Below are 121,896 nucleotides of genomic sequence, written 5' to 3' on the forward strand. Positions count from 1 at the left end.
TCCTCTTCCTCCACAGTCACATCTGTCCTCTCCCTCCATAGTCATGTCCGTCCTCTTCCTCCATAGTCACTGTGACGTCTTTTATCTCCAGCAGATGATGATACACACATATATAGTGTGGGAACCCAGATGAACCCCTTCAGGGGCACAACATTCCCCCACTTCCGGGGCCGGAACATTCTCCTCATTGTGGAGATAAATTCTAGTAATATGGTCCTCTAAACAAACAGCACTGACAATAAATAGACAAGACAAGGACCATCCTGACCATACATGGCCTACAAAGGGCAATGATGACACTACACAGGCAGCCAATGGGCAATCATTACACTATGCAGCCAACACAATGATGGAGTGCCGGGGTCAGGAGTATGGAGCATAGAGCCCCTTACATTGCTGCTCAGGAGGAAGGAAACATTCCTTTGTAACAGAAAATGTATATAAATCTGAGGCTCTTTTAGGAATGTCCGGGGGGTTAAAGAATGAAAGGGGCTTTGGTGTCTCCAGACCAATCAGGTTTTATCCCGGACAGATTTATCAGTGACAACATTCTCCTTACATTACACATTAGTCAGGACACCAATTTGCACTCCAGAGAAGTTTTGTTACTGAGTTTGGACACTAATAAGGCCTTCGATGGTGTCCTTTGGCCTTGTTTTCCTGGGTGCAGAGAATGGGTGTCAGTGATGAGTGTTTATCTGGTATACTCGCCCTCTATGACTCTCCCATAACAAGGATCAGACTTCCCGGCTGTAACTCTGACTTTGTTACATTGGGTAGAGGTACCCGTCATGGTTGTCCTCTGTCATCCCTATTGTTTGCACTGGTGTTGGGACCTTTGATGATTGCAATCAGATCACATTCGGAGATCTCTGGTTACCCTTTATTGGTTTCACCTTTCAGAATCTGTATGTATGCTGATGATGTCATGCTTTTCCTCACCAACCCGTTAGTATCATTGCCTAATCTATGGGCGGTATTGAACGACTTTGCTCTAGTGTCAGGTCTGTTCATGTCACTAAATCAGTGGTTATGCCATCAATGTTCCTGATTCCTGAGTGCCTCTCTCCGTAGCTCTTTTCCATTTCGTTGGGCCACGGATCGGATTTCCTATTTAGGTATCAACCTCACTCCCAGATACTCAGATATGTTTGCTGCTAATTACCCCCCATGTGTGTCGCCCCTCTCTACTCTACTGAAGATTTGCCATGGGTACCCCATCTCCTTCCTGGGTAGAGTCACGGCAGTCACAATGAATATTCTGCCTAAACTACCGTATTTTTCGCCAAATAAGACGCTCTGGCATATAAGACGCACCCAATTTTAAAGGAGGAAAATCTAGAAAAAAAAGGTTCTGAACCCAATACTGTAGTAAAATATTTTATATCAACTGTGTAAAGTTAACAGCAGTCTAAGAACAATTTTATGCCAACCATGTAACAAATCCAGAAATGAAAGAACTCACGGTTCAGATCGTTCCACGGATCAGGAGTCACGGATCGGATCTTTTTCGGATCAGTAAAAAAAAAACAACAAGACAAACATACCGGTACGTTTTGTCTTTTTGTTTAATACATCATCCACCATTGCCCCCACTCATCACGTAATGTCCACCATTGCCCCCACTCATCACGTAATGTCCACCATTGCCCCCACTCATCACGTGCGTCTTATACGGCGAAAAATACGGTACTTTATCTATTTACATCACTTCCAATCTCCGTCTCGGAAATGTTTCTGGATCGCTTTCAGCGGCTGATTAACAATTTATTTGGTGTAATAAACGTCCACGTTTTACCTCATCGGTTTTGTACCGGTCACAACGGACGGGGGGCCTCGGTCTTCCCAATTTTTGGCTCTTTTACCTTTCAGTGTGTTTTGCACAATTATCACAATGGGCGACTGTTAACTCCCAGATCCCGGGGGTTAGATTTGAATCTCAATCTATACGCCCATTTTATTTACCGGGTATTTTATGGTCCAAAATCCTCCCTCGATCGTTAACTTTTTCTGACTCTGTTGTGACCATTCATTGACACTTTGGTCTCGATGGAAACTTCAATGAAATCTGGTCTCTTCTGTTTCCCCGGGTGTATCGTTTTTTGGTGACCCTAACTTTAGTACAGCATTTTCTTCTCCTCAGGCGTTTCGTTGGTGGTACGATAGATCCTTTATTAGGTTGCCTGACTGTCAAAGTGGAGGATCTTATATTCCCTTTGATCTGATGCGCGGACTTTTTGATGTTCCGCTTCGTGAATATCATCGTTATCCACAGATTAGACATTTTTTAACTCACATTTTGGCCTTACACCTTCATCTCCGATTTCTGAACGTATCAGCCGTGACTCTCCCAGGGGCAAAGGTCTTATCTCTGATCTGTATCACCAATTCCTGGTCAGTCTCTCTCCCACACCTCCTTTATAGAGACACAAATGGGAGGAGGATAGTGGTATCACCTTTTCGGATGAGGATTGGGATTCCATGGTGGATAACATATGTAAGAGCTCTCCATCTCTTTCTGTCCATGAGACGGCCCTCAAGGTATTAACCAGATGGTATTATACCCGTCAAGGCTACACGTTTTGTACCCACAAACGTCCCCGTTATGTTTCCGGGGCTGCGGCCTCACCGGTACTTTGGTACATACGTTGTGGGCTTGCCCAACTTTATCCTTGGTGTGGGGCAGGATATCTGAGTTGGTGACTTCACTGGTGGGTGTTCCGGTACGTCTGACTATACAGTCTTCCTATTGGGAGCTCGTATCCCGGGGGTTCCTGATAATGTTATGACATTGATACATACTATTTGTATTTCTACTTTGTGGGCTATCGCCCTACATTGGGAATCTATCACTGTACCATTGGCCTCTGTGTTACATAGAGTAGATGCTGTGATGCTCATGGAGAGAATTCATTATAACTTACTGGACAAGATGCACTTGTCTGATAGAAAATGGGAATCATGGAAGGTTCAGAGACATTTACTACATGAATAGTGGCATTCCATGTGAAGGTTGATTGACATCTCCTGTTCACACATATATCATTCAGTCTACTTTTCCTTTATATTTCTCATGTACTTAGGATCTATTCTCCTTTCCTTTCTCTTCTTTTTTACCCTTTCTATATGATGGTGCCTTTCTGAATTGTACGATTTAAGTGTGCCTTGTTAATACTGTACACATTGTTTGACGCTGTACTGTTATTTTCAGTCTACTCTCTGAAAAATAAAATCGTTTGTAAACAAAAAAAAATGAAAGGGGTTTTATAGCAACTTAAATGTGTAATATGTGTAACATTGCGCTGTTTATCTCCTCCTCCCCTCCCCCGCCTGTCTCCAGCACCGCACCGGGACTAGCAGGGAGGGGAGAGACCTTGCAGTGTAATGAGAACCGATTGGCTGCTCCTCAGGAAAGGGGAGTGTCCGGCTTATCCTTTCTCCCTTTCACTCCGAGCTGTTTTTGCATTTTTTGCACATTTAAAAAAGAATTTTAGCCCTAAAGATGACACAAAACCCCCAAAATATTGATTTTCTGAAAGTAGAGACTTTAGAGAAAATAGCGGCAGTTCTATTTTTTTATGTCACAAAATATTAAAACAAAGTCTAGGAAATGCCAAATTTCAGCAAAAAATACACCCAAGTTAATTTCAGGGCACAAAAAAGCAATAAATGACCCATTTATGTGTAAAAATATAAAAGCCGAGGTTGCAGCGAGTAAATAGATATCCAACATGTCAAACCTTAAGTTGTGTGTGCTGAAATGGTGACAACCTTTAGTCCCCGGTATTATCTATAGGGGACACATTTATAGCCCCTTCTAGGTCATCAGTATGGAGTACGGAGGAGGTCTGCTCCTAGAATTATCCTCTCATTCTGGTGTGACCGGCGATATGTAACGTGTATCACAATCAATGTTATCACGTGTAGGCGCTCCAGCGTGTGCTCTTACGTTTGGGTGTGCATATATGTGGGGGTGGGGGGGCCACAAAATGTTTTAAAGGGAGGAGTTATGTACTTGGGTGTAACTTTAATTGTTTACAATTAAAAAAAACATTTTTACTTAAGGGGACAAAGTCCTCTATGAGATGACTTTTGATGACAGGTTCTCTTTATTGAGACATCCAGGGTCTAAAAGACCCCCAATGTCTCCCCTGTACTCCATTGGATGTAATGTAGTGCACATCGCACCGCATTACATTCTTTGCCGGCCTCGATGGTCGGGAAATCTGTCATAACGTCACTTCTGGGTCAGGACAAGAAGGGAGTGAACATGTCTGCTCTCCTCCGTCCCCTCTACCCTCCGACACCCGCTGACCCGGGCCCACAGATGGGCAAGCAGAGCCAGGGAAGCATAGCAGGTACAGGAGAGGTTCACACACACGGGGTTGCAGAGGCTGGCACCTGAAAGGAGAGCCCTGCGACTTGCCCTCAGCAGGGATAAAGATTAAACACAATACTTGCCCGGCCCCCAGAACTACATATCCCGGGCGTCGGGTGATGTAAAGTGACCATCCCTGCATGATAAGCCGACATTGACCTCACAGCACTGCCTCAGAGCAAACTAGTCATAGGAAGGATCAGATTTATCATTCCTTGTCTGCAGATCTAAAACTCATCAAAACCAGTTCAGAGACCAAACAAACCCAACAGAGAAAAGGGGCCCCGGACCTCAACAAAATGTCTTCCCATGGGGGGAGTAGTTCTTCAATGTCCAGCAACCCTCCTATTCCCCCCTCACATCCACATCCTATTATTGTGTGACCAATACCATCCAAATCATTCTTACTTTCATTTCCCAAAGTTATCCGTCTACAAGGAGACCTGTATAGATCACATGATGGCACCAATGAGGATGGAGGAGGACCGGAGTCACATGACTGAGAAGATACTAAACCTCACCCTGGAGATCATCTACCTGCTGACCGGAGAGGTGAGGAGGATTCTGGGAGGTCACATGACATCACTCTCATCTCTATAATACACGGACCTGACCAGAGAGGTGAGGAGGATTCTGGGAGGTCACATGACATCACTTATATTTCTATTAATAAAACACAGACCTGACCGGAGAGGTGAGGAGGATTCTGGGAGGTCACATGGCCACTCTCATCTCTATTAATAAAACACAGACCTGACCGGAGAGGTGAGGAGGATTCTGGGAGGTCACATGACATCACTTATATTTCTATTAATAAAACACAGACCTGACCGGAGAGGTGAGGAGGATTCTGGGAGATCACATGACATCACTCTCATCTCTATTAATAAAACACAGACCTGACTGGAGAGGTGAGGAGGATTCTGGGAGATCACATGACATCACTCTTGTCTATTCTGGTCAATAGACCATTTTATTTTTGCACACATTTAGATGATGTCAGGTGGTTGATATTGTTTTATTTGTCTCCTGATCTGTAGGATTATGTTGTAAAAAAGAAGTCTAGTGGGGAGCCAATCTCAGGAGGATGGAGCAGAACCCAGAGCCTCACCATGGTGCCTCCATCTCATTCTCTGATACCTGAGAGGGAGAAAGAGCAGAAGATTCTGGAACTGACCACCATGATGGTCCATCAGCTGACAGGAGAGGTGAGCGGTGCCGGGAATTCTGGGACATTCTCCAGTAACAGACAAGGGATGTGTCTGGATGGTGACTGTATCATTGTGTGTGTCAGGTTCCTATAAGGTGTCAGGGTGTCACTGTCTATTTCTCCATGGAGGAGTGGGAGTATTTAGAAGGACACAAGGATCTCTACAAGGACGTCATGATGGACAATCAGCCGCCCCTCACATCACCGGGTAAGAGGAGACTTTATTGTAAAGGAGAGAGCAGTACGGAGGATCCACCTAGATCCCCCATCATCTGATAAACACATAGAAACAATGGATTCAGTCAGTGTGTGTGTTTCCTACAGATGGATCCAGTCATGGGAACCCACCAGAGAGATGTCCCCGTCCTCTGTATTCCCGGGATTCCACACAGGAAGGTCACACCATCCCTCACCATCATCAGGTAGATGAGGAACAATCACTGATAGTATCATTAGGATCTGTACATTATCTGCATTGTTACCATTGATGGCATTTTTATTATATATTCAGAGTGGAAACCTGAGAGATCCTAAAGTTGAAGTTAAAGAAGAGATAAAAGAGGAGGAGGATGAGGATGGGGTGATGGAGGAGTCAGAGCTTCTAAAAGAACACAAAGATCTATACCAGGACACCATGGTGGAGTCATCCAGCTACAGGAACCCACCAGAGAGATGTCGCCGTCCTCTGTATTCCCGGGATTCCACACAGGAAGGTCACACCATCCCTCCCCATTGCAAGGTTGGTGGGATGGAGCATCTAGAACATGGACTTGTGGAGATGATGTGTGGATGTTTATGTGACCTTATATTTTACAGATGATATTTTCTCTCATTTTCTTGATTTAGAGTGGAGATCCAATCGATATAGAATTTGAGGTGAAAGCAGAAGAAGAAGAGGCGTATGTGAGGGATGATCAGCAGTCTATGGAGGAGGATGGAATAACGGGGACATTTATAGAGGAGGACACTCCTACAGAGATCAGCACAGGTGGGTCATGAACACTAAATCCATTCCTCCACCCATACTGCTCACTGATTGGTCCAGAGTAGGGCGGGGACTGGGTGATATCAGCCTGTAATCCCCTGGTCACTTTCCTGAGCTGTGTTCCCCGTCCTGTATTCCTGGATTTCTCTTCCAGGGGACCTTCTCTGTTGTCTGATGGCTGTGCCGGGTGGAGGGATATGTCTGTAGTGTCTCAGACCCAAGTCACTGAGTGCAGTCTCAGGAGATGGGAGGCAGCGGTGTGGGACCTACATAGTTACATAGTTAGTCTGGCTGAAAAAAGACATTCCATCTAGTTGTACCATTAAAAATAAAAGTTATAATCCGACACCCACAGCTGATCCACCAGAAGGAAAAAACCCAGCAAAGCACGATGTAATCTGCTCCTGCAGGGAAAACAATTCCTTCCTGATCCTCCGAGAGGCAATCGGATATTTCCTGGATCAACTTTCCCTATAAATGTTACATCCAGTTATATTCTGTGTATCCAAGAAAGAATCCAGGACTTTCCTACAGCAACCCCCCCTTATGTATTATACATGGAGATCATATCCCCCTTATGTATTATACATGGAGATCATATCCCCCCCTTATGTATTATACATGGAGATCATATCCCCCTTATGTATTATACATGGAGATCATATCCCCCTTATGTATTATACATGGAGATCATATCCCCCCTTATGTATTATACATGGAGATCATATCCCCCTTATGTATTATACATGGAGATCATATCCCCCCTTATGTATTATACATGGAGATCATATCCCCCCTTATGTATTATACATGGAGATCATATCCCCCCTTATGTATTATACATGGAGATCAAATCCCCCTTATGTATTATACATGGAGATCATATCTCCCCCTTATGTATTATACATGGAGATCATATCCCCCTTATGTATTATACATGGAGATCATATCCCCCCTTATGTATTATACATGGAGATCATATCCCCCCTTATGTATTATACATGGTGATCATATCCCCCTTATGTATTATACATGGAGATCATATCCTCCCTTATGTATTATACATGGAGATCATATCCCCCTTATGTATTATACATGGAGATCATATCCCCCCCTATGTATTATACATGGAGATCATATCCCCCCTTATGTATTATACATGGAGATCATATCCCCCCCTTATGTATTATACATGGAGATCATATCCCCCCTTATGTATTATACATGGAGATCATATCCCCCCTTATGTATTATACATGGAGATCATATCCCCCCTTATGTATTATACATGGAGATCATATCCCCCCTTATGTATTATACATGGAGATCATATACCCCCCTTATGTATTATACATGGAGATCATATACCCCCCTTATGTATTATACATGGAGATCATATCCCCCTTATGTATTATACATGGAGATCATATCCCCCCTTATGTATTATACATGGAGATCATATCCCCCCTTAATCTCCTCAGTAGAGAATACATTCAGTTCCTCTAATCTTTCCTCATAGCTGATCTCCTCCATGCCTCGTATCAGTTTGGTTGCCCTTCTCTGTACTTTCTCCAGTTCCCCAATGTTCTTTTTGTGAATTGGAGCCCAAAACTGAACTGCATGTTCAAGATGAGGTCTTACTAATGATTTGTACCGGGGGGGAGGGGAGGTGATATCTCTCTCTCTGGAGTCTATACCTCTCCTAATACAAGAGATGATTTTGCTCGCTTTGGAATCCGCAGCTTTGCATTGCTGCCATTATTAAGCTTGTGATCTACTAGAACCTTCTCCACCATTGACCCCCCCAGATCCTTCTTCTCCATTGACCCCCCCAGATCCTTCTCCACCACTGACCCCTCCAGATTCTTCTCCATTATTGACCCCCCCAGATCCTTCTCCACCATTGACCATATATAGTTAAACAAAGCCTCTTGTTACAATCAAACAGACCGTTTTTGAGAACAGCTCTTCTCCGGCTTTCTTTTTCTTCTGGACTTGCTGCTTCTTGGAGTTCCTTGAGGTAGCTTCTATCCACAGATAAGGTCTGTAAGGTGAATATTGGTTCCCACTCTCCGGTCACCTCTCCTTCTTCTATTTCTGGTGGTTTCATGGCCGCTCGTTTTGCCGCCAAATCTGCCAGATTATTGTCTTTGGCTTCTTGGGAGTTTAGATTCCCATGAGCTTTTACCTTCAGAATAGCCACTTGAGTGGGTAGAAGGAGTGCTTCCAGCAGTCGTCCAATGGCTGCTCCATGTCTTATGGATGTACCTGCCGCAGTCATATATCCTCTTGCCTTCCATATAGATCTGAAATCATGGGCCACCCTGAAGGCGTGTCTAGAATCTGTGTAGATATTGGACCTTTTTTTTTTTCCTTCCACCATCTGGCATGCTGTTGCGAGTGCTTGAAGTTCAGCTCCCTGTGCAGATATTGCTGGCGATAGGGCTCTTGCCTGTAGGACTGTGCCTGCAGTAGTGACCGCAAAGCCTGTATAATATTTGCCTCCATCATCTGCATATCTGGAACCATCAACAAAGAAAGTGAAGTCTGGATCCTGCAGAGGTGTTTCCATTTTCATCACTTCAAGATAGTTATGAGGCTCAGTGGCTCCATTATCCTCTCCACTTTCTGCATTACCTTCATTACCCCCCTCAGCAATTGGGAGGAGAGTGGCCGGATTCAGGGTTTGGCAACGTAGGAGAGTGACGTTATCAGGAAGTTGGAGGGAACACTGTAGTCTAAGATGCCTCGCTGTGGACAAATGTTTAGGTTGGACTTGGTTTAAAATGGCAGCAATGTCATGCGGCGCCAGGAGGACAAGTTCATGTCCCAGAACGATATCAGAGGTCTTATCCAGCAGAGCTTGAGCAGCGAAAACTGCACGCAGACACGAGGGTGCTCCTCTAGCCATTGGGTCTAAACGGCATGAGTAGTAGCCTACGGGTCGTAGGCAGTCACCATGGGACTGGGCCAATACTCCTGTGCCATGGCCTTGGCGTTCAGACACGAACAGTTTGAAAGGTTTCTCGTAGTCTGGTAGACCTAGGGCTGGGGCTGAAGAAAGTAAGCGTTTTAGAGCCAAAAAGTTGGAGGCGGCCTCTTTGGACAGATGGAAGGGCTCAGACTTGAGAGCATTGTAGAGTGGTTGCATAAACCAAGAAGCATCAGGAGTCCATGACCTACAGTAGGATATGAGGCCAAGAAAGGCGTGGAATGGCTTTTGGCCTAGCGGCAGTGGCAAGTTCTGGATGGCCTTAACTCTTTCCTCCGTAAGATGCCTTGTTCCATGTGAGAGGCAGTGGCCCAGGAATACGACTGTTGTAGAGCACCATTACAACTTCGGTTTAGAGGCCTTACAGCCTTGGTGTGCCAAGTAACATAGTAAACTCTCCGAGGCTTCTTCAGCCGTGGGCAGGTCATCAGCACAGAGGAGAAAGTCATCCACATATTGAAGAAGGACCACTGCCGAATGTTCCTTTTGCCACGTGTCCAGTATGGGGGTCATGGCTTTGGCAAACTGGCTTGGAGAATTTTGCGCCCCTTGTGGCATAAACTGCCCAGGTGTATTGCTGCCCCTCATGGGTAAAAATGAAGAAGTATCTGCAGGAAGGATACAAGGGAACGCTGAAAAATGCATTTGCCAGGTCCACCATGTTGAAGTATTTTGCTGTTGGAGGTACCCCTGTGAATAAAGTGTGGGGATTTGGGGCGATAAGTGTCTCTAAGACAGTGGCTTCATTCACTGCTCGGAGGTCCTGTACCATCCTGTACTTCTCTGATTCTCCTTTGGGTGTCTTCTTTTTTTTTTACCGGGAACAAAGGTGTGTTGCATGGAGAGGTGCAAGGTATGAGTGCACCATTTGCCAAAAGGGACTTGACCTGCTTTGAAATGGCCTTAGATTGCGCTGGTTTCAGTGGGTACTGTGGTTTCCTGGGTAGGGGAGCTCCAGGCTTCAGTTCCACCATAATTGGGGGTACCTTTTAAACGTCCAATATCTTCGGGTCCTGTGGACTATAGACAACTTGGGATTCTGCTCAGCACATCCGGCGGTACGTAGAATGTACCATTGACTTGTAAGACCGGACACACTGGGTAGAGGTGGCTCACTAGAGGTTGGCCTTCCAGTTGTCTAATTTGGTGTACCAATATGGCCGTCTCCAGGAAGTGTACTGGGCAGGGCACGAAGTGACAATGCAGGTGCAGCAAGATGGCTGCCATCAGGAAATGCACTGGGCTGGGCAGGAAGTGACAATGCAGGTGCAGCAAGATGGCTGCCGTCAGGAAGTGCACTGGGCTGGGAAGGAACTGGAAGGGCAGGGAAAAGGGTGGTGGATGTTCCTTTTCAATATTTAACACATTAATGGTACACAAAGTTTTTTTTTTTTTCCCTGTTGCAATACCTGTTCTGTCCACTGCTCTTTGTGGATAACTTTGGCTACATTTTACCAAACTTCTTGCTGTCTTCAGCAAATTTTTGTCAACTAAGACATCTTTCTTCTCTTTTTTTTTCCTGCCATTCCTCTGACTGTAGCCTAAACCTCCTTATCTTTAATTCCACATACTTTTCCTCTTCTCTCTGTGCAACCAGGTCACATGGTAACATTCCTTTCTAGGGGTCTTATCAGCGTCTGACCCATCTCCTCCCCCCTTGTCTGTCCTTTTTAACAGAAATCCAAAACACTTCACAGGCTGCTGTCCAGACTTTCCTTAACCCTTAACAAACCCCAACCTTCTGTTATGAATGGCAAACATTAACTCAAAGTGTCAGGGATCCCGGCTCCGTCTGCCGCAATCGCGGCTCTGTCCCCCGCGCATGCGCATTGGCGGCAGATCACGCCGGGACACAGGAACTAGGTCCCGGCGAGCCGCGGCTGACAGGACGCCGCGCATGCGCAGTAGAAACCGCGGGCGCGCCTCAGGCGTCCAATGACAGCCGGGGGCGCGTCCTAGCCAGCCAATGACAGTGCAGGGCGCACTATTTAAAGATGCCCTGCACTGTCACAAATTGCCGCAAGGTCTATATGTGATCCTGAATACCTGCTCCTGCTGTGACCCTGTTTTTTGACCCTGACTACGCTGCCTGCCCCTGAGATTGACCCGGCTTGTTCTGACTATTCTACCCGCTCCTGTGATTGACCCGGCTTTGTTCTGACTATTCTGCCTGCTCCTGCGTTTTGACTCGGCTTATCCCGACTGTTCCTACGGATTGATTTACCTGGCTGACCCTGCGTGTGACCCGACTACTCCTAGCCCGCCGATTCGGTACCCCGCTTACCCCACGGGGCCACTATCCGTACCACCCTGCTGGGGCCGCCATCCTCTTCACAGCTGGCTCTCCTGGTACCTACATACATCCCCGGAGGCCTCCTCGGCCGCTGGTGGCCCGCTCAGAGGTCGTGACCTGGCCCGGGACTGTTTCAAGTCCATCCCCACCATCAGGGGCCCTGGTGAAAGCACAGCCCGGGCTTAGACCCCACGCTCTGGGTAGGTCTACCAGCTGGCAGACGGAGGGCTCCGCCTGGCGGATCCTAACACAAAGACACACATTTAGGACATGACATAGCAGTCTATCTTGGTGGGCTATGAGTACAGATCACTGAGTAATTCTTCCTAGCCCCAAACATGGCTAAGGCACCCCGCTGCCACACTACCGTGACGTGTACACGACACCTCCCCTTGTGGTCAACACACAAGGTTACCACACCCAAGAGAAATTATGTGTCAAAACCCTCAGTAGGTCCACTCCTCTTCCACCTCAAGACTGACACATAAAAACGAACACAAACAACGTAAACCAGACAGCAGATAATCAATGCAGGTAAAGTTCAAATAATCTCCGGGCAATCAATGTTACCTGCCTTTAATGACCTTAAGCAGCCGTATTAGGCACAGGAATGAATCAACAAGGACAGGATAAGCACTGGTAAGATAGCAAAATATATCTTACCATGCTCCGAGAGTTGATCAGGCTCTCCCAGTCCTGTGAGTGATTCCTCACGCCCTGCCAGGTCGGCTGTTCGCGGGTTCATGTCCCGGGCTTCTCGGCACCAGCTGATTAAGATAAAGACCAAAAGTGTCCGTTGATTATCTGCTCCTGTCCTAATTAATCTTTGCTAGCTAGCTTTGGAATGTGCGCACACTGGAAGAGTCTCACACTGACACACAAGTTCAGTCTATGAACACTTCTAGTTTATTATAATGAGAAAGTGAACTTATATATGTAAAATGATGTGAGAGTCATGTGACAACAGCATAAGCATTATATTAGTCTTTGATTGGTCATTTCCACACGAAAACAATCTCCGTCATGGTATAGGTGTGATCTTCTTCCAGGCCTTATCTTATAGAAAGAAAACATTCCTTTGTCTCAAGTTGGCACGATGGGAGGGGGGAGGGGGGATCGGTGCCTGTGAGCAGACATTTCTTAAGCAAGAATTTCTTAAAGTACCACAAAGCCCAGCAGGCAGAAAATATTCACACAACATATGTATTCATACTAAACATTTATAAATATGAAGAAAGAAATAGTATTAAAGTATAAAAGTAAATATGTATAAAAAATATATATATTCAATAGGAAACGAAATAGGCATTTTACCAAATCCATCACACAAGTATACCACGTCCACCGCCACCCCTCTGTCCAAGTATACCACATCCACTGCCACCCCTCTGTCCAAGTATACCACATCCACCCCTCTGTCCAAGTATACCACGTCCACCGCCACCTCTCTGTCCAAGTATACCACGTCCACCGCCCCCCCTCTGTCCAAGTATACCACGTCCACAGCCCCCCCTCTGTCCAAGTATACCACGTCCACCACCACCCCTCTGTCCAAGTATACCACGTCCACCGCAACCCCTCTGTCCAAGTATACCACGTCCACCCCTCTGTCCAAGGATTTGCTCACCTCCAATCTAACCTGTTTCTTGATGGTTTAATCCCAGATCACCTCTACATGTTGTCTACAGTAAACCGTTAAACTTCCACTGATTACAGAATACTAATACTGTGAGTCCTGATCCTTATATTATATAACTTGTACATTACATACTCCTGACCCCTGCACTATATACTCTATGTTGTACATTACATACTCCTGACCCCTGCACTATATACTCTATGTTGTACATTACATACTCCTGACCCCTGCACTATATACTCTATGTTGTACATTACATACTCCTGACCCCTGCACTATATACTCTATGTTGTACATTACATACTCCTGACCCCTGCACTATATACTCTATGTTGTACATTACATACTCCTGACCCCTGCACTATATACTCTATGTTGTACATTACATACTCCTGACCCCTGCACTATATACTCTATGTTGTACATTACATACTCCTGACCCCTGCACTATATACTCTATGTTGTACATTACATACTCCTGACTTCTGCTCTCCCCCTCCCCCCACTGCTATATATACACATAATATGGATTCTCTTTTGTTCCCCCCATTTCCTACCAGCTGGACATTTTATATCGGATGATGTGATTGGAGCACAGACTTTTACATGGTGATAATAATGTGATAACATCCTCCAACTGTGGACCCTTAAACAGAAAGTGATAATGAGGGAGGAGTCAATACCTCAATGATGGTGGTCTTCAGGATCAGTTCAGTCTTCATCTTGATTGTTCTCCCCCATCCTCACTCTCTGACCTCTGGTGGGGCTCAGCCCCGCTGTTCTTCATGACTAAATCATGGACTAAATAAGGAAGTGCAGTACTTCTTGTGTTGGGAAGATGGCGATGAGTGATAGAGAGGGTGGGGACCCTCATCCTATAATCCCCTCATCACTGTCCCTCCTATAAAAGACAGTTCTGGTTGTTTCCTCACTCTCTGACTAAGGTCCATGAATAAAGAAATGACCTGGTAGGAGATCAGAGGAGCCATTTCCTAGTTCCCTTGAGGGTGGAATTGTAAGCTCCTCAGAGACCAAGCTGCCTGATGTGGGCGGAGTCCTGGTTTGGGGGAACCAATCAGCTCCTGTCTAGTAATCCTCTTTGTCTTTGTATTTTAGTCCATGGCCGGGAAATGAGGAAAACCTCCGAGGATTGTCTCACTTTGTCTCCAGACTGGAAAGTAGAAGATGAGGACATCAAAGAGTATAATCCAGGAGGAAACCCGGCTCCCTCCAACGTCCATCCGGCACCACCCAGTGTAGATGGACCATCGGATTCCTCGTATCCTGAGGAACCTCAGACTGTGCGGGACCGGGCCGGCCTTCCAACAGGGAAGAGCTTCTCCTGTACCGAGTGTGGGAAGAGGTTCAGTTCTACATACCTTCTTAATAGGCATAAAAGATCTCACACGGGGGAGAAGCCGTATCCTTGTCCTGAGTGCGGGAAATGTTTTTCAGTTAAGTCCAATCTTTACATACATCAGAGATCTCACACGGGGGAGAAACCGTATTCCTGTCCTGAGTGCGGGAAATATTTTTCACAGAAGTCCAATCTTTACACACATCAGAGATCTCACACGGGGGAGAAGCCGTATTCCTGTCCTGAGTGCGGGAAATGTTTTTTGGTGAAGTCCAAATTTCAAAGTCATAAGAGACGTCATACGGGAGAGAAGCCGTATTCTTGCCCTGAGTGCGGGAAATGTTATTTAGATGAGTCCAGTATTTACAGACATCAGAGATCTCACACGGGGGAGAAGCCGTATTCCTGCCCTGAGTGTGGGAAATGTTTTTCAGTGAAGTCCCATCTTTACATACATCAGAGATCTCACACAGGGGAGAAGCCGTATTCCTGCCCTGAGTGTGGGAAATGTTTTTCAGACAAGTCCAGTCTTAACACACATCAGAGATCTCACACAGGAGAGAAGCCGTATTCCTGTCCTGAGTGTGGGAAATGTTTTTCAGTGAAGTTCCATCTTTACATACATCAGAGATCTCACACAGGGGAGAAGCCGTATTCCTGCCCTGAGTGTGGGAAATGTTTTTCAGTGAAGTCCAGTCTTAACAAACATCAGAGATCTCACACAGGGGAGAAGCCGTATTCCTGTCCTGACTGCGGGAAATGTTTTTCACAAAAGTCCCATCTCTCCAGACATCAGAGACTGCACATGAAGGAGAAGCCACTTTCCTGTCCTGAGTGAGGGAAATGTTCCTCACTGAAGTCCTGTCTTCCTGTACTTCAGGGGTCCCACACAACCCTGGAGGTGTATTAGAGCCTTGAGTGCGGGAAATGTATTCTAGATGAATGTTGCTGGACATCCCAGCTCTCATGTGGGGAAGAAGCACACCCTGATATACACCTCAGATATACTCCATGGCTGATCTTCATCATGGAAGAAACAGTCCATGAGGAGATCAGAGGTCCCCAAAGACATGGATGAAGTGTGGGACCGGGTCAGCCATTGATGGCAGGAGAAGAATAAAAATGGAGTCCTGACCTAGAGCACTGGGCTGACTCTTATTGGGGTGCAGCCTATATACTAGAGATGGTTTGCACCTACATGGATGGGGGTCTGCTGTGCTGGGGGAGGGATTTATGGGAAGGCTGGAGGAGTATATAAACTAGGATGGAGAGGGGAGAATTCAGTTATAACGGGGTAGACAGATCAGACCGGGGTCAGTACTTATTGGGGGGTAAAAAGAAAAACTAAAAATCCTCGTTTGCTGATACGGAAATCCCCTAACCAATAGCGGCCAACACCCAATGATAATACCAATCAGATCAAGAAAACAATTGAAAAAGAATGGTGCAGCGCTAACTACAAAAGTGAATAAAAATGAATGTGTATCCAAACACTCATAAAGTGCTAATAAATCAACAAACCAAAATATACATAACAATATAGTGCTGATCAGAACCGTGATAACAACGTGGACAATACTAGTGTATGGGTCACCTTAGTGACCTAAAAATGGTGATAAACACATAATAAAATAGACTGGTGTTAAGTGTCCTTGATAGCAATCAGAAAACCTTTTATAACAAGTACTAATAAGTCCATAAAGTAACAAGTGCAGATAAAATGTGATAAAACACCATGCAATGTGTTAAACGTGAACACTTCATGCAAGTGCCGGCACACTTTAAATCCACTGCAGCTGCAGTGCCTCCTCACCTCCTTCCTGCGACCCAAAAGGACCCAACAGGTATTCAGGATCACTCTGGATCCTTTATATCTCCGGCTAATACCTCTCCAGAAAGCCAAGGATCATAAACGGTCTCCTGTTCAGCCTCCAAATGCTTCCTCCTCTGCCTTCTATAAGGATACTCTGTAGGGTATATTACTCACAATCCCAGTGAGTGATAAAAAGATCCTCCATAGTGTAGTATTATTAATTATGCAGTCCTTATTTAAACATAGGAAGTACACTCACATGAACCTGCAGTCCCTTCCTCCTGCTATATGTGGGTATGCTGCATCCATGTGGTACTTCCTGGGTGTACTAAGATGGCGTCCTCCACCGGACGTGCGTCACTCATACCGGAAGCTGCATATCGGTGTTACCTACGTGTTACGTCACGTAGTCTCGTGACTTCCTCGGGGTATCGCCAAGTAGACACAGCTGCTCCTTTTATATTGGCATTGGCGCATATCCCGCCTCCCAAGCTGATAACAGACACGTGGCCATTTTCTAGAGGCCTAAAAATGTAGATATGGCGCATACCTGGCCTCCCAGGCTAATAATTAGCCGTGACCATTGGATGGAAGCCAAAACAGTATTATATATATATATATGTTCATAATAAACTAACCTCCATACCCAGGAAAAAGACATTAGATCCAGCTAAAAACCCCAACACAGTCAGGATCCAAAATGAATGAACTATACTCACTAAAAAACCTTTATTATTAAAACAACTCTAAATAAATTCTACTAATATTAACTATTTAAAAAAGGGGAATAAACCAGGTGGAAATAAATGTATTCTAACATATACACTCCCCAGAAAGATGAAGTGTATATAAGAATAAAAATAAATAACTATATACGTAAAAATATAAGTATACCCATGTCGATGTAAAAAACTCTCAGAACACCTTTTGAAGACAAAAAATGATAAATAAAAAATAAGTATATAAATAAAATAAAAATGACCACATGTGTATGCAATATACCCACACATGAACATAGATTGATACCTAAATAAATAACATAATTCCATAAATACAATTACAATAAAAAATAAAATATATATGGAATATATAATAAAATGTATAAAAAATATATAGACAGCCAACGATCTAAAAACTAAAATATTTATTAAAAATCACTGATAAAACAATTGAGATCAAACTCAACATTCAACCCTCTAGGGACCATAGTTTTCATATAATAAATCCAACGTGACTCGGCTTGGCTGAGGGATCTAATTGTATTACTGCCTCTCCAGTGTCTCTTACATTTTTCTATCCCCCAGAATTTGATATTACTGGGATCCTTGTTGTGATGTGTGGTACATTGCCTAGAGACATTGTGCTTAGGGAACCCTTCCTAATGTTTTGAACGTGCTCCCTGAGTCTCTTCCATAGCGCTCTTTTAGTTCTGCCAATATATTGTAATCCACATTCACATTCTAAGCAGTATACTACCCCTCTGTTGTGCATGAAATGAAGTCTTTAATGATGAACTCTTGTCCAGTAGTATCAGCAATACAGTTCTTACGTCTGGTATTTGATCTTCTAGTGGCTATACAGGGGTAGCAATTTCTGCATGGGTAAAAACGTGACTTTATTCTGACTGGGAGGATCTAATACACTCTTAACCACCTTTGATTTCACCGTGGGTGCTTTTCTATACACAAATTTGGGAACAGCTGGTAAAACACCTCTTAAAATGGGATCTGCCCTTAAAATACCCCAATGTTTGCTAAAAATTCTATTTTTTTGTAATGGATATTAAAATCTAAGATTATTGATAGGTTGTTCTCTGTATTCTCTTCTTTCTTATTATCTTGTAAGAATATACTTCTATCCCTATTTCCCACTTCTACTATACTCCGGGTGATCATATCCTTAGGATACCCTTTATCCACAAATCTAGATCCCAACTTCTAAATAATCACTAACTAGGGTACAGTTCCTCCTGACTCTCACAAACTGACCCTTTGGAATATTAAACAACCAAGGGGGGAAATGACAACTCCCCATTGGTATATATCCATTACGATCCACACTTTTAAAATATGTTTTAGTTAAAAATTTTCCATTTATAATTTTAATATTTAAATCTAAAAACTGTATTTCTTCCTTGCTATGTTCCCATGTAAGTCTGATATTCTTATTATTTTCAATCAATTTGTTTAAAAACTTCAATAAGGTGTTTTCCTCTCCTTCCTAAATAATAATCACGTCATCTATATATCTTTTACACACTTTTAACTCCTTCGGATACTCTTGATATACCTCCGTTTCTTCCCTGTGTGCCATAAATATATTGGCTACACTTGGTGCAAAGCGGGCACCCATTGCTACGCCCCTATTTTGTTCATAGTTGGTGTGCTCATGCCAGAAGTAATTGTGACTCAAACCAAATTCAAGACATTCCAATAAAAACTTTCTTTGAGTCCAAGGCAGATGACTGTACTTCCTGAGCCCCCATCCAACTGCCGCTATAGCATCCTCATGCCCTATGATTGTATACAAGGAAGATACGTCCGCACTTGCTAAATAAATATTTCTTCCTCCTTTGAATTCCTTCAGCACCTGAATCAGATGTTTAGTATCACGTAAATATGCTGTAGTACTTTTTATCACTGGTTGCAAAAATTCATCTATGTAATGTCCCAATCTAGCCCCCACTGACTGTATGCCGTTTACTATGGGTCTGCCCGGTGGTTTTGTGGCATTTTTATGTATCTTAGGGACCAAATATTTTCAATTTTGTCCATGAGAAAGGACTAGAATTGGTCATGTTCCTACTTAAAAGGGAACAAAAAAAGTTGAGGAAATTAGAAGCACAAATTGGTGAAATGAAGGAAAAGATTGTATCATTTAAGGAAACAACAGAGCACCAGCGGCCTAGTACATCCTGGTCTTTCACATACCAGCACTGCAGTATGACTTGGTGACATGGCGAGTCCCATAAGTACAGTACAAGCCAGTGCAGTGGCGAGCACAAGTATTGTCCCGCAGCCACCAAGAATTCGCACACAGGCCTGTAGAACCCATGGTGTCCTTCCGGATGTGCTTGCAAATCCCGATTAGCAGCCCACAAATTCTGCAGCATCCATACTTCCCCCATTCACTGCCCAACTCGGAATTCAGGTGGAAACAGCAAATTTAACTACTCCTATCACGTACCTGGTGATGGAGGCCAATGGAGAGAGGGCTTCCCTTGCGGCTAAGTTCCAGACTACCCTGAAAGTGGGATAGCAGGATCCAGGCCCAAAGTTACACAGGTCGCCTGTAGGAGTGCTGGTTGGTGGTCCACTCAGAAGCACAGCTGGTGCACGGAGATAGGTCTGCAGACAGGAGGCACCTGTGCATGGTATGCAAGCCCTTCCGGGATTTGGATGTTTACGGAGTAGTCAGTTCAAGCCAAGGTCAGGTACGAGGTGGGAATCAGAGCAGACGTAGTCAGATGGAAAAGCCGAGGTCATACACAGAGGAGTGAGAAAGAGAGTATCCGTAAGCCAAGCCGAGGTCAGATCAGGGGTAAATCAGAGTAGACAGGTCAAGGAGCAAGCCGAGTTGGTAACAGGAGATCACAAGTCAGAAACATAGGAACAGGGCACGGGGAGCTAGAGATCATCCAGCAACCAGAGGAAGTGATGAGCCTCCTTATAAAGGCCATCTGGCACCAGACTGAGGCTGATGTATCCTTTTGTGGCCATGTAGAGTATTGGCAGAAATGCCAGATCTTCCAGAACTCCTTACGTGGACAGGACCCTGACAACTCCCCTTGATTTTTGGAGCTGTTTTTCACAGAAGATCTGTATGCATTGATTGTGGATCAAAACAATTTATATGCAGAACAATTTATCGCCGCCAACCCAAATTCAAACCTTGCCAGACCATTCGCATGGAAACTCAATACGGTTTCCAAATTAAAACATTTTTTGGGCCTAACCCTGAACTTGGGCATTACTAAAGAAAAATGAATTGCGGTTGTATTGGTCCGCAGACCCCATTCATCATATGCCGTGTTCTCTGCTGCCATGGCCAGGCATAGATATGAGAGTATAATGTGTTTTATGCATTTCAACGTCAATACACTCTGTCATCCTCGGGGTGACCCTGAATTTGACCGGCTACACAAAATTCAGCCCCTCACAAATCACCTTAACCAAAAATTTGCAGATGTCTATACTCCCCAGCAAAACATCTGCATTGATGAGTCCCTCATTCATTTTTCTGGCCGCCTTGCATTCAAACAATTGCTCCCCAGCAAGCGTGCCAGATATGGGGTCAAGATGTAGAAGACCTGTGAGAGGGCAACAGGCTATACTTATAAGTTTCGGATGTACAAAGGAAAAGATAGTCACGTGGAGCCCCCTGGATGCCCAGACTACATGGGGAGCAGTGACAAGATAGTTTGGGACTTGGTGTCATCATTTCTCCATATGGGGTACCACTTATACGTGGACAATTTTTATTCAAGCGTGCCACTATTTATACATTTGTACAATCTTGGAATTGGGGCATGTGGCACCGTGTGACCTAGTGTGTGCCCACCATTAGAAGTAGGTGGATGCAGGGCAGTATATTCCAATGGTGGGCATACCACACACTTTTTCTGGCAGAGATTTCTTCTCTTTTTTTCATTCAGCCCACAGGCTGCATACAAAAAATAAAAAAAGAGCATATACACCCAACAAAGACCAGTGACGTACTGGGACATCCCTGGACTTTGAATGGTTATCAGGATGATGCCTACAGCTGCAGGCATCATTCTGGTATCAATTTTTTCATTCGGCGATCGGTTTTCATGTAAAAGCAATCTGTAAGGGACCGCCCGGCGGTACCACTAGCACTCCACTGATCGGTCATTCCCAGCGTACGGAGTCTAAGCCCCAGAGTACTTGTTCACCAGAGCCCCTGATGGTGGGGATGGACTTGGAGTACCCTGGGACCAGGTCGTGACTACTGGGGACACCCGTCAGTAGTAGGGGTATTCACCAGGGGCTCCCACGGGAGAGAGCCAGGTATGAGGAGGTCTGGAGACCCCGTTGAGAGGGATGGATGGATGGCTGAGCAAGTGCAAGGTCAGACAAGCCGGGTCGGTAACTATGGGGACGGTGTGGTACAGAGCAGCGGGCAAAGAATAGTCGGGTCACACGCCAGGTCAGCAACAGCAGGTCAGATCCAATAGGGGGCATTCAGGAGAGAGGTCAGGCAAGCAAGGGTCAAGAACAGGAGAAAGCAGCAAGGTCAGGGCACAATCTGGGTCAGTAACTTACTTTAACAGGTTCACAGGATACAAAGAGACCAGAAGGCACTGAATGACAGCTCAGGGCCGTTTAAATATCTCGCCCTGCGCTGTCATTGGTGCCAGGCGTACGCCTGCGGTCTCTACTGCGCATGCGCGAACTTGGTTGCCATGGTCGGCCAGGTCCCGGCGCCGCGTCCCTGCACAGGGCGGTGCACTGCGCCTGCGCCGAGCCCAGCGGCGCGGCGATCCCCGACACAATCCTAGTGGCTAATTAGCTACAGGATTACTTTTACAACTATGCCCCCCCCCCCCGCTGCCTTCCACGGCCTTCTCGGACAGTCCCGTGCCATCGTGGGAACCTGAGAATGCAGCCAGTGTTTCTGCCAGCTGACCATAGAGCTGATTGGAGACCAGAATGGTGCCAATCATCTCTATAGTCTAAGAATTCGGAAGCTACGAGCATTTCATCACTTCAGTTTCGCAGGATATAAACAGCGCCATTTGTAAATTGGGAAAGCATCTGATCACCGATGTTGGTTTTATTAGATAATGTAAGAGCAGAGGAGATATCCAGAGTCTGATAGGCCCCAGATTTCTCAAAAAAATATATGACAATGCCCATTGAAGTTATCGGGGATATTTGCAATTTCTGTGATAGCATTAAAAGTGATAAAAAAAAAATGAAAGGGACAGTGTAAAATTAATAAAAAAAAATCAAAATAACTTACAAAAAAGTACCCTCGCCCCCCCCCCCCCCCCCACACACCTGCGTTTGTGAGCGATGACCCTGTGCCAGTATGTAGACAGCAGTTGCACCATGCATGTGAGGTATCACCATGAACGTCAGATGAAGGGCAGTAATTCTAACACCAGACCTCCTCTGTAAATCTAAAATGGTAGCTTGTAAAGGTTTTTAAACGTTGCCTATGGATATTAAAAATGTATGCAGTTTGTCGCCATTGCACGGGGCATGCACAGTTTTAAAGCATGTCATGTTTGGTATCTATTTACTCGACATACCATCATATTTTATATTTTACCAAATAATTGGCCAATATATTGTGTTTTTGTGCATTAAAAGTAAAAAAAGTGTATTTTTTAAAAAAAATTGTGTTTGAAAAATTGCTACGCGAGTACAATGTGCAATAAAAAATTTCAGTACTATGTGACATAAAAAATTGCAGCACCCACCATTTTATTCACTAGGGTGTCTGACAAACAATTTATTTTTTTTTTTTTTACACAAAATTGTCATTTACATGATTTATTGCTCACACATGCCATGGATATATGTGGAATTACTCCCCAAAATACATTCTGCTACTTCTCCTGAGTATGGGGGTACCACATGTGAGACATTTTGGCAGTCTAGTCAAGTACAGGACCCCAAAATCCAATAAGCACCTTCAGGCTTTTAAAGGGCTTTATTTCCTCATTACACTTCCTGACTACCTATCACAGTTTCGGAGGCCCTGAGATGCCAGGATAACACCAAACCCCCCAAATGACCCCTTTTTGGAAAGTAGACACCCCAAGGAATTTGATAAGAAGCATGGTGAGTATTTTGCAGATCTCATTTGTTGCCACAAGTTTTTGAAAATTGAAAAAAAAAAAAAAAAACATATTTTTTGTTTTCTTTTTTAATATTTCAAAACCTTGTAAGAAAAAAATTAAATCTGCACAATACTCCCCATGCCTCTTTTTAAATTCCTTGGGGTGTCTACTTTCCAAAAAGGGGTCATTTGGGGGGTTTGGTGCTATCCTGGCATTTCAGGGCCTCCGAAACTGTGATAGGTAGTCAGGAAGTGTAATGAGGAAGTTATGCACCTTCAGGCTTTCAAAGTGGTAATTGGATTTCAGGCTCCTGTATGTGGCTAGGCTCACAAAACGTCTCACACATGTGGTACCTCCATACTCGGTGAATGTATTTTGGGGTGTAATTCCACATATACCCATGGCTTGTGCGAGAAATATACAATTTAATTGACAACTTTGGGTTTAAAAAAATGTAATTTTCCAAAAACTTGTGGAAAACAAAATCTTCCATGGACTCAATATGGCTCTCAGCAGATAGCTTAGGGTGTCTACTTTCCAAAAAGGGGTCATTTAGGGGTGTTTGTACTCCTCTGGTATTTTAGCACCTCAAGAAATGTGATGGGCAGTCAGAAAGTAAAAGCTGTAAATTCCATGATCTATGCCATAGATTGTAGACACTATAACTATCACACAAAGCAATCAATATACAATTATTGGGATTATTTTTAACCAAAAACATGGAGCAGAATACATTTTGGCCCAAATTTATGATAAAATTTAGTTTTTTTTTTATATTTTTTTATGACAGAAATGAGAAAATGTTTTTTTAAAAAAAAAAAATTTCAAAAATTTTTGTTTATAGCACCGAAAATAAAAAGTGCAGAGGTGATCAAATACCACTGAAAGAAAGCTCTATTTGTGTGAAAAAAAGGAAGTAAATTTCATTTATTTACCATATTTCATGACCACACAATTGTCAGTTAAACTAGTGCAGCGCTGTACAGCAAAAAAATGGCGTAAATTCCATTATCTCTCCCATAGTTTGTAGACGCTATAACTATCACACAAAGCAATCTATATACACTCATTGGGATTTTTCACCAACACATTTTGGGGTAAATTTATGACTAACTTTGAGTTTACTATATATTTTTTATAATCAAAAGTAAAAAATGTTTTTCTTCAAAATTTTCATTCCTTTTTTGATTGTAGTGCGAAAAATAAAAAGTGCACAGGGGATCAAATACCACCAAAAGAAAGCTCTATTTGTTTGAAAAAAGGACGTACATTTCTTTTGGGAGCAGCATTGCATGACTGCGCAATTTTCAGTTGAATTAGTGCAGTGCAGAATATCAAAAAGAGGCGTGGTGAGGAAGGGGGGTAAATCCTCTGGAGGGCAAGGGGTTAAACATGTCCAGCGAAAAAAAAAAAACATTTTGTCATAAATTTTGGCCAAAGTGTATTCTGCTTCTTGTCTTTGCTAAAAATAAAATCGCAATCCATGTAAATGAATCTGTTTATGTGAAAGTTATAACATCTACAAATGGCGGGATAGATACTTGGATTGTATTTTTTGTTACTAGTGTGTAGATATTTTGGACCTACAATAATTTTTACCATCATTGTGAACTTTTGATAGAAGTCTCAGTCTCAGTTCCTGCAACTTCCCGGAACTGCACTTTCTAAGTGGACATTGACTGTATAAAAGATTTCCCATGTGTTTTATCACCCCAACACCCCCCATGAAGGTTTCCTGTAGAGGTTTATGGCAGTATGGCCACCTAGCTGATGTAAGGAATAAGCCCCGGACCCGTCATTCCTAACACCTCCTAGAGAGTGTTGTCATCCATCTTCCTGCAGGAACTGAATTCAGAGGAGGTATGATCAGCGACTGTCATCCATCTTCCTGCGGGAACTGAATTCAGAGGAGGTACGATCGGCGATTGTCATCCATCTTCCTGCGGGAACTGAATTCAGAGGAGGTACAATCGGCGACTGTCATCCATCTTCCTGCGGGAACTGAATTCAGAGGAGGTACGATCAGCGACTGTCATCCATCTTCCTGCGGGAACTGAATTCAGAGGAGGGATGATCGGCGATTGTCATCCATCTTCCTGTCGGAACTGAATTCAGAGGAGGAATGATCAGTGATTGCCATCCATCTTCCTGCGGGAACTGAATTCAGAGGAGGTACGATCGGCGACTGTCATCCATCTTCCTGCGGGAACTGAATTCAGAGGAGGGATGATCAGCGATTGTCATCCATCTTCCTGCAGGAACTGAATTCAGAGGAGGTACGATCAGCTGGACATTGGCCTATCATACATTCCATCTGATGAGTTACAGATGGCCGATATCTTTCACAAGTCACAGAGCCCCCCATTGAACAGAAATGGCAAATACTGAAATGTATTGAAGGGTGTGCCTTTACCTGGAATGGGGGGTATAAAAGTAAGCCATTGCTCTCCTTGTGGCCCTTCTTGGAGCCCAGGTGTCAGGACCCCAGGATGTCTGTGGAATGTACCACCATGATTCTATTGGGTTTATTTACTAAAGCTGGAGAGTCCAAAATCAGACTCCCTTCTGCATAGAAACCAATCAGCTTCTAACCTCAGCTTGTTCAATGAAGCTTTGGCAATGAAACCTGGAAGCTGATTGGTTTCTATGCAGAAGGGAGTCTGATTTTGGACTCTCCAGCTTTAGTAAATAAACCCCTATGTGTCTGCCCTGTAGTCCTCTCTATGTACTGGTAATATACTGTATGTTAGACTGTGACATCATTGTTTGTGTGTATCATATCCTTTATATTTTGTTATATTCCATTCATAGCAAGCTTCTTTTCTGTGTAAACCAATCAGATCTTTATTTGTTGTACAGTTGTTATCATTTGGTATAAATATTATTGGTAATAGCCGGATGGGGATTGGCTCAATTCATGTATAGACAAAAGGTTGTGATCACTTATTATATTTACCATCAAGGGAATAAGTGAGGTAATGGCGGTGATCAGAGTACTATAGTGGGACTGCAGCTGGCATTCTGACTCTGGGGGGGAGCTGACTTGGTGTCACTGACATCTCCAGTGACACCAGTACAGTGATCAGTGCTAATAAAAAGCACTGACGCTGTACTAATGGCACTGGGCAGGAAGGGGAAACATGAGGGGCCATCAAAAGGGCTGTGTGCTGTGTGTGTGCTTCACTGTAAGTACACTGCTTTGTATTGGTCTCCTATGCAGAGCCATACAAAGCAGTGTGCAGGAGTTGACAGGGGAGAGATCTGTGTTGTTTATACACAGGTCTCTCCCCCATCAGTAATACTCAGCAATCACTGGGTGCTAACAAAGAATCACCGGCTGGGACCCAGTGGTTGAGAAGAATGGCAGTGTAGGTGGGGCACACATGCACGCCCCCTACCCGGAACTGCAAATCCACACACACATATATATATACATGATTTTGCACAGCCGTACCGCCCTGTAGCTGTATCTCTGATATAGGGCGGCACTGAAGCTGTTAAAGCCTAAAGTTAGTCACACATTTCTTCAAAAAACTGCACAACAGACAGTACTTACTGTCAATATGGAATGCCCCTTGTACTGATGACTTCCTCTTTAGTTGAAGTCTTCCATCCTTCAATCCCCCCGACCTCCCCAGTGCTAACAGGCAGATGAATATTCAGAATACAATGTCCAGGAAGGGGGGATTCCCCCATCCACCTCACTTGTTTGGATGGAAAAGAGAAAAGACCCTGCCCCATCTTTGGGGACCAAAGATTCTTAGTGGGGGGAGTGTGTAGCCAGGTGCAGGCTACTAAGAGATGGAGGAGAGGAGACATTACAGAGTACACAACAGGTTGTTTCATTTCCCCTTATGTTCATGGATAGATCATTGCATCAACTTTCTGCCTCTAGAGCACGGGTGTCAAACTGGCGGCTATTGCCAAACTACACGTCCCATGAGGCATTGCAAGATTGGCAGTTACAAGCACGACTCCCAAAGGCAGAGGCATGATGGAACGTGTAGTTTTGCAATAGCTGGAGGGCCGCCAGTTTGACACCCCTGCTCTAGAGGGAGACCACTCTTACTGACCCTGAAAGCAGAGGATCCTGGGACATGTAGTCCCTCAACCAACTCTTACTGAAGAATGAATTAGCCCAGAGACTACAACTGGCTTGAGAGCCAAAGCAACAGGGGATCCTTGGAGAGTTTATGAACTTACTGTAATTGGTGGTCTCGGGGTCTTGTCCTGGGGGCTCTGGAGTGTTCAGTTGTTTGCTGCCCTTCTGCTAGTTGCTGTGGAGAGAAACAGCGACATGGGAGTTCTACATCCAGCCTTCCAGTGACTGTCCTATGTAAGCAGCCAGCAGTTCAGTGACACCGCACCTTCCAGTGACCGTCCTACGTAAGCAGCAACCAGATCAGTCACACCACATCTTCCAGTGGCAGGTACCTAGATCCACATTCATCACCAGCGGCCAGAGACACAGGGACATCCATACTGACCACAATCAGTGGTTTCCACTGCCGCCCGCTGTGCATTCTTCACATCATCCTATCTGCTCCAGAACCTGTTCACCCCCCTTTCCTGCACCACAGTTTTATCTTCAGTCATGATTGGTGGGAGGGAGATTGTCCAACCTTCACTCTGTGCCTTACATAAGGACACTGCATATTTACCCTCCCCCACTTCTGCTCTACTTCTCACACGTGGACACTGCTAGCAGACACCTTTACCCTCCCCCACTTCCGCTCTACTTCTCACACGTGGACACCGCTAGCAGACACCTCTACCCTCCCCCACTTCCCCTCTACTTCTCACATGTGGACACCGCTAGCAGACACCTTTACCCTCCCCCACTTCCCCTCTACTTCTCACACGTGGACACCGCTAGCAGACACCTTTACCCTCCCCCACTTCCTCTCTTTCTCACACGTGGACACTGCTAGCAGACACCTCTACCCCACTTCCTCCAATGAGATCCCATTGCTCCATCTTCTCTGCAGATTTGACCCAGTCATGATCATCCCCTATACTCCAACTGTTGAAGGGCCCCATCTGTAGCCGGCAGAAGATGAACTCTCCTTGATCTCCATATACTGTATATCCATCAGTAACTCAGAGATGCTCCCACTTTCCATTAGCCAATCCCTGCTCCTCATCCCTCCACACCCGCCCCATATACAGTCCAGGCGTGGCAGTCCCGGGAGTGCAGCTGTAGTTGTGTGAAGCCTGAATGTCCCAGTAGGAGGAGTTCTGCCCGCAGTGTGAGCTGCACTCCTGGAGGACCCTGTTCCAGTCTATGCTGCACCACCCCCAGCTTCATGATTGGCCTTCCTCTGCCTCATTGTCTGATATCAATTGTCCGTGTATTGCTACATGTTGGGGATTTCTGCTACAAATCTGAACTAGGAATAGAGAAAGGTAGAAAGGATGGCGCTCTACTTCCTGCTCTCTGTGCTTTCCATCCCCCATCAACCAATCACAATGTGTCCACAATCACCATGGAAATGATCAGATCAATGAAACGTTTGTCATAGACAGACCATCATGTGCCAATCATATACACAGACATTTGTATCACGGGAAACATACAAGAAACATGTATGGAGAAAGACACGGAAAAGTCCCAATATGTGCATTCACCAATCACTCCTTCATTCCCGGTATACACACAATTCCATTGCTTCCATGTGTACACCATCAGTCACTCTTCTAGAATTGGGACATTTTATTACCACCCACCTCTTCAGTGATCCCCCACCATGCAAGTATTGTCCTCACCTACAACTGTGGGCCTAATGAGTGCTTGGAACATTTGTCCACAAAGTATCAATAATAGACCTCCAAGTGTTTGTGAAATCTCCCACCACAAATGTACTCAGCCAATCACAGGGCAGGATAAAGAGAAAACAGGAGGCGCACACACCTAGCGCATTATCCAAGGTTTATTGTAAGGACTACAAGATAAAAACACTTCCAGATGAAGCATGTATCTAAAAAGCATTGACGGCCACAACGGCAGGTAAGGTGTCCTCACTGTCAGTGCGGTCAAATGGCTGACGCGTTTCGGGGATGAATCCCTTTCCTCAGAGCTAATGACCAGCCTCTGATGCAGATGTGTGATGAATGGAAAGTGGGAGCCTTGCTGGTGATGCCTGAATCACAGGGCAGGACTCCATTTTTATTCTCCTGTCATCAATGGCCGACCCGGTCCCACACTTCATCCATGTCTTTGGGGACCTCTGATCTCCTTATGAACTGTTTCTTCCATGATGAAGATCAGCCATGGAGTATATCTGAGGTGTATATCAGGGTGTGCTTCTTCCCTACATGAGAGCTGGGATGTCCAGCAACATTCATCTAGAAGACATTTCCCGCACTCAAGGCACTAATACACCTCAAGGGTTGTGTGGGACCCCTGATGTACGGAAAGATAGGACTTCAGTGAGGAACATTTACCTCACTCAGGACAGGAAAGTGGCTTCTCCCCCATGTGAGATCTCTGATGTTTATAAAGATGGGATGTCTGTGAAAAACATTTCCCGCACAGAAGACACAAATATGGTTTCTCCCCTGTGTGAGATCTCTGATGTGTGGAAAGATGGGACTTCTGTGAAAAACATTTCCCGCACTCATTACAGGAATACGGCTTCTCCCCCATGTGGGATCTCTGATGTGTGGAAAGATTGGACTTATCTGAAAAACATTTCCCACACTCAGGACAGGAATACGGCTTCTCCCCCGTGTGAGATCTCTGATGCTTGTTAAGATTGGACTTGTCTAAAAAACATTTCCCACACTCAGGACAGGAATACGGCTTCTTCCCCGTGTGAGATCTCTGATGTTTATAAAGATGGGACTTAACTGAAAAAAATTTCCCACACTCAGGACAGGAATACGGCTTCTCCCCTGTGTGAGACCTCTGATGTGTGTAAAGACTGGACGTTTCTGAAAAACATTTCCCACACTCAGGACAGGAATACGGCTTCTCGCCTGTGTGAGACCTTTCATGTTTGACAAGATCTGTTTTTTGTGCAAAACATTTCCCGCACTCAGGACAGGAATATGGTTTCTCCCCCATGTGAGATCTCTGATGCCTGGAAAGACTGAACTTCAATGAAAAACATCTCCCACACTCAGGACAGGAATACGGCTTCTCCCCTGTGTGCAAACTCTGATGTGTGTAAAGATGGGACTTACGTGCAAAACGTTTCCCACACTCAGGACAAGAATACGGCTTCTCCCCTGTGTGAGATCTCTGATGTTTGTAAAGACTGGACGTCTGTGAAAAACATCTCCCGCACTCAGGACAGGAATATGGCTTCTCCCCGGTGTGAGATCTCTGATGTGTGTAAAGATAGGACATGTCTGAGAAACATTTCCCACACTCTGGACAGGAATATGGCTTTTCTCCTGTGTGAGATCTCTGGTGTGTGTAAAGATGGGACTTGTCTGAGAAACGTTTCCCACACTCAGGACAGGAATGTGGCTTCTCCCCTGTGTGAAATCTTTGATGTCTGTAAAGGCCGGAAATATGTGGAAAACATTTCCCACACTCTGGACAGGAATACGGTTTCTCCCCCGTGTGAGATCTCTGATGTTTGTAAAGACTGGACTTCTGTGAAAAACATTTCCCGCACTCAGGGCAGGAATATGGCTTATTCCCGGTGTGAGATCTCTGATGTGTGTCAAGGTTGCGCTTATGTGAAAAACATTTCCCGCACTCAGGACAGGAATACAACTTCTCTCCCGTGTGAGATCTGTAATGTGTGTCAAGATGTGACTTATGTGAAAAACATTTCCCACACTCAGGACAGGAATACGGCTTCTCCCCTGTGTGAGATCTCTGATGTGTGTTAAGATTGCCCTTATGTGAAAAACATTTCCCGCACTCAGGACAAGAATATGGTTTTTCCCCCGTGTGAGATCTTTTATGAATATTTAGATGGGATTTATAATGGAAACCCTTCCCGCACTCAGTACAGGAGAGCCTCTTCCCTGTTGGAAGGCCGGCCCGGTCCCGCACAATCTGAGGTTCCTCAGGATACGAGGAATCCGATGGTCCATCTACACTGGGTGGTGCCGGATGGACATTGGAGGGAGCCGGGTTTTCTCCTGGACTATACTGTGTGATGTCCTCATCTTCTACTTTCCAGTCTGGAGACAAAGTGAGACAATCCTTGGAGGTTTTCCTCATCTCCCGGCCATGGACTAAAATACAAAGACAAAGAGGATTACTAGACAGGAGCTGATTGGTTCCCCCAAACCAGGACTCCGCCCACATCAGGCAGCTTGGTCTCTGAGGAGCTTACAATTCCAGCTTCAAGGGAACTAGGAAATGGCTCCTCTGATCTCCTACCAGGTCATTTCTTTATTCATGGACCTTAGTCAGAGAGTGAGGAAACAACCAGAACTGTCTTTTATAGGAGGGACAGTGATGAGGGGATTATAGGACGAGGGTCCCCACCCCCTCTATCACTCATCGCCATCTTCCCAACACAAGAAGTACATAGTGTGGGGGTCAGCAGTATGTAATATACAATATAAATGTTATAGTATAAGGATCAGGACTCATAATATTGGTATTCAGTAAGAAGATGAAATGTTTACTGTAGACAAGTTGCAGAGATCCCACACCGCTGCCTCCCATCTCCTGAGACTGCACTCAGTGACTTGGGTCTGAGACACTACAGACATATCCCTCCACCCGGCACAGCCAGGAAATAAAGCAAAGAACCCTGGGAGAATTGATCTGTCAGAGATCTTACTAGACCCGGGCATGGGGATAAAGATACAAGACTCACATCCCAGGCACCTAGGTCTAGTAATGCCTATGGTGAAAATGAAAATTTTGCTGCCAGCTGAACCCCAGAACCTCCATAAATCCAGTCTAGATACATAAATTGTGTCTGCAGCACAGAGAAGGAAGATTATCCGAGAGAAATCCAGGAATACAGGACGGGGAACACAGCTCAGGAAAGTGACCAGGGGATTACAGGCTGATATCACCCAGTCCCCGCCCTACTCTGGACCAATCAGTGAGCAGTATGGGTGGAGGAATGGATTTAGTGTTCATGACCCACCTGTGCTGATCTCTGTAGGAGTGTCCTCCTCTATAAATGTCCCCGTTATTCCATCCTCCTCCATAGACTGCTGATCATCCCTCACATACGCCTCTTCTTCTTCTGCTTTCACCTCAAATTCTATATCGATTGGATCTCCACTCTAAATCAAGGAAATGAGAGAAAATATCATCTGTAAAATGTAAGGTCACATAAAAACTCCACACATTGTCTCCATGAGTCCATGTTCTAGATTCTCCATCCCACCAACCTTGTAATGGGGAGGGATGGTGTGACCTTCCTGTGTGGAATCCCGGGAATACAGAGGACGGGGACATCTCTCTGGTGGGTTCCTGGTATTAGGTGGCTCCATCATATCCTTGTGTCCTTCTGAAAACTCCTCCATCACTCCATACTCCTCATCCTCCTCTTTATACTCTTCTTTAACATCAATATTATCATCCCCGAGGATTCCACTCTGAAAGATATAATAAAACATTCATTGTAACAAACATGCTGTGTATAAATCACAACTACCAATAATTGTCATCATCTACCTGATGATGGTGAGGGATGGTGTGACCTTCCTGTGTGGAATCCCGGGAATACAGAGGACGGGGACATCTCTCTGGTGGGTTCCCATGACTGGATCCATCTGTAGGAAACACACACACTGACTGAATCCATTGTTTCTATGTGTTTATCAGATGATGGGGGATCTAGGTGGATCCTCCGTACTGCTCTCTCCTTTACAATAAAGTCTCCTCTTACCCGGTGATGTGAGGGGCGGCTGATTGTCCATCATGACGTCCTTGTAGAGATCCTTGTGTCCTTCTAAATACTCCCACTCCTCCATGGAGAAATAGACAGTGACACCCTGACACCTTATAGGAACCTGACACACACAATGATACAGTCACCATCCAGACACATCCCTTGTCTGTTACTGGAGAATGTCCCAGAATTCCCGGCACCGCTCACCTCTCCTGTCAGCAGCTCAGTGATCTCTCTGGTGACTTCTAGAATCTTCTTCTTCTTTCTCTCTTCTATCAGGGAGGGAGGTGGAGGCAATGTGATGTCATATGATCTCCAGACTTCACAGGAGGAAAACTCTACATCTGAACACAAAGAGTCACATCAAATGATATTCCCAGAATCCTCCTCACCTCTCCATTCAGGTCTCCATTTTATTAAAGCCCCACTTCAGGCTGAGGTGTAATTTCCCCCCACAGGACCCCCACACTACGCAGGGTATAAGGAATTCTGACGTCATTACACACAACGCAGGACCAACAGTTCTGTTTTGCTTATGAGGATGCCAAGGGACCCCACATCCTAATACCATAGAATAAAAAGAAAGGAGCCAAATGGAGGGACATTGGGGGGAGGAGCTGTGAGGTCAGTGTGATGTCATAGGATTCTCTGACTCTGGATGGAGGGACATTGGGGGAGGAGCTGTGAGGTCAGTGTGATGTCATAGGACATATAGACTCTGGTAGGATGGACATTTGGATGGGGAGATTTGAGGGGTCCTCTATATGAGGCTCCTGTATAAACCAAATCATTGTTCCTGGGTGTGTCCTACCTCTGCTAAACTGAAGAGTGACCTTTGACCTTTACCATCCAGAAATCTGTCCGGAATCTGTGGAAGTAAGCTGTCATGTGATCAGGTGACGTGCGGAGGAACGGAGTGTAAATAGCAGACAATTGTCTCCAGAGCCCCTAATGGTGGGGATGGATTTGGCGGCGTGCTGGTGCCAATCCAATGTGTGGATGGGGGAATCACTTCAGGTTTATGGTCATCCCGCTGGCTGAACGATAAAACTGAACCATGTAGGCCAGCTTTGGGAGCAAATATATTATCATCAACTCCTCCCCCTGAAGGGGTTAATCTGGGTTCCCACATTATATATGTGTGTATCATCATCTGCTGGAGATAAAAGATGTCACAGTGACTATGGAGGAAGAGGATAGACATGACTATGGAGGAAGAGGACGGACTAGACTATGGTGGAAGAGGACAGACATGACTATGGAGGAAGAGGACAGACATGACTATGGTGGAAGAGGACAGACATGACTATGGAGGAAGAGGACGGACATGAATATGGAGGGAGAGGATGGACTAGACTATGGTGGAAGAGGACAGACATGACTATGGAGGAAGAGGACAGACATGACTATGGTGGAAGAGGACATACATGACTATGGAGGGAGAGGACGGACATGATGGGGGGTTACTGGGTATAAATGAGAACAACATCTTATTACCTCTTCTGCTGTTACTTCCACCAACATCTCCTCTCTACTTCCTGCCTGTACCTGACATCACTTCCTGTCTTCAATAGAGACTTCCTGTCTGGGTAGAAGTGAGATCCCCACCTTGTGGAGCTCAGAGGAACTGCAGCCCCGAGAAGCGTCTGGTAGTGTGACCCCGGCCTTGTGCTGGGTGTGTATGGACTGTAGATCCTTATAGAGGGGTCACCTCCACTCCCACCAAGGGGGACAGAAATATATGACTGCTCAGGGGAGGGATTTTAGCCCCTTTGATTTTGCAGTAAAATTGAATTGCAGTTTTTGTCACGTCATACAAGGAATACTGTTATACAAGGAGTCCCAGTTGAGAAATTGCTCCTGATCTTCATATTAGATCAGAATTTTTCTTTTGGAGGGCATTGGACTTCATGATTGACATTGATGTACAGCATAGGACTTTTTTTATACATTTTTTTCTTTACAATTTAATTTTTTTTGTAAATAAATATATATGTAATAGGAAGAGACCCTTGACCTTGTCCCCCCTGGCAAGTTCCCCCCCATGATGAGGGCATGCCACCTGGTATGGTCTAAGAGGGAGGAATTACAAACCACCCCTTTCCTGGCCTGGCCAGCATGCTCAGATAAGGGTCTGGTATGGAATGTTGGCAGGACCTTCAGGAACATATCTCAGATAGTCTCTGTAAGGTGACCATAGACATGGAGGACACCAGCAATGGTTGGGATGTAACATACCCTGTAAAGGTGGCATGATATGACAGATATTCCTGGAATTCAATGTTCAGTATTACAGATACAGTGTTCTCTTCATTTAGTGGTCAGTAGAAGACAAATGGTCACAATATAAAAATCTGAATAGTCGGCTCTGGGGTGTGAAGATTGGAGGAATGAACACCTAGATGGCAATAATGATCTGACATCCCTGTAGACATAGATACAGATGATTGGTCTGTCACCTCACTGAGCCTCAAAGGAAATATTTTCATGTGCTGACTACGACCCCAGTGGGGAGAAGAGATTTGTGCACATTGGGCTCCCCACTGGCTGAAAAGGATTGTCCTTCTTATATAAAATGGTATGTGTCAGGAGTACAGAATCCCAGAGGGGCCCCCAACATGGTTCTATGGGGTCTGCTCATGACAGCCATGCTGTGAATGAATATGTTGTGATCAGACTGAAACAATGGTGTTGGAAATCACATCACCAACCCAGACACCAGAAACGGTGAGTCCATGTAGCCCATGGCACCTTCAGAAGACAGAACCAACCCCAGGACTGAGGAGGGAACACCCCCCAGAGGTGATTGGACAGGGTTAGAGCCCCCATACTTATCTCTATAAATTAGGAAGCATGAGATATGGACTTGGCCTCCTGTGTTCTCATCTGTGACTATACCGTCTACAAGAAGATGAAGAGTCTCACTCCGTAATCAGCCCATTCTTCATATTTTATTCTGTTTCACCCCAATGGGCTCGTTCACAAGGATAGAGTGGCCCCAACCCTACTCTATGTGAGCGAGCCCATATGGGTGACACATATTTTGGGAGTTTTGTTTTTCAGGAGGAGATCATGTGTATGGAGGTATTTCATCATCAACAGAATGAAATATTAAGAGGGAGCTAATTACAGAGTGCAGCTGATGAGAATCCTTCATGTGACAAGTCTCCTCCAGGTCCAACTATGGCCCCAGGCAGAGACAATAATATGAATAGTTATTTGTTATTCTTAAGAAAGATGTAATCCTCGGGACATTGCTGCTGAGTTATGGAGGATTTTATAGGCTGATTGCCATCATAAGGATTAGATTGGATAACCCAGGTCTGTAACTTCCCCACAAAGGATAATTAATGGGCAAATGTTACAAGAAAACATTCAAAAAGCTGATCTCATAGAACAAGACCATGTTCAGGGAGACATTTCTCTGGGCTGCAGTTCCTCTGAGCTCCACAAGGTGATGTTCTCACTTATACACAAACAGGAAGACTCTATGGAAGACAGGAAGAGATGTCAGGTACAGACAGGAAGTGATGTTAAGAATTGACAGGAAGCAATATTAGTACAGACAGGAAGTGATGTCAGGTACAGACAGGAAGTGATGTCAGGTACAGACAGGAAGTGATGTTAATAATTGACAGGAAGCAATATCAGTACAGACAGGAAGTTCCATGTGGTATGAAGCAGAGAGGAGACATTGGTGGAAGTGGAAGCAGATGAGGTAATAAGATGTGATTTTCTATTTACACCCACTAACCCCCGTCATGTCCGTCTTCTTTCTCCATAGTCATGTCCGTCCTCCATAGTCCTGTCCGTCCTCCAAAGTCCTGTCGGTTCTCGTCCTCCATAATCAAGTCTGTCCTCTTCCTCCATAGTCATGTCCGTCCTCTTCCTCCATAGTCATGTCCGTCCTCTTCCTCCATAGTCATGTCCGTCCTCTTCCTCCATAGTCATGTCTGTCCTCTTCCTTCATAGTCATGTCCGTCCTTGTCCTCCATAGTCATGTCCGTTCTCGTCCTCTATAATCAAGTCTGTCCTCTTCCTCCATAGTCATGTCCGTCCTCGTCCTCCATAGTCATGTCCGTCCTCATCCTCCATAGTCACGTCCGTCCTCATCCTCCATAGTCACGTCCGTCCTCATCCTCCATAGTCACGTCCGTCCTCTTCCTCCATAGTCACTGTGAGTTGTCATTCATTGTGAGTAGTTGCTGGAAATGGATCATGTGTTTTCTCATTGGGCATCGTTCATTATTAATGATGTAGATCTGCATTGTTGGATGAGTGACGAGGGATTACTTTGGGGGAATCTTTGTTTATTAATAAAGGACTAGTCATGTGATGTGGGTGACGTCTTTATTTACTATTTACATTATTTCTTTCTGAATGATCACCCCGGGGTATACGCACCCTTACACATTCATGTGGGGGAGGTAGCTGAGGGCCCTCTTATTTGATGGGGGGATTCCAGATTCCAATATGTCCCCCACCAGGAGACCTCCCTGGGTCAGGGTTGTGGGGAAGAGGTGCAAGATACGCTCCCCATATTGAGGGCACATGTCCTGGCTTGGTTTAGGGGAGGGGTGCGTGATCTGGGGAGGACCCCCAGCCTTCTTTATTGTGTGGGCTTCCCCCATTTATATCTATACCAGACTCCCATCCAGGATAAGGGTCTGCTATGTATTTGTAAGGAGGACCCCACACAGTCTTGTTTTTGTTGTGGAAGTTCCCTATTACCATGTATCCCAGGCCGCTCTATTTACAAACTAGACTGAACCGGGTACATTTGGCTCCTCAATACCTCTCACTATCACCAGCTCCAATGTACTGACATCATGGCTGCTCTCAGACCCCCCACCGGGTATAGGGACCCCCTGTGATGTCTGCAGCTTCTGACTCTGTATTTATCCTGTTGGAGCTTCATATACACATATCTGTCTCCAGTCAAAGGACAAGAAAACAAGGAATTTCCTGATATTACAGACCTGCAGGAAACACAACAAACACTAAGTAACCTCATCTACATGTTCCATCTCCCACTGAGAGCAGCCCGTCTATTACCCCCTTATATCCCCCCCCTAATATTATACAACCAATACAGTCCAGATAATTCACCGCTATCCATCTACAGAGAAAACCACATGACCCCACCAATGAGGATGGAGGAGGACCGGAGTCACATGACTGAGAGGATACTAAACCTCACCCTGGAGATCATCTACCTGCTGACCGGAGAGGTGAGGAGGATTCTGGGAGGTCACATGACATCACTCTCATCTCTATTAATAAAACACAGACCTGACCAGAGAGGTGAGGAGGATTCTGGGAGGTCACATGACATCACTCTTATCTCTATTAATAAAACACAGACCTGACCGGAGAGGTGAGGAGGATTCTGGGATTCTAACATGATATTCCTATTGGTTTCTCAATACAGAGATTTCCTCTTCAGAAGTCAGGTGATCATATGACCATCACAGTGCCTCCATGTGACTCCCTAAACCCTGAGAGACACAACATGCAGAAGATTCTAGAAGTCACCAAGAAGATGATGGAGCTGCTGGCAGGAGAGGTGAGCGGTGCCGGGAATTCTGGGACATTCTCCAGTAACAGACAAGGGATGTGTCTGGATGGTGACTGTATCATTGTGTGTGTCAGGTTCCTATAAGGTGTCAGGGTGTCACTGTCTATTTCTCCATGGAGGAGTGGGAGTATTTAGAAGGACACAAGGATCTCTACAAGGACGTCATGATGGACAATCAGCCCCCCCTCACATCACCGGGTAAGAGGAGACTTTATTGTAAAGGAGAGAGCAGTACGGAGGATCCACCTAGATCCCCCATCATCTGATAAACACATAGAAACAATGGATTCAGTCAGTGTGTGTGTTTCCTACAGATGGATCCAGTCATGGGAACCCACCAGAGAGATGTCCCCGTCCTCTGTATTCCCGGGATTCCACACAGGAAGGTCACACCATCCCTCACCATCATCAGGTAGATGAGGAACAATCACTGATAGTATCATTAGGATCTGTACATTATCTGCATTGTTACCATTGATGTCATTTTTATTATATATTCAGAGTGGAAACCTGAGAGATCCTAAAGTTGAGGTTAAAGAAGAGATAAAAGAGGAGGAGGATGAGGATGGGGGGATGGAGGAGTCAGAGCTTCTAAAAGAACAAAAAGATCTGTACCAGGACACCATGGTGGAGTCATCCAGCTACAGGAACCCACCAGAGAGATGTCCCCGTCCTCTGTATTCCCGGGATTCCACACAGGAAGGTCACACCATCCCTCACTATTACAAGGTTGGTGGGATGGAGAATCTAGAACATGAACTTATAAAGATGATGTGTGGATATTTTATGTGAGTTTATATTTTACAGATGATATTTTCTCTCATTTCCTTGATTTAGAGTGGAGATCCAATCGATATAGAATTTGAGGTGAAAGCAGAAGAAGAAGAGGCGTATGTGAGGGATGATCAGCAGTCTATGGAGGAGGATGGAATAACGGGGACATTTATAGAGGAGGACACTCCTACAGAGATCAGCACAGGTGGGTCATGAACACTAAATCCATTCCTCCACCCATACTGCTCACTGATTGGTCCAGAGTAGGGCGGGGACTGGGTGATATCAGCCTGTAATCCCCTGGTCACTTTCCTGAGCTGTGTTCCCCGTCCTGTATTCCTGGATTTCTCTCGGATAATCTTCCTTCTCTGTGCTGCAGACACAATTTATGTATCTAGACTGGATTTATGGAGGTTCTGGGGTTCAGCTGGCAGCAAAATTTTCATTTTCACCATAGGCATTACTAGACCTAGGCACCTGGGGTGTGAGTCTTGTATCTTTATCCCCATGCCCGGGTCTAGTAAGATCTCTGACAGATCAATTCTCCCAGGGTTCTTTGCTTTATTTCCTGGCTGTGCCGGGTGGAGGGATATGTCTGTAGTGTCTCAGACCCAAGTCACTGAGTGCAGTCTCAGGAGATGGGAGGCAGCGGTGTGGGATCTCTGCAACTTGTCTACAGTAAACATTTCATCTTCTTACTGAATACCAATATTATGAGTCCTGACCCTTATACTATAACATTTATATTGTATATTACATACTGCTGACCCCCACACTATGTACTTCTTGTGTTGGGAAGATGACGATGAGTGATAGAGGGGGTGGGGACCCTCGTCCTATAATCCCCTCATCACTGTCCCTCCTATAAAAGACAGTTCTGGTTGTTTCCTCACTCTCTGACTAAGGTCCATGAATAAAGAAATGACCTGGTAGGAGATCAGAGGAGCCATTTCCTAGTTCCCTTGAGGGTGGAATTGTAAGCTCCTCAGAGACCAAGCTGCCTGATGTGGGTAGAGTCCTGGTTTGGGGGAACCAATCAGCTCCTGTCTAGTAATCCTCTTTGTTTTTGTATTTTAGTCCATGGCCGGGAGATGAGGAAAACCTCCGAGGATTGTCTCACTTTGTCTCCAGACTGGAAAGTAGAAGATGAGGACATCACACAGTATAGTCCAGGAGAAAACCCGGCTCCCTCCAATGTCCATCCGGCACCACCCAGTGTAGATGGACCATCGGATTCCTCGTATCCTGAGGAACCTCAGACTGTGCGGGACCGGGCCGGCCTTCCAACAGGGAAGAGCTTCTCCTGTACTGAGTGCGGGAAGGGTTTCTGTTCTAAATCCAAACTTAATGTGCATAAAAGATCTCACACAGGGGAGAAGCCGTATTCCTGTTCTGAGTGCGGGAAATGTTTTGTAGAAAAATCAAAACTTGTCAGACATCAGAGGTCTCATATGGGGGAGAAGCCGTATTCCTGTCCTGAGTGCGGGAAATGCTTTTCACAGAAGTTCCATCTTCATAAACATCAGAGATCTCACACAGGGGAGAAGCCATATTCATGTCTAGAGTGTGGAAAATGTTTTTCAGACAAGTCTAGTCTTCACACACATCAGAGATCTCACACAGAGGAGAAGCCTTATGCTTGTCCTGAGTGCGGGAAATGTTTTTCAGTTAAGTCCAATCTTTACACACATCAGAGATCTCACACGGGGGAAAAGCCGTATTCCTGTTCTGAGTGTGGGAAATGTTTTGTAGCAAAATCAAAACTTGTCAGACATCAGAGGTCTCACACGGGGGAGAAGCCGTATTCCTGTCCTGAGTGCAGGAAATGCTTTTCAGAGAAGTCCATTCTTCATACACATCAGAGATCTCACACGGGAGAAAAAACGTATTCCTGTTCTGAGTGTGGGAAATGTTTTGTAGAAAAATCAAAACTTGTCAAACATCAGAGATCTCACACAGGGGCGAAGCCTTATGCCTGTCCTGAGTGCAGGAAATGTTTTTCAGATAAGTCCAATCTTTACACACATCAGAGATCTCACATGGGTGAAAAGCCATATTCCTGTTCTGAGTGCGGGAAATGCTTTTTAGTGAAGTCCCATCTTTCCACACATCAGAGATTTCATACGGGGGAGAAGCCATATTCATGTCCTGAGTGCGGGAAATGTTTTTCAGAGAATTCCAAACTTTACAAGCATCAGAGATCTCACACGGGGGAGAAACCATTTTCCTGTCCTGACTGCGGGAAATGTTTTACACAAAAGTCCAGTCTTAACAGACATCAGAGATTGCACAGAGGGGAAGAAGTCACTTCTCTGTGCTGAGTGTGGGAAATGTCTTGTAAAACAAGCAGATCTTTTTCATGCATCAATGGTCTCACATAGGGAAAAGATGCATTCCTGTCCTGTGTGGAAAATGTTTTTCACAGAAGTCCCATCTTTAAAGACATCAAAGATCTCACACAGGGGAGAAGCCACTTTCCTGTCCTGAGTGTGGGAAATGTTCCTCACTGAAGTCCTGTCTTCCTGTACATCAGGGGTCCCACACAACCCTGGAGGTATATTAGTGCCTTGAGTGCGGGAAATGTCTTCTAGATGAATGTTGCTGGACATCCCAGCTCTCATGTGGGGAAGAAGCACACCCTGATATACACCTCAGATATACTCCATGGCTGATCTTCATCATGGAAGAAACAGTTGATAAGGAGATGAGAGGCCCCCAAAGACATGGATGAAGTGTGGGACCGGGTCGGCCATTGATGGCAGGAGAAGAATAAAAATGGAGTCCTGCCCTGTGATTGGCTGAGTACATTTTGTGGTGGGAGATTTCACAAACACTTGGAGGTCTATGGAGAACAATGCTGAATGGGAGGAGCTGGGAGGAGTTTTGGCCGTATTTTATTTCTTATGATCATTGGCTCCATCTAGTGACCATAATATCATATTGGGCTAGTTTTACTGATGGAGAGATTTCAGAAAAATCACCTCATTGTGGCCACTAGATGGAGCCGGCGATCATAGGAAATCACTGTGTTACTTAACATAGGGCAGGATGTTGTCACAGCTGGAGGAATGATTGTCTCATTGGTCCAATGAATGTTCTATAAATAGAGCCCTTTGTTTCCTTCATCAGACAAGGCTCCATACTAATCCCTGAGGTCACACTCCCTCACCCTTAGGTCACACTCCTGCACTCTGAGGTCACACTCCCTGCACTCTGAGGTCACACTCCCGCACTCTGAGGTCACACTCCCGCACTCTGAGGTCACACTCCCGCACTCTGAGACCCATAAAACTTTATTTTGGTGGTATTTATTCACCGCTGGAATTTTTATTTTTTTTTGCTATATAAATGAAAATCCAAAAATTTTGAAAAAAAGTGTTTTTCTTATAAAATTTTTCAAATAAATAATATTTCTTCATAAATTTTGGCCAAAATGTATTCAGATATCTTTTAGTAAAAAAAAAACCCAAAGTAGTTTATAACCAAAAATTGCAATTTTTCCATTTTTTTTACACCCATAAAGACTGTAAAAGCAATAATTTCTCCTCTCTGGCTGCATTCCTGCAGCCAAATACTGTGAGAGCTGTGATTGGTCTCAGCTTGTCACATGGTACAAGTCTGTTGGGAATAGCCCTGTACCATGTGACCTCGGTGATTATTCACAGATTTCACTAGTAGTAAGCAATGATATCAGGAAGTGACATTCTCCTTACTACTATTCATGTGATCACTTGTCTTCAGTTCACTGGTCTTCCCAGTGAATGGCTGTGCAGGGAGGGGGGATGTCAGGACAAGTCTGATGATTGGAGGAGAGCAGACTGAGCTCCCAGCACAGCTACAAAACTGACCACACTGAGCTCTCATGCCTAGTGTGGTCAGTTTTAATAGGAAATCAGAGGGACTGGCAGGATCACTGGGGATCTCACACAAAGGAAGCAATACAGAGAGAAGAGGAGATGTCTTCATACCAGGACATGGGACAGCCGGCACAGATCAGGAATAGGACATGTTGGAGGAACATATTCTTTGAAGGAGAAGTTCAGGCAAAGCTCTTTTGTCTGTACTTCTCCTGTGGATCAGAGGAGTGCAGTTCATTCTGATCTCCTGTGACCCATTTTCAGGTGAAGCCCGCTGTCAGCTGACGTCACTCAGCCGGTCCAGGCTGGGGAAAGATCCCGACATCAGAGTCTGGACCAGCCGCACCCTCCCCCTCCACAGCCCAGTGAGTGTGGGGGGGGGGGGGGCAGGGCAGAGAGCGGTGACTGACAGTCATCACTCTCTGCTCAGAACGGCTGTGAGAACTCATGGTCAGCAATCACGTGATCGCTGAGTTCTCACACTTGGAGCCGGCGGGGGATGGGTGCAGCACCCACCTAGGGGCAAGGATGATGTACAAAGTCAATAAATAAATGCCATACTTTTCTGGCCTTTAGATGGCGCTAAGTATCATAGAAATTAGAACCATCTTATTGCCAAATGTGGTATTCTCCATTTTATATCCATGGAAACCATTCACCCCGCCCAGCACAGAGCCTACTCCCTCTACTCCCCCCATCCCATTCACACAGAGGGAATGACAGGCACATTCACCGGGTGTATTGCTGTGCAATTGTTTTATGAACAGACTCCTAGATGATTACAGATACTTATATAGAGCCATCAATTTACATATTACCCATCAGTCCCCGCCCCCGAGGAGCCTACAATCTAAGGTCCCTAACATTCATACATACACATACTAGGGGCCAATATAGACAGGAGCCAAATACCTTCCAGCATGTCTTTGGAGTTTGGGAGGAAACCGGATTACCCGGAGGAAACCCACGCAGGCACAAGGAGAACATGCAAACTCCAGGCAGGTAGGGAAGTGGTTGGGATTCAAATCAATGACATTAGAGCTGCTAGGAGGAAGTGCTAACCACTGAGCCACTGTGCTGCAGAATATGTTTCTATAAAGGTGGGAAGTATGTAGCAGTGAATAGACCTCCCAGCAATGTTATTACTAGGCTGCAGCTAGGGGGAGCTCTAATGTGTACAGTGTGACCCCAGCAGAGGGATCCCATCTAGCCCACATTAACCCTCTCACTGCCAGAGCTGTTTCTGCATCATTTTGCACACATGGGAAAACGCAGATTTTGGTCCTGAAGATGAGATAAACCCCCAAACATCTATTCTGTGACATCAGAGGCCCTGGAGAATACAATGGTGAGAGTTCTGATTATTTATGTCACATGATATTATCTCCATCAGTACAAAATACACTAAATGTAATGTTTGAGATCACAAATACATTATTTTACCAATTGTTTGTAAAATATAAAAGATGAGGTTGTGCCGAGTCAATAGATACCCAACATGTCCAGCCCTAAGATGGGGTGTGCCATTGAGATGATGAAAAACGTTGTTACTGAACAATGGCCCCTAGGTGGCACTTGAACCCTTTCCCTGCCATGGATGTACTGATGTCCTACTGACCTACAGAACTGCTTCCAGCTGGTCAGGTGACTACAACATACTGTCATGGCTTCCCCCTTCTGCTATGAGTGCCTGGTCTGCTGAGCTTCCCTCCACTCCACAGCTCCTCTGCCTGTCCTGTAAGATGGCTCCCCGCAGCTCTAACATCCTCCTACAGCACTGATCCCCCCACAGCACCCATCCCCCCACAGCACTGATCCCCCCCACAGCACTGATCTCCCCACAGCGCTGATCCCCCCACAGCACTGATCCCCCCCACAGCACCCATCCCCCTCCCCCCACAGCACTGATCCCTCCACAGCACCCATCCCCCCACAGCACTGATCCCCCCATCACCGATCCATCTGTGGCTCCCCTGCATCTGGTTTCTTCTCCCCCCCTCCCACTGGCTTCAGCTGCTGCAGGGGAGCCACAAGGAGATCAAAATGTCCAAATACTTCTCCATCACTAAAACTCCCTCCCTGTGCTGGGACCTCCTACCGATGCCCCACCCCCCTCTGTGCAGTGCTGCTGTCTGACTTCCCCTCCTGCCCCCCACACTGGCTGCTGCTAGGGTTGGAGATCAGTGTGGTGTTCAGGGTGGAGAGTGGGAGGATTCGCATGTCATGTTTACCAGCCCTTCCTGAATGAACACAGTGAGTGATTGGTACTGATCACTCCTGTGGTCATTCACTGAAGCTTAGTAAAGGGTGTTTCCTGGGCTTCAGTTTTGTGAATGAATATGAGCCTCTGTACAGAATCTTCCTACAAATCCCTCCCATAGAACAATATTGGAGATAACAGCAGTATTGTCCTCACCAATCACAGCCCGGATATTTCCCAGTACATGTCAGGAGGGGGAGGGGTTATAGTACAATAAGGGGCCCATAGACATGACAGAGACCCTCATAGATACGACTTTGTCATCTGTTCTATCAGGAAATGACCAGATTGGAGGACAGTCTCATGTCTGGGGGGTACCTGCACACAGTGGGGGCTCCTCACGGGATATTGTGATTGGACAGGGCAGAATACCCTATAGGTCCCCCTCATAAACCAACACTGGGAGGAGTCTGTGTACTCCTCCCCCTCCCCTCTGCATACAATAAAGTAGACCTGTCATGAGAGCAATATGTAGAAATCCTCCAAACCATCAGGAGACGGGAAAAGAGGATAAAAGACCATGGGAGAGATGGGACTGAGTGTAGTGATGGATACCAGAAGGTGGGAGATGGTTCTAGAAGATGGGGAGAAGTACGGTGCATGTACTCACATCTGGGAGGTTGTGGGGAACCCATCCAGGGATCAGACAACCTATCTGAGGACTTGTGGAGAATATGTCTCTCTCCTCACTGAAGTCAATGGGTGGTCACCCTCCATGGTCATCGGGGAATTCCGGATCATCATATACTAAGCAGGATTTGGATCCTGGTGGAGAACTTTCACCCCAAGAAATAATGAGGGTGAGGTCAGCAGAGGAGCCCATAGTAAAGGAGGAAACTCTGAAATGTTTTCTTCAGAAGGTCGGAGTTTACTGGACAAGTGAATGTAAAATACACCATCAACGCGTTTCATGGCTTCAAAGTGTCACTTCATCAGGACAGGTGTAAGAAGACGATATAAAAATAGGGAATGAAGTAACAGTCCAGTATATGGTATTATAAAGACCCGAGTCACATACAATTCATGGACAGGACTGAGATTTATAGCATTCAGGATTTGTATGATGTTAGACAAGGTGAAGAGATATATGGAGAGGATGATCAATACATGGAGAAATCAATCTATTCTATCATAGAAGGGAATCAATAGATCAATAAATGACGTCAACCAATCAATAAGATCCATTTCATGGGATAGATTTATCATTCTGTGCACTGGTTATGTTGGAGGATCAAACCGTGATCACTGGATATTGGAAACATTCCTATTGATCTGATGATTGCTGGCATGGATTCCTGATTGATTATTGCTGGGAATAAAGTCCAATAAACACGCAGATTTGATGGGATTATTGATAGAAAAATCTCTTCATATTCCATGGAATAAATATGTGTAGAATAGTTTGGATTTGATGGAATAAATCTCTATAAAAAGACTTTGTGGGGTTTGTTGGATCTTTTCTATTCCTCTCTAGGTCTGGATTTCAGGAAGAAGAAACAATTCCTCCAATTTCTAGTGGATGGTGAGGAGGGGAGAGATTTGGGGGAGTTTTGTACATACAGGAGGTAATAGAGAGAATCCGGCTAGTAATTGATGAGAGGAGATTTCACTGGAGAGTTCCATTGGAGAGAATTCAGGGCTGGGGGCACTGCTGGGGCCTGGAGGGTTCTGATTGGACCACCAGTACATGTGTCATATTAATCTGGGGGTGTGCACTGCTGGGGCCTGGGGGGTTCTGATTGGACCACCAGTACATGTGTTGTATTAATCTGGGGGTGTGCACTGCTGGGGCCTGGAGGGTTCTGATTGGACCACCAGTACATGTGTCATATTAATCTGGGGGTGTGCACTGCTGGGGCCTGGAGGGTTCTGATTGGACCACCAGTACATGTGTCAAATAAATCTGGGGGTGTGCACTGCTGGGGCCAGGAGGGTTCTGATTGGACCACCAGTTCATGTGTCATATTAATCTGGGGGTGTGCACTGCTGGGGCCAGGAGGGTTCTGATTGGACCACCAGTACATGTGTTGTATTAATCTGGGGGTGTGTACTGCTGGGGCCTGGAGGTTTCTGATTGGACCACCAGTACATGTGTCATATTAATCTGGTGGTGTGGCCTGCTGGGGCCAGGAGGGTTCTGATTGGACCACCAGTACACGTGTTGTATTAATCTGGGGGTGTGTACTGCTGGGGCCTGGAGGTTTCTGATTGGACCACCAGTACATGTGTCATATTAATCTGGTGGTGTGGCCTGCTGGGGCCAGGAGGGTTCTGATTGGACCACCAGTACATGTGTTGTATTAATCTGGGGGTGTGCACTGCTGGGGCCTGGAGGGTTCTGATTGGACCACCAGTACATGTGTCATATAAATCTGGGGGTGTGCACTGCTGGGGCCTGGAGGGTTCTGATTGGACCACCAGTACATGTGTCATATAAATCTGGGGGTGTGCATAAATCTCCCACCTTCAGTCTAAGTTCATTGCCAATCTGTATGCAATTGCACTGCTTGTTGGCAGATTGTAAGGTAGCAGATCTGCCAGACGGAGATCTGTGTGTGTGGAGGCCCAGCAGACCAGTCTGCGACAAACTGTTGGGTGGTGGCAAGCTACCATTTGTGGTGTGTCTGGTGTGGGGGGGAATGGACAGTGGAAGAGTGATTAACACCGGGGTCCTGCTTGTAGGATAGCTGGAGGAATCCTGGAAGGGTGTGTGATTGCTGGGCTGCTCCTCACCCCTTAGAGTTCACTAGATTGTATATAAGATTTGTATCTGCCTGTGTGTGGTCAGCCAGCTGGATTGGAGTGGAGTCACCCTCTAGTGGTGAGCAGAGGTAGTGCGGGCTGTGAATGTGTATCATGGCCAGACTTATATGCTCAGAGTCCCCCTCATTCCCTCTGTACCCCAGTCACACATGTGCACGCCTCGGTTATCTAGTCACTGTGGGCATGTGTTTTATCCCTGACATACCCTCATACTGATGGCCTGGTGGGGCTTCCCCAGTCCTCTAAGGGGCACTCTCCATTTGAGTTACTCTATGGGAATCATCCTCAGAAGCTCCTAGACATAGCCAAGGAAACCTGGGAGGGGAAGCAGACACCCCACAAAGGTGTCATTGAGTATATCGCTCATATGCAGGACAGGATTACAGCGATGACATCTATTGTAGAAGAACACGAAGTTCACACCCAGGAAGCCCAACAAAGAATATACAATGGGGTTTTCTCATCTGGTGACCGGGTCCTGGCATTGGTTCCCACTGTTGAAAGCAAGTTCCTGGCTAAGTAAAAGGGTCCTTTGAAGTGGTTAAAAGAGTTGGGGAATTACAAAGTATATGAATCGGATAATAGAAATCCTGAGCAGATATACCATGTACACCTGTAAGCCCCTGGAAGGATAGGGTGGCACTGACTGTGGGGTCTGCCCCTGGAACTCCTGGGAGTACTGAGTCCCCTCTAGTCCCTGAAGTCACAATTCCAGACAGACTGTCTCATTCCCAAAAGCAGAGAGCTAGAGAGTTCCTGATAAGGAGCAGAGACACATTTTCAGAGTTACCTGGTATGACTTCAGTGGTTTAGGATGATATTATTACTGAACCTGGGGACCGTGACAAACTCAAACCATACCGACTCCTGAAGCCAGGAGAAAGGACATCAGTGACAAAGTCAAGAGGATGCTGGAGCTAGACATCATTGAGGGGTCTAATAGTGGCTGGTCTAGTCCTATCATTTTAGTCCCAAAACCAGACGGTACTTTGAGGTTCTGTAATGACTTCAGAAAGCTTAATTCAGTGACACAATTTACCACGTACCCTATCCTCAGGGTAGATGAGCTCATGGACAGGATTGGGAAGGCCCATTTCATGATCACTATGGACTTGACAAAAGCATACTGGCAAATCCTCCTGACTGAAAGTACCAGTGAAAAGATTGCATTTGTGACCCCCTCAGGGTTCGTATAATATAAATAAATGCCTTTTGGTTTACAAAATGCCCCGGAAACACTTCAGAGGGCTATGGACAGGACCCCAGGACCTCATCAACAGTATGGAGCAGTCTATCTGGATGACATAGTGATACATAGCACTGAATGGGAATCTCACTTGCCCCTTGTCCAGGTGGTCTTGGATTCTCTCTTCAAGGAAGGTTTTATGGCAAAACTTGGGCAGTGGCCATTTTTTGTTCTGTTGAATTGTTGAGGAGGAGACACACTGGACACCTTAGCTGCCATTGTGCTATACGCTGGGTGTCCGGTGCGCTCCTGTACCTTTAAAGAGGGGTGGGCTCCCTCAGGTCCACCTGCCCTTGGTCTATACAATAAACCCCTGTTTTTAATGCATACTATTAGGTTAATTTGGTTTGTTTGCAGGCTGGCTGGTAAGTTGAGCCGGGAACTTTTCTCTTTTGTTGTGTGACATGCGTTGCCCGTTCAAGTGCTCCTTGCTGTGAAGGCCAGTTATAGACTGGGGCAGCGGCCATTTCTTGTCCTATCAGGGTGAGCAAGCCTAGTGCTTGTCAGTCTCCAAAGATGCAGTTTTACAGCTTCCACCAACCTTCCATCTCTCCCAGACATGACTTGTCTGTTCCCAGGTATGAGAGATCTGACTGCATGTTTCTGGTGAGTATAAATTACACCCGGGGAGAGGTGTGAAACCTGAGCTGGACCAAGGATCAGAGATCCCTATAAGTGTATGAGAGGAGCCTGGGAGATGTGTGAACCCAGAAGAGGATTTTCCCAGCTCCCGCTGAGACACTCTGCTACATATCCCCCCTTGTTTCATCCCCAGGGTTGGCACAGCTGTGGCCCAACAGGAGTGAACCCGGGACCGGGCATCTACATTTCCCATCTTAGCCCCTGGTCTGTGTTTAACCATGAAGGAATAATCTTGAGGAGCCAAAAACCACCAGGTCACCCGTCTATTTGTCTCCTTCTTTTGGGTCATCCATTGAGGGGATCATGGTCAGCTATCAGGTCAAACTCACCCTAACAAATAGTATCTTAGAGCATCCAAGGACCACTTTATGGCTAAACATTTCTTGTCAATTACTGCATATTTCTTTCCATGTTCATTAAGTTTTCTGCTCAGGTACACTACAGGGTGTTCTTCCCCATTGTGTACCTGTGACAACACCACCCCAATACCAACATCAGATGCATCCATTTGAACCACATAAATCCTTGGAAAAATTGGGGGTGTACAGTACTGGGTGTGCACAAGGGGGCCCTCTTCAGGACTTGGGAAGACTCTTCTGCCACTGGGTACCATCTTACCATTACCAAGTCTTTCCCTTTTGTAAGGTCAGCCAGTAGAGCTGTTAGAGTTGCAAAATTTTGGATAGACCTTCTGTAGTACCCCACAATACCAAGGAAGGTTCAGATATGCTTTTTGTTTGCAGGACATGGCCATTCTTGGATGGCATCTATTTTGTTTTATGATGCCTTGTCCAATAGTTTAGCCGAAATACTTGGTTTTTGCCGTTTCTTTGTGGAACATTGTACAGCACCTGTAAATAGCACCAACAAACACTGCACTGTGTGACACTACATCACTGGACTGGTATCTGTCCCTGAAAGTGTGCCCATCCCAGGGAGCTTTGTACCCGCTACCCATCCCCAGCCCACGATTCAGAAACATTGAACTGCAATTTCCACTGCTCTGACCAGTCTTCCAGCAACACCAAATCCTGTTCCATGTTACAGGTACCTCCAAGTTCTATATGTAGTCTGGGGGTCCCTGTGGAAGTCCATGTGTGGACATTTCTACCTATGATAAATGACAGGCTAAACCCACCTGGAGACTTTCTCCACACCTGGAGTGTGCTGAGTTCTTGGAGAACGTCTACACAGTGTTTCCAGATTGGCTTTATCACCCCAACGAGCTCGCTCCAGTTCATGGATGTCATCATTATGTTTGGAGGATCTCACCAGTCAGGAGCCTTTCCTGTCATCCTACATGTTCCCTTCTGAGGATTGTTCTATCCTTCCAAACAAATGTATGAAATCATGGATGAGTCCTCCTTCTATGTGATCTAGAAGATCTTCAATCACAATGTCTTTATGGATGAAGTGGATGGCCCAGTTTATATATTATTTATTGCTTTACAGCTTTATTCCCTCCAGGATTCATTCTTTATTTATAGAACCATTCAAGGAAGTGTTCTTACTTTGAGAGATCTCCACCACCATTCCTCTGTGACCATTACATCCTTGTAATTTATGTCTAACATCTTCATTATCAGTGGATTGATAGATATTTTTTATACTTTAGGATGTATTTTTGCATTTTCTTCAACAAAAGGATCAGTTTTGGTGGTATCTGTTTTATTAACTATGCATTTGTTTTTTGTGTTCTGTGTTTTTAAGACTTTTCTATATGGAATAAAATATCTTTATTAAACATAAGAGATATTTTTTTTTATTATTATTATTATTATATATATATTATTATTATTATTTTTGAACTTCCCTGGTAGCCCTGTAAGGTAGATATTATACAGGAATGGATATTCTGAGATGTTTCTGCAGTTCCTCTGAAATCCACTAGGTGGTGATCTCACTTATACCCAAACAGAAGGTCTCTATGGAATACAGACAGGAAGTGATGTCAGGTACAGACAGGAAGTGATGTCAGGTACAGACAGGAAGTCATCTGAAACAAAGACAGGAAGTTCCATACGGTATGAAGCAGCAAGGAGACGTTGGTGGAAGAGGAGGTAATATTTATTTTTTATTTTATTTTTTGGTACTTATTATAGCGCCATCAGTTTACGCAGCGCTTTACACATATATATTGTACATTCACATCAGTCCCTAACCCTCAAGGGGTGTTCAATCTAAGGTCCCTAACTTACATTCATACATACACATACTAGGGACAATTTAGACAGGATCCAATTAACCTACCAGCATGTCTTTGGAGTAATAAGATGTTATTTCCTATTTACACCCAGTAACCCTCCATCATGTCCGTCCTCTTCCTCCATAGTCATGTCCGTCCTCTTCCTCCATAGTCATGTCCGTCCTCTTCCTCCATAGCCATGTCCGTCCTCTTCATAGCATGTCCGTCCTCTTCCTCCATAGCCACGTCCGTCCTCTTCCTCCATAGCCACGTCCGACCTTTTCCTCCATAGCCACGTCCGTCCTTTTCCTCCATAGCCACGTCCGTCCTCTTCCTCCATAGCCACGTCCGTCCTCTTCCTCCATAGTCACGTCCGTCCTCTTCCTCCATAGTCACGTCCGTCCTCTTCCTCCATAGTCACGTCCGTCCTCTTCCTCCATAGTCACTGTGACATCTTTTATCTCCAGCAGATGATGATACACACATATATAGTGTGGGAACCCAGATGAACCCCTTCAGGGGCAGAACATTCCCCCACTTCCGGTGCCGGAACATTCTCCTCATTGTGGAGATAAATTCTAGTAATATGGTCCTCTAAGGGTTCTGATGGATGAAGGGGAGCTGAGGGGTCTCTTTGGGGGTACAGAGGATGGTGGACTTTGGGGCCCCTTGGAGGGTAGTGGAGTTCAAGTTCTCTGAGGGGGTAGAGTAGCTGAAGGACTTTGGGTCCTTGATAGGAGATCTCTGAGAGAAGAGGAGGTACTATGGCTCAGGGGGTCGCTGAGTTAGGTAGGGGGCTGTTGGTCTATGATGGTCCTCCTACCTGAACTTACTTTCAGACCTCCTTACAGAACTCCTGCCAAGAAAAGAAGGCGACCTTCACCTTCTTACCATCTCACTGGTCAAATAATATTGTCCAAGTGGAATGAAGGACAGTTCTTCACCCCTTGGTGGGCACTTGTTTCTAAAGGAGGTCTGTATGCTCAGCATAGACTAACAGGTAGTCAGGGGTCAATGCTATACATCTTCCGGAGACAGTCCTATACGTTCCCATGACACAGGCTCTGGCAGTGCCCGGTGCTGGAATTCAGAGCCCCCAGGAACCCACCACCACTCTGTACAATGTCCTGGATATTACAGTATACTTGGCAACCAAAGGTGTTCCCCCTGTTGTCCCCTCCTACCCACACTGAGCTGCCATTGGAGGGAGGAGAACAGAGTCCTCCCCCAAAGCTTTCTCTGCTCCACCAGCAGCATTCTCCTGCTATCCAATCCAATCCCTTCTCTTCCTGCAGAGAGTGACAGTGACATCACTCCTGTCAGTCAGCAGGCTGCCGGAGATTGGAGCCTTGCAGCCGGATATCGGGCAATTATCCTGATTATCCAGCAACTCCAATCAAAAGTCAGCAAGTTTCCCTTCCTGGACCTCATGATGAGCCGACATTGACCTCACAGCACTGCCTCAGAGCAAACATGTCATAGGAAGGATCGTATTTATCATTCCTTGTCTGCAGATCTAATACTCATCAAAACCAGTTCAGAGACCAAACAAACCCAACAGAGAAAAGGGGATTTCTGATCCAGCAAGCCGAGGACACAGGACCTTGGAAATGTACTAAATGTTAAGCAGTCCCAGCGATGTGGAAATTTATCAAATAACTATTTGTCCAAGGGACTAAATCGGGGTCCCAAACTACTTGTCCTCATGACAATCTACTTGTCCTGATAAAAATAATAATTGAACCCAAACCATATTTATATCCGGTGTTTATTGTTCTACTATTACTGAATGAGACGTTTTATCACTAAGGACTGTCAATGGATGGATGTCCCTATAAAGCATGAAATGACTTTGCCAGGGTGGAGAATATGAAGGGTTGATGCACATGGAAGCACTTGGGTGCTCAGTACAAGCACATGCTGAGCAGACAAATCAAGCTCCAGTGTCCTCCAGGATTGGATCATTTTGTTTTCCGTTCAGCCCACTGATTGGAGGAACAATATGAGTAATGTATGGACTGCCTTAATGAGCCGACCTTAACCATTAGCCGCCCGGCCAATGGCCGTTTGGCGGCTTCAAAAGTGTTCCTGCATTCCGGGTGCACACCATTTGGCGTGCTCCCGCACATGCGCAGTTTGCGCAAATGCAGAGCGGCGCAGCAGCACGATCTGTCACCGGCCGTGCACCTCGGACATGGCCGATGACAGATCCGAGTACCGGCTTCCGTTGCTGGTACCATGTGACCTGCTGTGACCAATCACAGCAGGTCACATGACAGTTGTATACAATGGATGGCTTCATTCATGCCATCCATTGTATACTAGTGCCTAGCTGTGAATGGTCACAGCTAATCACATGCACATGTCATGTGATTAGCTGTGACTAAATCACAGCTAAGCACAAAAAAAAAAAAAAAGAAAAGCTGAATGAATCGATTTCATTCAGGTAAATGTTTGCTTATAGCAAAGTAATTCTTTGCTATAAGCAAATTGTGTAAAAAAAAAAAATACTGATCACTTCCCCAAAGTAGTACAATGTTACTATGGTAACATTGTACTACTTTGGTCATAGTAAAATATGAAAAAAAAAAATAAAAAAAATGTAATAAAAAATTAATATAATAAAAAAATAAAAAAAATATATATTTTTTTTTTCATACTGTCACCAGTCAGTGTCCCTGTTCACCGCCATGCCAGTTATATGATGACGCTGTACTGCACTGGTGACAATATATAAAAAAAAATAGTGAAAATAATTTTTTTAATTTTTTCATTTTCCGAAAAAACTTCAAAAAACTCGCCATGCCTCTTATGAAGTACGTCGGACTTTCTACTCTGCAAAAAGGGGTCATTTGGGGATATCTGTACTGTCCTGACATTTGGGGGATATCTGTACCGTCCTGACATTTGGGGGATATCTGTACTGTTCTGACATTTGGGGGATATCTGTACCGTCCTTACATTTGGGGGATATCTGTACTGTCCTGACATTTGGAGGATATCTGTACCGTCCTGACATTTGGGGGGATATCTGTACTGTTCTGACATTTGGGGGATATCTGTACCGTCCTGACATTTGGGGGATATCTGTACTGTCCTGACATTTGGGGGATATCTGTACCGTCCTGACATTTGGGGGATATCTGTACCGTCCTGACATTTGGGGGATATCTGTACCGTCCTGACATTTGGGGGATATCTGTGCCGTCCTGACATTTGGGGGATATCTGTGCCGTCCTGACATTTGGGGGATATCTGTACCGTCCTGACATTTGGGGGATATCTGTGCCGTCCTGACATTTGGGGGATATCTGTACTGTTCTGACATTTGGAGGATATCTGTACCGTCCTGACATTTGGGGGATATCTGTACCGTCCTGACATTTGGGGGATATCTGTACCGTCCTGACATTTGGGGGATATCTGTACTGTCCTGACATTTGGGGGTATCTGTACTGTCCTGACATTTGGGGGATATCTGTACTGTCCTGACATTTGGGGGATATCTGTACTATTCTGACATTTGGGGGATATCTGTACTGTCCTGACATTTGGGGGATATCTGTACTGTCCTGACATTTGGGGGATATCTGTACCGTCCTGACATTTGGGGGTATCTGTGCCGTCCTGACATTTGGGGGATATCTGTACCGTCCTGACATTTGGGGGATATCTGTACCGTCCTGACATTTGGGGGATATCTGTACTGTTCTGACATTCTTGGACCTCAAGAAATTAGATTGGCTGTCAGTACTTCAGGATTGATCCATACTCAGATCTATACCATAGTTTGTGAACTCTATAACTTTCCTACAAACTAAATAATACATCCTAATTTGGGTTATTGTCACCAAAGACATGGAGCAGAATACATCGCGGCCTAAATTTATGAAGAACAATTATTTATTTGTAAACTTTTATAACAGAAACAAAGAAAAATGTGTTTTTTTTTCAAAATTTTTGGTCTTTTTTTGTTAATTTAGCAAAAAATAAAAACCCCAGCGGTGATTAAATACCACCAAAAGAAAGCTCTAGTTGTGTGAAGAAAATGATAATATTTTAGTTTGGGTACAATGTTGTATGACCGCGCAATTGTCATTCAAAGTGTGAGAGCGCTGAAACCTGAAAAATGGCCTGGGCAGGAAGGTGTAAAATTGCCCGGTATTGAAATGGATAAAGAAAGATTTCATTCCAACCAGCAACTGTTGGGACAATCAACATCGTAGTCAGGTCTACATACAACATAATGTATAGAGTGCAGGGGCCAGGAGTAAGTACAAACACAACATAGAGAGTGCAGCAGTCAGGATGAGCACCATGTTCACATAAGAGTCCCCCCTTGCATAAAAGTCCCCATCTTTACCCCGTTACATCAGTGTCCAGCAGAGTCCCCCCTGATGTCAGAGCTCAGCGGAGTCCCCCCCTTACGTCAGAGCTCAGCAGAGTCCCCCCCCTTACGTCAGAGCTCAGCGGAGTCCCCCCTTACGTCAGAGCTCAGCGGAGTCCCCCTTACGTCAGAGCTCAGCGGAGTCCCCCCCCTTGCGTCAGAGCTCAGCGGAGTCCCCCCCTTACGTCAGAGCTCAGCGGAGTCCCCCCCTTACGTCAGAGCTCAGCGGAGTCCCCCCCTTACGTCAGAGCTCAGCGGAGTCCCCCCCTTACGTCAGAGCTCAGCGGAGTCCCCCCCTTACGTCAGAGCTCAGCGGAGTCCCCCCCTTACGTCAGAGCTCAGCGGAGTCCCCCCCTTACGTCAGAGCTCAGCGGAGTCCCCCCCTTACGTCAGAGCTCAGCGGAGTCCCCCCCTTACGTCAGAGCTCAGCGGAGTCCCCCCCTTACGTCAGAGCTCAGCGGAGTCCCCCCCTTAAGTCAGAGCTCAGCGGAGTCCCCCCCTTACATCAGAGCTCAACTGCTAACTGGACATGGAATAGTGAAGTGTGAAGCTGCTGGAAGAACAGGGAGGGGGGAAGTAGATAAGGAGAGAAGGGAAGGAGGTGGGGAAAGCTCCATGGTAGAGCAGAGATCGCTCACCCCCAGGCTGCTCTCTGCAGGCTCAGACATCGCCAATTGTACAACCGGATGGATCTTCAAATTTCCCCCCCCACGGGGCAGTCACAGAGCAGAGGGGTGGGAAGAGGCGGAGCAAAACAGAATCTCTCTCCTCCCCCGTCTATGCGGGGAGGGAGGGGGGAAGTGTGCTGTCTGAACAAGTGTCACAGACACTGAGCGTGCCCAGCTGCAGCCTGCCCCCCCCCCCCGGAGTCTACCAATCACTTTCTTCAGTAAGCCCTGCTGCTTTCCTGCAACAGGGATAAATGTAAGAAAACAACCTGCACAGCGCCCAGAACTACATGTCCCGAGAGTCGGGAGATAGGATTTGTAACTCCCTGAGTCCAAACTAAATGTCTTCCCATGGGGGGAGTAGTTCTTCAATGTCCAGCAACCCTCCTATTCCCCCCTCACATCCACATCCTATTATTGTGTGACCAATACCATCCAAATCATTCTTACTTTCATTTCCCAAAGTTATCCGTCTACAAGGAGACCTGTATAGATCACATGATGGCACCAATGAGGATGGAGGAGGACCGGAGTCACATGACTGAGAAGATACTAAACCTCACCCTGGAGATCATCTACCTGCTGCCCGGAGAGGTGAGGAGGATTCTGGGAGGTCACATGACATCACTCTTATCTCTATTAATAAAACACAGACCTGACCGGAGAGGTGAGGAGGATTCTGGGAGGTCACATGACATCACTCTCATCTCTATTAATAAAACACAGACCTGACCGGAGAGGTGAGGAGGATTCTGGGAGGTCACATGACATCACTCTCATCTCTATTAATAAAACACAGACCTGACCGGAGAGGTGAGGAGGATTCTGGGATTCTAACATGATATTCCTATTGGTTCCTCAATACAGAGATTTCCTCTTCTGAAGTCAGGTGATCATATGACCATCACAGTGCCTCCATGTGACTCCCTAAACCCTGAGAGACACAACATGCAGAAGATTCTAGAAGTCACCAAGAAGATGATGGAGCTGCTGACAGGAGAGGTGAGCGGTGCCGGGAATTCTGGGACATTCTCCAGTAACAGACAAGGGATGTGTCTGGATGGTGACTGTATCATTGTGTGTGTCAGGTTCCTATAAGGTGTCAGGGTGTCACTGTCTATTTCTCCATGGAGGAGTGGGAGTATTTAGAAGGACACAAGGATCTCTACAAGGACGTCATGATGGACAATCAGCCGCCCCTCACATCACCGGGTAAGAGGAGACTTTATTGTAAAGGAGAGAGCAGTACGGAGGATCCACCTAGATCCCCCATCATCTGATAAACACATAGAAACAATGGATTCAGTCAGTGTGTGTGTTTCCTACAGATGGATCCAGTCATGGGAACCCACCAGAGAGATGTCCCCGTCCTCTGTATTCCCGGGATTCCACACAGGAAGGTCACACCATCCCTCATCATTGCAAGGTTGGTGGGACAGAGCATCTAGAACATGGACTTATAAAGATGATGTGTGGATTTTTTTATGTGAGCTTTTTTTTACAGATAATATATTTTCTTGATTTAGAGTGGAGATCCAATCGATATAGAATTTGAGGTGAAAGCAGAAGAAGAAGAGGCGTATGTGAGGGATGATCAGCAGTCTATGGAGGAGGATGGAATAACGGGGACATTTATAGAGGAGGACACTCCTACAGAGATCAGCACAGGTGGGTCATGAACACTAAATCCATTCCTCCACCCATACTGCTCACTGATTGGTCCAGAGTAGGGCGGGGACTGGGTGATATCAGCCTGTAATCCCCTGGTCACTTTCCTGAGCTGTGTTCCCCGTCCTGTATTCCTGGATTTCTCTCGGATAATCTTCCTTCTCTGTGCTGCAGACACAATTTATGTATCTAGACTGGATTTATGGAGGTTCTGGGGTTCAGCTGGCAGCAAAATGTTGATTTTTACCATAAGTGTTGAGTTATCTGGGACGTGTTCTGTGGGTCCTCTTCCTCATGCCCAGGTAAAATCTCTGACAGAACAATTCTCCCAGGGTTCCTTGCTCTGTGTTCTGCTGGCTGTGCCGGGTGGAGGGATATGTCTGTAGTGTCTCAGCCCCAAGTCACTGAGTGCAGTCTCAGGAGATGGGAGGCAGCGGTGTGGGATCTCTGCAACTTGTCTACAGTAAACATTTAATCTTCCACTGATTACTGAATACCAATATTAGGAGTCCTGACCCTTGTATACCCTATGTTGTGCATTACATCCTCCTGACCCCTGCACTATATACTCTATGTTGTACATTCCATACACCTGACCCCTGCACTATATACTCTATGTTGTACATTACATCCTCCTGACCCCTGCACTATATACTCTATGTTGTACATTACATACTCCTGACCCCTGCACTATATACTCTATGTTGTACATTACATACTCCTGACCCCTGCACTATATACTCTATGTTGTACATTACATACTCCTGACCCCTGCACTATATACTCTATGTTGTACATTACATACTCCTGACCCCTGCACTATATACTCTATGTTGTACATTACATACTCCTGACCCCTGCACTATATACTCTATGTTGTACATTACATCCTCCTGACCCCTGCACTATATACTCTATGTTGTACATTACATACTCCTGACCCCTGCACTATATACTCTATGTTGTACATTACATACTCCTGACCCCTGCACTATATACTCTATGTTGTACATTACATACTCCTGACCCCTGCACTATATACTCTATGTTGTACATTCCATACACCTGACCCCTGCACTATATACTCTATGTTGTACATTCCATAGTCCTGACTTCTGCTCTCCCCCTCCCCCCACTGCTATATATACACATAATATGGATTCTCTTTTGTTCCCCCCATTTCCTCCCAGCTGGACATTTTATATCGAATGATGTGATTGGAGCACAGACTTTTACATGGTGATAATAATGTGATAACATCCTCCAACTTTGGACCCTTAAACAGAAAGTGATAATGAGGGAGGAGTCAATACCCCAATGATGGTGGTCTTCAGGATCAGTCCAGTCTTCATCTTGGTTGTTCTCCCCCCATCCTCACTCTCTGACCTCTGGTGGGGCTCAGCCCCGCTGTTCTTCATGACTAAATCATGGACTAAATAAGGAAGTGCAGTACTTCTTGTGTTGGGAAGGTGGCGATGAGTGATAGAGGGGGTGGGGACCCTCGTCCTATAATCCCCTCATCACTGTCCCTCCTATAAAAGACAGTTCTGGTTGTTTCCTCACTCTCTGACTAAGGTCCATGAATAAAGAAATGACCTGGTAGGAGATCAGAGGAGCCATTTCCTAGTTCCCTTGAGGGTGGAATTGTAAGCTCCTCAGAGACCAAGCTGCCTGATGTGGGCAGAGTCCTGGTTTGGGGGATCCAATCAGCTCCTGTCTAGTAATCCTCTTTGTCTTTGTATTTTAGTCCATGGCCGGGAGATGAGGAAAACCTCCGAGGATTGTCTCACTTTGTCTCCAGACTGGAAAGTAGAAGATGAGGACATCACACAGTATAGTCCAGGAGAAAACCCGGCTCCCTCCAATGTCCATCCGGCACCACCCAGTGTAGATGGACCATCGGATTCCTCGTATCCTGAGGAACCTCAGACTGTGCGGGACCGGGCCGGCCTTCCAACAGGGAAGAGCTTCTCCTGTACTGAGTGCGGGAAGAGGTTCCGTTCTACATACCATCTTAATGTGCATAATAGAACTCACACGGGGGAAAAGCCGTATTCCTGTCCTGAGTGTGGGAAATGTTTCCGTTTGAAACGGCATCTTAATGAGCATAAAGTAACTCACACAGGAGAGAAGCTGTATTCCTGTCCTAAATGCGGGAAATGTTTTTCACAGATGTCCAATCTTTACAGACATCAGAGATCTCACACGGGGGAGAAGCCATTTTCCTGTTCTGAGTGTGGGAAATGTTTTTTACAGAAGTCCCATCTTTGCACACATCAGAGATCTCACACGGGGGAGAAGCTGTATTCCTGTCCTGAGTGCGGGAAATGTTTTTCAGTGAAGTCCCATCTTTACACACACCAGAGATCTCACACAGGGGAGAAGCCGTATTCCTGTCCTGAGTGTGGAAAATGTTTTTCAGACAAGTCCAATCTTTACACACATCAGAGATCTCACACAGGGGAGAAGACGTATTCCTGTTCTGAGTGCGGGAAATGTTTTTTACAGAAGTCCCATCTTTGTACACATCAGAGATTTCACACGGGGGAGAAGCCGTATTCCTGTCCTGAGTGCGGGAAATGTTTTTCAGTAAAGTCCCATCTTTACACACACCAGAGATCTCACACGGGGGAGAAGCCATATTCCTGTCCTGAGTGCGGGAAATGTTTTTCAGAGAAGTGCAGTCTTTACACACATCAAAGATCTCACACTGGGGAGAAGCCTTATTCCTGTCCTGAGTGTGGAAAATGTTTTTCAGATAAGTCCAATCTTTACAGACATCAGAGATCTCACACAGGCGAGAAGCCACTTTCCTTTCCTGAGTGAGGGAAATGTTCCTCACTGAAGTTCTGTCTTCCTGTACATCAGGGGTCCCACACAACCCTGGAGGTGTATTAGTGTCTTGAGTGCGGGAAATGTCTTCTAGATGAATGTTGCTGGACATCCCAGCTCTCATGTGGGGAAGAAGCACACCCTGATATACACCTCAGATATACTCCATGGCTGATCTTCATCATGGAAGAAACAGTTCATAAGGAGATCAGAGGTCCCCAAAGACATGGATGAAGTGTGGGACCGGGTTGACCATTGATGGCAGGAGAAGAATAAAAATGGAGTCCTGACCTGTGATTGGCTGAGTACATTTTGTGGTGGGAGATTTCACAAACACTTAGAGGTCTGTTTTAAAAATAAATATTTCTACCTCCTGTATACCGGACACTTCCCCCCCTTCCTGCCCAGGCCGACTGGTAACTATCAGCACTCTCACACTTTGAATGACAATTACACAGTCATGCAACATTGTACCCAAATTATATTTTTGTAATTTTTTCACACAAATAGATATTTATTTTGGTGGTATTTAAACACCACTTTTTACCATTTTTCTTGTTTTTACAAATAAATCGTCTTTCCTTATAAATGTAGACAAAGGTGTATTCTGCGCCATTTCTTGGGTACAATAACCCCAATCAGTGTCTATGATTCAGTGTGTAGGAGAGTTATAGAGTCTACAAACTATGGGATAGATGTCTGAAAATCCATCATGTCTGATGACGGCAGATCTCATTTCTGAGGACCAAAAACACCAGAACGGTACAAATTGTCAGAACTTTATCTGTGAGGAAATAATCCGTATACAATTCATGGAAACAGGCGGGATCTGGAATGAAGGAGATTCCCTACTAATTCTCACAAAGTAACCGACATCCCAGTTCTGTATTTGTGATAATTGGAAGACAAAATAAAACGCAATAATGTGCAAAAATATATATTTATTAATAATATAAATCAGTAGAAAATGGGGATGAAATATAATAGGTGATGATAAATAATAAACAATACAAGATAACAGTACAATGATCTAATCCACAATAATGGGGAGAAATACAAGCCAGCAATTACTGCCAAATATTAATGAATTACATCCAACTGTCTGGAAATGTCGTGTAAGAAATCAGTAACTCAGCAACATGTGACAACAGATATACAAATCCCCCCCGTGATCTCTCTACAACCAGATATTCAACGCTCAACGTGTACCTTGGCATGACTTGATCTGGAATCCCATACACAGGCCAATCCAATCCGCTTACAATCTGAGATGAAGATGTAATGTTACATGAAGTAGTCTGCCTTGTCATATATATACTGTATACATCCCGATAAACCAGGGCTTACATTTTTGAGTCTAGACCTACTAGCCAGGCACAATCCTTACTCTCCACCAGTTGCCCCACCCAACCTTGCCCAGATCCACCTCCAACCCCACCCCCGGCCCATCCCCCAATGCTGTCCCTAGCCCTGCCCCCAACCACACCCCCTTAAAGCTTATGAAATTACATTTTTCTTTAGAATAAAGAGTCCAAAATATAAAAAACTGCAATTATAACTTTATTATGTCAATTTAAACATCACAGCAATAGCTTAATAGCAATCGGGTGCAATCAAAACATCAAGTTTTACAGCTTTAAACCTGGAATGAACATTTTGTATTTTTTTGTTTATCTCCGGCATCTTCAGTAACTACAGTAAAGTCTCTTTTAAAGGATGTAAGTTTAGTTTATAGAAGTATAGCATAAAAAAGTGCTTATTTTGATGCCAAAAAACATGGAATAATAATTACTGTAAATTTTGGTTTTTTTATCTCCAGCAGAGACCTTAGAGAAGTGCAGCATTAAGAAAAAAGAAAAAAGTGCCTTTATTGATGGCCAAAAAACATAAATAACAATAGTAAACATTTTGCATTTTTTATCTCCAGCATCTTATTAAAAGAGAGCTTAGAGAAGTAGTGCATTAAGAAAAAACAAAGAAGTGCTTATTTAGATGCCAAAAAACATGGCATAACAATAGTAACCATTGTAACATAGAGCAGCCATGGTTTGTGTTGTACAGCAGGACCAAGACTTGTGTAATACTCTTTTTCTGATACAAAATACCACTTCAATGGCTGTGTGTGGATTGCAATCTATTCAATTAAGAAAAAAAAAACACCAAAAAATGATTTTTTGGATGCCAAAAAGCAGTAGGAAGCCAGTTTCACATCAAGATTTGCTATGGTTTTCATTGTACAGCAGGACCAAGACTTGTGTAACGTCCCCTTTCTGATACAAAATACCACTCCAATGGCTGTGTGTGGATTGTAATCCTTTAGTGGTGGTCCATTAACAGCAATCATCAGAAGATCATCCAAAGTCTCCCGTGTCAGTGATGAACGATAGACCGTCTTTATTCTGATTTGGTAGCTATAGCCACGTTCACATGAGGCGGTTGTTGGGGAAGTACGGCACAGAAATTGAACAGAGGGAGTATGTTGCTGAATCTTTCTGCTGATTCAATCTTTTCAGAGTCTCATTAAAAGAGTCCATTTGGAATGGAGAGTTTGAGGTCAGCCCACTCTGCTTCTAACAGCTCAATTTTGTCTTCAAACTGATTATCAAAAACATGTTTTGCAATTCTGTGCAACTCAGTCCATCCAAAGTTGGGGATGTGAGCTTTGTCTGGCCAAGACACGCTGTTCAATATATGGACAGATTGTACAATATCTGAGGAGAACGAGGAAAGCCTCAAAATGAAATCTCTTTCTGCTTTGGCCAATACAGATTGGCGTATAGACTGAAATTCTGTCACCAGCTTGAAGGTTGGTCAGCTGCAGCCCATGTCGTTTTCCATCTTCTGTAAACTTACTAAGAAATTCAAGTTCGTTTTTTTCTTTCCCATCAGAAAGATCCTGAAGAGTTTTAGCTGCTTGTTCTAGTTTGTTTTTTACCTGACAGATCATAAGTTCCTTGTTCTGAAGACCCTCTGACAAAGGTTTCAGCTTGCTAGAAAATCGAACAGGAAATGCAAAAGTTTCACAAACGTCATCTGTTTCAGGTCTTTCAGGATGCCTTTAACTTTAGCAGTCACATGATCCCTCAGATGATATCTGCTCAGAATGGCTCCCTACTGTCTTCCAGTGTTGCAGAAAAGCACACAAGGCCTCGACTTTGCTGCATAACCAGCGCACTGTGTGTACATCTTTCATTTTCAAGATTTCCTCAAAGTGTCTGCGAGATCTTTACTGGTTGGCAACCCTTCTTGATCCACGTTACAAGGGTGAAGGTGCAGAGCTCATCCAGTCTTCCCAGAGGGAGCAGAGGATGAAACATCCTGAGGATGCCTTGAAATTGTGTAACACCTTTCCAGACACTGGGAGGTCACCATTTCCTGGACAACGTGTTTCTGAGGCTTCATTCTGTCAAAGGAAGAGCGGTGGAGAAGGCGGCCAGCTGACCGATTAAACAGTTCTTTAGTCCTCAGCGCCCAGGGCTGTTAGGTTTAAGCACCCATCGGCAGGGTCTGCATCATATGGTGCAGGATTATCTAGGGGCAAGAACAGACTTGGAGACCTTTCCAACTGAACATCCACTGGGTTACTGGGTCTTGAGGATGGATCACTGGCCAGAACTTGTTCAATATGCCATCGAGGTACTGGCCTGTCCTGCATCCAGCGTGCTTTCTGAACGGACATTCAGTGCTGCTGGAGGTTTTGTGACGGATAAAAGAGTGCGTCTGTCCACAGACTCCGCTGACCAGCTGACATTTATCAACATGAATCAATCCTGGATAATTTTTCTATAATTTTTAACAGTTTTTAACTGCAGGGCCCATGTCTGCACCCAGCAATAGTAACTGTGAGGGGACACAGTGTTCAGGCACCATCAACACTGAAGGCCACATTTTTCTACACCTGTATGAGAGGTGCATTACATATAATTTGAATTTTTAGAGCCGGGTCCAATCCTGCACTTGTCAAGAATAACTGAAGGGTTACGTGTCAGTCCTGCTGCAGCAGGTTCTATACATTGTACAGATGTGCAACTTTGCAGGTAGTTTAAGGGGCCCCCAGGCATGATATTTAAATTAATATATATTTTTTTTTTTTTACTTTAACCCCTTGCCTACCAGGCACTTATACCCCCTTATTTACCAGGCCAATTTTCAGCTTTCAGCGCTGCCGCACTTTGATTGACAATTGCGCGGTCATGCAACATTGTACCCATATGAAATTTTGATCATTTTTTTTCTCACAAATAGAGCTTTCTTTTGGTGGTATTTAATCACCACTGGGCGCTTTACTTTTTGCACTATAAATAAAAAAAGTGCAAAAAATTTGAAAAAAAAAAAAAAGTTTCTTTGTTTCTATTATAAAATTTTTCAAACAGGTATTTTTTCTCCTTCACTGATGTGCGTTGATGAGGCAGCACTGATGGGCACTGATAGGCGGCACTGATGGGCACTGATAGGCAGTACTAATGAGGTGGCACGGATAGGCGGCACTAATATGCAGCACTGATAGGCGGCACTGATGATGGGTACTGATAGACGGCACTGACTGGCATCACTGCTGGGCACTGACTGGCTGCACTGACTGGCACAACCCCTGGGCACTGACTGGCATCTTAAAGTGAATTGATGCTTCCAACAACAACTGGTGCCCTTCTAGGAGTTTATGGAGTCCAGCCACTTACCCCAAGATAAGGCAGCAGCAGTTACAGGAGCTCTGCATAGATGTACAAAAAGTCCTTGGTTTCTGTGATACAGGTGCTTTCCTGACCATCATTGATCCCTGTGTGGTGAATTCTACAGGGAATTACTTCTGTTGGGGTCATGGCAGGACTTTCTGTTGACATTCTCCAAGGGAATGACCTGTGAGAATTTAATAGTCTGTTTGTAAGAAGTGTGACCCAGAGCGCTAGGAGTAGAACACAAGTCTGGGACAGGCGTGATGCAAGATGCAAATTCATCAAGGATCTACCCTGTTAACTATGTAAAGGTTCAGGTCAATCCCACCAACACCCCAAGGTTTAGGGGGGGATCTCTTGGTTTGGAAAACAGGTGGAGACATTTATGGAAGAGCACCCCAGACTGGATGCTGTAGATGAAGACAGCGAGGTCACATGCAGGCTATCTGTCCCAAGAGTTGTAAGGAGATGTCCAACTTTACAGCCACGGCTGGAACACATCTCACAGCCGTCCTTCCGGGATGTCCGGAGTGCACTCCACTAGGTAAATGATAAGCTGACTTTGGCTTGCATGTGTGATAGCCCTTCGGAGGCCCATCTCCATGAGTACTCCAGCCTGCCGTCTCCTCACTGCACATGTACGATAGCCCGTCGGAGGCCCATCTCCATGACTACTCCAGCCTGCCGTCTCCTCACTGCACATGTACGATAGCCCATCGGAGGCCCATCTCCATGAGTACTCCAGCGTGCCACCACCTCATTGTGCATGTGCGATAGCCCGTCGGAGGCCCATCTCCATGACTACTCCAGCGTGCCGCCGCCTCACTGCGCATGTGCGATAGCCCGTCGGAGGCCCATCTCCATGACTACTCCAGCCTGCCGTCGCCTCACTGCGCATGTGCGATAGCCTGTCGGAGGCCCATCTCCATGACTACTCCAGCGTGCCGTCGCCTCACTGCGCATGTGCGATAGCCCGTCGGAGGCCCATCTCCATGACTACTCCAGCGTGCCGCCGCCTCACTGCGCATGTGCGATAGCCCGTCGGAGGCCCATCTCCATGACTACTCCAGCCTGCCATCGCCTCATTGCGCATGTGCGATAGCCCGTCGGAGGCCCATCTCCATGACTACTTCAGAGTGCCGTCGCCTCACTGCGCATGTGCGATAGCCTGTCGGAGGCCCATCTCCATGACTATTCCAGCCTGCCGTCGCCTCACTGCGCATGTGCGATAGCCCGTCGGAGGCCCATCTCCATGACTATTTCAGCGTGCCGTTGCCTCACTGCGCATGTGCGATAGCCTGTCGGAGGCCCATCTCCATGACTACTCCAGCGTGCCGTCGCCTCACTGCGCATGTGCGATAGCCCGTCGGAGGCCCATCTCCATGACTACTCCAGCGTGCTGCCGCCTCACTGCACATGTGCGATAGCCCATTGGAGGCCCATCTCCATGACTACTCCAGCGTGCCATCGCCTCACTGCGCATGTGCGATGGCCCGTCGGAGGCCCATCTCCATGACTACTCCGGTGTGCCACCACCTCATTGCGCATACGCCCCCATAGCCACGCACCTATTGGCGTGCATTCCAATTCACCTCCAGAAGCCATATTTGGCAATGGCAGCACTTGACCTCCCTCTGCTGCCAGTATAGTAACATTACTCATGAATACTCCATACATCTAAAGACAAAGATCTGCCCAATGACCCCACTGACAGCCCACACAAAGCAAGGACATTCTGGCTGCCATTGAAATGTATGTGTATACCTACTTTGTGTTCACATTTATCTCCATGGAAAGAAGCCAACAATTGAGGAACCAGCAGGCTTTTATCCAAAGGAATTATGTATTCAATTCATTCATTTTTACTTTTTATACATTCTGCTGATCCAACAATATTATCCCCATGAACCCCAATGCAGCATTCCCAATATGTCATTATTTATTATATGGGGATATATATATATACACAGACTATATGACCTCCTCATGTATATATTACACTGCCCTGCGTTTCTTACAGCTTTAATGCCGGTGAATGTTTCTAATGTCTCTTACTATACCTCTTGATGTGTAATGTATTGTTGCTTGTGTGAGCATGTTGTGATGTCACCTTTGTCCCGCCTCCTTTCCCGGGACTGCCCAACCCGAGTGGGAGGGTCCAACCTCTGTCCCAGGGTATATATTGAAGAGGGCTGTCATTGCCAAGTCAGCTCTGATGAAGAAGGGACTCCCTTCGAAACGCGTCAGACTGACTCTGAGAACCTTCCCTCGTGTTTAGACTCACGCTGGTCTCTGATTGGTCAAGTCTCACTAAGGACTTTACACGCTTGTTATACTTCTCTGTTTGTGAGGATATTTTCACATCCAATAAAATCACATTTTACTGAGGTAATGCACAAGGTTGGTGCGCTTTTTGTTTCGCTTTCCAGTATTGGTGGGACTTCCCCAGCCTTGTTTAGAGCCGCACAACCTTTGATGCCTTGGTGGGGAAGTTCTTCAAGTTCCGGGTCCATCTATCCACCCTTGTTCTGGGCCATAGAGGGCAGGAGGGGTTGTTTTGTGTTTACACCGGCAGTACCATTACTCCAGTCACTTTCCGGGACGTTACCATCCCCCATTATTATCACTGTCCCAGCCCTTTCCATCTGTGGGAGGAGCTGAGTCTCCACCTCCTCATTAACACTGGGAGGCCTATAACAAACTCCAATGATGACTTTGTAGTACCGCCCCCCCATGTGCAGTTCCACCCATAATCCTTCAGCCTCATCACACTCTCCATCAACTAGGTCCTCTTTCACACTCGCTCTGAGATCACTTCTCACATAGAGACAGACTCCACCACCTTTCCTATTTCCCCGTCTCTCCAAAAGAGAACCTAGCCAGGAATATGAATGGCCCAGTCATGTGAGGAATGAAGCCAAGATTCAGCAATACCAATTCAATCCTAGTTCTCTTCATGCACCAAACCTTCCAACTCACCTATTGTGCTGGGCACACTTCTGGCATTGGTGAGCAAACACTTTCATTCACTGACACCTTCTTCATTCACTGACACCTTCTCCATTCACTGCCACCTCCTTCATTCACTGCCACCTTGTCCATTCACCGACACCTCGTTCATTCACTGACACCTCGTCAATTCACCGACACCTCGTTCATTCACCGACACCTTGTCCATTCACCGACACCTTGTCCATTCACTTACACCTTGTTCACACGGATTTTGAGTATTTTTTATTTTCATACAAATGGTACCAATTCCACTGGTTGTTGGTAACTCCAACAAGTACTGACCCGTCTGATCTGTCTACCCATTAAAACTGAATTCTCCCTCCCCCCTCCATCCTAGTTTATATACTCCTCCAGCCTTCTCATAAACCCCTCCCCCAGCACAGCAAACCCCCTTTCATTTATATGCAGACCATCTCTAGCATATACAGTGAAGGAAATGTGTATTTGCTCCCCGGCTGATGTTGAATGTTCGCCCCTCACACAGAAATGATCGGTCTAACAATGGAATGTTCGGTGTAACACTGAGAGACAGAATACAACAACAAATTCAGCAGAAATGCGTCTAACAAATGATGACTGATCTCCATGTTCATGAGGGAAAGAAGGATTTGATCCCCTTCACAAAACATGACTTAGTACTTGGTGGCCAATCCCTTGTTGGCAATCAGGTCATATGTTTCCGGGAGTTGGCCCCCAGGTTCGCACACATCTCAGGAGGGATTTTGGCCCACTCCTCTTGGCAGATCCTCTCCAAGTCATTAAGGTTTGGTGGATGATGTTTGGCAACTCAAACTTTCAGCTCCCTCCACAGATTTTCCATCGGATGAAGGTGTGGAGACTGGCTAGGCCACTCCAGGACCTTAATGTGCTTCTTCTTGAGCCGCTCCTTTGTTGCCTTGGTCGTGTGTTTTGGGTCATTGTCATGCTGGAACACCCATCCATGACACATTTTCAATGCCTTGGCTGAGGGAAGAAGGTTCTCACCCAAGATTTGATGGTACATTGCCCCATCCATCGTCCCTTTGATGCGGTGCAGTTGTTCTGTCCCCTTAGCAGAAAAACACCCCCAAAGCAGAATGTTTTCACCACCATGTTTCACAGTTGGGATGGTGTTCTTGGGGTCATAGGCAGCATTCCTCCTCCTCCAAACACGGCGAGTTGAGTTGATGCCAAAGAGCTGGATTTTGGTCTCCTCTGACCACAACACTTCCCACCAGTCCTCCTCTGCATCATTCAGATGTTCAGTGGCAGACTTCAGACGGGCCTGGACATGGGCTTTCTTGAGCAGAGGGACCTTGCGGGCACTGCAGGATTTCAGTCCTTGTCGGCGTAGTGTGTTACCAATTGTTTTCTTGGTGACTGTGGTCCCAGCTGCCTGGAGATCATTGACAAGATCCTCACGTGTAGTTCTGGGATGATTCCTCACTGTTCTCATGATCATTGACACTCCATGAGGTGAGATCTTGCATGGTGCACCAGACCTAGGGAGACTGACACTTGTTTTGTGTTTCTTCCATTTGTGAATGATTGCACCAACTGTTGTCACCTTCTCACCAGGCTGCTTGGCCATAGTTTGGTAGCCCAGTCCAGCCTTGTGTAGGTCTACCATCTTGTCCCTGACATCCCTGGACAGCTCTTTGGTCTTTGCCATGGTGGAGAGTTTGGAATCTGATGGTTTGATGGCTCCTGTGGACAGGTGTCTTTTATACAGGTAACACAATGAGATTAGCAGCACTCCCTTTAAGAGACTGCTTCTAATCTCAGCTTGTTACCTGTATGAAAGACACCTGGGAGCCAGAAATCCTGCTGAATGATAGGGGATCAAATCCTTCTTTCCCTCATGAACATGCAAATCAGTCATCATTTGTTAGACGCATTTCTGCTGAATTTGTTGTTGTATTCTGTCTCTCAGTGTTACACCGAACATTACATTGTTAGACCGATCATTTCTGTGTGAGGGGCGAACATTCACCATCAGGGGGGAGCAATTACGCATTTCCTTCACTGTAGGCTACACCCCAATGAAAAGTCAGCCCAGTGCTCTAGGCCAGCACTCCATTGTTATTCTTCTCCTGCCATCAATAGCCAACCTGGTCCCACACTTCATCCATGTCTTTGGGGGCCTCTCATCTCCTTATGAACTGTTTCTTCCATGATGAAGGTCAGCCATGGAGTATATCTGAGGTGTATATCAGGGTGTGCTTCTTCCCCACATGAGAGCTGGGATGTCCATCAACATTCATCTAGAAGACATTTCCTACACTAATACACCTCCAGGGTTGTGTGGAATCCATGATGTACAGGAAGACAGGACTTCAGTGAGGAACATTTCCCTCACTCAGGACAGGAAAGTGGCTTCTCCCGCATGTGAGATCTCTGATGTCTGTAAAGATTGGCCGTCTGTGAAAAACATTTCCCGCATTCAGAACAGGAATACGGCTTCTCCCCAGTGTGAGATCTCTGATGTGTGTGAAGCAAGACCTTGCATAAAAAACATTTCTTGCACTCTGGACAGGAATACAGCTTCTCCCCTGTGTGAAATCTCTGATGTCTGTGAAGATCAGTCTTCTGTGAAAAACATTTCCCGCACTCAGGACAGGAATACGGCTTCTCCCTCATGTGTGATCTCTTGTGTCTATGAAGACTGGACGTATCTGAAAAACATTTCCGGCACTCAGGACAGGAATACGGCTTCTCCCCCGTGTGAGTTCTCTGATGTATATGAAGATTGTACTTTTTTGAAAAACATTTCCCGCACTCAGGACAGAAAAATGGCTTCTCCCCCGTGTGTGATCGCTGATGTAAATGAAGTTTGGCTGTATCTGAAAAACATTTCCCGCACTCAGGACAGGAATTTGGCTTCTCCCCTGCGTGAGATCTCTGATGCATGTAAAGATTGCACTTCCTTGAAAAACATGAATACGGCTTCTCCCCCATGTGAAATCTCTGATGATTGTAAAGATAGGACTTCTGTGTAAAACATTTCCCACACTCAGGACAGGAATACGGCTTCTCCCCCGTGTGAGATCTCTGATGTTTATGAAGACTGGACTTGTCTGAAAAACATTTCCCACACTCAGGACAGGAATACGGCTTCTCCCCCGTGTGAGATCTCTGATGTTTATGAAGACTGGACTTGTCTGAAAAACATTTCCCACACTCAGGACAGGAATGTGGCTTCTCCCCCGTGTGAGATCTCCGATGTTTATGAAGACTGGACTTGTCTGAAAAACATTTCCCACACTCAGGACAGGAATGTGGCTTCTCACCTGTGTGAGATCTCTGATGTGTGTTAAGACTGGGCTTACTTGAATAACATTTCCCACACTCAGGACAGGAATATGGCTTCTCCCCCGTGTGAGATCTCTGATGTATGTGAAGACTGAACTTCCTTGAAAAACATTTCCCACACTCAGGACAGGAATACGGCTTCTCCCCCGTGTGAGATGTTTGATGTTTGGACAGACTGGACTTATCTAAAAAACATTTCCCGCACTCAGAACAGAAATATGGCTTCTCTCCCGTGTGAGATCTTTCATGCACATTAAGATGTGATTTATAATGGAAACCTTTCCCGCACTCAGTACAGGAGAACCTCTTCCCTGTTGGAAGGCCGGCCCGGTCCCGCACAGTCTGAGGTTCCTCAGGATACGAGGAATCCGATGGTCCATCTACACTGGGTGGTGCCGGATGGACATTGGAGGGAGCCGGGTTTTCTCCTGGACTATACTGTGTGATGTCCTCATCATCTACTTTCCAGTCTGGAGACAAAGTGAGACAATCCTCGGAGGTTTTCCTCATCTCCCGGCCATGGACTAAAATACAAAGACAAAGAGGATTACTAGACAGGAGCTGATTGGTTCCCCCAAACCAGGACTCCACCCACATCAGGCAGCTTGGTTTCTGAGGAGCTTACAATTCCACCCTCAAGGGAACTAGGAAATGGCTCCTCTGATCTCCTACCAGGTCATTTCTTTATTCATGGACCTTAGTCAGAGAGTGAGGAAACAACCAGAACTGTCTTTTATAGGAGGGACAGTGATGAGGGGATTATAGGACGAGGGTCCCCACCCCCTCTATCACTCATCGCCATCTTCCCAACACAAGAAGTACTGCACTTCCTTATTTATTCCATGATTTAGTCATGAAGAACAGCGGGGCTGAGCCCCACCAGAGGTCAGAGAGTGAGGATGAGGGGAGAACAACCAAGATGAAGACTGGACTGATCCTGAAGACCACCATCATTGAGGTATTGACTCCTCCCTCATTATCACTTTCTGTGTAAGGGTCCAAAGTTGGAGGATGTTATCACATTATTATCACCATGTAAAAGTCTGTGCTCCAATCACATCATCCGATATAAAATGTCCAGCTGGGAGGAAATGGGGGGAACAAAAGAGAATCCATATTATGTGTATATATAGCAGTGAGGGGAGGGGGGAGAGTAGAAGTCAGGAGTATGTAATGTACAACATAGAGTATATAGTGCAGGGGTCAGAAGTATGGAATGTACAACATAGAGTATATAGTGCAGGGGTCAGGAGTATGTAATGTACAACATGGAGTATATAGTGTAGGGGTCAGGGGTATGTAATGTACAACATAGAGTATATAGTGCAGGGGTCAGGAGTATGTAATGTACAACATAGAGTACATAGTGCAGGGGTCAGGAGTATGTAATGTACAACAGAGTATATAGTGCAGGGGTCAGGAGTATGTAAGGTACAACATAGAGTATATAGTGCAGGGGTCAGGAGTATGTAATGTACAACATAGAGTATATAGTACAGAGGTCAGGAGTATGTAATGTACAACAGAGTATATAGTGCACGGGTCAGGAGTATGTAATGTACAACATAGAGTATATAGTGCAGGGGTCAGGAGTATGTAATGTACAACATAGAGTATATAGTGCAGGGGACAGGAGTATGTAATGTACAACATAGAGTATATAGTGCAGGGGTCAGGAGTATGTAATGTACAACATAAAGTATATAGTGCAGGGGTCAGGAGTATGTAATGTACAACATAGAGTATATAGTGCAGGGGTCAGGAGGGTGTAATGTACAACATAGAGTATATAGTGCAGGGGTCAGGAGTATGTAATGTACAACATAGAGTATATAGTGCAGGGGTCAGGAGTGTGTAATGTACAACATAGAGTATATAGTGCAGGGGTCAGGAGTATGTAATGTACAACATAGAGTATATAGTGCAGGGGTCAGGAGTATGTAATGTACAACATGGAGTATATAGTGCAGGGGTCAGGAGTATGTAATGTACAATATAGAGTATATAGTGCAGGGGTCAGGAGTATATAATGTACAACATAGAGTATATAGTGCAGGGGTCAGGAGTATGTAATGTACAACATGGAGTATATAGTGCAGGGGTCAGGACTATGTAATGTACAACATAGATTATATAGTGCAGGGGTCAGGAGTATGTAATGTACAACATAGAGTATATAGTGCAGGGGTCAGGAGTATGTAATGTACAATATAAATTATATAATGTAATGGTCAGGACTCATAATATTGGTATTCAGTAATTTAAGGTCCTTAAAGGGTTGCTTGCCTCCCATCTCCTGAGACTGCACTCAGTGACTTGGGTCTGAGACACTACAGACATATCCCTCCACCCGGCACAGCCTGCAGATAACAGAGAAGGTCCCCTGGAAGAGTCAGGCACAAGGCAGGAGACCCCAGTCACATGTCCTGGGTGCCTACATTATGCAATGCTTAGAGTAAAAATCAACATTTTGCTGCCAGCTGAACCCCAGAACCTCCATAAATCCAGTCTAGAGACATAAATTGTGTCTGCAGCACAGAGAAGGAAGATTATCCGAGAGAAATCCAGGAATACAGGACGGGGAACACAGCTCAGGAAAGTGACCAGGGGATTACAGGCTGATATCACCCAGTCCCCGCCCTACTCTGGACCAATCAGTGAGCAGTATGGGTGGAGGAATGGATTTAGTGTTCATGACCCACCTGTGCTGATCTCTGTAGGAGTGTCCTCCTCTATAAATGTCCCCGTTATTCCATCCTCCTCCATAGACTGCTGATCATCCCTCACATACGCCTCTTCTTCTTCTGCTTTCACCTCAAATTCTATATCGATTGGATCTCCACTCTAAATCAAGGAAATGAGAGAAAATATCATCTGTAAAATGTAAGATTTATGATTGTGACATCACACACAAAATCCACACATTGTCTCCCTTCACAGAAGCAGATCACATGTGATATGTGGGTACATTTCCCCTAAATACCGCATGCCATCCTGAAACTGTCCATTTCCTATCCCGTGTTGCGGTATTGACCACAAACACTGAACACGCTCAGTAAATACCGCATGAACAGGCGTTACATTCACAGAAGGAAATAAAGAATGAAATGCATGCGGTCATTAATTAGTGGTGGAGACATGCGGCATTCAGGAAATGTGTACTGCTTGGTAAAGAGTGGGCGGCCGCTGGCATCCTTAACAACCAGTAAACAACATGGTTGTTAGGGAGCGAGCGGCTGCCGCATCCAAACCAACCGATAAATCTAAAAAAAAAGAATTACCAGCAAGGAAATATTAAGAAAATGGCGTAGGATTCCCTCCTTGGGGGGTCTAGTATGGATTTTGAAAGGGGGCCCCTTGCCAAAATGAAAGAAATACATACCAGACCCCTATCTGAGCATGCAGCACAGCAAATCAGAAAAGGGGGGACAAGCAAGTGACCCCCCCCTCCAGAAACATACCAGGCCACGTGCCCATAACATGGAGTGGATGCTCTGGGGCGGGGGGGGGAGCTTTGCTCCCCCAGAGCACCTTGTCCATGTTGATGGAGACAAGGGACTGTTCCCTACAACCCAGCCTAGTGGCTGTGGGGGTTTGCAGGCAGGAGACTTACAAAAAGTAACAAGGGGGCCCTCAGATCCCTCACCCCATGTGAATGAGTATGGGGTACATGGTACCCCTAATTATTCGCCCCAAAAAAGTATTCTGTTATATAGACAGCAGGCAGTTTTTGACAAGTCCTTTATTAACCACTTGCCTACCAGGCACTTATAGCCCCTTCCTTACCAGGCCAATTTTCAGCTTTCAGCGCTGCCGCACTTTGATTGACAATTGCGCGGTCATGCAACATTGTACCCATATGAAATTTTGATCATTTTTTTCTCACAAATAGAGCTTTCTTTTGGTGGTATTTAATTGCCACTGGGCGCTTTACTTTTTGCGCTATAAATAAAAAAAATGCAAAAAATTTTTATTATAAAATTTTTCAAACAGGTATTTTTTCTCCTTCACTGATGTGCGTTGATGAGGCGGCACTGATAGGCGGCACTGATAGGTGACACTGATGATGGGTACTGATAGACGGCACTGACTGGCATCACTGCTGGGCACTGACTGGTGGCACTGACTGGCACAACCCCTGGGCACTGACTGGTGGCACTGCTGGGCGGCACTGGTGGGTGGCACTGGTGGGCAGCACTGGTGGGTGGGCACAGGTGGGTGGCACTGGTGGGTGGGCACAGGTGGGTGGCACTTCTGGGCACAGGTAGGTGGCACTTCTGGGCACAGGTGTGTGACACTGCAGAGGGGCACAGGTGGGTGCACTGCTGGGCACAGGTGGGTGCACTGCTGGGCACAGGTGGGTGATCTGCTGGGCACAGGTGGGCGGAGCTAGTGGGCACACTGCTGGGCACAGGTGGGCGGAACTTACGGGTGGCACTGCTGGGCACCGATCATCAGGGCACTGATCATCAGTGTCCTGATGATCGGTGCCGATCCCCGCTCTGACAACTGCCGGTTCTCGGCAGTACTTTCCTCACGATCTGACAGCGTGAGGAAAGTGCAGCCGAGAACCGGCACTTGCATTTCCCTCTGATCAGCGTGTCATTGGACACCGCTGATCACGTGGTAAAAGGCCGCTGGGATAGGCCTTTTACCACATCACGTGATCAGCTGTGTCCGTAGCACACAGCGATCACGGAGATCGCCGGGTGCGCGCCCGAACGCGTTCTGGGGGGACGTCATATGACGTCCACCCAGAACTGGCCAGCCGCAGTGAAGCCGTCATTCGGCTATCTGCGGTCGGCTACTAGTTAAAAAAGAAAAATAAAGCAAAATGTCCCCCCCGGTGTAGATCCATCATCAATCACGATGCTCGCTGTCACGGAAAGAAAAGCTCCGCTCCCAATGAAGACTCCCCTCTGTCTGACAGCTCTGCTGCCTCCTGCCACTAAATATACTAAGAGACGGTGTCACTCGGTGACGTCACTGACTGAGGCATGTTGTATTGGTAACGTCACTGACCGGGGCATGTTGTATTGGTGACGTAACAAGAGGGCAAGGCCACCCAGTGATGTCACAGGGTAGTAGCATTCCTTAGTTTATTTAGAAGTGGGAGGCGACAAAGCTGTCAGATGTCAGGAGGGGAGCTTTGTTTTTTCAGCGATGACAGCGAGTATCGTGATTGGATCATCGATGGATCTACATCAGGGGGATATTGTTCTTTATTTTTGTTTTGTCAAAAATTTATTCCAGTGTTTTTTTTTACACTACACTGTTTGGTGAATGAATAGGGGTACTATGTACTCTAAACTCATTCACATTGTGGGGGGGCGGGATCTGGGGGCCTCCATGTTAAAGGTGGCTTCCAGATTCCAATAAGTCCCCCACCCAAAGCCCCCCCACAACCACTGCCCAGGGTTGTGAAGAAGGGACCCTTGTCCCCATCGCCATGGGGACAAGGTGCTTTTGGGGGCGCAGAGTGCCCCTGCCCTGAAGCACCCACCCAATGTTGAGAATATGTGGCCTGGTATGGTTCAGGAGGAAGGTGGGCACTCACTAAGGGTCTGGTATTGATTTTGGAGGGGAACTCACTCCTTTAATTTTATTTTTTTGGCATCGGGGTTCCCCTCAAAATCCATACCAGACCTGTCACAGCTGTCAGCAGGGAACTTGGCGGCCGTCCGCTCCTTGTTTACTGGTTGTTGGGGACACTGGCGGCTGCCCTCTCCTTAACAACAAGCTATTTACAAGTGTTGCTATGGACACCAGTGGTAAATTCCCCGCAGGATTCACTACTAAAAAACAGAATGCAGCATCTTACTACATACTGGGATACGGGAAGATACCGCTTTGTGATTGGAGCCCATAGTCTCTACAAGTCCATGTTCTAGATTCTCCATCCCACCAACCTTGTAATAGTGAGGGATGGTGTGACCTTCTTGTGTGGAATCCCGGGAATACAGGGGACGGGGACATCTCTCTGGTGGGTTCCTGGTATTAGGTGGCTCCATCATCTCCTTGTGTCCTTCTGAAAACTCCTCCATCACTCCATACTCCTCATCCTCCTCTTTATACTCTTCTTTAACATCAATATTATCATCCCCGAGGATTCCACTCTGAAAGATATAATAAAACATTCATTGTAACAAACATGCTGTGTATAAATCACAACTACCAATAATTGTCATCATCTACCTGATGATGGTGAGGGATGGTGTGACCTTCCTGTGTGGAATCCCGGGAATACAGAGGACGGGGACATCTCTCTGGTGGGTTCCCATGACTGGATCCATCTGTAGGAAACACACACACTGACTGAATCCATTGTTTCTATGTGTTTATCAGATGATGGGGGATCTAGGTGGATCCTCCGTACTGCTCTCTCCTTTACAATAAAGTCTCCTCTTACCCGGTGATGTGAGGGGCGGCTGATTGTCCATCATGACGTCCTTGTAGAGATCCTTGTGTCCTTCTAAATACTCCCACTCCTCCATGGAGAAATAGACAGTGACACCCTGACACCTTATAGGAACCTGACACACACAATGATACAGTCACCATCCAGACACATCCCTTGTCTGTTACTGGAGAATGTCCCAGAATTCCCGGCACCGCTCACCTCTCCTGTCAGCAGCTCCATCATCTTCTTGGTGACTTCTAGAATCTTCTGTGTCTTCTGTCTTGTAGGGATCAGGGATGGAGGTGGGGGGATGGTGATGGGATTCTGGATTCTCGAGGATCTTGTGGTCATACGATGAGATCTCCTTCTGGTGTCATTGTCGGTAGATTTCTTCATGACTCCTGTACAGTTCTGTGTGATACAAAGATAAATCTCACTCTCCCATAATCCCTCCCTTCTATGGTCAGCTCTAGATTTATTCTCCAGGGATTGGCCACAATGTGCCGACTCAGCAAAGGACAGACATCTCCATCCAATGATACGATGACAATGGGGTCAGATTTATAGCTCCTTCTAGAAGTCATATAATAGAGTCACTAATGGTTTACTAGTAAGGCTCACTGACCCACCAGGAAATGTCACCCATGGATTTAGTGGTCAGTGGGCGTGGCATGCTGGTAATCATGGGTCTCTCTGATTGGACTAAAGCTGAGATTGTTCTCTTCTATAACCAATGCCGCCATCTTGTGCTATAACCAAATCTCATAGAGTCCGGACACTTTATGTATTCATAGTACTTGTGTGGATGTCGTTATTGATTACAGATCATCAGAAGACTTCAAGTGACTCTGAATCCCTCCCAGTGTACAGCCCAGTCAGATTTAACCCCTTCATTACACTCACCTCTCCAGTCAGCAGGCTGAGGATCTCCAGGGTGAGCTTCAATATCGTCTCATTCCGGGGAAATTCCTTCCTTACAATCTTCACAAAACCCAAAGTCTGCTGATTGTCCATCATGACGTCCTTGTAGAGGTCCTTGTGTCCTTCTAAATACTCCCACTCCTCCATGGAGAAATAGACAGTGACACCCTGACACCTTATAGGAACCTGACACACACAATGATACAGTCACCATCCAGACACATCCCTTGTCTGTTACTGGAGAATGTCCCAGAATTCCCGGCACCGCTCACCTCTCCTGTCAGCAGATGGACCATCATGGTGGTCAGTTCCAGAATCTTCTGCTCTTTCTCCCTCTCAGGTATCAGAGAATGAGATGGAGGCACCATGGTGAGGCTCCGGGTTCTGCTCCATCCTCCTGAGATTGGCTCCCCACTAGACTTCTTCTTTACAACATAATCCTACAGATCAGGAGACAAATAAAACAATATCAACCACCTGACATCATCTAAATGTGTGCAAAAATAAAATGGTCTATTGACCAGAATAGACAAGAGTGATGTCATGTGACCTCCCAGAATCCTCCTCACCTCTCCGGTCAGGTCTGTGTTTTATTAATAGAGATCAGAGTGATGACATGTGACCTCCCAGAATCCTCCTCACCTCTCCGGTCAGGTCTGTGTTTTATTAATAGAGATAAGTGATGTCATGTGACCTCCCAGAATCCTCCTCACCTCTCCGGTCAGGTCTGTGTTTTATTAATAGAGATAAGAGTGATGTCATGTGACCTCCCAGAATCCTCCTCACCTCTCCGGTCAGGTCTGTGTTTTATTAATAGAGATGAGAGTGATGCCATGTGACCTCCCAGAATCCTCCTCACCTCTCCGGTCAGTGTTTTTTTAATACAGATCAGAGTGATGTCATGTGACCTCCCAGAATCCTCCTCACCTCTCCGGTCAGCAGGTAGATGATCTCCAGGGTGAGGTTTAGTATCTTCTCAGTCATGTGACTCCGGTCCTCCTCCATCCTCATTGGTGCCATCATGTGATCTATACAGGTCTCCTTGTAGACGGATAACTTTGGGAAATGAAAGTAAGAATGATTTGGATGGTATTGGTCACACAATAATAGGATGTGGATGTGAGGGGGGAATAGGAGGGTTGCTGGACATTGAAGAACTACTCCCCCCATGGGAACACATTTTGTTTGGACTGTTTAGTGTTTACTACAATTTTGGGGTCCGGGGCCCCTTTTCTCTGTTGGGTTTGTTTGGTCTCTGAACTGGTTTTGATGAGTTTTAGATCTGCAGACAAGGAATGATAAATCTGATCCTTCCTATGACTAGTTTGCTCTGAGGCAGTGCTGTGAGGTCAATGTCGGCTCATCATGCAGGGATGGTCACTTTACATCACCCGACGCCCGGGATATGTAGTTCTGGGGGCCGGGCAAGTATTGTGTTTAATCTTTATCCCTGCTGAGGGCAAGCCGCAGGGCTCTCCTTTCAGGTGCCAGCCTCTGACACCCCGTGTGTGTGAACCTCTCCTGTACTTACTATGCTTCCCCGGCTCTGCTTGCCCATCTGTGGGTCCGGGTCAGCGGGTGCCGGAGGGTAGAGGGGACGGAGGAGAGCGGACACATTCACTCCCTTCTTGTCCTGACCCAGAAGTGATGTTATGACAGATTTCCCGACCATTGAGGCCAGCAAAGAATGTAATGCGGTGCGATGTGCGCTACATTACATCCAATGGAGTACAGGGGAACATTGGGGGTCTTTTAGACCCTGGATGTCTCAATAAAGAGAACCTGTCATCAAAAGTCATCACATAGAGGACTTTGTCCCCTTAAGTAAAAATGCTTTTTTTTAATTGTAAAGAATTAAAGTTACACCCAAGTACATAACTCCTACCCCCCACCCCCACATATATGCACACCCAAACGTAAGAGCACACGCTGGAGCGCCTACACGTGATAACATTGATTGTGATACACGTTACATATCGCCGGTCACACCAGAATGAGAGGATAATTCTAGGAGCAGACCTCCTCCGTACTCTATACTGATGACCTAGAAGGGGCTATAAATGTGTCACCTATAGATAATACCGGGGACTAAAGGTTGTCACCATTTCAGCACACACAACTTAAGGTTTGACATGTTGGATATCTATTTACTCGCTGCAACCTCGGCTTTTATATTTTTACACATAAATGGGTCATTTATTGCTTTTTGTGCCCTGAAATCAGCTTAAGTGTATTTTTTACTGAAATTTGGCATTTCCTAGACTTTGTGATAATATTTTGTGACATAAAAAATTAGAACTGCCGCTATTTTATTCTCTAAAGTCTCTACTTTCAGAAAATCGATATTTGGGGGGTTTTGTGTCATCTTCAGGTTAAAATGATTTTTTAAATGTGCAAAAAAGGCTCTGGGAGTGAAAGGAGGAAGGATAAGCCGGACACTCCCCTTTCCTGAGGAGCAGCCAATCGGTTCTCATTACACTGCAAGGTCTCTCCCCTCCCTGCTAGTCCCCGGGTGCAGTGCTGGAGACAGGCGGGGGAGGGGAGGAGGAGATAAACAGAACAATGTTACACATATTACACATTTAAGTTGCTATAAAGCCCCTTTCATTTTTTTAAAGCCACAAACATTCCTAAAAGAGCCTCAGATTTATATACATTTGTTGTAAATAGGAAATTACATCTTATTACCTCCTCTGCTGCCACTTCCACCAACGTCTCTGATATACTTTTTCCCGCCTCACCTCTCATCTGGAACTTCCTGTCTGTGCCTGACATCACTTCCTGTCTATACCTGACATCACTTCCTGTCTATCCTTGACATCACTTCCTGTCTGCATTCCATAAAGACTTCCTGTGTGAGTATAGGTGAGATCAGCACCTTGTGGAGTTCAGAGGAACTGCAGCCCCGAGATCCATCCCATAATCCCCCTTCCTGTATAATATGTACCTTACAGGGATACTACGGGAGATGAAACATTACTGAATAAAGGAAGAAGAAATAAATGTAACTCTTATGTAACCAACTGTTCAACAAACATCTCTTATTACATATAGAAAAGTCTTACAAACACAGAACACAAAATACAAATGTATAGCTAATGAGAGCGATCCCGCCAAACCTGATCCTTCTGGGGGGGACAATGCAAAAATATATATCAATCCACTCATAATGACATCATCTTCTGGGAGTGTCTGCACATCCATCCATTTCATACACATTTCACTGTCTCAGCGGATCTCCCGCAGCCTATTAGTGCCCATTTCCCTCTCTATGTCTCAGCAGATCTCCTGCAGCCTATTAGCTCCCATTTCCCTATGTCTCAGCAGATCTCCCGTAGCCTATTAGCGCCCATTTCCCTCTCTATGTCTCAGCGGATCTACTGCAGCCTATTAGCACCCATTTCCCTTTCTATGTCTTAGCGGATCTCCTGCAGCCTATTAGCTCCCATTTCCCTTTCTATGTCTCAGAGGATCTCCTGCAGCCTATTAGCTCCCATTTCCCTTTCTATGTCTCAGCGGATCTCCTGCAGCCTATTAGCTCCCATTTCCCTTTCTATGTCTCAGCGGATCTCCTGCAGCCTATTAGTGCCCATTTCCTTCTCTATGTCTCAGCGGATCTCCTGCAGCCTATTAGCTCCCATTTCCCTTTCTATGTCTCAGCGGATCTCCTGCAGCCTATTAGCACCCATTTCCCTTTCTATGTCTCAGCGGATCTCCTGCAGCCTATTAGCGCCCATTTCCCTCCCTATGTCTCAGCAGATCTCCTGCAGCCTATTAGCACCCAGTTCCCTCTCTATGTCTCAGCGGATCTCCTGCAGCCTATTAGCTCCCATTTCCCTCTCTATGTCTAAGCAGATCTCCTGCAGCCTATTAGCTCCCATTTCCCTCTCTATGTCTCAGCGGATCTCCTGCAGCCTATTAGCTCCCATTTCCCTTTCTATGTCTCAGCGGATCTCCTGCAGCCTATTAGCTCCCATTTCCCTTTCTATGTCTCAGCGGATCTCCTGCAGCCTATTAGTGCCCATTTCCTTCTCTATGTCTCAGCGGATCTCCTGCAGCCTATTAGCTCCCATTTCCCTTTCTATGTCTCAGCGGATCTCCTGCAGCCTATTAGCACCCATTTCCCTTTCTATGTCTCAGCGGATCTCCTGCAGCCTATTGAAGGAATTAGCCTTTCAGCATTACCATACCGCCATTTTGTCTCTTGACCTGAGATCTGCCATTTTAAGATAAGAATCCATTTTGAGATTTATGTCAGTACTTAAAGATGAATTTGTGTTTTAAGACTGTTTCTTACTTTCGATAAGAGTCTGAGGTTCCTCTTTTCCCTTCAGATGTAACTTCCTTTTTTCCTCTACCGAGCACAAGACTGAAAGTCTGCGGTGGGCTTTTTTCCTGTTGCAAGAGTATTAATAAACTATAGCCAGCGCTAAAAGGGAAGTTGTCTACTTTCTATATTAATGTTTGACGTATATAATAATAATTAACATAAATGCTAAATGATTGGGCATTACTGACGTATATAATATTCTGATTGGTCAATGCATACCTGTCAATTGATTGGTTCTTATATTTCCATGTATTGTTTTAAGTTTCATATATAAGTTTGAACACGGAAGAATAAATTCAGTTCCTTCTGAGATACCACCTTGTGTCTGTGTGCAATTTCCTGTATCTCAAAGGGGACTCCAGGCCTGTAGACAGACATTGATCAGGGCCAGGGGACTGACGGGAGTCGGTAGCTACAGGAAGGAACGAGAGGAGCCAATTCCTTTCAATTGGGGGCTCGTCCGGGATGAGATAATCATCCTTTTCGGTAGGTAAGATTTTTTGTCATTCTGTCAATTAGTCTGTCTTGCCGGAAGGGCTCTGATTAAAATCTCATGCCCTTAGGTAGCACCGGGCTTCGCGTCTAAAGACGCTAGTGGCCAGGCGCAAAGTGCTGTGGGAAGCACAAGGTCTTTTGGAAAAGACCAGGAGCAGTTTTGGGAACTGCACAGTCTCTTATGAGAAGGGGCTGAAAAGAGTTTCTCTGAGAAGAAACCAGGAAAAGTCCGGGGCTGATCAATTCTGTCCTGCAACTCTTTGCTTTTCTTCCTATCGCATAGAAGTATAAGATAATTTGTTTGTGTGACACAAGTGCCCAGTTGGTAAGTGTATGGGCCAGAGGTCACTGAAGGTATTGTCAACTTCCGTTGTAAGACGCACCACCCCTTTAGCTAGGCCTTATTGGCTGATGACCTAGAGAAGGTGATAGCATGGTGACACGGAGTTGGGTGCCTATGTGAATGTCTTGTTCAAATTGTGTTGTAGGCTTATTGTTAGAAAAGTGGGAGTTAGTCAGAGTCAGGATATTATTAGAAGTATTGTATATCCAGGTTATAATCTCCACTTTTGGTCAACCACTAGAGAAAGACCCAATAAATATCTTAAGTCCAGACATTTTTATAAAGTAAATTGTCATTTGGAAGTTGACCCCTGTTTTTTGGGACAGCCTATAGGACAGATTTGTAACACAGACCTTTGTAAGTGTAAAAATGGGAAGTGGTCAAAGTAAGGATAAACTCCCCCCCCAAATGTTGGTGAGACATGTAAAGATTATGTAGCCCGTATCTGTGGGACAGATTACTATCTAGTTAACCCCTGGGTGGATAAATTAGCAGACTGGAGTGAATTCATGGGAAGTGTTGACCCGTTCCCCCGTGATGGGAGTAATGATATTTTTCATATGGATATGATTAGGGGTCTCTGTCTGGGAGATAAACAGGCTTTTCCATGGTATAAGGGAGATCCTGTGTGGGATCAGAAATACATGACCAAAGGTGGACAAAATTGGTTAGAATTTGCCCCTCTCTGGTTTCATAGACAAACTGGGAAACAAAATAAAGCCAAAGCTAGAAATGTAGATGCCACTAAAATACATGCATTAGAGTCAGAAATAGACAGACCCACACACCCTCTCATGCCATTCCCTCCCCCATATGTCCCATCTGTCCCACAGCCCACAAAACTTTATCCATCTCTTACTGAAGAAGATATTGATTTTTTAGCCGGACATTATGCAGTCCAACACCCCACTGCACCTCCAGCACCACCAGCACCAACACTTCCACAGACCCCTCAAATACCTAGTGCTGTTCACATTTCTACCACACAGCCTAGTACAGTTCAAACTCCCGCGCCCTCCCAGGGTGTGGTTCAAAGTCCTACCACACAGGGAGCGACAGGGGGAATAACTGTTTCTTCAACTACTGAAGCAGATGACTCACTTGTTGATGAATCCGCTAGTTCAGGCTCTCTGCTGTTCAGAGCAGCTAATAGTCTAGGTATAGTGGACATGCTAAGTCCATCACACACACGCCATAATATCCAATATGGTATTGATTCCAATACACAACAGATGCCCTTCATGACAATAGGAGACAATCTATTAAAGAAACCCATTGAGATAGAAGACATAAATAGGATTGTCAAACATTGTCCAAGACCCACTGTTTCTTCAACGGCTACTGTGAGCTATTTGAAGAAAGCATGTAAAGGTAGAAACTACACACAAGAGGATATGCGTCTTATCCTCGATGGAATATTGGGACAAACTTCCCCTTGGAATTGGGGTAATGTTATGACCATATCCATCTTAGAAGCAGGTGACACTACTGCCACAAATTATAAATTAAACACAGAAGATGGTAGGGACAATATGTGGAGAGAGGTCTCAGCAGAAATGGAACGAGCTTTCCAATCTAGATCCTCCCTCCCTACCGCAGTAGCCTGCAAGCAAAAGTCAGGAGAAACTGTGTTAGATTTTTGGAAAAGATTTAATGAGACATGGACACAAGAGGCAGGACTGACATTGCAAGACACCATGCATAGTCTACTGATTCAGACTTTCCTGTCCAATCTAAAACCCAGTGTCATGTTAACTGTAAAACAGATGATTTCTGAATGGCCCACTTGTACCAGAGAACAATTTCAATTGAAATTGACTGAGAAAGATGCTGCCGGATGTCTAGAGATACCCAAGGCGGTGGCCACTCATTTTCAGGAAGATCCCTTTCCCCACACAAACCCACCGTACAAGAGAAGGGGGGGTTTCAATAACCGAGGCAGAGGCCGGTCTAGGGGAAGAGGGAGGAATAATAGGGGACGGGACACGGGTTGTTTTAACTGTGGGGCTGAGGATCATTGGAGAAATCAATGTCCATATGAAACTCAGGACCACGCCCAGCATAGCCCCTCCCCAGGCCAACCACAAAGGGACCTCCCACAGCAGAATGTGAGGTTTCCTATCTCTTGGCAGACACAATCACAAAATAAATGAAGGTGCGCAGAAGGTGGTATCCCAGCATTCCCGCTTGTCTCTCACTCTTATAAGGAACAACCCCTTGTATCCTTGCATATACAGGGCAAATTAACCCCATTCTTGTTGGACTCTGGGGCAACTCGTTCGAGTCTGAGTGAGGATTATTATAAGGGAGAGGTAATGAATGCTGAACCTTCCATGGGAATAAATGGGATACTGACCAAAACTTATAAAACACCGCCTCTTCCAATTTTTGACCCCATACAGGGAATCACTCTGCTAGATCACTCATTCAGAATCATACCCAATTGTCCAGTTAATTTGTTAGGGAGAGACCTCCTGGGAGAGTTGAACATCAACTTGAAATCCACAAGGAGAGGTGGTATTGTGGCTCACTCTGCCAAAATGCCAATCATCCCTGCCATGACAATGATTACTAAAGAAGACCCCTCATTTCCTGCTGGAACAATCAATGATAAAGTTTGGGCAGAAAGTTCCTTGGATGTGGGATCCATTTCCTGCACTCCATATAAGGCCACACTGAAGCCATGGGCTCAACCTGTGTTTCACAAACAATACCCTTTGTCAAAAGAAAAGGAGGAAGGAATAGCGCCCATGGTGGAACACTTTCTCAAGGAAGGAGTCCTTGAAGAGGTGATTTCACCATACAACAGCCCAATAAATCCAGTTAAGAAGCCGGACGGCTCTTACAGATTTGTGCAGGACCTGAGGGCCATTAATGATCTTGTGATTCCCATTGCCCCAATAGTGCCTGATGTACCAACACTCATTTCCTCCATCCCAGCTGATGCTGAGTTTTTCACAGTGATTGATCTGACAAATGCATTTTTTTCAATCCCTGTTGCCAAGGAGACACGCCCAATTTTTGCGTTTCATTACAGGAGAAAGACCCTTACTTGGTGTAAATTACCGCAAGGGTATGTAGATTCGCCTGTGGTCTACTCTGTTGTCCTCCAGGCTACCTTAAAGCCATGGACTCCTCGCCATGGTTCAGTTTTGGTTCAATACGCAGATGATTTGCTTCTCTGTAGTGTTAATCGGGCAGCCAGCCAAGGGGATAGTGTAGATCTCATGAACTGGTTATGTGAATGTGGTCATAAAGTGTCTAAGAAAAAGCTACAATGGTGTCAGAAAACTGTTGAATACCTTGGTTTTGTTCTCACAAAAGGTGAAAGGAAAGTCAGCCACAAAAGAGCTGCGGCTCTTATGGGTCTGCCCTGCCCATTGACCAAGAAAGACATGCTCACCTTTCTTGGTATGATTGGTTACTGCCGCCAATGGATACCTGACTGTTCCTACTATGATAACATTTTGAGACAAGCCACAGGTTCAGAAATGTCAGATCTTGTGAAATGGTCAGATGATATGTGCAATGCTTTTGTGTATCTGAAAAATGCTATGGTAATAGCCCCTGGTCTTGGTCTGCCTGCATATAATCAAATGTTTCATCTGTATGCTAGGGAAAATTGTAAAACTATGGCAGGGGTCCTGGCCCAGGAGCATGGAGGAAAACTCCGCCCTGTTGCTTTTTTCTCAAAAATGGTTCCAGTACAGGTCCAAGGCATGCCTGCGTGTCTCAAAGCACTAGCATCATGCGCTATGGTGGTCCAAATGGCTACGTCACTCACTCTGGGACATGAGACCACCTTACATACCACCCACAATGTGTCTATTCTACTCAAGAATATACATACCCAACACATGTCAGCCCAGAGACTTAGTGGATATGAGGTTATACTGTTGTCAAACCCTAAGTTGAGAATAAAATATACCTCTCCCACTTCAGGTCCAGCTCCAATTTTGAATGCCTTATTAGGCTTAAAGGGAGAGCAGGATGAAGTTGTTCCACAGCATGATTGCCTGGAATTGATTCATCAGGACACCTCCCCAAGACAGGATATGTCTTCTGTGGCTCTTCCAGAGGCACAGAATGTTTTTGTAGATGGCTCTTGCTCGAGACCCACTGACACTGTTTACCATGCAGGATATGCGGTGGTGCAGTTGCCAGATAAAGTACTTGAAGCAAAACCCATCCCATACCAGTCAGCTCAGGCCGCTGAACTGATAGCCCTTACAAGAGCATGTCAGCTTTTTGAGGGTCAGGATGTAAATATTTACACAGATTCCAGATACGCGTTTGGCGTGTGCCACGATTTTGGAATAATTTGGGAAAAGAGAGGATTCATTGCAGCAGATGGAAAATCCATCTCACATTCATCTCTGGTGAAGGCTTTACTCAAAGCCATACAACTGCCAAGATCCCTTGCTATCCTACACTGTAGGGCACACACAAATGAACAAACTGATATTGCAAAGGGAAATGCTTTAGCTGACAAAGTAGCAAAAGAGGCGGCCCTTACCCAGCCTGCCATGATCCAAATGCCAATGCTCACCCCTGAAATGCCACTGTTGGATCAAACATTGCAGGATTTACAGACATATGCTACCTCAGAAGATATTAAGCAGTGGAATGCAGCTGGTGTGACCAAAGATCCACACACTGGACTTTGTGTCACAGAGGGGAGACCATGCATTCCAAAGGCAAGTGCACCTCTGTTCATCTCACAGTATCATGGAGTAGGTCACAGGGGATGGCAGGTTACATGTGAACTGCTGGATAATGATTTTTTCATTCCTGGCCTTCCCTCTTTGGTAAAATCATATGTGTCTAGATGCATTACATGCATAAGGAATAACCCAAACAATCCTCACAAGGCAAGACATGAACACCTGACATACCCATCAACACCTTTTACCCACCTACAGGTAGACTTTACACACATGCCAAAGGAAGGAAAAAGACAGGAATATCTTTTGGTAATTGTGGACATGTTTAGCCGCTGGGTAGAAAGATTTGTAACCACAAAAGAAGATGCCCAAACTGTAGTGAGGATCCTTACACGGGAAATTATTCCCAGGTGGGGATGTCCACTCCAGATTAATTCTGACAACGGCCCAGCATTTGTGGCCAAGGTATGTCAGGATTTGGTGAAAACACTCAAAATTGAGTGGAAGTTTCACATTCCTTACCACCCTCAGAGCTCAGGTATAGTGGAAAGGATGAATAGGACCATCAAGGATAAAATTAGGAAGGCTACTGGAGGTACCTTTGCAAACTGGAAGAAAATACTGCCTGCAGTCTTGGCAGAGGTAAGGATGACTCCTTCTAAAAAGACAGGTTACTCCCCCTTTGAGGTTCTAATGGGTAGGCCCTTTCCCACTCCCTGGGCCAGACAGCCACTCATGGTAGAAAGAGGGGATTTGGAATTGATTCAGGAGGAATATGTGAGAAAACTTATTGAAACTTTGGACAAGGTTGAAAGAAATGTCGCTCGCACCTTTCCTCTTTCTTCACAGGAACCAACTCACTCTTTCCAAGTCGGGGACCGTGTGGTGATACAAGCCCTCCATAGGAATCGGAAGCAAGAGTATCCCTTTGGGCCCCCCACTTCTGTGATCGCTGTCACCAGGACCGCTGTCCTGACTGAGGATTCCAAGGCCTGGATCCATGCCAGTCGTGTAAAAAGGGTGAACCAAGCCCCTAAGAAGCAAGACAAAGGCAAAGACACAGATACAGAAGAAGAAAAAGGAAGTGAAGCCGGTGTAAAAGTCTTTGAAGAAGATGACCTTTCTGATGCTCTCACAGAACTCTGGGCAGACATTTTGCTTCCTCATACTAGCAGCCCTGACTGTGTTCCTCCCAGTATGGACAATAACTAACTGCATTTATCACCCAGATGATTTTGGAGTGATTAGGAGTATATGTAATACCTCCATCCAAGCTAGTGACCCAGATAATGCAGAACCAGTGCACACACAAAACCATAGTACACAACATTCTAGTGTCAGAAAGAAACGAGGTCTAACCCGCACTAAGAGAAGGTTGAGAAGAATGTCCTTTGTACAAGATAAGGGATGGGGGTTACAGGAAACACCAGTCTTGACTACTGAGGATTCAAACCAGACCATAGTGTTTACTCTGACTAAAAACCAGGTGTTTGACCCGACTAAAGTTACTTATGATATTGGACCTTATAATGTGTACATGTGTGGGAGGAATAAGCCCTGTGGTTACTGGGAGAATATATGGTGGACAACAGACCCTCATAAATGGGAGACCCAATCAGCTAGAATTCCCCTAGAGGACATAGGCACCTATCAAAGAATCTCTATAGCAAAAGGCCAAGGGAATATCATTTTCACAATAAGGAACACACAGATCAGAGATAGTGGGGAATATAGGTTGGGAATAACTGTGTCAGGAACAGACCCCTGGGCCAACCTCAGATTACAGGTAAAACCCTCCCCAAGAGTCCATGTCAATACCATAGACAATTCATTCCCCAAAGTTAGGGATCGACTGGATAATGAGGTGACAGGAGTAGTGATGCAATCAGAAGACAGATTAAGCATTGAAACTGGTTACTCTGACAAAAATGAATGGATAGAATGGGTGAGATGGACCACTAAAAGTAAGGGACAGGGAGACTGTGTTTCATGTGCCAATCCCCGCCCCCTACTTGCCACAGTTCCTTTGTTAGAAGAAGAAACTAATATGTCCTGCCTAATTAGAATGTATAAAGATAACATCACTGAGAAGGAATGTTCTGATTTTGTTAAGAAGTTCCCTGTTACCGGATTACGAAATTTACCTTTGGCCTCTAAACCGGTACCAGGAAATTTCACCTGCTTTGAACATGATGATGCTGAGGGTAAAGATTTAGGTACATTCCCACCTAATTACTGTGTTAAGACCATCCGCACCTCCGCAGAAGGCTACCGGAAGGAATGGTTTCAGGACCACCGGCAGCAACTGTCAGATGTGTGGTAGCTGTGTGGAGATATGAGACTCAGAGCCAGACTCCCCAGCAGATGGAAGGGAAGCTGCGCTCTGACCCATCTTCTCATGCCTTTCTTTATGGTCAAAGTAGAAGATGGGATAAGAAGCTTGCCCATCTTGGAAAAATCCAGATCTAGAAGGTATAAAAGAAGTGCACCCCGTGGTTCCTTTGATAATAGAGTTTACATAGATGCTATAGGTGTACCAAGAGGAGTCCCTGATGAGTTTAAAGCTCAGGACCAGATTGCTGCAGGGTTTGCCTCTAATGCTTTATGGGTACAGCCTAACAAAAATGTGGATTGGATTAATTACATTTATTATAATCAACAAAGGTTTGTTAACTATACTAGAGATGCTCTAAAGGGGGTCTCTGCCCAACTTGATGCAACATCCCTTACTGCTTGGCAAAACCACATTGCTCTTGATATGTTATTAGCTGAGAAAGGAGGGGTATGTAAAATGTTTGGTTCCTATTGGTGTACTTTTATCCCCAATAACACCGCTCCTGATGGAAGCATTACTAGAGCCCTTCAAGGCCTCCAAATGTTGTCTGAAGAATTGGCTGAAAACTCAGGAGTAGAAAATCCACTAGCTGGTTTATTTGAAAATTGGTTTGGTAGATGGGGAACTCTGATGAAAACTATGCTGATTTCTATAGTAATGGCTGCTGCAGTATTAACTCTGTGTTGTTGCTGTTGTATCCCCTGCATCCGAGGTTTAATGCAGAAACTTATTGACGCCACCATTACTAGAACCATGTGGACCTAACCAAAGGTGTAAGGTCACGTGCGTGACCTAAGAGGGGGTTTGAAGGAATTAGCCTTTCAGCATTACCATACTGCCATTTTGTCTCTCTGAGCCAAAGCTCCTCCATCTTAGAATCAGTATCCATCTTAAGACTTAAGTCTGTATTTTAAAAGAATTGATTTTCTTGTCTTAAACTGTATTCTTGTCAGGAGTTAAAGTTCCTCTTTTTTCTCCAGGTGTAACTTCCCTTTTATCCTTTAGCTAGCACAAGACTGAAAGTCTGCGGTTGGATATATCCTGTTGCAAGATTATTAATAACTTTAGCCAGTGTGAAATAGGGAAATTGTCTACTTTCTATACTAATGCTTGACGCACTTAATAATAATTTACATGAATGCCAAATGATTGGGCATGACTGACGTATGTAATATCTTGATTGGTTAATGCATACCTGTCAATTGATTGGTTCTTCTATTTCCATGTATTGTTTTAAGTTTCATATATGTTTAAACACGGAAGAATAAATTCAGTTCCTTCTGAGATACCACCTTGTGTCTGTGTGCATTTCCTGTGTCTCAAAGGGGGCTCCAGGCCTGAGGACAGACACTGATCAAGGCCAGGGACTGACGGGGGTCAGTGGCTCGAGAGGAACGGGAGCCAATTCCTTTCACATCACACTCTCCAAGGTTTTGGGTGAACCTTCAGCCAGTTAGGTTTCCGTCTCATCATTGTTCTTGTTTAGGTGTGATGACTCACTGTTTGGAGTCCACATAGTAGTGTTTGATTTTATAATTAACTTTCTTGCAGGTGAAATTTCCTAATTTTCCACAGACAATGGCAATTGTTTAGAAAACATACTTTTGTCAGGTCTTAGAGTAACCAACATCAGATCCCACCATTATCTTCCTCGGGGACTTTGTTTGATCACCTGGAGGCATTTCAATAGTATATTGTGTCTGGAACAAGTCTCTTCCACTCATTGTGTGTGATTCACTAGAAGGTCACTTGAATTCTACCCAAGAAAATTTAACTCTTAACAGGTGGCTAGGCTGGTCTGCTGTTGAAATAAAGTTATGTTTTTGATAAATCTCTTCAAGAGGCACTACAAGATGTACTACCAATCATCTGGAGAATCAGCCTTTTTTTTCCAGGCCTTGGGGTTTTTTAAGTCCCATCATGCCTCTGCCTTTGGGAGTCATGCTTGTAACTGTCAATCTTGCAATGCCTCATGGGACATGAAGTTTGGCAACAGCTGGAGGGTCATCAGTTTGACACCTGTGCTTTAGGGTTTAATTCCTCCCCTTATAAGTCAGGATCATTCTCCCTTCCTCATTTTTCAGTAATCCAAGGGATTACTCTCACAATTTAGACTCCCTTTTTCAATTGTAACTCAGTCCTTGTCATCAATCCCTCATGCCTGGGAGCCTGAACTTGGGGCAAAACATCCAAATGGTCTCTCTAGACCAAGTACTTCCAGATATTACTTGTCTGCCTTTTTGTCTGAAAGGGGTATTTTCTTCCCTTCACCATGAAGTCTTGGGGCTCCAATCTGTTTTCTGAGAACAGTTCCCGTCTCATCAAGCATCCCCTCCATGACTTGGTACTCTGACCTGAGCTCCACTGGAAATCCCTCACTTGTTGAAGAGTCTTCCCCTATGGAACGGTCTGGGAGTTTTCTCTGTGGCAGGTCTAGTGGCCTAGTCCCTATGCTGTACTACACTGAGAGTGTTATGTTTTATTACTGTCCTCTTTGGAGATAAGAATTTGCCGTCTGGTACTCTTCTGATTCAGTACCTGAAAGCTGTTGATTTCCCACCTGGCAGGAAGATTTAATTGCTGGATGGCCCTGTGCTCTCCACATTATCAGCAAGAAGATCATGCTTGGGTCCTGCTGCTAGCCCCCTCAGCAGGTAGGGGGTCTGCCTGGAGACCTTTGTGGGACCTGGTCACTGGAGCTTAAGTTCTCATTTGAAGACAGATGTGCAGTTCCTCCAGACTCCTTCCCTTGCTCCTGTTCCTAATCAGGTAGACAATCTAGGATCCTTCCCCCTTCCCCTCTCCTCAGCTGAGGATGCTTTGTTGGACCATGCTCCGTGATTAGATGTCGGCAGTTTTTCTTAGAGGCAATGATGGGTGTTTAGGCACATGGGTCCCTGTGCATCCTTATGACCTGCTGGTGTTTTGTGCACCATATGGGTTGCGCCATATTTCTTCTCACTGCTTACCCCTGTGGAGGTGTCTTGGCACTTTTTCCACTTCTAGTCAAGCCCTTAAGAACTCTTAGGGTTCTTTCCTATCCTCAAGAGCTGGCTGGCTGTCTGATATGAAGGATGGGACATTCTGGGTAGTCTGTCTCGGTCTCTGATATGAAGGATGGGACATTCTGGGTAGTATGTTTCTCTCTGACAGGAAGGATGGAAGATTCTGGGTAGTCTATCTCGGTCTCTGATATGAAGGACGGGACTTTCTGGGTAGTCTGTCTCTCTCTGATAGGAAGGACGGGACATTCTGGGTAGTCTGTCTCTGACTGATAGGAAGGATGGGACATTCTGGGTAGTCTGTCTTGGTCTCTGATATGAAGGATGGGACATTCTGGGTAGTCTGTCTCGGTCGCTGACATGAAGAACGGGACATTCTGGGTAGTCTGCCTCTCTCTGATATGAAGGACGGGATATTCTGGGTAGTCTGTCTCGGTCTCTGCTATGAAGAAGGGAGATTCTTGGTAGTCTGTCTCAGCCTCTGATACGAAGGATGGGACATTCTGGGTAGTCTGTCTATCTCTGATATGAAGGATGGGACATTCTGGGTAGTCTGTCTCTCTCTGATAGGAAGGACGGGACATTCTGGGTAGTCTGTCTCTCTCTGATATGAAGGACTGGACATTCTGGGTAGTCTGTCTCTCTCTGATAGGAAGGATGGGAGATTCTGAGTAGTCTTTCTTGGTCTTCTGATATGAAGGACAGGAAATTCTGGATAGTCTGTCTCTCTCTCTCTGATATGAAGGATGGGACATTCTGGGTAGTCTGTCTTTCTCTGAAATGAAGGATGGTACATTCTGGGTAGTCTGTCTCGGTCTCTGATATGAAGGACGGGACATTCTGGGTAGTCAGTCTCTCTCTGATATGAAGGCTGGGACCTTATGGGTAGTCTGTCTCTCTCTCTGATATGAAGGACAGGACATTCTGGGTAGTCTGTCTCGGTCTCTAATATGAAGGATGGGACATTCTGGGTAGTCTGTCTTTCTCTGATATGAAGGACAGGACATTCTGGGTAGTCTGTCTCTCTCTGATATGAAGGACGGGACATTCTGGGTAGTCTCTCTCTTTGATATGAAGGACAGGACATTCTGGGTAGTCTGTCTCGGTCTCTAATATGAAGGACAGGACATTCTGGGTAGTCTGTCTCTCTCTGATATGAAGGCTGGGACATTATGGGTAGTGTGTCAGATTTTAGAGGTCTCTGTTTTATTATGCATTTTGTTTTTATCTTGTGTTCTCTGTCTTTAAGACTTTTCTATCTGTAGTAAAATATCTTTGTTAAACAGTTGGTTGCATAAAAGTTAGGTTTATTGTTTCTTACATTTTTTAGTTGTTTTTGATCTTCCCTGGTATCTCTGTAAGGTAGATACAATGCAGGTATTGGTATTAGGAGACATTTCTTGGGGCTGCAGTTCCTCTGAACTCCACAAGATGGTGATCTCATTTCTACTACCCAGACAGGACTTCTCTATGGAATATGAACAGGAAGTGATGTCAGGAACAGACAGGAAGTGATCTGGAATAAAGATAAGAAGCTCCATGCGGTCTGAAGGAGATCGGAGAGGTTGGTGGATGTGGCAGTAAAGGAGTACTTATTATAAAGGATTTATATAGCGCCAACAGTTTGCTCAGCGCTTTACATAATGGAGGGAGACAATACAGCAACAATACAAACAAGATTGCAGATGGATTCTTGCTGGAATATAGATACTTCTATGCGCTCACCTTCCATTCAGCCCACTGCTGAGCTAACACAGCTTTGTGATGTTTATCCTTCATGGAGATCTTTAGAGACTCCCTTGGATACTCCTGATGGTTGATTATCCACTTGCCCTCCTGAGGATTTACCCCCCCCCGTAATGAACACGCCTCTTTTTGCTACTCGGCGCTGCACTAATTCAACTGATAATTGCGCGGTCATGCAATGCTGCACCCAAACAAAATTTACGTCCTTTTTTCACACAAATAGAGATTTCTTTCGGTGGTATTTGATCACCTTTTTATTTTTCACGCTATAAACAAAAAAATTTTTTGAAGAAAAACAATATGTTTTACTTTCAGCTATAAAAAATATATAGTAAACTCAAAGTTGGTTATAAATTTAGGTCAAAATGTATTCTGCTCCATGTTTTTGGTAAAAAAAATCCCAATAAGTGTATATTGATTGCTTTGTGTGACAGTTATAGCGTCTACAAACTATGGTATAGATACTGTAATTTACACCATTTTTCTGCTATACAGCGCTGCACTAGTTTAACGGACAATTGCGCGGTCATGCAATATGGTACATAATGAAATTTATGTCCTTTTTCATCCACAAATTGCGCTTTCTTTCGGTGGTATTTGATCGCCTGTGCATTTTTTATTTTTTGCGCTATAAAAAAAGGCTGACAATTTTGAGGAAAAAAAACAATATTTTGGACTTTTTGCTATAAAACATGTCCAGTAAAAAAAAATAAAATTTAGTCATAGATTTCTGCCAAAATGCATTCTGTGACATGTCTTTGCTACAAAAAACCCCAATACGTGTAAACTAATTGGTTTACGTGAAAGTTATAGTGTTTACAAATGGCGGGAAAGATACTGGGATTTTTACTTTTTTTTATACTAATAATGGTGGCGATCAGCGACTTATGGTGGGACTGCAATGGACATTCTGACACTGGGGGGGAACTGACTTGGGGTCACTGACATCCCCAGTGACACCAATACAGTGATCAGTGCAAAAAAACAACTGACACTGTACTAATGGCACTGGGGAGGAAGGGGTTAAGTTTATTATTCAGGGAAAGGGTTATCTGTGTGAGGGGAGTGTTTTACTAGGGGGCGGGGTGTGTACTGCACGGGACACCGCTAATCAGGACACATAAACTCTTCTGTCCCGATCAGCTTTGTCAGGAGCTGTCAGGGAACTGACAGAAAGCACAGCTACTGCAGCTGTGCTCTCTGTCACTGATTGCCACTAATCGCCAGGACATAGCTGATAACAACCGGCTGTGACCCGTCGAGTGTCATCCGTGGCCATGATCGGCGGGACATGTAGGGTGGCGGCGCACCTCTCACGTGCCCCCTACCTGTTTTAAAAACACATGTTTTAAAACGTGGTTTTGCCTGGCCGTGGTGCCCTGCCGCCGTATTTCTACAGTGGCTGGGCGGCATGTGGTTAAAGATGATTGTGGGTTAGTTTTTTCTCATGGCAATAAAAAGTGCTCCATCTCCTTGTATTATTCCTCGTTGGTATAGTGGGAAAGAGAAAGATACATGGTGCCTTATCGTTTATTAAAAGAACAATTTTATTCACAACTTCTTCTTATGCACTCACAAGTATTCAGTATAAAAAGAGCTGAGTTAAAATCAGTGAAACCGCTACATGCGTGTGTGACAGGTCTCCTGCGTGGTTGCTCACACTCGTCACATAGACTTACACTCGCCGTGAAGTCGGGTTGCTGTGGTGACGTCAAAGCCCCTCCCCAACGCGTTGCGCCATAGGGACACGTGGTCCCTGTGATCACCCCCCGGATGAAGCCACGTGTCCCTGTGGCGCAACGCATTGGGGAGGGGCTTTTTTACGTCACCGCAGCAACCCAACTTCACGGCGAGTATAAGTCTATGTAACGAGTGTGAGCCGCCACGCAGACCTGTCACACGCATTTAGCGGTTTCACTGATTTTAACTCAGCTCTTTTTATACTGAATACTTGTGAGTGCATAAGAAGCAGTTGTGAATAAAATTGTTCTTTTAAAAAACGATAAGGCACCATGTATCTTTCTCTTTCCCACTATACCAATGAGGAATAATACAAGGAGATGGAGCACTTTTTATTGCCATGAGAAAAAACTAACCCACAGACCCACAATCATCCATTATCAACCATCAGGAGTATCCAAGGGAGTCTCTAAAGATCTCCATGAAGGATAAACATCACAAAGCTGTGTTAGCTCAGCAGTGGGCTGAATGGAAGGTGAGCGCATAGAAGTATCTATATTCCAGCAAGAATCCACCTGCAATCTTGTTTGACTAATCAACTTTAATCGAATTTGTGTTGATTTTTTTGGACACTATTCATTTCTTATTTAAATTACTAATATTATGATATTTTTTTTGTTTTTTTCACATTTTATTATTTATTTTAAAGTTGTAATAAGTTGATTTGGAAGGTTCATTATTTCTGGAAGTATTCATATCTCACATTTAGGGCGTGGCAATAAGCAATCAATTTACTGTACATTACTACAAAACACATTTATATGAGGATGTGAATAGATGCCTGCTGACCTATATATTTATTTATTATACCTCAATGGCTCGCAAGTAATTATATATATTATTAATACAGTTCAATACAACAGGGATTTGAGGGCCTGATCCTGGGAGTTTATAATCTACGAGGGAGGGGCTAGTGGTACAAAAGGTAGTAACTGTGGGGGATGGACTGGTTGGAAGAGTAGAAGATTCCAGTATTAGCTGAGAGCAGGATAGGCTTCCCTGAAGAGATAGGTTTTCAGAGATCGCCTAAAAGTGAGCAGAGTAGGTGATAGTCTGATAAATTGGGGTAGAGAGTTCCAGAGGATGGGGGAAGTTCTGGAGAAGTCCTGGAGATTAACATGGGAGGAGGAGACAAGGGAGCTAGAGAGTAGGAGGTCTTGCAAGGAGCGGAGAGTACAGTTTGGGTGATATTTGGAGACAAGATCGGTGATGTAATTTGGAGCAGAGTTATAAATGGCTTTATATGTTATTGTTAGTGTTTTGAATTTTATCTATTGGGCAACGGGAAGCCAGTGGAGGGATTGGCAGAGAGGGGTGGAGTATACTGAGTGGAGGCCAGTGGAGGGATTGGAAGAGAGGGTTGGAGGCTAGTGGAGGGATTGGCAGAGAGGGGTGGAGGATACTGAGTGGAGGCCAGTGGAGGGATTGGCAGAGAGGGATGGCAGATATGGAGTGGTTAGTAAGGTGGATGAGTCTGGCAGCAGCATTCATGACAGACTGAAGAGGGGATAGCCTGCGATGAGGTTGGCCAATGAGGAGGGAGTTACAATAGTCAAGGTGAGATATAACAAGGGAGGGAATAAGTTGCTTAGTTGTTTCCGAGGTTAGGAACGGGCGTATCTTGGAGATGTTGTCTTGGTGAAGTCTACAAGATTTGGACAGTGATTGGATTTGGCGGTGAAAGGACAGATGGGAGTCTAGCATTACACCTAGTACCCTGGCATGAGGGGAGGGACTGATGATTGTATTATTGATCTTGATGGAGAAGTCCGGGGAGGGGGCACAGGCTGGGGAGAATCCTAAGAGCTCAGTTTTGGAAATATTAAGTTTGAGGAAGTGGAGTGACATCCATGCCGATATGTCACTTAGTAGGTTAGTAATGCGAGAGGAGACAGGTGAGGTGAGGAGGAGACTGAAGAGCCAAGGTAAGGGGTAGAAAGATAGATTTGTGTGTCATCAGCAAAGAGATGGTACTTAAAGCCGTGGGAGTTTATCAAGTGACCAAGGGAGGAGGTGTAGATGGAGAAGAGAAGGGGTCCAAGGACAGAGCCTTGAGGGACCCCTACAGAGAGAGGGAGTGAAGAGGAGGAGGCAGAGTTATCGGTAACACTGAAGGAGTGCTGCGATAGGTAGGAGGAGAACCAGGAGAGAGTAAAGTTTCGGAGGCCAAGAGAGTGTAGTTTTTTGAGGAGGGGGTGGTCAACCATATCAAAAGCCGCAGAGAGGTTAAGTAGTACGAGTACGGAGTAATGGCCATTGGCTGGTATGAGTACGGAGTAGTGGCCATTGGCTGGGATGAGTACGGAGTAGTGGCCATTGGTTGGGATGAGTATGGAGTAGTGGCCATTGGCTGGGATGAGTATGGAGTAGTGGCCATTGGCTGGGATGAGTATGGAGTAGTGGCCATTGGCTGGGATGAGTATGGAGTAGTGGCCATTGGTTGGGATGAGTATGGAGTGTTGACCATTGGTTGGGATGAGTACGGAGTAGTGGCCATTGGCTGGGATGAGTACGGAGTAGTGGTCATTGGTTGGGATGAGTACGGAGTAGTGGTCATTGGTTGGGATGAGTACGGAGTAGTGGCCATTGGCTGGGATGAGTACGGAGTAGTGGCCATTGGCTGGGATGAGTACGGAGTAGTGGCCATTGGCTGGGATGAGTACGGAGTAGTGGCCATTGGCTGGGATGAGTACGGAGTAGTGGCCATTGGTTGGGATGAGAAGGGAATAGCGACCATTGGTTGGGATTAATACAGAGTAGTGGCCATTGGTTGGGATGAGTATGGAGTAGTGGTCATTGGTTGGGAAGAGTACGGAGTAGTGACCATCGGTTGGGATGAGAAGGGAATAGCGACCATTGGTTGGGATTAATACGGAGTAGTGGCCATTGGTTGGGATGAGTATGGAGTAGTGGCCATTGGTTGGGATGAGTACGGAGTAGTGGCCATTGGTTGTGATGAGTACGGAGTAGTGGCCATTGGTTGTGATGAGTACGGAGTAGTGGCCATTGGTTGGGATGAGTACGGAGTAGTGGCCATTGGTTGGGATGAGTACGGAGTAGTGGCCATTGGTTGGGATGAGTACGGAGTAGTGACCATTGGTTGGGATGAGTATGGAGTAGTGGCCATTGGTTGGGATGAGTACGGAGTAGTGGCCATTGGTTTTAGCAGTTAGTAGATCATTAGTGAGTTTTAGTAGTCCAGTTTCAGTGGAGTGTAGTGAGTGAAAGCCAGACTGTAAAGGGTGAAGAAGGTTGTTGTCGGTGAGGTGGGAGCTCAGGCGATTGTAGACTAAGCATTCTAGGAGTTTAGAGGTAAATGGCAGCAGGGAGATGGGTCTTAAGTTGTTCAGGTTGGTGGGGTCCAGGGAGGGCTTGTTAAGTATGGGAGTGATGTGCGCATGCTTTAGAGGGGAGGGGAAGGCACCAGTAGAGAGGGAGAGTTTGAAGATGTGAGTGAGGGAGCATAGGATGGAACAAGAGGGTGACCATAGTAGTTGTGAGGGGACAGGATCCAGGGGGCAGGTAGTGAGACGGGCTTCTGAGAAAACCTTAGTGACCTCTTCGGTAGTAGCGAGGTCAGAAGAGGAAAGTGTTGAGGGAGGTTTAGTATAAGGTATGCTAAGTGGGATGGATGTCTGTGCAGTGGTGATGCCGCTATGAATTGCATCAATCTAGTTTTTGAAATGATTTGCAATCTCATGAGCAGTGAGTGAGGTACTGGGTGGAGGTGGAGGTGGAGAAAATAGAGAAGAGACGAGGAGGACTGGATGACAAGCTATTAATAAGAGTGAGAAAGTCGTCTTGTTTGGCAGCATGGAGGGAGGAATTGTATGTGAAGAAAGCAGATTTATGCTTGTTGAGATTTGGTTTTACGCCACAATCGCTCCAGCGCATGACTATGTTGTTTAAGATGTCCGGTGCGGTGTGGTCAGTCTGCTGCGGTTGTAATGGTTGGGGCCTGATGCTTCGTGTTGTTAGAGGAGCAAGTCAGTCTAATGTGGATGACAGTGAACTGTTGTAGACAGCAGTGGCCAGGTCAGGGCAGGACAGGGCATTGATTCTGTCATAGAGGAGGTCAGTTGCAGAGTGGAAAGGAGCCGGGTTCAAGTTGTGAAGGTTTCTGCGGGTAATTGTTGGCTGCTTGGAGGGATAGGTGTTTGAAGACGAAGAGACTGTGAAGGTGATGAGATTGTGATCAGAGAGAGGAAAGGGGGTGTTTGTGAGGTTGTAGGGTGTGCAAAGATGGAAGAAAACAAGGTGTAATGTATTCCCATCAGAGTGAGTGGAGGACGGTATACATTGTGCTAATGCAAAAGATGAGGTTATGTTGAAGAGTTGGGATGTAGCCGGGTTGTTGACATTAATAGGGATGGTAAAATCTCTGAGAATGATAGCGGGTAGTTCAGAGGAAAGAAAGTAGGGCAGCCAGGCGGAGAAATCATCAAGAAAGCGGGACACGGGTCCAGGAGGACGATAGATCACTGCAATCCTCAGAGAAATGGGAGAAAACAGCCGGATGCAGTGAGTCTGGGAAGAAGAGAAGGATAGCGAGGGAGGGTTATGGAGGACTTGAAAGGTGCTCAGTGGGGATAGAAGCAAACCAACCCCACCACCTTTCTGACCACTGGGTCTGGGTGAGTGGGTCCAGAGGAGGCCTCCATAGGAAAGTGCTGCGGGGGAAGCAGGTTTCTGTAATTGCTAGTAGGTTAAGGGAGCGGGAGACAAAAAGGTCATAGACAGAGGTGAGATTATTACAGACAGAGCGGGCATTCCAGAGCGCACATGAAAAAGGGAGGGTGGTTTTTGGGAGCACGAGGACTCCTATTAAATTGAGGGGATTGCGGCTATTCCTGGAGGAAAGAGGGTGCCTGGTGTGCGGGGGAAATACTGGAGGACCAGGGTTTGGGGAGATATTCCCAGAGGTTAGGAAAAGGAGGATGCCTGGTGCTGGGGTGAGATACTGGAGGACCAGGGTTTGGTGAGATATCCCCAGAGGTTAGGAGAAGAAGGATGCTTGCTGCGGGGGTGAGATACTGGAGAACCAGGGTTTGGGGAGATCCTCAGAGGTAAGGAGAAGGAGGGTGCCTGGTGTGGGGGTGAGATAGTGGAGGACCAGGGTTTGGGGAGCTATCCCCAGAGGTTAGGAGAAGAAGGATGCCTGGTGCGGGGGTGAGATAGTTGGAGACCAGGGTTTGGGGAGCTATCCCCAGAGGCTAGGAGAAGGAGGGTGTCGAGTGAGTTAGTGGAGGACCAGGGATTGGGGAGCTATCCCCAGAGGTTAGGAGAAGGAGGAGGGTGCTGGCGTGAGATAGTGGAGAACCAGGGTTTGGGCAGATATCCCGAGAGGTTAGGAGAAGGAGGGTGCCTAGTGAGGGGGTGAGATAGTGGAGGACCAGGGTTTGGGGAGATATCCCCAGCGATTAGGAGAAGGAGGGTGCCTGGTGTGGGGGTGAGATAGTGGAGGACCACGGTTTGGGGAGATATCCCCAGAGGTTAGGAGGAGGATGCCTGGTGTGGGGGTGAGATAGTGGAGGACCAGGGTTTGGTGAGATATCCCCAGAGGTTAGGAGAAGGAGGATGCCTGGTGTGGAGGTAAGATAGTGGAGGACCGGGGTTTGGGGAGATATTCCCAGAGATTAGGAGAAGGAGGGTGCATGGTGTGGGGGTGAGATACTGGAGGACCAGTGTTTGGGGAGATATCCCCAGAGGTTAGGAGAAGGAGGAGGGTGCCTGGTGTGGAGGTGAGATACTGGAGGACCAGGGTTTGGGGAGATATTCCCAGAGATTAGGAGAAGGAGGGTGCCTGGTGTGGGGGTGAGATAGTGGAGGTCCAAGGTTTGGGGAGATATCCCCAGAGGTTAGAAGGAGGATGCCTGGTGCGGGGGTGAGATAGTGGAGGACCAGGGTTTGGGGAGATATCCTCAGAGGTTAGGAGAAGGAGGGTGCCTGGTGTGGGGGTGAGATACTGGAGAACCAGGGTTTGGGGAGATATCCCCAGAAGTAAGAAGAAGGAAGGAGCCTGGTGCAGGGGGAAATAGTGAAGGACCAGGATTTGGGGAGATTTCCCCAGAGGTTAGGAGAAGAAGGAGGGTGCCTGGTGTGGAGGTGGGATAGTGGAGGTCCAGGGTTTGGGGAGATATCCCCAGAGGTTAGGAGAAGAAGAAGGGTGAGGAAAGTAAGATGGGAGTGGGATGTACATGAGCGCACATGCCTTCCAGTCCTGGTGTTTGGGTCAGCAGGAGGTGATGAGAGCAGTAGTAGGGAGATGGTAGCAGTGAGGGGGAGATGTACAAGTTTTGGGGTGGAGTAGAGGGGTAAAGAAGTGAGATTTTGGGAACGCAGGAAAGTAATATGAAAAGGAGAAGTAGAGGGGACATATGAAAGGCACACGGAGTGGGACTTAGACTTGTAAGAGATCTTTCCCGGGGTGTTTGCTCCCAGTCTGTCCAGCGTTTCTTGTTGTATCTTCCTGCTGCTTGAGTTCTGCTTTAGTTCAACTGCTTCTTAGCACTCCATCAATTTTTTTTTTCAATTCTTTTATTATAAATATATCAAAATAAAAGTCAGTTTTACCATGGTTCCAAAAAAAATCAAATAAAGTTCCATTTTTACATAAAACAAAGCATATTTCTGCAAATGTCAAGAGAAACTTATATTACAATTGCCAAAAAAAAAGTTCCCGTGTATTTACTCACATAAGGAAAGAAAAAAAGACAGAAAGGAACAAAACGCATGAAAATAACCAAAAACAGAAGTCTTGTCTTTCATTCAAACTGATGACTTGGTCCTCACGATATGTCAGAAATTGCTGATTCACTCTGTGGAACCTTTCAGACATGGAACTTTTGCATGTAACCCCACATGTCCCTATTCTATACAATAATCACTCCTATTCTACCGCTCCACCCACCCAGTCCAGCCCTTGTATGAAGGCCTGCAGGGAAGACAAAAAACTAGGTAAATACACAGTACCAACCATAAAAAGAAAAGGCCTCAAAGCCGCATACAGGATGTTCTTAGCACTCCATCAATGCAGCACTCACTCAAAAGCAGAACCCCATCAGTGACTGTGCCCCCCATCAGTGATCTCCTACCATCAGTGACTGTGCCCCCCATCAGTGATCTCCTACCATCAGTGACTGTGCCCCCCATCAGTGATCTCCTACCATCAGTGACTGTGCCCCCCATCAGTGATCTCCTACCATCAGTGACTGTGCCCCCCATCATTGATCTCCCCCCATAAGCTGATCTAAATTTATAGGGAGATGGCCCAATGAGCACTCATCTCTGCCCCAATTAGGAACTGATAAGGATCACATGAATAGGGAGGTTGATTCTCAAACACAGACCAGACACAGGCCACAGTCATAAAACGGTAATAAGATGTTATGTTCTATTTACACCCAGTAACCCCCCCCCCCCGTCATGTCCGTCCTCTTCCTCCATAGTCATGTCTGTTCTCTTCCTCCATAGTCATGTCTGTCCTCTTCCTCCATAGTCATGTCCTTCCTCTTCCTCCATAGTCATGTCCGTCTTTTTCCTCCATAGTCATGTCCATCCTCTTCCTCCATAGTCCTGTCTGTCCTCTTCCTCCATAGTCACTGTGACATCTTTTATGTCCAGCAGATGATGATACACATCAATATTTAGAAGGACACAAGGATCTCTACAAGGACGTCATGATGGACAATCAGCCGCCCCTCACATCACCGGGTAAGAGGAGACTTTATTGTAAAGGAGAGAGCAGTACGGAGGATCCACCTAGATCCCCCATCATCTGATAAACACATAGAAACAATGGATTCAGTCAGTGTGTGTGTTTCCTACAGATGGATCCAGTCATGGGAACCCACCAGAGAGATGTCCCCGTCCTCTGTATTCCCGGGATTCCACACAGGAAGGTCACACCATCCCTCACTATTACAAGGTTGGTGGGATGGAGCATCTAGAACATGGACTTGTAAAGATGTGTGGATATTTTATGTGATATTTTCTCTCATTTCCTTGATTTAGAGTGGAGATCCAATCGATATAGAATTTGAGGTGAAAGCAGAAGAAGAAGAGGCGTATGTGAGGGATGATCAGCAGTCTATGGAGGAGGATGGAATAACGGGGACATTTATAGAGGAGGACACTCCTACAGAGATCAGCACAGGTGGGTCATGAACACTAAATCCATTCCTCCACCCATACTGCTCACTGATTGGTCCAGAGTAGGGCGGGGACTGGGTGATATCAGCCTGTAATCCCCTGGTCACTTTCCTGAGCTGTGTTCCCCGTCCTGTATTCCTGGATTTCTCTCGGATAATCTTCCTTCTCTGTGCTGCAGACAAAAGAATCCAGGACTTTCCTACAGCAATCCCCCACTTATCCCCCCAATCCCCCCTTATGTATTATACATGGAGATCATATCCCCCCATTATGTATTATACATGGAGATCATATCCCCCCCTTATGTATTATACATGGAGATCATATCCCCCTTATGTATTATACATGGAGATCATATCCCCCCATTATGTATTATACATGGAGATCATATCCCCCCCTTATGTATTATACATGGAGATGATATCCCCCCTTATGTATTATACATGGAGATCATATCCCCCCCTTACGTATTATACATGGAGATCATACCCCCCCTTATGTATTATACATGGAGATCATATCCCCCCTTATGTATTATACATGGAGATCATATCCCCCTTATGTATTATGTATGGAGATCATATCCCCCCCTTATGTATTATACATGGAGATCATATCCCCCCTTATGTATTATACATGGAGATCATATCCCCCTTATGTATTATACATGGAGATCATATCCCCCTTCTGTATTATACATGGAGATCATATCCCCCCTTATGTATTATACATGGAGATCATATCCCCCCCTTATGTATTATACATGGAGATCATATCCCCCCTTATGTATTATACATGGTGATCATATCCCCCCTTATGTATTATACATGGAGATCATATCCCCCCCTTATGTATTATACATGGAGATCATATCCCCCTTATGTATTATACATGGTGATCATATTCCCCCTTATGTATTATACATGGAGATCATATCCCCCCTTATGTATTATACATGGAGATCATATCCCCCCTTATGTATTATACATGGAGATCATATCCCCCCCTTATGTATTATACATGGAGATCATATCCCCCTTATGTATTATACATGGAGATCATATCCCCCCCTTATGTATTATACATGGTGATCATATCCCCCTTATGTATTATACATGGAGATCATATCCCCCCTTATGTATTATACATGGAGATCATATCCCCCCTTATGTATTATACGTGGTGATCATATCCCCCCTTATGTATTATACATGGAGATCATATCCCTCCTTATGTATTATACATGGAGATCATATCCCCCCTTATGTATTATACATGGTGATCATATCCCCCTTATGTATTATACATGGAGATCATATCCCCCTTAGGTATTATACATGGAGATCATATCCCCCCTTATGTATTATACATGGTGATCATATCCCCCTTATGTATTATACATGGAGATCATATCCCCCCTTATGTATTATACATGGAGATCATATCCCCCCTTATGTATTATACATGGAGATCATATCCCCCCTTATGTATTATACATGGTGATCATATCCCCCTTATGTATTATACATGGAGATCATATCCCCCTTATGTATTATACATGGAGATCATATCCCCCCTTATGTATTATACATGGAGATCATATCCCCCCTTATGTATTATACATGGTGATCATATCCCCCCTTATGTATTATACATGGAGATCATATCCCCCCCTTATGTATTATACATGGAGATCATATCCCCCCTTATGTATTATACACGGAGATCATATCCCCCCTTATGTATTATACATGGAGATCATATCCCCCCTTATGTATTATACATGGTGATCATATCCCCCCTTATGTATTATACATGGTGATCATATCCCCCTTATGTATTATACATGGAGATCATATCCCCCTTAGGTATTATACATGGAGATCATATCCCCCTTATGTATTATACATGGAGATTATATCCCCCCTTATGTATTATACATGGAGATCATATCCCCCCCTTATGTATTATACATGGTGATCATATCCCCCCTTATGTAATATACATGGAGATCATATCCCCCTTATGTATTATACATGGAGATCATATCCCCCCCTTATGTATTATACATAGAGATCATATCCCCCCCTTATGTATTATACATGGAGATCGTATTCCCCCCTTATGTATTATACATGGAGATCATATCCCCCCCTTATGTATTATACATGGAGATCATATCCCCCCCTTAATCTCCTCTTCTCAGTAGAGAATACATTCAGTTCCTCTAATCTTTCCTCATAGCTGATCTCCTCTATGCCTCGTATCAGTTTGGTTGCCCTTCTCTGTACTTCCTCCAGTTCCCCAATGTTCTTTTTATGAATTGGAGCCCAAAACTGAACTGCATATTCCAGATGAGGTCTTACTAATGATTTGTACCGGGGGGGGGGAGGGGAGGGGGGGTGATATCTCTCTCTGGAGTCTATACCTCTCCTAATACAAGAGAGGATTTTGCTCGCTTTAGAACCCGCAGCTTTGCATTGCTGCCATTATTAAGCTTGTGATCTACTAGAACCCCCAGATCCTTGTCCACCATTGACCCCCCTAGATACTTCTCCACTATTGACCCCCCCAGATCCTTCTCCACCATTGACCCCCCCAGATCCTTCTCCACTATTGACCCCCCCAGATCCTTCTCCACCATTGACCCCCCCAGATCCTTCTCCACTACTGACCCCCCCCCAGATCCCTCTCCACAATTGCATCCCAGATTCTTCTCCAACATTGATTCCCCCCAGATCCTTCTCCACTATTGACACCCCAGGATCTTTCTCTACCATTGCCCCCCCCCCAGTTGTACCCCCCTAGTATGTATGATGCATATTCTTAGCCCCCCCAAGTGCAGAACCTTACATTTATCACCATTAGCCCTCATTGGCCCCATAGTCCCCCAATTACACAGAGCATTGAGGTCGGCTTGTAAGTTGGAGACATCCTGTAAGGACGTTATTCCCCGGCACAGCTTGGTGTCATCTGCAAAGACTGGAATGGGATTTATAATCTCACACCCCATATTGTTTATATATATATTAATAAGTAAGGGTCCCAACACTGAACCCTGGGGTACCCCACTAATAACACTGAACCCTTGGGGTACCCCACTAATAACACTGAACCCTGGGGTACACCACTAATAACACTGATCCCTGGGGTACCCCACTAATAACACTGACCCTTGTGGTACCCCACTAATAACACTGAACCCTGGGGTACCCCACTAATAACACTGACCCTTGGGGTACCCCACTAATAACACTGACCCTTGGGGTACCCCACTAATAACACTGAACCCTGGGGTACCCCACTAATAACACTGAACCTTGGGGTACCCCACTGATAACACTGAACCTTGGGGTACCCCACTAATAACACTGAACTTTGGGGTACACCACTAATAACACTGAACCTTGGGGTACCCCACTAATAACACTGAACCCTGGGGTACCCCACTAATAACACTGATCTTTGGGGTACACCACTGACACCCCCAGACCATGCAGAGTATGAATCATTAACCACTACTCTCTGAATACGATCTTTTAGCCAGTTTTCTATCCATTTACATTCAGATTTTTCCAGCCCATAGACTTTACCTTACACATTAGCCGTGTGTGGGGAACTGTGTCCAAGTATACCACGTCCACCGCCACCCCTCTGTCCAAGTATACCACGTCCACCGCCACCCCTCTGTCCAAGTATACCACGTCCACCTCCACCCCTCTGTCCAAGTATACCACATCCACCACCACCCCTCTGTCCAAGTATACCACGTCCACCACCACCCCTCTGTCCAAGTATACCACGTCCACCGCCTCTCCTCTGTCCAAGTATACTATGTCCACCGCCACCCCTCTGTCCAAGTATACCACGTCCACCACCACCCCTCTGTCCAAGTATACCATGTCCACCGCCACCCCTCTGTCCAAATATACCATGTCCACCGCCACCCCTCTGTCCAAGTATACCACGTCCACAGCCACCCCTCTGTCCAAGTATACCACATCCACAGCCACCCCTCTGTCCAAGTATACCACGCCCACCGCCACCCCTCTGTCCAAGTATACCACGTCTATCCCTCTGTCCAAGTATACCACGTCCACTGCCAACCCTCTGTCCAAGTATACCACATCCACCCCTCTGTCCAAGTATACCACGTCCACCGCCACCCCTCTGTCCGAGTATACCATGTCCACCGCCACCCCTCTGTCCAAGTATACCACGTCCACCCCTCTGTCCAACTATACCACGTCCACTGCCACCCCTCTTTCCAAGTATACCACATCCACCACCTCCCCTATGTCCAAGTATACCATGTCCACCACGAGCTCTCTGTCCAAGTATACCACGTCCACCGCCACCCCTCTGTCCATGTATACCACGTCCTCCGCCACCCCTCTGTTCAAGTATACCATGTCCAAAGCCACCCCTCTGTCCAAGTATACCACGTCCACCGCCACCCCTCTGTCCATGTATACCACGTCCTCCGCCACCCCTCTGTTCAAGTATACCATGTCCACCGCCACCCCTCTGTCCAAGTATACCACGTCTACCGCCACTCCTCTGTCCAAGTATACTATGTCCACCGCCTCCCCTCTGTCCAAGTATACCACGTCCACCGCCACCCCTCTGTCCAAGTATACCACGTCTACCGCCACTCCTCTGTCCAAGTATACTATGTCCACCGCCACCCCTCTGTCCAAGTATACCACGTCCACCGCCACCCCTCTGTCCAAGTATACCACGTCCACCGCCACCCCTCTGTCCAAGTATACCATGTCCACCGCCATCTCTCTGTCCAAGTATACCACGTCCACAGCCACCCCTCTGTCCAAGTATACCACGTCTACCACCACTCCTTTGTCCAAGTATACTATGTCCACCGCCACCCCTCTGTCCAAGTATACCATGTCCACCGCCATCCCTCTGTCCAAGTATACCATGTCCACCGCCACCCCTCTGTCCAAGTATACCACGTCTACCGCCACTCCTCTGTCCAAGTATACTATGTCCACCGCCACCCCTCTGTCCAAGTATACCACGTCCACCGCCACCCCTCTGTCCAAGTATACCATGTCCACCGCCATCCCTCTGTCCAAGTATACCACGTCTACCGCCACTCCTCTGTCCAAGTATACTATGTCCACCGCCACCCCTCTGTCCAAGTATACCATGTCCACCGCCACCCCTCTGTCCAAGTATACCACGTCTACCGCCACTCCTCTGTCCAAGTATACTATGTCCACCGCCACCCCTCTGTCCAAGTATACCACGTCCACCGCCACCCCTCTGTCCAAGTATACCATGTCCACCGCCATCTCTCTGTCCAAGTATACCACGTCCACAGCCACCCCTCTGTCCAAGTATACCACATCTACCGCCACTCCTCTGTCCAAGTATACTATGTCCACCGCCACCCCTCTGTCCAAGTATACCATGTCCACCGCCATCCCTCTGTCCAAGTATACCATGTCCACCGCCACCCCTCTGTCCAAGTATACCACGTCCACCGCCATCCCTCTGTCCAAGTATACCACGTCTACCGCCACTCCTCTGTCCAAGTATACTATGTCCACCGCCACCCCTCTGTCCAAGTATACCACGTCCACCGCCACCCCTCTGTCCAAGTATACCATGTCCACCGCCATCCCTCTGTCCAAGTATACCACGTCCACAGCCACCCCTCTGTCCAAGTATACCACGTCCACAGCCACCCCTCTGTCCAAGTATACCACACCCACCGCCACCCCTCTGTCCAAGTATACCACGTCCATCCCTCTGTCCAAGTATACCACGTCCACTGCCACCCCTCTGTCCAAGTATACCACATCCACCACCACCCCTCTGTCCAACTATACCACGTCCACTGCCACCCCTCTTTCCAAGTATACCACATCCACCACCTCCCCTATGTCCAAGTATACCATGTCCACCACCAGCCCTCTGTCCAAGTATACCACGTCCTCCGCCACCCCTCTGTTCAAGTATACCATGTCCACCGCCACCCCTCTGTCCAAGTATGCCACGTCCACAGCCACCCCTCTTTCCAAGTATACCACGTCCACCGCCACCCCTCTGTCCAAGTATACCACATCCACCGCCACCCCTTTGTCCAAGTATACCTCGTCCACCGCCACCCCTCTGTCCAAGTATACCACGTCCACAGCCACCCCTCCGTCCAAGTATACCACGTCCACCATCATCCCTATGTCCAAGTGTACTACATCCACCGCCATCCCTCTGTCCAAGTATACCACTTCCACAGCCACCCCTCTGTCCAAGTATACCACGTCCCCCGCCACCCCTCTGTCCATGGATTTGCTCACCTCCAATCTAACCTGTTTCTTGATGGTTTAATCCCAGCTCACCTCTACATGTTGTCTACAGTAAACATTTCAGCTTCCACTGATTACAGAATACTAATACTGAGAGTCCTGACCCTTATACTATATAACTTGTACATTACATACTCCTGACCCCTGCACTATATACTCTATGTTGTACATTACATACTCCTGACCCCTGCACTATATACTCTATGTTGTACATTACATACTCCTGACCCCTGCACTATATACTCTATGTTGTACATTACATACTCCTGACCCCTGCACTATATACTCTATGTTGTACATTACATACTCCTGACCCCTGCACTATATACTCTATGTTGTACATTACATACTCCTGACCCCTGCACTATATACTCTATGTTGTACATTACATACTGCTGACCCCTGCACTATATACCCTATGTTGTACATTACATATTCCTGACCCCTGCACTATATACTCTATGTTGTACATTACATACTCCTGACCCCTGCACTATATACTCTATGTTGTACATTCCATACTCCTGACCCCTGCACTATATACTCTATGTTGTACATTACATACTCCTGACCCCTGCACTATATACTCTATGTTGTACATTACATACTCCTGACCCCTGCACTATATACTCTATGTTGTACATTATATACTCCTGACCCCTGCACTATATACTCCATGTTGTACATTACATACTCCTGACCCCTGCACTATATACTCTATGTTGTACATTACATACTCCTGACCCCTGCACTATATACTCTATGTTGTACATTCCATAGTCCTGACTTCTGCTCTCCCCCTCCCCCCACTGCTATATATACACATAATATGGATTCTCTTTTGTTACACCCATTTCCTCCCAGCTGGACATTTTATATCGGATGATGTGATTGGAGCACAGACGTTTACATGGTGATAATAATGTGATAACATCCTCCAACTTTGGACCCTTAAACAGAAAGTGATAATGAGGGAGGAGTCAATACCCCAATGATGGTGGTCTTCAGGATCAGTCCAGTCTTCATCTTGGTTGTTCTCCCCCCATCCTCACTCTCTGACCTCTGGTGGGGCTCAGCCCCGCTGTTCTTCATGACTAAATCATGGAGTAAATAAGGAAGTGCAGTACTTCTTGTGTTGGGAAGATGGCGATGAGAAATAGAGGGGGTGGGGACCCTCGTCCTATAATTCCCTCATCACTGTCCCTCCTATAAAAGACAGTTCTGGTTGTTTCCTCACTCTCTGACTAAGGTCCATGAATAAAGAAATGACCTGGTAGGAGATCAGAGGAGCCATTTCCTAGTTCCCTTGAGGGTGGAATTGTAAGCTCCTCAGAGACCAAGCTGCCTGATGTGGGCGGAGTCCTGGTTTGGGGAACCAATCAGCTCCTGTCTAGTAATCCTCTTTGTCTTTGTATTTTAGTCCATGGCCGGGAGATGAGGAAAACCTCCGAGGATTGTCTCACTTTGTCTCCAGACTGGAAAGTAGAAGATGAGGACATCACACAGTATAGTCCAGGAGAAAACCCGGCTCCCTCCAATGTCCATCCGGCACTACCCAGTGTAGATGGACCATCGGATTCCTTGTATCCTGAGGAACCTCAGACTGTGCGGGACCGGGCCGGCCTTCCAACAGGGAAGAGGTTCTCCTGTACTGAGTGCGGGAAGGGTTTCTGTTCTAAATTCAAACTTAATGTGCATAAAAGATCTCACACAGGGGAGAAGCCGTATTCCTGTCCTGAGTGCGGGAAATGTTTTTCACAGAAGTCCTATCTTCACACACATCAGAGATCTCACACTGGGGAAAAGCCATATTCCTGTCCTGAGTGTGGAAAATGTTTTTCAGTGAAGTCCAATCTTAACAAACATCAAAGATCTCACATGGAGGAGAAGCCGTATGCCTGTTCTGAGTGTGGAAAATGTTTTTCAGAGATGTCCATTCTTCATAAACATCAGAGATCTCACACGGGGGACAAGCCGTATTCCTGTCCTGAGTGTGGAAAATGTTTTTCAGAGAAGTCCAGTCTTCATAAACATCAAAGATCTCACACGGGGGAGAAGCCATATTCTTGTCCTGAGTGCGGGAAATGTTTTTCACAGAAGTTCAGTCTTCATGAACATCAGAGATCTCACACGAGGGACAAGCCATATTCCTGTCCTAAGTGCGGGAAATGTTTTTCACAGAAGTCCAATCTTTACACACATCAGAGATCTCACACAGGGGAAAAGCCATATTCCTGTCCTGAGTGCGGGAAATGTTTTTTACAGAAATCCTATCTTCACACACATCAAAGATCTCACACAGGGGAGAAGCCGTATTCCTGTCCTGAGTGCGGGAAATGTTTTACACGGAAATCCTATCTTCACACACATCAGAGATCTCACACAGGGGAAAAGCCATTTTCCTGTCCTGAGTGTGGGAAATGTTTTTCAGTGAAGTCCAATCTTAACACACATCAAAGATCTCACATGGAGGAGAAGCCGTATGCCTGTTCTGAGTGTGGGAAATGTTTTTCAGAGATGTCCATTCTTCATAAACATCAGAGATCTCACACGGGGGACAAGCCGTATTCCTGTCCTGAGTGTGGAAAATGTTTTTCAGAGAAGTCCAGTCTTCATAAACATCAAAGATCTCACACGGGGGAGAAGCCATATTCTTGTCCTGAGTGCGGGAAATGTTTTTCACAGAAGTTCAGTCTTCATGAACATCAGAGATCTCACACAGGGGACAAGCCGTATTCCTGTCCTGAGTGTGGGAAATGTTTTTCACAGAAGTCCAATCTTTACACACATCAGAGATCTCACACAGGGGAAAAGCCATATTCCTGTCCTGAGTGCGGGAAATGTTTTTTACGAAAATCCTATCTTCACACACATCAGAGATCTCACACGGGGGAGAAGCCGTATTCCTGTCCTGAGTGTGGGAAATGTTTTACACGGAAATCCTATCTTCACACACATCAAAGATCTCACACGGGGGAGAAGCCGTATTCCTGTTCTGAGTGTGGAAAAGGTTTTTCAGAGATGTCCTGTCTTCATAAACATCAGAGATCTCATGCAGGGGAGAAGCCACTTTCCTGTCCTGAGTGAGGGAAATGTTCCTCACTGAAGTCCTGTCTTCCTGTACATCAGGGATCCCACACAACCCTGGAGGTGTATTAGTGCCTTGAGTGCGGGAAATGTCTTCTAGATGAATGTTGCTGGACATCCCAGCTCTCATGTGGGGAAGAAGCACACCCTGATATACACCTCAGATATACTCCATGGCTGATCTTCATCATGGAAGAAACAGTTCATAAGGAGATCAGAGGTCCCCAAAGACATGGATGAAGTGTGGGACCGGGTTGGCCGTTGATAGCAGAAGAATAAAAATGGAATCCTGACCTAGAGCACTGGGCTGACTTTTCATTGGGGTGCAGAATACAGTGAAGGAAATGCGTATTTGCCCCCCTGCTGATGCTGAATGTTCGCCCCTCACACAGAAATGATCGGTCTAACAATGGAATGTTCGGTGTAACACTGAGAGACAGAATACAACAACAAATTCAGCAGAAATGCGTCTAACAAATGATGACTGATCTGCATGTTCATGAGGGAAAGAAGGATTTGATCCCCTATCATTCAGCAGGATTTCTGGCTCCCAGGTGTCTTTCATACAGGTAACAAGCTGAGATTAGAAGCAGTCTCTTAAAGGGAGTGCTGCTAATCTCATTGTGTTACCTGTATAAAAGACACCTGTCCACAGGAGCAATCAAACCATCAGATTCCAAACTCTCCACCATGGCAAAGACCAAAGAGCTGTCCAAGGATGTCAGGGACAAGATTGTAGACCTACACAAGGCTGGACTGGGCTACCAAACTATGGCCAAGCAGCTTGGTGAGAAGGTGACAACAGTTGGTGCAGTCATTCACAAATGGAAGAAACACAAAACAAGTGTCAGTCTCCCTAGGTCTGGTGCACCATGCAAGATCTCACCTCGTGGAGTGTCAATGATCATGAGAACAGTGAGGAATCATCCCAGAACTACACGTGAGGATCTTGTCAATGATCTCCAGGCAGCTGGGACCTCAGTCACCAAGAAAACAATTGGTAACACACTACGCCGACAAGGACTGAAATCCTGCAGTGCCCGCAAGGTCCCTCTGCTCAAGAAAGCACATGTCCAGGCCCATCTGAAGTCTGCCACTGAACATCTGAATGATGCAGAGGAGGACTGGTGGGAAGTGTTGTGGTCAGAGGAGACCAAAATACAGCTCTTTGGCATCAACTCAACTCGCCGTGTTTGAAGGAGGAGAAATGCTGCCTATGACCCCAAGAACACCATCCCAACTGTGAAACGTGGTGGAAAAATTCTGCTTTGGGGGTGTTTTTCTGCTAAGGGGACAGGACAACTGCACCGTATCAAAGGGACGATTGACTGGGCAATGTACCATCAAATCTTGGGTGAGAACCTTCTTCCCTCAGCCAAGGCATTGAATATGGGTCATGGATGGGTGTTCCAGCATGACAATGACCCAAAACACACGGCCAAGGCAACAAAGGAGCGGCACAAGAAGAAGCACATTAAGGTCCTGGAGTGGCCTAGCCAGTCTCTAGACCCTAATTCGATTTAAAATCTGTGAAGGGGGATGAAAGTTTGAGTTGCCAAACATCAATCACCAAACCTCTGCCAAGAGGAGTGGGCCAAAATCTCTCCTGAGATGTGTGCAAACCTGGGGGCCAACTCCAGGAAACGTCTGACCTCTGTGATTGCCAACAAGAGATTTGCCACCAAGTACTAAGTCATGTTTTGTGAAGGGGATCAAATCCTTATTTCCCTCATGAACATGCAGATCAATCATCATTTGTTAGAATAGCAACAACAAATTCAGCAGAAATGCATCTGTCTCTCAGTGTTACAATACACCGAACATTCGATTTTTACACCGATCATTTCTTTGTGAGGGGCGAACATTCAACATCAGCAGGGGAGCAAATACGCATTTCCTTCACTGTATGTCTACATATGGGGTCTGGGTAGAGGGGATCCACCGGAAAATATTTCTACTCTTTGATTTTCTGCAAATCGTTTCTGTTTTCACTTTGAAGGGCGATATTATGTGTGGTTTGTAAAAGGGATTGGCCCAATAGATACCACCCCACTTAGAGAATAGATGAACTAATATGACCAGCATTCATTCAGCCATGTCACATGTTGGTCTTTTCATACAGTGATTTCCTATGATCATTGGCTCCATCTAGTGGCCATAATGTAATGAACTGTTTTTGCTGATTGAGGCATTTTGGAACCAATACCTCACTATGGCCACTAATTGGAGCTGACGATTATAGGAAATCAGTGTTTATTAAAATATGGCCAGAATTTGTCACGGCTCCCCCAATGTATTTTTAGTTTACTATGTTAGGGGTGGTGTCATACAAATGCTGGAGATCACACTCATACATTTATGAGCACAGTAGTTATTAATGAACATACATTGAATAAAACCTCAGGATTAAACCAATCATTAATTTTAAATTAAAAAAAAACCCTATTTGTCCTTTAGATGTTGCTAAGAATCAGTAATTAGCTCCACCTACTATATGAAAGGGTTAATAGTTCACTCACTTTTGCTTTGTGCCTACTAACTGGTTTGTTGTACATACAAGATGTTCCCGTGGGATGTGAATGCTGGTATCTATGAACACATTTCTTGTTTATAGAAATCACAGAAGTCACTATCCTGTTGTATTTTTGTTATGACGCAACATGGAGAAGTTTACTGAAATCTCTATTCTGTATTCTGATTGGTGCTTTATGGAAACCACCTGAAATATGCCGCATTCTCATTTATTATTAAAGCTTGATGAATAATAAAGAAGTCACATTTTGCATCACACATCTAGATGTCTGACTTGTATTATTCCCAAAGTACTTTGAACTGGATGTTTGTATGGAGGAGGAGGCCGGCATAAATTGATGTTCCTGACAGAAGTGGTGTCAGAAGTGGGATAGGATCGGCCATCGGAGGTAAGTGAGCATTTGTTGTCTTCCTTTGCCCTGATTGCCCCCTATCTCCACCAAGCCTCTGTGCTGCGGTAGCACAAGCAATTGTCCGCTGGAGCTTTGGGAGCTCGCGGGGTTAAACAGAACCTAGGTTGATGTATAAGAAATGTGTGTATGTCCTCCATACAATCATACAGAGCAGTGTGTTCAGTGATTATGTACGCTTGTAACTAGAGAAACTGTTCAGTAGATGTATTCTAAGTCTCTGTAGGACTGTGAGACGTCCCATCTACTCAGTGAGGAGATTTCTCCATTGACCTGGGATAGGTGAAAGCATGGTGACAGTCTGAAGGAGTCACAATAGGGGTGTACCTGTTCAGGGGATTTTCAGCCTTGAAGCACTTGTGCAGTTGAGAAGTCGGAGCTCTATATGAGTTCAGTCCAGCTTCACCCGGCACAAAGAGTCATCACCGGGAGAGAAACACATAGGCCAGCTCACATAATATTGCTTCTTTGCTTTGCAGTGATGATGGGAAACTCCCAAGGTAAGGGGAAGTACCCAGACCCTCCGGAGCCACCGTGTAAAGTATTCAGAGGAAGAAAACTGTTAAAGAAATTTACTAAGGAAGACGGATCAGCTCTAGAAAAATCCCAACTACCAGCTAATGAGACATGTAAAGAGTATGTTGTCTGAGTGTCACCTTGGGATTGTGTTGTCCCATGAGTGGACAGCCTGGCGGGGTGGAGTTCAACCATGGGGAGTGCCAGTCCTTTTCCCAGAGATGGGGACAATGATGATTTTCACATGGATATGATAAAGGGGATATGTTTAGGGGATAAAACTGCCTTTCCCTATTTTGGTCCAGATCCTGAGTGGGATATGAAATATATGAGAGGGGGAGCATTGAATTGGTTGAAGTATGCCCCAGGATATAAGTACCCGACACCAATCCCTTCTGCCCCAGTAGCTAAACACAGTAATAGTCCTTTTTATGGCACTTTGATGCCTGCCACTGCGCTTCCTGATTATACTCAGCTGTATCCTCAGCTCCCTAAGGATGAGGATTATTTGTTGTCACATAATCGGAGGAGACATGCTTTACACTCTGCCCCAGCCCAAGAGTCTCTCACTGATAAAGGAGTCCATTTGGCAGTGATCGGGGAAGATTCTTCGGAAGAAGAGTCAGGTTGAAGTTTATCAATGCGTGAAATTAATAAAGAGTGGAAAGAAACAAAAGTTACATTGGGAAGGACATTAGACCAGATGCAGTAAACTGTGACTTCTCCGTTGCCCAGGACCAAGATGGAGAAAAGTAAAAAAGGCAAGGTAGTAAGCAAGGCAATGAAATCAGACAGACAGACATCAATATTACAAGAGCAGACAGTACAGGAGAGGGACGCAGCAAGTGAGATGTCAGAAGATTCAACAGGAGAGGTGAGTTGGCCGGAGCAGGATAATTCAGAAGAATTTGGTATTATATGAGGTCCAGAAAAGACACAGAAGACGAGGGAGCCATCCAAGCTTACCCTTCCATCATTGTGGGAAATTATGTGGTGATAGAGCCAATGGAAATGAATGATGTTAATGACATTATAAAGGGTTGTCCTGATCCCCGGGAAAACCCCACTGCTGCCATTAACTACTTGAAAAGAGCAATGCAGGGGCAACAATGTTCACAACAGGACATGAGGATAATCATCGATGGAATTTTGGGATATGATATGGAATCAGGTTGGGATTGGACCAACGTGCTTCATGAGTCATTTGGACTGACTGTGGACTATGAGTGGAGAACTGCCATAGGACAGAAACAGATGTGGAAGGAGTTAATTGCAGAAATTAACAGTCACTAGCTACAGTAGTTGCTTGTAAGCAGAGCAGTATGGAATCAACTATGGAGTTCCTAAAAAGATTTAAGAAGGTCTGGAAAGAAGAGGCAGGATGAAATCTGACATCAGAGTTAGGAATTATATATATACAGGCAGTTATGCAGGGATAGAAAATGGGAGTGGAGGCATCTATGGCTATGACATTGGGACATAACACCGTGTTACATACCACACATCATGTATTACAAATTCTGAAGAATCTTCCCACACAACACATGACAGCCCAAAGAGCCAGTTTGTATGAGGTCATTCTCACTTCCACTGTTCATGTATCTATTAAATACTCCTCTCCAAGTTCAGGACCAATTACTGTTTTAGACGGCATGCTTGGTTTGAAGTCAGAATCTGAGATTCCTCCTGAGAAACATGATTGTGTTCCAGTTATAAATGAAGACACTACTCCCAGAGCCGACATGTTGGAAGAGCCA

General features: G+C 45.6%; 4 protein-coding genes across 4 annotated transcripts in view; 2 read left to right on the plus strand and 2 right to left on the minus strand.

Annotated features, from left to right (window-relative positions):
• The window catches only part of LOC149461860 (oocyte zinc finger protein XlCOF29-like), a 10,590-nt gene extending 1,666 nt beyond the window's left edge, over nucleotides 1-8,924 (plus strand). The window contains exons 2-4 of the mRNA XM_089677722.1: nucleotides 4,802-4,930; nucleotides 5,419-5,647; nucleotides 8,878-8,924. Coding sequence (XP_089533848.1) covers nucleotides 4,802-4,930; nucleotides 5,419-5,647; nucleotides 8,878-8,924 — 405 coding nt within the window. The remainder of the gene's footprint in view (nucleotides 1-4,801; nucleotides 4,931-5,418; nucleotides 5,648-8,877) is intronic.
• Nucleotides 8,925-14,590: 5,666 nt separating this feature from the next.
• LOC149461861 (uncharacterized) lies at nucleotides 14,591-117,221 on the plus strand. Its single transcript, XM_089677723.1, has 5 exons — nucleotides 14,591-15,589; nucleotides 40,949-41,965; nucleotides 50,260-50,383; nucleotides 61,152-62,124; nucleotides 115,813-117,221. The coding sequence occupies exons 1-5, from the start codon at nucleotides 14,628-14,630 to the stop codon at nucleotides 116,679-116,681; spliced, it is 3,945 nt and encodes a 1,314-aa protein (XP_089533849.1). The 5' UTR covers nucleotides 14,591-14,627; the 3' UTR covers nucleotides 116,682-117,221.
• LOC149461862 (uncharacterized) lies at nucleotides 29,393-31,718 on the minus strand. Its single transcript, XM_089677625.1, has one exon. It carries the CDS (start codon nucleotides 31,658-31,660, stop codon nucleotides 29,924-29,926), a length of 1,737 nt encoding a protein of 578 aa, XP_089533751.1. The 5' UTR covers nucleotides 31,661-31,718; the 3' UTR covers nucleotides 29,393-29,923.
• On the minus strand, nucleotides 71,801-73,659 carry LOC149461863 (uncharacterized). The gene has a single exon (XM_089677629.1). It carries the CDS (start codon nucleotides 73,643-73,645, stop codon nucleotides 72,179-72,181), a length of 1,467 nt encoding a protein of 488 aa, XP_089533755.1. The 5' UTR covers nucleotides 73,646-73,659; the 3' UTR covers nucleotides 71,801-72,178.
• Nucleotides 117,222-121,896: the final 4,675 nt, after the last annotated feature.

Source organism: Staurois parvus, unplaced genomic scaffold (assembly GCF_062004578.1).
Source record: "Staurois parvus isolate SC_StPar_1 unplaced genomic scaffold, SC_StPar_1.0 ptg000191l, whole genome shotgun sequence".
NCBI lineage: Eukaryota > Metazoa > Chordata > Amphibia > Anura > Ranidae > Staurois > Staurois parvus.

What these genes read in the sequence shown, in the direction of transcription:
- LOC149461861 (XM_089677723.1), top strand. Translation starts at nt 14,628, where the DNA reads ATGAGGAAAACCTCCGAGGATTGTCTCACTTTGTCTCCAGACTGGAAA. An exon ending in GGGGAAGAAGTCACTTCTCT is followed by an intron (nt 41,966 to 50,259) that starts GTGCTGAGTGTG and finishes TTGTCCTATCAG; the next exon opens with GGTGAGCAAGCCTAGTGCTT. An exon ending in GATCTGACTGCATGTTTCTG is followed by an intron (nt 50,384 to 61,151) that starts GTGAGTATAAAT and finishes GAAGATGAGGAC; the next exon opens with ATCACACAGTATAGTCCAGG.
- LOC149461863 (XM_089677629.1), bottom strand. Translation starts at nt 73,645, where the DNA reads ATGAGGAAAACCTCCGAGGATTGTCTCACTTTGTCTCCAGACTGGAAA.
- LOC149461862 (XM_089677625.1), bottom strand. Translation starts at nt 31,660, where the DNA reads ATGAGGAAAACCTCCAAGGATTGTCTCACTTTGTCTCCAGACTGGAAA.